The 144,179-nt window shown below is 36.6% G+C and overlaps 1 protein-coding gene across 3 annotated transcripts; it reads right to left on the bottom strand.

Annotated features, from left to right (window-relative positions):
- Nucleotides 1-70,212: 70,212 nt before the first annotated feature.
- Nucleotides 70,213-125,047, bottom strand: SLC36A4 (solute carrier family 36 member 4). Of its 3 annotated transcripts, XM_081261856.1 has the most exons (11): nt 124,858-125,047; nt 110,691-110,814; nt 109,540-109,630; nt 108,296-108,384; nt 106,830-106,925; nt 104,918-105,002; nt 97,776-98,003; nt 95,590-95,688; nt 93,285-93,454; nt 78,407-78,576; nt 70,213-74,748 (listed from the first exon to the last, which is right to left on the bottom strand). In XM_081261856.1, the coding sequence occupies exons 1-11, from the start codon at nt 124,907-124,909 to the stop codon at nt 74,441-74,443; spliced, it is 1,512 nt and encodes a 503-aa protein (XP_081117982.1). In that variant the 5' UTR covers nt 124,910-125,047; the 3' UTR covers nt 70,213-74,440. The 3 variants fall into 3 exon arrangements, with proteins under 3 accessions (XP_081117982.1, XP_081117983.1, XP_081117984.1); XM_081261857.1 differs by lacking the exon at nt 97,776-98,003; XM_081261858.1 differs by lacking the exons at nt 110,691-110,814; nt 124,858-125,047 and having other exon boundaries at nt 108,325-108,384; nt 109,540-109,610.
- Between the last annotated feature and the right edge of the window lie 19,132 nt (nt 125,048-144,179).

Raw genomic sequence — 144,179 nt, 5'->3', positions numbered from 1 at the left:
TGCTACTGGAATCCAAGGATTCCTTTTGGGGGGCATTGAATAAATGCTATCTGGTCACATCATTGGTTCAAAGGCTGGATATATGGTTCATGATGGTGATAACACACATTGTTATTTTTAGAAAGAAGATAAAATATACCACGTATCCATTATAGTAATTTTGCACAACATAATTTTGATCTTGAAAAGGTCAAACTGTATTCTCACTAATGCATACATTTTTCTGCCCTGCTTCCAAGAGTTGGTGCAAAGCTAATATTTATGCTTTGTTGCACCCAAGCTGAGATGTGTTAACCATCTCCTCTAGGCCTGTAATGCCTTAGCAAGGGCTTGGTGTGCTGTAGGAATCAATGTAGTGCTGCAAGTGGCTGATGAAGTTTCTGAAATATGTGAAGTTTGGCATTGGAAAGACATTCCCATAGATGATTTTGATGATCTGTTCACCCACCTCCACCATAAGTAGGAAGCTCTAGTCTCCTAACTGGATGAGATTATTAGAGAGTAAATAGGATATATTGAATGCTATTGCTTTAATGAGGATTACTTTGAACTACCAGTATATGAGGAATAAATTTGAACTATGGTTAAATCTTTCCAGTATAACTTTCATGAAGTCTGACAGCTTACAACTAACAGTTTTCACCTTCCTATGGTATGTCCTCTGGAAAATTCAGAGGTGTTGATGTGGTTGTAGATTTTTGGAAAGATGCCAAAGATCCACATGAACTATAGAAAGCATCTTCACTCCAGTATATATTACAGAGCAGGTCTGTCCCTGAAATTGTCAGCATCCTAGAGGAAAACGGGAGCCCATCTCAGCATAATTACCTAGGTGAACATTCTCAGGTTTGTCCCCCAGGAATCACACTGACAGCTTATTTCTGCAGGCCCCAAGTCTTATAGCTTTAAGACTTCAATTGTACTCAAGATAATGGTATCATGCTGAATACTGAGAAGAACAGCACAGTCAATTTGGCAAGATAAAGTTACCCAAGTTTGAATATTTCAAAAAGAGAGAAAACGAACCCTCAAGCTTTGTTGTGCAGCAGCAGGGCATCTTTTATGATAAGGACAGTGAGGGATAAGGCAAAAAGTGGGAAAAACAACAAAGTGACCCTATCTCGGTGATTATTATGACTTTAAAGCATGCCCCTTTGGTTGCTGAATCCCTTGGAAGGCAATGAAACCTGAAAAAAAAACTGTGTGTGTGTGTGTGTGTGTGTGTGTGTTATGGTTTAAATGTGAGGTGTCACCCAAAAGCTCATATGCAAAACAATGCAAGAACATTCAGAGGTGAAATGATTGGGTTATGAGAGCCTTAAACCAATCAGATGAATTAATCCCCTGATAGGGATAAACTGCATGGTAACTGAAGGTGGGTAGGATATGACAGAAAAAGGTGTGTCAGTAGGGGTGTGCCTTTGGGGTATATATTTGGTGAGCTGAGTTTAGGCTACCTCTGCTGCCTTATCATCATGTGAGTTCCTTCCGTCTGTCACACTCTTCCACCATGATGTCCTGCCTCACTGTGAGCACCTAGGAATGGAGCCAGCTATCCATGCATTGAGACCTCTGAAACTGTGAGCCCCCAAATAAACATTTTCTCCTCCAAAATTGTTTTTGTCAGGTCTTTTAGTCACAGCACCAAAAAAGCTGACCAGAAGTCTCTCTGTGTGTGTGTGTGTGTGTGTGTGTGTGTGTGCATGCTTCACAACTAGTGGGTAATGGAGATAAAATACTATCAGAGGTTTCTTAGAAAAATGTCTAGCTTTGGCAGTCTTTATATAGTGAACAGTACTGTTTCACATGTCTCTGGTCCATGGAGCCCATCCTGCAATAATTAATAATTCTGGACATTTGTGAGCATAATTGACATAGATAACCATAAAGATCAAAACAGGTCCAAGAATGTCATGCCACCCTCAGCACCCTTATTCTAAATATATTCTGACCAGGGTGAGACAAGCCACTCTATGCATGTAATCACAAAATGCATAATTATTTTTACCATCTAATTAATACAAGTTACAGATGCCTCCATCCAAATAAACATACTATCTAAGTATATTTCCTTCCAGAGACCTTCCATGGTGACACCCTGTTGACCCTGAAGAGACCTCTCAGTAAATTAAATACTGTAGAGACTCCTTGATGTTTTGCTTCCTTGGCAAACTCCCACAGAAAGAGAGTGTTTTTGCACCAGTTGGTTGGCTCTGAGTGTCTTAAGTAAATGTTCATTCTGGGAAGCTAGAAGGAAGGTCATCTACCAGCAATCTGTGGGCACATACCTTTGTACTGCACAGACTCAGCACTTTCTAAAGGCATGTGAAGGAATCAAGATCTATTGTAATTACTTATGTGGTCATCCCCCAAACAAAGCAAGCTACACATAATCTACTAACTTCAAGGATACTGAGCACACAGAAGTTTAGATGCTTTCTATTGATCTGAACCGTTTCTGAAATTTAAAGAAAGCTGCATGCTTATTGAAAATGTGGTAAGACAGCAAGATTCCTCAAATGTTAGTAAGTTTTACTTTCCCTCTCAGTTCTACTTTCTCCCTTTCTGAGACTGCTGGCCATTTGTTAGTCAGATACAATAAGAAGGTGCATCTGGTTAACTATCATCAGATGGAGCAAGTGAAGAACATACATGTGCTTCTTTTACAGAGGAAAATATGATTACTACTTTTACCCACCATCTAGACCAGTGCTGTTCAATGCAGTAGCCCTAGCCATTGGGGCCACCAAGCATATGAAAGTTTGACTAGCACGTGTAAGCTCTGGGGTTTGATCCCCAGCCTGTCAAAAAAACAGAAAGCAAAATAATAATAATAATAATAATAATAATAATAATAATAATAATAAAAGAAGCAGAATGGCTGATTAATTCTAATACATCAAGTAAATAAAAAATCCACAAGCCATAGTTATCCTCAAAAAAATGATAAGACAAAGCTTTTATCAGAAGGAATTCTTCTGTTAAGGGCTGGGGTTGTAGCTCAGTGGTAGAGCACTTGCCTAGCATGTGTCACTGGGTTCAATCCTCAGCACCAAATAAAAATAAATAAATAAAAATAAAGATATTATCTCCATCTACAACTAAAAAATATATTTTTAAAAAATTCTTCTGTTAAAATGAATATAAAAAGAATAATGGAATTAGAGAATCACTTTTTCCAGGCTCTGTTATAATAACTGATGCAGGCAAGAATCATCAATGGTGGTTAAATTTAGTCCATGAGAATGGGTTAGGGAAGAGAAAGCCTGGTGCCTGGTGTTAGTCCACAGGCTTTTCACTAATGTAAAAATAAAGATATAGCTTTGTGATGAAGGAATATGATGATCACTCCCTTAATCAAGTGCTAAAATTTAGGTCCCTGATGGGGAGACACCATGACATCCTCAGTCCCCTGATGGATGAAGTGTGCAACATCATCTCTGAGAATTCTTGCCAACAATGTTTGTCCTGAATCAAATCAAGTCTAGAAACAATACTGCTCAGTGTAGGATAAAGGGGAAGGTTTTCCTGGACCATCTTAGGGTCCTTGGTGGACCCTGAAAATAAAATAGAGAGAGACTGATGAACAGGAGAAAAGCACACAAATGTATTTTATAGTTTATGTAGCACAGTAATCTTCATAAAGAAAGTAGGCCCAAAGGAATGGGGAGATCTGTGTGTATTTTATGCTAAGTCTGATGAAAAAGTCCACAATTGGATAGAAGAGTGTGATCTAATGGTAACAAATGGGCAGCTCAGGAAAGAGGGTTCAGTCTATGTGTCTCTCCCTGCAGAGGAGAGGACAGTCCTCTCTCACCCCAGGGAGGACCCCTAAATGAGGGTCTCAGGACCTAGTTTTCAGGAGAAGCTTAGCTAGACTTTGTGATCCACTTTAGAAAAGAAGGCGGAGGAGAATCTAGTTTCTATGGCCTAGATCTGGCCTACAGGTGGGAGAAGGGTAGAGAGACCTTCATGCTTCTGTGGTTTCCTTTACCTTCAAATACTCAGTATCCAGATGCCATATTTGGAGTTTTTGAACCTCACCTGTAGTAAGCAACCACATGTGACTATTGAACTATTGAAATGAATCAGTGTGCCCTGTAATATGCTGTTTTTAAGTCCCTTGGGTATAGACTGAGGAGATAGATAGCTGGATCAAATGGTAGTTCCATTTCAAATTTTCCAAGAAATCTCCATACTGCTTTCCATACTAACTGTACCAATTTGCAGCCCCACCAACAGTGTACAACAGTGTATGAGTGTACCTTTTCCCCCACATCCTTGCCAACACTTGTTATTGTTTGTATGCATAATAGCTGCTATTCTTACTGGAGTGAGATGAAATCTTAGAGTGGTTTTGATTTGCATTTCTCTAATTGCCAGTGATGATGAACAATTTTTTCATGTATTTGTTGTTTGATTGTACATCATCTTCTGAGAAGTGTCTGTTCAGGTCCTTGGCCCATTTATTGATTGGGTTATTTTTTTTTAGTGTTTAGCTTTTTTAATTCTTTATAAACTCTAGAGATTAGTGCTCTATCTGATGTATGAGGGGTAAAGATTTGCTCCAAAGATGTAGGCTCTCTGTTCATCTCACAGATTGTTTCCTTTGCTGATAAGAAACTTTTTAGTTTGAGTCCATCCCATTTATTGATTCTTGATTTTAATTCTTGCACCACAGGAGGCTTATTAAAGAAGTTGGGGCCTAATCTCACATGATGAAGATTAGGGCCTAATTTTTCCTTCAATTAGATGCAAGGTTTCTGGTTTTATTTCTAGGTCCTTGATCCATTTTGAGTTGAGTTTTGTGCATGGTGAAAGACAGGGGTTTAATTTCATTTTGTTGCATATGGATGTCCAGTTTTCCCAGCACCATTTGTTGAAGAGGCTATCTTTTCTCCAATGCATGTTCTTGCCATCTTTGTCTAATATAAGATAATTGTAATTTTGTGGGTTAGTCTCTGTGTCCTCTATTCTGTACCATTGGTCTACCAGTCTGTTTTGGTGCCAATACCATGCTGTTTTTTTACTATTCCTCTGTAGTATAGTTTAAGATCTGGTATAATGATGCCACCTGCTTCACTCTTCCAGCTGAGGATTGCTTTAGCTATTCTGGGTCTCTTATTTTTCCAGATGAATTTCATGATTGCTAAGTGAAGTTAGCCATTCCCAAAAAATCAAATGCCAAAAGTTTTCTTTGATATAAAGAGGCTGATTCATAGTGGGATAGGGAGCAGGATCATGGGAGGAATAGATTAACTCCAGATAGGGCAGAGGAGTTGAAGAGGAAGGGAGGGGACATGGGGTTATTAATGATGGTGGAATGTGATGATCATTATTATCCAAAGTACAGGTATAAAGACACAAATTGACATGAATATATTATATATACTACCAGAGATATGAAAAATTGTGCTCTATATGTGTAATAAGAATTGTAATGCATTATGCTGTCATATATAAATTAAAAAATTAAAAAAAATAAAAGAATTCAACCTCAAAAGAGGCCATAACTTCAAAACAACTAAGTAATATTACAATGAAGGAATAAAAATATAGTGCAGAAAAAAATTCTAAATAAAATGCCTTGAATAAAAGTTATATCCACTCAAAAAATTCTTTATGAAACATGTTTCAATAGATTGGCATTTATTGGCCTATTTATATGTCTTTCTGATTTTCTGTAGTAAGTATGGCAGGGGTATATCATCTTGATAGGTATTTCAAAATACTATGTTTACTTTTTTGATACTCTCAATTGTGTTTACTTTTATTTTTTGTTTTTATTTTCTTTTTCATTAACAGCTATTCATATCCTTCTCATTTTCTTTTAGTCTCTTGTAATTTACTCTTTTGTTGTAACATTCTTGGCTGAATGCTTAGATTGGGTTGACAAATGATGGGCAAATCCAGCCCTCTCATTGTTTTGTCTGTCTAAAGATGAATTTTGTGTTTTGAAACTGTTTTTTAAAATTAAAAGAATAATACTTTGTGGAATATGAAAAAGTATATGAAATGTAAATTTCAGTACCTATGAAATTATGTGGTAACACAGCTGAGCCGCTCAATTTTGTCCTGTTTGCCTCCTTCACACTACAGCAGGTCAAGGAGCTGTGACAGAGACCTGACGTGGTGTGTTGCTGCTTTGGGCTGCTATTCCATGCCCTGAGTATCACAGTGATGCAGTCATAATTTGATGACATTTTGAGAGGGTGCATATGGTTATGGTGTGACATTTTGTTTTATTTTAAAAATATCAACACATACTATTCATCTCAAAATAATAAAGAGAAGTGAGAACTTTAAAAAAGAAATGACAGGTGTGAATTAAGATATGCTGTAAGTATAAAATATTGCATTTTCAAGGCAATATGAGAAAAAAAGAATATAAAATAACTCATATTGATTACATGTTCAAATGATGATATTTTGTATATATTAGGTTAAATAAAACATACCATAAAAATTAATTTCACTTGTTTTACCTTTTAAAAAACTCAGCATGGAAGTTTTAACAGTTGTATCAAATTTCAATACTTCAAGAGTCTCAGCAAATTAAAGAGAAGCAATTGGCATTTGTGTCACTCAGCAGCACTTCAACAGGGCTGGACATATATGGTCAGTATAATTAAGGAACAACTCAATAAAGGTCCCTCAAGGGTGGCAAGTGTCACTCTGGCTGACAGATCAGGCACACACTTAATTAGGAGATGGAGTCATTGAGGAGGCTCACAGCAGCCCCTCCTAGGTTCTTCCTTCCTAATGGGAAGAATAGGAGCTCATTATAGAAAATCACCATTACTAGTTACATGCAGTTGAAGACAACAGGATCTTATTCTCCTGGAGGTGGAACTTTGTCACAGATACATTTTCTCAATGCATATATACTATATGCTACCTCAAAAATGTCCATCTCTGATTTGTTCTTTCAGATGAAATGCATTTAAAATTCTCTCTCTCTCTCTCTCTCTCTCTCTCTCTCTCTCTCTCTCTCTCTCTCTCTCTCTCTCTCTCTCTCATATTCTGAGTAAAGTGTGAGGCATAATGATGTGGCCTTCCATGGGCATCTTGTGATTTTTTTCTTTGGCAGATACTGTTTGTCTAAATGTTTTACTTTTATGAAGTTCTCTCCTCAGTTTCCTCTTAGATTCTGCACAGGTCCTATCCCCTCTCCTTTTTTGTAGTGCTGGGGATCAAGCCCAGGGCTTCATGTGTACTAGGCATGTACTCGACCTCTGAGTCTTTCCTCCAACCCCCTTCCCCTCTTCTGATTCATTTCTTCAAGCATAGTCATACTTTGTAACTACGAAGAGGCCTAAAAGTACCAACATTGCTTTCAGAACAGACACAGGCTTTCTAAAAAGGCTCTGAAACTCTTTCCTCAATCTTTCCTCAGTCTTGACTGAGACTCCATGAGATCAGATTATTCCCAAACCACCTCGAGTCCTTTTAGACGCTGACACAACTTCACCTTCTCATATTAGAAAACCATGTGTTCTTCTTAAATATTCTTATCTCTCAGAAAACACTGGTGCACATTAAAAATTATAAAATGTGATGATCATTATTATCCGAAGTACAGGTATGAAGACATGAATTGGTGTGAGTATACTTTGTATACAACCAGAGATATTAAAAATTGTGCTCTATATATGTAATAAGAATTGTAATGCATTCTACTGTAACATATAAATTTAAAAAATGGGAAAAAATGATAATTGGGAAAAACAGGTTTGTCTATACAACATTGACCTGGGGCTTGTAGCCAGTGCAATAAGGCAAGGAAAATAAATACAAGGTGTAAAGACAGGAAGAAGCAAAACTTTCATTTTTCAGAGATTATTAGAATGATAGGGTGATATTTATCATAGCCATTAAAGACAAGGACAGTATTTAAAAAGCTACTCTACATACTAGTAAAAAACAGTTACACACTGAAGCAAAAAATGCTATTTAGAATAGCATATAAAACCCCAAAATATTAAGAATAAAGCTGATATAATATGCACAATGCCTCTATATTAAAATACTAAATAATATTGAGAGATATTTCATTCCTAAATGAATAGAGACATACATTATGTCCATGGATTAGAAGTTTCAATATTCTTAAGTGCCGCAGTCTGGCTAGGCACAAAATCACGAGCCACTCAAGCAGGAACAAATTTTATTTTTTGAAACTGCCGCCAAAGCCCCGTACGCCCCGGGAAGAATGCCGATTGACGCACGCAGCGTTCTCCCGGATCCTCCGGAAATCCCTCCTACCGCACTTCCCCAACCAATGGGAACTCTCCAGGAGTCCCCGTAGCAGGCCAAGGTGGTCAGCAGGAGTCCAATATCCATATGAATGTAAATCTGAACATAATCATATCATCTCAATGGCTAGCTGGCATCACCTTGCAACCAAAAATGCCATGCATCATATTACTTGGCTGTGGCTCTTAGCATCTCCCCCCTTCTGTTTAATTAAGCAACAAGCAATGTGGCTAGGGACCATGCCTGTTAGGTTTGTCCAATTCAACATATGGTTCTTACCCGTCATCCGATGAACTGACCTCTAGGCGTCAGCCTCCTGTCTTAGGTTGATACCACTGAAATTGGATCATACCCGTCACTGACTATAGGTCCAGCATATATCCATACTTGTGGATAGGCCTATGCACCAGTGGGGAGGTGAGGTTCTTTGCCTCACCTCTGTTGGCCCCCAAAATTATACCATCACTAGTAGAAGGGAGGAGGATACAGAAATGCCACGACACCAAGTCAATTGACGGCTCTTTAGGAAAAATTGCAACACTGGTGACACATCAGCAAAGATACGCCAGCACTACCATAATTCGCTGCATCAACAGATAGAGCACAATGCATACAAGTGATACATAGTCCAGGCAAGTTTTGTAAGCAGTTCAAAGCGGAGGAATCTATCAATATGTCCATTTCCTCCCAAAATAAATCGACTCAGTGATTGAGCATTACTTGTTGAGTTATTATTCATTGATGCATCAGTTTATACAGTTTGTTGTGACAACTATCGAAGAAACTGTAGTTTGGTTTCATCTTGTCTTCACCGGCACTGGGATGAAGATAGGAATTCTGACAAGGATGCTAAAAAAAAATTATGTAACATTCCAACAGGTACTAAGAAAACAATTTTTTTGAACAATTTACATTATCCTGAACAGAATTATTAAATATAATGAAAAGGAAAGGTGAAAGTAAACAAACAGATATGTTAACCTGCTTATTTGTACACATATTAAAACAATCCTCAACAGCTGTTTACCCAATTTAAATTAAACCATTAAAATCACGTGAATAATAAAAAAAATTCGGATCCATTTATTCATGAGCGCTCCTCATATATGATATATGGACATACGCACATACAGACATACAACACAAAACAGAAGTGTGCACATGTAACATACAACATATAAGACAATAGTAAAGGCCTTGTAGATTTACCTAGGTGAAATCTCCATTGCAATGTTTAAAAACTCCACAGTCAAAAATAAAACTGATCAGAAAAACATTAACCTAGGTCTGTATGAGCTCAAAAATAAAATAGAACTTTATGATGTGGGAAAAAGCAATAATAAAATAGATATTGAAAAAAGCATCCTGGTTAATCACTGTCACAGATGTAAGAATAGCCAAGCTGGAGCTCTGGATATCAGCTGTTATGGATTTGAGTCAAATCATCTTCTTTTTGGTCTGTAGAAATTGTTCTGGTTAATCTCTCTGGAATCCAAATTGGCTGCTGTTCTCCCTGTGGAAAAACACAAACAGAACCCCGACTCCAGACAATCACTGGGTCAGGACCTTTCCATTGTCCTGTTAGAATATCCTTCCAAGTACCTTAGGCTTATGTACATTTTTTGGATACAAATGTCTTTCGGCAGCACTAAGCCCTGATGAATCCAAATTTAAAAAGTTTAGAGTAAAAAGGGTTATTTTAAGTTTATCTTTGGGGGATATATACCCCTTTCCAATTCCCTCCTTTTGTTTTAATAAGTACATTTTAATAGTTTGATGAGCTCTTTCAACTATGCCTTGTCCCTGTGGAATGTATGGAATTCCTGTTATGTGAGTAATGCCAAATGATGAGCAAAATAGTTTAAAAGAGGTAGAAGCATAACCAGGACCATTATCTGTTTTTAACTGTTTTGGAACGCCCACAGTGGCAAAATTTTGTAAGCAATGAGCTATAACATCTTTAGTCTTTTCTCCGGCATGAAGGGAGCCCATCAAAAATCCGGAAGAAGTATCAACTGTAACATGCAAATATTTTAATTTTCCAAATTCTGGCAAGTGTGTGACATCCATCTGCCAAATATGGTTAGGTATCAGTCCTCTAGGATTGACTCCAAGATTAACTTGTGGTAAAAATGCCACACAATTTTGACATTGTTTTATTATATGTCTGGCTTGTTCTTTAGCTATTTTAAAATGCTTTTGTAAAGTATTAGCATTGACATGGAACCTTTTATGAAAATTTATAGCTTCTTCTATTGTGGAGAAAATATGTATGTCATGTGTAGATTTATCTGCTAATTCATTGCCCATACTAAGGGCTCCAGGCAATCCTGTATGTGCCCTGATATGTACTATAAAGAATGGATCCTTTTGTCCCAGATTAGACTTTGTATAGTGGAAAACAAAGAGAAAACAGTAGAAGAAGGGGAAATCCTACCAGCATCTTCAAGGGATACTATAGCATTAACTACATACTGACTATCAGAAAATAAATTAAATACAGAATCTTTAAACATCATAAAAGCTTGTAATACTGCATTAAGCTCTACCTTTTGAGCTGCCACCATCACCATCTTTAGGTGGGACAACTCCCATCCTGTGACACTGGCTGGGGCCTAGAAGTAATATCAAGGTACCTATAGTCCCCTATCCACCCTCACACCACAGCCACTAATCCAGCGGCACAGCACTTGCAGCTACATGGCTGATCCATAGCTCTGATAGCCTGCTCTCAATCTGCCTGATGCAGAATAGCTCTCTGCAGCAGGTGCACAGGCCCCAGAGTTCAACCCACAGGACCTCCAGAGAGAGAGGTTCCTGATTGGGAAGTAGAAAGGGAGAAGGGCATGAGAGATACAGTTTAGAGACTAAATTAGAGGCCAGGAATTGTGAAGTCTACAAGCCATAAAAGGGGCTAAGGCCAGGTGCCGACAGCACATGAGTGGACCCCAAAGGAGATCCTTGGAGATCCTTCCAATGGGGACCAGCAAGTGCTATACCCCACCTCCAGGATCTCCGCCTCCAAGACCAACCTTCACCACACTCTGAGTGGAGATGCCAGCAAACAACAGACACCTCCCCCCTCACTGGGTGAGAAAGGAAGCAGAAAAGATACTGAACTCTAACAGGTACAATCATCTCATTTTCTTTTGAGATTTTTCTTTCTTTTCCTTTTTTTCTTTCTTTCTTCCTCTCTCTTTTTCCACCCTCACATCCCCAACATTTGTGAAAGCAAGTACTTTTCATGTAATTGGCTACTGAGGACTGGGATGTCTGAATAGTATATTACAGTTTTGTTGTATATTCTTTAATCTTTTACTGTTACATTTTTTTCTTTTCCTAACTAACTGGTTTTGGATGCTTTTTCTACTCTTTCTGTCAATTCTTTTCCCAGTTTTCATCACCTGAGAATCTCTCTCTTGTCTCCTGCTACCAGCCAAGTTCTTCTAATCCCTCATACACACTTCCCAAAATCTAAATACTTCTATATCCTCACCTCCTTAACATCTCATCCTACACCCCCTGGTTCTCTCTTTGTACACCATCAGAAACTGTAGTCCCTTTCACAAATCTATTGTTTATGCTATGGGTAATTATCAAACACATCATTTCTGTCAATTGCAACAAATATAAAAGGCTCAATAGGAGCTATTCTGTTTAAGGCTGCATCCTGTTTGCATTGAGTCCTGTTAATATCGCTCTCCCCCTTAAAGGAGAGGTATTAGAAAGCTGCAGGGACACTATAAGTCTATAGGGTAGAAACTGTAAAATTTTGGGTTTACACTGATAGAAGGGAAGACACAGGAACAATATGAAAAAACAAGGGAGAAAATTACCCCAAACAATCCAACTTAATACATTACTAGAATCCATGGCCAGCACAGTAGAAGAAATGTTAGAGAAAAAGTTCAGGGTGTACATGATTAAAATGTTCTGAGAACTCAAGAATGATATAAGAAAGCAAACACAGAAACAAAAGATCACTTCGATAAAGAGGTGAAGATTCTGAAAAAAAAAATCATACAGAAATCCTTGAAATGAAGGAAACTGTAAACTAAATTAAAAACTCAATAGAAAGCATCACCAACAGACTAGATCACTTGGAAGACAGAACATCAGTCAATGATGACAAAATATATAATCTTGAAAATAAAGTTAATCAATAAGTAAAGATGGTAAGCAACCATGAACAGAACATCCAAGAATTATGGGATAACATCAAAAGACCAAATTTAAGAATTATTAGGATAGATGAAGGCATAGAGAAATAAATCAAAGGAATGAACAATCTATTCAATGAAATAATAACAGAAAATATCCCAAACCTGAAGAATGAATTGGAAAATCATATACAAGTGGCTTAGAGGACACCAAATGTACAAAATTACAACAGACCTATACCAAGTCATATTATAATGAAAATGCCTAGCCTACATAATAAGGAGAGACTTTTAAAAGCCACAGGAGAAAGGAATTAGATTACATATGGAGAGATACTAATTAGGATCTCAGCAGATTTTTCAACACAGACCCTCAAAGATACAAGGTCCTAGAAAAACATATACCAAGCTCTGAAAGAAAATGGATGCCAACCAAGAATTTTATATCCAGCAAAATTAAGCTTTAGATTTGATGATGAAATAAAAACCTCCATGACAAACAAAAATTAAAAGAATTTACAACTAGAAAGCCTGCACTACAGAACATCCTCAGCAAAACATTCCATGAAGAGGAAATGAAATATAACAATGAGAATCAGCAAAGGGAAGAACTACACTAAAGGAAAAGCTAATCAAGGGAGAAACCAAGTCAAATTAAAAAACAAAAATAAACGAAAGTGACTGGAAATACAAACCATGTCTAAATAATAACACTGAGTGTTAATGGCTTAATCAATCAAAAGATATAGACTGGCAGATTGGATTTAAAAAACCCAACTATATGCTGCCTTCAAGAGACTCATCTCATAGGAAAAGACATCCACAGGCTGAAGATGAAGGAATGGGAAAAAATATACCACTCACATGGACTGTGTAAACAAGCAGGGGTTTCCATCCTCACATCAGATAAAGTAGACTTCAAGCCAAAGTTAGTCAGAAGGGATAAAGGAGGACGTTTCATACTGCTTAACGGAACCACTTATCAGCAAGACATAACAATTGTAAATATATGAGCCCCAAACAATGGAGCATCTATGTACATCAAACAAATGCTTCTCAATTTCAAGAATTAGATAGACTGCAACACAATAATACTGGGTGACTTTAATACACCTATTTTAACACTGAATAGATCTTCCAAACAAAAACTACACAAAGAAATATAGAACTCAATAATACAATCAATAATTTAGACTTAACAGACATATATAGAATATTCTATCCTTCAATGAGTGAATACACTTTCTTCTCAGCAGCACTGGATCTTTCTCAAAAATAGACCATATATTATGCCACAAAGCAGCTCTTAGCTAATACAAAAAAGTAGAGAAACTACCCTTCATTCTATCAGATCATAATAAATTGAAATTAGAAATCAATGATAAAATAAATAATAGAAGCTACTCCAACACCTGGAGACTAAATAACACACTATTGAATGAGCAATAGGTAGCAGAAGACATCAGAGTGCAGATTAAAAAATTCCTAGAGGTAAACGAGAACACTGATACAAGATATCAAAATCTCTGAGGTACTATGAAGGCAGTGCTCAAAGGATAGTTCATTGCATTCAGTTCATTCCTTAAAAGAAAAAGTAGTCAACCAATAAATGACCTAACATTATACCTCAAAGCCCTAGAAAGGAGAAGAACAAATCAAAGTAGTAGAATACACTCAAAGTAGTAGAATACAGAAAATAATTAAAATCAAAGCTGAAATCAATGACACTGAAACAAAAGAAACAATTTTCAAAATTGACAAAATAAAAAGTTGGTTATTTGGAAAAAATAAGTAAAATAGGTAAATCCTTGGCCATGCTAATGAAGAGAAGGAGAAGAAAACTCAAATTACTAAAATTCATGATGAATAAGAAAATATTACAACAGACACTATTGAAATACAGAAGATAATTAGAAACTATTTTGAAAATTTATACTCCAATAAAATAGAAAATCTGAAAGAAAAAATTTCTAGAGTCTTATGACCTATCCAATCTGAATCAGGATGATATATACAATTTAAACAGAGCAATTTCAAAGGATGTAATAGAAGATGCCATCAAAAGCCTACCAACAAATAAAATCCCAGGACCAGAAGGATTCACAGTTGAGTTCTACAAGACCTCAGAGAAGAACTAATACCAATACTCCTCAAATTATTCCATGAAATTGAAAAAGAGGGAACCCTTCTAAACTCATTCTATGAGGCCAATATCACTCTAATACCAAAATCAGACAAAGACACATCAAGGAAAGAAAATTTCAGACCAATATCTTGAATTAACATAGGTGCAAAAACTCTTAATAAAATTCTGGCAAATCAAATACAAAAACATATTAAAATATAGTGCATCACAACCAAGTGGGGTTCAGCCCAGGGATGCAAGGTTGATTCAACACACAAAATCAATAAATGTAATTCATCATATCAATAGATTTGAAAATAAGAATCACATAATCATCTCAATAGATGCAGAAAAAGCATTGGAGAAAATACAGCACTGCTTCATGTTTAAAACACTAGAAAAACTAGGGATAACAGGAACATATCTCAATATTGTGAAAGCTCTCTATGCTAAGCCCAATGCCAACATCATTATAATGGAGAAAAATTGAAAGCATTTTCCCTAAAAGCTGGAACAAGACAGGGATGCCCCTTTTCACCACTTCTATTCAACATAGTCCTGGAAACTCTAGCTAGAGATATTAGAAAGACAAAATAAATTAAAAGGATACGGATAGGAAAAAAGGAACTCAAACTATCACTATTTGCTGATGACATGATTCCATATTTAGAAGATTCAAAAAATTCCACCAGAAAACTTCTAGAACTAATAAATGAATTCAAAAAAGTAGCAGGTATTAGAGCAGATTATGCTAAGTGAAGCTAGCCAATCCTTAAAAAACAAATGTCAAATGTCTTCTTTGATATAAGGGGAGTAACCAAGGACAGGGTAGAGATGAAGAGCTGGAGAAGAAGAATAACATTAAACAGGGATGATAGGCGGGAGGGAAAGTGAGAGTTAAGGGAAATTGCATGGAACTGGAAGGTGAGCCTCAGGGTTATACACAATTACATATAAGAGGAAAGGAGGAGTAGGAGAAAAATTATATAAGTGGAAGAAACGATTTATAGTAGAGGGGATGGAGAGAGAGTAGGGGAGGGGAGGGGAGGGGAGGGGTGAGGGGACAGTGGAGAATGGGATAGACAGCAGAATACATCAGTCACTAGAAAAGCAATTTGTAAATCAATGGAAATGTAACTGATGTGACACAGCAATCTGTATACGGGGTAAAAATGGGAGTTCATAACCCACTTGAATCAATCTGTGAAATATGGTATATTAAGAACTATGTAATGTTTTGAACAACCAACAATAAAATAATTAAAAAAAAAAAAAAAAAAAAAAAAAAAAAGTAGCAGGTTATAAAATCAACACCCATAAATGAAATGCATTTTTGTACATCAATGACGAATCTTCTGAAAGAAAAAATTAGGAAATCTACTCCATTTACAATAGCCAAAAAATAATAAAATATTTGGGAATCAACCCCTAACAAAAGAGATAAAAGAGCTCTACAATGAAAACTACAGAACACTAATGAAACAAATTGAAGAAGACCTTAGAAGATGGAAAGATCTCCCTTGCTCTTGGAAAGGCAGAATTAATACTGGCAAAATGGCCATACTACCCAAAGCACTATAGAGATTCAATGTGATTCCAATTAAATTACCAATGACATTCTTCATAGAAATAGAAAAGGCAATCATGAAATTTATTTGAAAAATAAGAGACCCAAAATAGCAAAGCAATCCTTAGCAAGAAAAGTGAAGCAGGAAGCAACACAATACCAGACCTTAAACTGTACTACAGAGCGATAGTAACAAAAATAGCATGGTATTGGCACCAAAATAGATCAATGGTACAGAATAGAAGACACAGAGACAACCCCACATAAATTCAGTTATCTCATACTAGACAAAGGTGTCAAAAACATCATTGGAGAAAAGATAGCCTCTTCAACAAATGGTGTTGGGAAAACTGGAAATCCATATGCAGCAAAATGAAATTAAACCTCTATCTCTTGCTGTGCTCAAAATTCAACTCAATGTGGATCAAAGACTTAGGAATTAGGTAGAGACTTTGCACCTAATAGAAAAAAAGCAGACCCAAATCTTCATCATGTCAGCTTAGGACCTAACTTCCTTAACAAGACTCCTAAAGTACAAGAAGTTAAAATCATGAATCAATAAATGGGATGCATTCAAACTAAAAAGCCTCTTCTCAGCAAAAGAAACAATTAATAAAGTGAAAAGAGAGCCTACAGAATGGAAGCAAATTTTTACCACATGGACATCAGATAGAGCACTAATCTCCAGGATATATAAAGAACTCAAAAAACTTAACACACAAAAAAAACCAAATAATTCAATCAACAAAAGGGGTAAGGAAACAAATAGACACATCACAGAAGATATACAATTGATCAACAAATTTATGAAAAAATGTTCAATATCTCTAACAATTAGAGAAATGCAAATCAAAACTACTCTAAGATTTCATTTCACTCCAGTCAGAATGGCAATTATCAAAAAATCAAGCAACAATAAGTGCTGGCGAGAGTGTAGGGGTAAAGTTATTCTGATTCATTGGGATTGCAAGATGGTACAATCACTTTGGAAAGCAGTATGGAAAGATTCCTTAGAAAACTTGAAATGGAACAACCATTTGACCCAGCTCTCCCACTCCTAGGGCTATACCCAAAGAACTTAAGAGCAACATGCTACAGCAATGCAGCCACCTCAATGTTCATAGCAGCTTAATTCACGATAGCTAAACTGTGAAAACAGTCTAGAAGCCCTTCAGCAGATGAATGGATAAAAAAATCATGATATATATATACACAATGAAATATTACTCAGCTTAAAAAAGAATGAAATCATGGCATTTACAGGTAAATGGATGGAGTTGGAGAATATCGTGCTAAGCGAAGTAAGCCAATCCCAAAAGACCAAAGGCCAAATGTTTTCTCTGATAAGTGGATGCTGATCCATAAGTGGGGGCATAAGGGAAGGATGGAGGAACTTTGGATTGAGTAGAGGGGAGGGAGGGGAAGAGAGGGAGTGTCGGTGCAGGGGATGGTGAAATGAGATGGCCATTATTACCCCTGTGCATTGATATGATTGCATAAGTGGTGTGACTCTACATCATGTGCAACCAGAAAAATGAAAAATTGTGTTTCATTTGTGTAAAAAGATAAAAATGAATAAATAAATAAAGTAAATATTGTGTTCATCTGCTACTAAAAATATTTTTTAAATACCATTAAGAAAATGAAAACTCAGCCATTTGCTGAAAGATGGTGTTTGTAATAATTATATTCAACAAAAACTAATGTCCAGAATAAATAAATCTTACAAATAAAAAGGAAATATCAAAAAAATTCACAAATATTTGATCAAATTCATCACAAAAGACAAATTTGTTTAAATATATTCAGTGGATCTTATACATATGAAAATTCCACCTCATGGCTTTTCAGAAAATGTAAATTAAACCATAATGGAATGCAACTACACATCCCATCAACCACCATAACAAAAATCAAAAAGACTGAGAATTTAAAGTATTAGCAAGGATGAGTGCAACCAGAACTTCTGCTTGGAATAGTGTAAATGGAAAAACCATTTTGGAAAAAAACTTTGGTAGCATTTATTAATAACTAATATCCAAAAATGACTACATTTGTACATTAAAGACACACTCAAGAATATTGATAATAACCTTATTCATAATTTCCCACAAATAGAAAAAAAATCCAAGTATTCACAATCAGGAAGGGGAAAATTGGGCATACACATCCAAAGGAATATTATAAAGTGAGGAAGAAGAAAGAATGACTATACCCAGCAGCTTGAATGAATCTCAAAAATATTGTTAATAGAACAAATCTAACCCAAAAGAATACATATAAATACATATAATATAACAATATTGTTCCATTTCAGTAAAGTTCAAGAATTAGGAAAATTAATAATTATAGAAGTCAGAATAATTGTTATATTGTTGGGAGTGGGGATTAACTGGGAAAAGATAATGTACCTTTTAAAAGGATCCTTTAAGCCTGTCCCCCAGAATATAATACATACCCCTTACCATGTCCAGTTTGGGAGACAGGAGATTGGATATTAGAACACATGTACCTTTACAGCCTGTGGTTGTGTGTATAAAGAATTATATCCTCTGAGTGAACCATGAACATACAGCAAATTATGTTCTTTTAGTATTTATCCTCTCTTCACCCTCAAATTGTTCCAATTACAGATGTTCTTAAACTTATGATGGGGTTACATCCTGATAAACTCATGGTAAGTGGAAAATATCAAAAATTGAAAATGCAGTTAATATTCCTAACCTACCAAACATCATAGCTTAGCTTAGCCTACCTTAGGCATGCTCAGAACAACATCATCTAATGCAAAGTCTATTTCATAATAAAGTGTTGAAAGGGCTTGTAATTCATTGAATCCTATACTCAAAGTAAACAAACAATGATTATATGGTTATATACCATATAATACCATCATAAAGTTAAAGAATCTTAAGTCAAACTTCAAGAGTTAGGGATTGTCTGTATTACTCAAAGACTGAGATAAGTTTTGTCAGAGCCCTCACAGACACTAAGACAATGACTTCTAGTGACCCTGAAAATGTTACCATGTGATGGAGGCATGTTTTAATTGCATTTGAACATGAAGTCTTCATAGCTCTGAGTCACTTCACCAAATTCCCCCAGTACTGTGTATCTTCTGGACACTCAGCCCCGACTTTGGCCAAAAGGACAGCTACTTCCAAGGCACCACTGGTGGGTGCAATGGTCTGAATATGTTCCCTAAACTACATGTTAAAATCCTGACCTCTGAGGTGAAATGATTAGATCACCCAAGATTAAATTGGGGTTCATACCTAATAAGAGACCCTTGAGAACTAGATATTCTCTTGTACTATGTAGACACAGAAGGTTCTCTCAAGGAGGAAACGAGTCTTTGTCAAACATGGAAGCTCCTGGCAAATTAGGCTTGGACTTCCCAGCCTCAAGGCTGTAGGAAATAAGTTTCTGTTGTTTCTAATCCCCTAGTTTAGGGGATTTTGTTATAGAGGTCTAAATGGACTAGGGCTCTCCGATTATCCATCTGAGTGTCACTGGCTGATTTAAGGCCTTAAGTCACTGGATGGAGAGAGCACATCAACAGAGCCTCCAGCCTGGTGCCTGGGGGTACTCCCTAACACAGATGAGACAGCTCCATGAGTCCCCCAAGACTGGACAGCATTTCTCCATAATTTCAACTTAATGCTTCCTCAATTTTGCACCTTTCAACTCCATTCTATTTCAGTTCGTGGCCCAGACTCCTCTTTCTCCTGAAATTCTCCCTCTCTATAGTCTCAAGTACATTTCTTCCTAATTGAACATGTCTATCTCCCCAAGCTCCTGTGTCCCTCCTCCACCAAAGCACCGCTGGGCCCCACAGGGAACTCTACTCCTCAACAAACCCGCTTTCTCTCCATCTAACAGCTCCCCTCTGGAGAGCGATTCCTTCCCTTTTCACCCTCTTGGTGCTTGCATGGCATGTGGATTGAGAAGCCAGTCTGCAGAGGTGATTTGTAAATTGAGAGACCAACTGGCTGATTTTAAAATAAAGCAAAACAGAACAAATGTACCAGTCAGTTCTTTCTTAAAATAATCAGACCAGTATTTTTGGTTTGTTTGTTATTTTTAGGTATACATGACAGTAGAGTGTATTGGACATATTATATATACATGGAGTATAACTTATTCTAATTAGGATCTCATTCTTGTAGTCGTACATGATGTGGAGTTTCACTGGTCATATATTCATATACAAATATAGGAAAGTTATGTCCAATTCATTCTACTGTCTTTTCTGTTCCCATCCTCCCTCCTTCCCTTTATTCCCCTTTGTCTAATCCAATTAACTTCTATTCTTCCCTCCCCTGAACCCTTATTGTGTGTTAGTATTCTCATATTGAGAGAACATTCGGCCTTTGGTTTTGGGATTGGTTTATTTCACTTAGCATGATAGTCTGCAGTTCCATCCATTTACCTGCAAATGCCATAATAGAGCCAACCTTCTCAACAAGAGTTCAGAGCACAAGAAGTAAAACCAAGAATCAATAAATGGTATGGCATCAAACTAAAAACCTTATTCACAGCAAAGGGAACAATCAAGAACATGAACAGAGAGCCTACAGAATGGGAGAAAATCCTTAGCACCTGCACCTCAGATAGAGCGTTAATCTCCAGGGTATACAAAGAACTCAGAAAACTTAACACCACAATAACAAATAACCCAATCAATAAACGGGCACTTTTTCTGTACAGGCACACTTCACAGAAGAAGAAATACGAATTGTCAACAAATATATGAAAAATGTTCAACAACACCTCTAGCAATTAGAGAAATGCATATTAAAACAACAGTGAGAGTCCATCTCCCTCCACTCAGAATGGCAATTATCAAGTATACAAGCAACAATAGATGTTGGTGAGGATATGGGCAAAAAGTGCACTCAGACCAGTTTTATATGCAGAAAATTTCAAATTGACTTCCAGGTAGGTATGTGCTCTTTCCTTTGAAGCAATACTATGATTTGGAGGTGGGTTATGTGCTTTGGCCATGTGTTAAAGACTTGGTCCATCCCCAAAGTGGTACTATTGGGAGGTGGTGGAATCTATAATAGGAGGGGCCTGGTCCTTAATCTTTCGGGGCATGCCCTTGGGATCCCAGTCTTTCTTTTGCTTCCTAGCACATGAGATGAGCAATTTTACTCCACCACACACTCTTATCATGATGCATTACCTCATCAGAGGCCCAAAGTAATGGGACTTCTTGATCTTAAACTACAATCTCCAAAACCATGAACCAAAATAATTTTTCCCTTTATAAACTAATTGCCTCAGGTATGTCACTCTACTAATACAAAACTTACTAATACAAAGGATGAATAAATTCATTTGAAATTTGAAAAACTCAATTCAAAATGAAAATGGACAGTTAAGAAGTTGATTGGTGGTGAAGAAATTATATTTTATTCAAAGACATAGATTTTTGTTTAAAAAGAAGAAGCACCTGTTGCCATATACTTCACAGATGATTCTGCTTTCAGTTTTCAAAGCATCTGAAGAGACTATCAGTTAGAGGGAATGTCAATGTACATTCTAAATTCGTCCTTGGAGGAAAAGATTGTATGAGCAAATTACATTAATTTTCTTGTTGGTACTCAAAATCTACATTTCAGTTATTTGACAAGGAAAAGAAGTTTGATGTATTTGCAAATGCAGCAAGTCTTCTTTGGATCCCAGAGTCCATTAGGAAAATGATAAATCCCAGCCAGGAGTGGTAGTGCACACCTGTAATCCCAGCAACTCAGGAGGCTGAGGCAGGAGGACAACAAGTGCCAGTCCAGCTTCAGAAATGTAGCAAGGCCCTAAGCAACATAGAGAGATCCTGTCTCAAAAAACAAAATAAAGAGGACTGGGATGTGGCTTAATGGCAAAGTGCCTCTGGGTCAAATACCCCCCCCCCAAAAAAAAAAAAAGATACATTCCAAGTCTAGTAAAGTAAAATGACACTCTGCGTCAACATAAGGAATGTCTCTGCTGAAAAAGCATCATGTAAACTTGTTTACTTCTGACTTTGGGACTAAGACTGGTTCTTTTCCTTTATGGTTAAGTGCTTTTGTTCTCTGAGGAAGCCTTTGCTCTGCACTCCTGAAGATTGTTTCAACTTGATCCTTTCTTGGATCCTGGGGTTCTTTGGGGGAGTCTGCCATGTACTAAGGTCTCTTCAAGACAGCAGGGAAACAGAAAGCCTGAGCTCCCTCCCTGGCGCTGCCCAATTCTGCACTGAGGCTGGTCTCTTACTCTGGCGACCTCATAGGCTGTTGAGTGGGGAAAGGCCCCTTCACAGGTAACAGGCAGGGAAGACACAGAGGCTCCTGTTCTCCTGTCAAACAGGATGCGGTCAAGGCTGTCACTCAAATGCTCGGAGATACTTTGTGTAGAACAAAGGTACTGATGTTCTCCGTTCCTTTTCCATTTTATATAAAGAGTTAAGGACCCTCCTGCCACTACTGGGCCCAATAAATGCCTAAAAGACTTGGCATGATTAAGCCTCTATTGTGTGTCAGATACTGGGGGATGCAGCCCCTGTCTTCAAGGAGGCCATTGTTTGGCTGCAGGAAGAAGACAGAAACGCGTGAAAACTTTGTGGAATGTAAGATATGATTAATTTCTTTGCCTGGTTTTTGAATGTTGGAGTATCTCAGGGCTCTTTCCTCTGTTATCTATTTTTACACCTTCTATGATTTCATCCTCTCCTGTGACTTTAAACACTACCTTTATGCACAGACATCCACAGCTGTATCCTCAGCCCTGACTCCCCCTGATCTCCAGCATCTACATAGAAGTTGTCTAAATGCATCTCCTCTTCGGGAGTTCAGTATCTAAAACCAAGCCCTATTTTACTGCCTCACTTCCCTGTGTCTGCTTATCTGTTAGTCTCCCTAGAAATGGTACCACTCTCCATCCATCTTGCTTTTCAATTTTCATAGAACTGATTCCCTATGAAATTGTGTTTTTGTTGTGTGCTTTGGGGCTGAATTTCTAAGTAGAATGCCTGCCATATGGTAGGTGTTAAATCTGTATTTCTTTGAATGAATTGTAAAAAGCAGTTGTAGAGATGGTAAGTACAAACAGAGGGATATTTCTGTGGGCAAGGGATGTAGAGTAGGCCCCATGTTGTATAATCCATAACCAGCTGTACTAGCTCAAAAAAACCTAATTGTCATTATCAAGATGAGAGAGTTGTTCAACATGGTCATTATTAAGAATTAAATCAACTTACAATTAAATAAATGCTGAAGATTTTGTTATTATTATTATTATTATTACCAGGATTGAACTCAAGGGCACTTGAACACTGAGCCACATCCCCAGCCCTATTTTGTATTTTATTAAACAGGGTCTCACTAAGTTGCTTAGTGCCTCAATTTTGCTGAAGCTGGCTTTGAACTCAAGATCCTCCTGCCTCAGCCTCCCAAGCCTCGGGGATTATAGGCATGTGCCACCACTGCCCCTGGCTTCATTTCTTCTTGATTAGTATATTATCTATGTGCTTGCAATTGTTTAAGTTCAGTGTATCTGATGATAGAAATATTTTTAATGGTGGCTCCTGCTCATCTCTTCCCAATTCTAAATTTGTTCTCATCATATTGACTACAATGACCATAGCAGAATATTTGTACCAATCAGAAAATGTTGCCAATCAGTGTGCTTGTTTTCTGGAGAGTTGGTTGTGGAATACTTACAGAACACTGCAGATTTCATATAAAACACATCCCTGAAGAATGGGATGGATTCAGATATTTAGGGATGGGAGGAGGACTGTGCTAATTAGCTTTTTACTGCTGTGACCAAATTCCAGACAAGAACAACTTAGAGGAGGAAAGATTCATTTTGGGGTCACAATTTTAGAGGTTTCGCTCCATGTTTGGCTGGCTCCCTTGTGTTGGCAGTAGGAAGAAGATAGAAACCTATGAGAACTTTATGGAAGGTAGGACATGGTTAATTTCTTTGAGGCAAAACATCATGGAAGAAGAGGGGTAGAGGTAAGATGCTCAGTTTATGGCAATGGAGAAGGAGAGAGAGGAGGGTGGGGGGTTGGGGGGAAAAAGGACAGGATGAGATATACCTTTCCAGGGCACACCTCCAGTGACCTACTCCCTTCAATTAGGCCTCACCTCCTACAGTTGCAACTCCTCTGAATAATCCAAACTATTAATCCATCAAAAGGATTAATCCACTGATGAGGTTAGAGCCCTCATGATCCAATCATTTCATAAAACCCCATGAATCTTTGGGGGACAGTTCAGATTGACAGCATAGCAAGGACTCTAGGTAGTTAGCAGAAAAAGCCAAAGTCTAAAGGAAGGGATAACATTCATATACAAAATTTTGTGTGCATGGGTGTACACGTACATGTTGGTGGCAATCGGGGAGGAGGCATAATAGGCTTAGTCTTGCAGAGACTTTTAAAGATTTAGATAATATTCTATAGAAAATGGACCACACTGATAATTTTTCAGCAATCATGTGATATGATGAATGCCTAAAGAATATGCTCAGGGACTACCTGATGAAAGAAATGAAGTATTTTTGATAGAGCAAGACTATTAATAATTCTTTACATGCTTTACCAAATGTGTAAAGAATCTACACAATCGTTCTGAATGTGTGAGCTAAAGATACTTGTCAGGGAGAAAAATTGTTCTTTTTCCCCCCCGCACTTTTTATTGGTGCATTATAATTGATCATAATGGTATGATTTCAGTTATATAGTCATATATGCACACATTATAACAACATAATTTGGCCAATATCACTACCCAGCACTTACCTCCCCTCTCCCTTCTTCCACACCTTAGTCCCTTTTCTCTATTCCACTGATCTCTCTTTGATTTTCATGAGATCCTCTTCACCTTTATTTTCCTTCTTCCTTTCCAGATTCTACATATGAGAAAAACATATGTCCCTTGATCTTCCAAATTTACCTTATTTCACTTAACATAATTGTCTCAAGTTCTATCCATTTTCCTAAGAATGACATAATTTCATTTTTATTTATTGCTGAATAAAACTCCATGTGTATATATACCACAATTTCTTTATCTATTTATCCACTGACAGTCACCTGAGTTGGTTCCACAGCTTGGCTGTTGTGAACTGTACTGTTATAAACATGGGTATGTGTGTATCCCTGTATTTGATCTTCAGGATAAATTCCAAGGAGTGGTATAGCTGGGTTATTTGTGGTTCCATGCAGAGGCTTTTGAGGAACCTCCATACTGATATCCATAGTGGTCATATTAATTCACAATCCCATCAATATTGTAAAAGTGTTCCTTTTTCTCAACATCCTTGCCATCATTTATTATTTTCTGAATTCTAGATGACGGCAACTCTGACTGGTATGAGATAAAATCTCAGTGTAGTTTTGATTTGCAACAAAATTGTTCTTTCAGCTGAAACTTACTTCTCTAGATTTTTGTGAGCTGCATGAAATTAAAGTGGGACTACATTTTGACTATAGATTAAATATATCTGAGCCCTGAATTGAAAAAAAAAAAAACTCATGGAAAAACTAGAGTTAAAATCAGAAGAGGGATGATCAGTCTGATGGAAATTCAACGTAATTAACTGTATCCACAGGAAAAAAGTCCCTATGAATTTTATTGCCAATAAACCTGCTGACATAACTTCATCACTGACCTGAAAAGTAGTTTTCAGTATATTTACTTAAGGATGTGTTTCTTTCCACAGTTGAAGCTCATTATTAGCAGCTGAAAGTAATTAGATGGCTAATTAAAGCAGAGTAATGAGGTAACTCAGCACTAATGATATGGCACTCATTGTTATCCAGTCAGTGGAATTCTTTGTATCTCATTTGTAGTTGGGGTGAAAGCATGTGTTCTGCTAAATACAAAGGGGTTTTGCCATTTTTATTGTAACAATATCACAATTATGAACACAGGAATAAAGTCTTTGATTAAGAAGAGAAAATTGTTGCCTCGCCCCTTATAAAAAGTGAATAAATCCAACAATGTGAGTGGTTCTTGGTTGCCAATGGTCATTCTGCCCTTCTTGATATGAAGACGGGTATAGAGGGAAAGATGATTTTTAAAATGGTAAGGGAAAGCGAAATCTTACCAATGGCATGAGTGTATTTACTAAGGAAAGGGAAAACACAAAGCTTAAATAAATAACATGTTTCTCTTTGTCCAGAAAGACATGCTCAGTCTCAAAATAATGAGAGATTGAGAAACTTCATTCATTGTTCTTTCTTGAGTCCATTTAGTAACATTAACATCACTTGGTAAAAAACTGTGCTGTAATATTATTATTCCTGGAGTGAGAAGTCTAGTTAAGAGAATGACACCATTAGTCATTCAAAACTAATATTTCACATACATTCATATAAAATCTTGTGGACCATTGGATGATAATGATTATTAGAATGTCTTATTAAATTTTCAAGAAAATGTATGGAATATGATCTAAGTGGATGAACCTGCCTGTTTTAACTGAATTAAAACCAGTCAATGAATTACAAAAGAAAATTCTCAGTGATGGGAATGCTAATATCTCACTTGAGTTTAGCAGAACATATGACCAAAAGCAGAAGAAGTAATGTTTTAGTCAGCTTTTTCACAGCTGTGACCATAGGACCTGACAAGAACAATTTTAGAGGAGGGGAAGTTTATTTTGGGGCACATAGTTTCAAATTTTAGTCCATAGATGGCTGACCCCATTCCTCCGGGCTCAAGGTAAGGCTAAATATCATGTTGGAAGAGTATGGCAGAGAAAGCAATTCATGTCATCATACCAGGAAGCAGAGAGTGAACCCTCACCATGTCAAAATATATACCCCAAAGGCACGTCCCCAGTGACCCACCTTCTCCAGCCTCAGTCTACCTGTCTATAGTTACCACCAAGGTAATCCCTATCAGGGGATTCATACATTGATTAGGTTAAGGCTGTCATAAACCAATCATTTCACCTCTAAACTTTCTTGCATTGTGTCACACATGAGCTTTTGAACAACACCAACAACTAGTCTATTGAAGTTTTTGAGAACGTCATCTAATTCAGATCTCATGGATTGGAGAGATCTTCATTTGCTCTCTCTAAGAGAATATGTGTCTTCTATTCAGCCTTATCACATCTCTTTTAGCCCCATGTATTCTCTCTATTACTGCCAGGAAAAGCTTTGCTATATCTTACAGACTTGTCTTCAAGTCTGGGTTGCCTCCAACCAGCAGGTAAACAGGCCTCTCTGGCTGGGTCCTAGCTCTTCTCCTGAATTATCTCCTTTGCTCTTCCATATGCTCTGAGCCTGTGCTTTTCTAATACTGTTCAGAAAAATCTCTCCCTCACTTTTTCTTACACAAACTCCTACTCAAACCACAAGATTTGGCTCAAGTAAATCTCTGTAAGTTTTTCCTTAATCTACTTTTCTTCTACTCTGACTTCTCGAATATTTATTGCTCTCTCTGCCCGCCCCATTTTCTGTCTCCACATTTACACTCTGCAATGCTTGAATGGTCAACAAATATTTACTGAGTGTTCACTGACACAGGAACTTACTCTAAGTGAGGAGACAGTCATGAACCAAGTAAATCCATTAACCTTGTGAAAAGGTGGGAAAGGCAGGTTTAAAATAAACAAAGAAAACAGTTTTCATAGTGTCTCCTAACATTAGTACAAAATGTCTGGGAATATGACATTCTGAAAAGAAAGAGGCAACATAAAAATCTTAGAAATGTAAACCTTGAATTAAAATTCAAAACATTTTTCTAGTGATATTATTTTCAGTTTGGGAAAACCTAAGGCAAACAGGAGGAGTCCATGCACAATATTCAGAGTTTATTGGTAGCAGAGCTGAACACTCAACTTTATCCTTTCCCTCCTCATCCAGCATTTTCTCCATTCTTTTAAAATATGACAGCTTTCAGACAACTCATGTATTACAGCCTTGACTGTGATCAGAGTTTATTTTACAGTAACTGTGAGGGATTATTTGAAAGAGATCAAGTGTGGGATCCAAGGTGAAGGTGATTTGCCAGGCTATCTACTGTTCAGCAGATTCACACAATGACCACTCTGCACAGTGTGGCCTCCATTCTGACTCCTGCTAGTGTCGTTGGCAAAGCATCCTCTCTTTCTTACCAGTGGCCACTCTTTCCAGTCGCCGCAGCTTTTTCTAATATTCCCACGGACACAGCAATTGTATCACCCAGAGAATCTAGCATCAGTTGATAACCATCCTTGGAGGACTGGGTGTCAGGTTCTTGGGGTTCCTCTCCAAGCGCAGAAATGCCAGTGCCGCGTCCGGCGAAATGGACCGAGTCCGGCGGGAGACGTCGGGGTTAAAAAAATTCACAGGACACCAAGGTTCTTCATCCAGGGAGAGTCTGACTTTATTATCTCAGCTCATACTTATATATTTCTTTCAGATAGAATGGAAAGTCACTAGTAGGCGGGAGCAAGGAGGAGGGGAAAACAGGTGGTTCATGTCGACTCATAATGAGCCTTCAACCAGGAGCCTTATCGGACCCAAGCAGGTCAGGACGTTCCCACATGACCATCATAGGCTGAATAATATGAAAACAGACACCACAAATCCTTCAAGGCCTTGTGAGCTCCTTCAAGGCCTTGTGAGCTGGCCTCTTTGACGTGCACAACAAGAAACCAGGGCTGGGCCCAAGCCCCGGGGGCCAGGGGGAGTCCGTGCCAGCAGTTCCCCCTCCTTTGTTTGTTGCACGTCAAAGGGAATCAAGTAGCCCCTGTCTTAGGTCGTTCACTGCCCTTACAGTGCTTACCCGTCTCTGGGGAGGCCCCATTCCCCTGTCTTAGGTTGCAGTGTAAGCGTGAAAGTTGCCCGTCTCTGGGTACTACAAGATCAGCTTGTTGTTACCAAGGCATTTAGTGGTAGCGATCCAGCCAGTCATTATTGGGTCTCTAATTGGTTCCGGTTCGACGAGGCATAGAGTCAGAGGAGAGGAATAATAAGAACAAGGAAGAAAAAGGGGGCAAAAGGAGAAAGGCATAAAGCAGGGATCATTGTAGAAAAATCATCTTCGAATTGGTCGGAGACAAACTTCAGCAAGATCATCCTTGGTTTGTAGGCGTTGATAATGGACCTGTATTGGCTTAGAAGTCAGAATGTTAATTTGGTCTTTAATAAATTGTGTCATTCTTTTGACGAGGCAGGGGCCTACAGCAACTATAAGGAGGAGACCGAAAAGCGGTCCCATATTGTGAGTGGCGGCATCTGCTTTAGCATTGCCTTCCGCCAGAGGCCCAGGAAGCTCTGAATGTCCTTGGATATGTCCAATGAATAAAGGATCTCGTCTAGCCCAAACAAGAAGCTGAACCGTTTGTAATTGTTCCATGATAGTAGATTGCCTGCCAATATAAGGGGGTGTTTCAATAACTAAGGCTAAATTGGCAACATAGAGACTATCAGTATACACATTAAGTGGGGTGGAATTGTAAAGTTTAAGGGCCATAATTAGAGCCTCAACTTCTGATCTTTGGGCAGACAGTTTAGGAACAGGGTGTCGAATTACTTGAGATCCATCAAAAACAACAGCAAATCCCCCTTTTGCTCCGTCTGTATAAACAGTCTGAGCCCCCGGGATAGGTTCCCCTTTAATAATTTTAGGAAAAATAATAGGACATTTTTTAAGGCCTTCTAGAAGTTTGTGTCGGGGAAAGTGATTATCAATTTGACCTTTGAAATTACAAAGAAAAAGACACCAAAGATCATTTTCTTGTTGTAATTTTAAAATCATATCCTGGGTATAAGGTTGAATGAGAATGTCAAAAGTTTTTCCAAACAGTGCATCACCCAAATATTTGGCTTTCCAGACCAAATTTATCACTAGTTCATAAAAGGGAGTTATTACCCGAGAGTTAGAAGCGGGTAAATGGACCCAATAGATAGGACCTGTTTGCCAAAACACTCCAGTAGGAGTTAATTTTGATGGCAGGATCACAAATGATAGGGGTATGGAATAATCTACCTGGGTAACCTGCATCTCTTGCAGGGCCTTCTCTATCAGTTTTAGTGATTGCAAAGCTTCAGGTGTGGGTTTTCACAGGGAGGTGGGTGAGGGGTCTCCTCTCAAAAGGTCATACAGGGGTTTAAGTTAGTAGTTCAATATACTTAATATTTAATCAACAATGTGAATTTATTTACCAAAATTAATCTTTATCTTAAACAGTAAGAATTATTAGGCAATAAGGATCTTTCTTTAAAGAAATAAACTTACATTTTAATAGGTGTTTATCATGTCAAAATATGGACAAAATTTTTGCTCACATTAGTATAGTTAAATTAGGAAAATAACCTGAAATACCCTTAAATTAATTATAGTCAGTTTAGTATATATAAATCTCTTTTTTAATTGTTCTAACTTTTTACATCATCTGTTTAGATACCAATATAAAAATCTTTCTCTCCCTTTTTTTTTTTTTTTTTTTTTTTTTGGAAAATGAATATAAAGACCTCGTTTTACCCAAAGATGATTTCTTTCTTCTTTTTGGGATCCATGTGTGCTTTTTTTGTTGTTGTTGAAGCATCTTTTTCTTAAAAAAAATATACTTTGGAACAATTTCTGAAAACCTTAGAATCTATAAACAAATTATTATACTTTGATAAGAAATATCAATGAAAATATAGTTAAAACCCTTAGATATTTTGTAGAAATAATTATAATAATTTATCATCTTATAAGTTTAAACAGTAACCTTGAGAATTAGAAATTACTTGATTGTATTTTCACTTAAAAGCAAATTTATAGTAAACACATTTATCTCAAATATCTGTAACTGAAAAGGCAGAGTATCTGATAAATGTAGATATAAAACATAAATTATGGGTTTCCTGTTGAAGAAAAACAATTAGGCAAATATATATTAACTAATCAATTAGGCATGTGCTAATTAATTTATAGATTAATAAATATAGGTTATCTAAATATATAAAAAATATATATATTAAGAATAAGAGCATAATTTATAATTGTATTAACTTTATGTAACCACGTGGCCTTAAAATATTTGGATCCATTTTAATTTATTTTTAACTAGGAGTGCACTCTTTTATGTGACGTCACTTGATGTAACTGAAATAAGATCCTTGAGTATACATTTTTATTTTTATAGTTAGCAATGAAAATAGGGATTTTTTGGTCATCACAGGAACTTTGCCGGCTTGTTCCTGTGGCGAGCAAATGCATCCTCATAACCTCCAAAATTAAAGGTAAAATATAAAGAAGCATATTTGATATCTCTCATCAATAGAACATTATTTAGTAACACAACTATAAAGAAAAAGGTTATTTAACTTAGAACTAGCTTAAATTTAGGACTGTAACATAGAAACTTGTAGAATTAAATTTTGTCTGAAAAAGATATCTTTCGTTAGCATTTACAGGTAGGCATCTTTTAAAAATACAGGCTTTGAGCAGCTCCGGTAGAAATCTGAAACACAGCAGTACAGGTTAGTGGCTGGAAGGCGGGACTAGAAGTCCTGTCTGAGTGACTGTGGAAGAACCAATCAGTAGCCCCCAAAAGTGTGGAAGGTGGGACCAGGAAGCTGCTCTTCCGGCCAGGCACCCATGGTTACCATGGTGATGCAAACAACATGGAGTCTGCTGCCCATTTTTGGGGCAAAAGTTCCCCAAGTTTTCCTAACCGATTGTATTTTGTTTGATTTTGTCTGCATTTTTCCCCGCCTGGCCAAGATCTTACTGCGGTAGCAGCTTGTTTTGTCTCTGGACCGCCCCGTACTCTCTGGCTTCCGGGGCCCGGGGTGGGCCCCATTCTCGTTTCCCGGCTGCAGTGGGCGTCCCTGAGCATCAAACTTGGAAGGACACTCGCTGCTCCAATGATTCCCCTTGCCACATTGGGGACAGGGGCCAGGCATGCCTTCCTGACCCCGTCTATCCCCCTCGGGACAATTTCATTTAATATGTCCCTCTTTCCCACATCGGGAGCAACTTTTGGGTTGGGCCCCTTTACCATTAAACCCTGACAATCCCATTTTGAGGGCAGCAGCTAAAGCCTGTCCGGTAATATGAGCTCCATTAATATCCTTACAAGCTCAAATCATGTCATTAACACTCTTTGTTCTGGTAGATTTAATAGCATTTTGGCAATAGGAATTTGCATTTTCAAGAGCCAATTGCTTAATGACTGGCATGACTTGTTCCAAGTTAGGGAATATTTTTCCTGCTATCTGCATCAATCAGGCTATGAAGTCAGAATAAGGCTCAGAGGGTCCTTGAGCAATTTTTGAAATTTTTGTTTCAGAATTTGAAACAGGTAGAGCCTTCCAAGCCTGAACGGCTGCTGTAGCTATCTGAGCATAGACCTCAGGGTCATAATTAATTTGTTGATTTATGATAGCATATTGTCCCGAGCCTGTTAACATTTTAAGGTTACGGTGTGGGAAGCCGGCGTCCTGATTGACTCGGGCTAGCTCGCGACACCTCTTTTGATTTTTACTTTTTCACAACAAAAATAATCCCCTCCAGACAACACAGCCCTACAAAGCTGTTGCCAGTCACTAGGTGTCAGCTGATTGGCAGAAAAAGACTCGAAGAGAGTCAATGTAAAGGGGGCATGGAGTCTGTAATTAGTAACTGCCTCCTTTAGTTGTTTAATATCTTTAAAGGCTAAAGAAACATACACTCTGGCCGGCTGTCCATAGGCATCCAGGTTTTCAATTACTGGAAAAGTGTGGGCCGTCTTAGGCTGCCACTGAACACCCCCCCCCCCCGCCTTCTGGGGTTGTCCTCGTTCCAATTGGGGTTGTAAGGAGGGAGCACAACAGCGATTGGGGCCGTAGGTGCTTTAAATCTTGACTTCTTCATTCGACCCTCCAGTTCCTCCTCCTGCCAGCTGTTACCATGGAGCCCAGTTAGTAACTCCCTTATCTTAGAAATGTACTTAGCACTGTGAAGCCCAGCTCAAGGCCAGAGGCCTTGTTTACATATTTTTGTGAAAAACTAGTAAGGGAGTGTCTAGCGCCTGGAGTGCTAATTTTTTCAGACAGTAGCCAAATAAAACAGGGCAACATGAAAATAGGAAATTTATCCACATTGAACCTTTTTGTAGAGATTGTTTTGTAGAAAGTCCTAAAATAAGCCATGGTGAATATTCTGGAGAAGGTCAGTTAAGACTTTTCTGTGGGCCTCTTAGGGAGGGGGAAGATGAGAAGGCAGGGTTGAGAGCAGCTAGGGTGGATCTAAGAATGAAGAAGGAGATGTGAAAGAATAATGGGAAAGGGGTAAGGACTCTGTCATTTGCTCTTCCTGGACCTGGCTAAGGACTTGTTCACATTCTGTAAGCTGTTCCTTAATTTTTATTTTATCTATTAACAAAGCATCTTTAACCAGTCTCCATAAAGAGAAAGTGGCGATTGGGATACTTCCCGGACCTTGATCCCTCAACAATCTTTGTAAATCACATCTGACCTGATCCCAATCATTGTTATTAAGAAATCCCCCTGTCAGAAACCAAGGACATGCCTGGGCAATAACTTCAACGAATTCTGTTGCAGTTTTTGTTTTTATTCCGGTTCCCTGTGTGTTCAACAGCTCTCTGAGTTCGTTGGCCAGACGAACTTTGGCTGCTGAGTTACCCATGGTAGCTACCTGTTCCTAGTTTAAGTTTCAATTTCTCCCCCTTCTCTTTACGAAGGTTTCTTTTCCCCTTCTCTTTACGAAGGCTTCTTTTCCCCTTCTCTTTACGAAGGCTATTTTTCCCCTTCTCTTTACGAAGGCTATTTTTCCCCTTCTCTTTACGAAGGCTATTTTTCCCCTTCTCTTTACGAAGGCTATTAATCCTCCCTCTTCGTGGAGGGAGCCCCGACCACTTACCTTCCGCTTTCCGATCTCGGTAGGAACCTCCAAATGCCGCGTCCGGCGAAATGGACCGAGTCCGGCGGGAGACGTCGGGGTTAAAAGAATTCACAGGACACCAAGGTTCTTCATCCAGGGAGAGTCTGACTTTATTATCTCAGCTCATACTTATATATTTCTTTCAGATAGAATGGAAAGTCACTAGTAGGCGGGAGCAAGGAGGAGGGGAAAACAGGTGGTTCATGTCGACTCATAATGAGCCTTCAACCAGGAGCCTTATCAGACCCAAGCAGGTCAGGACGTTCCCACATGACCATTATAGGCTGAATAATATGAAAACAGACACCACAAATCCTTCAAGGCCTTGGGAGCTCCTTCAAGGCCTTGTGAGCTGGCCTCTTTGACGTGTACAACAAGAAACCAGGGCTGGGCCCAAGCCCCGGGGGCCAGGGGGAGTCCGTGCCAGCAGCCAGGACCAGCTGATCATCACCCACTCCTATGAGATCTGATTTACAGCATAGCAGGGGCTCTTCCTCAAGCTTCTAAGTTTTAATAACTTTGACAGCTTCCTTTTATTTCCACAACCCAAGATAGTGGTTATTTTCTGCATTCGCTTCTTCTGTAATACCATATTGTTCTCATTTGACTGGTTAGTTAACATTTCTTTATTCCTAGAAATTCTTTTTTATTAAATTCTTTCTCATAAAGCATTTGGTATGATCTCTGTCTTTTGGTTGCACCCTAAGCAATACAGATGTGTGTTAGCACATATTGCCAAATACCTGCAGAGGCAAAGGACAGAACTGAGTACATTTATTATACATAACTTAGGCAATTATTATATGTATTCAGAGCTTTGAATTTGCCTCCTGGGAATTTGATGTTTATCAAGAATGTTAACCTACCTGATCTTTTGTTTATGATAAAAGCATGGGGAAAAAGTAAAATAGAGATCATACTACCAGTGATGATTGAGATGATTTGTCATCAAATTTTGATTCTATTTTCCTGAGAGGCCTCTGAGCACACAGGCAACAGCAAGCCTAATACACTAAAGAAGGCAATAGAATCTGTATGCAGTAAATTTTTTTAAGTGGCATATTCAACATAGCAGTAAACTGTTGGAAAGAAATTAAATTGAAATAGGAGAACAGGAATTCTGTAGGTGAACAGCACCCCAGGGAATTTCTTGAAGAAAAGAAATCAACAGGGAACAGGGTCCAGGATGATAAATTCTACTCCCATTTTGATCCACAAAGGCTTTCCCCCTCCAAATCATAGGATATGAAGAGTAATGAGTTTTAATCACAGGAAAAAGCACATTTCGTGCCTATATGCCCAGCATGCAGTCTTAAAGTCATCTTGAAGTACTGTTCTGATGAGTATATTCTGCCTTCAAAATGTCTCAGAACTTTCAATCACACAGTTTTCATTGTAATAATCTGCAACTTGATTCAAAAGAGCTAACCTTATGTCCAAAGCATACTAAATTTCTGAGCCATTTCTAGAATGCATCTAAAGGTTTCCATAAGCTTCCTGTAAGACTGGGGAGTGTGTGCAGGACACAGACTTATAAAGATAGCCAGTTTCCTGAGGTGAAACCTGTCCCTCTGACTTGAGTCATAGGAGCCCTGTGGCCCTGGCAGAGATTGTGTTCCCATCAGGGGCCCCTTCCAACTGCAGCAGCTGCTGGACTCCCACAGAGACCTTGATTCTCTGGGAAATGAGTTTCTGGGTGAATTGGTCAGTGCTCCCCCATCAGTTCTTCTTTCCCTGCAGAGTATGACATTCACTAGTTTCAGCATTAACAACTTCACAGTTCTCTGGGTCTGTCGTAGTTTGTGTACTAAGGACTTTTGAAAGTCCATTCTTACTTAAAATTTCTTCATGAACCCTGATAATTTATTAAATAAACAGATAAAAAGCTCTGATCCTGTAGAAAGAATCTGAGACTCTTCTACTGCTTCTATTGCTAGTAAGGAATGGAAACTTAAATGAGCTGCTCAATTTGCTTCAATCTCAATCAGCTTAATTATAATAATTGGAAAAATAGTATCTGAAAAATACTATACTCTTCTTTAAAGAAATGGCTGATTTTAAAACTGGGTGGGAAATAGAAAGATTATCCTAGAATACCTTATAGTGCCAAAAAGTAAAAAAGTGATCAAAACCAAGCAAATAAAAAATCTACACTGGTCAGAATATATCAAAAGGACCTAAGAGGTAACAAAGAATCCCCAGAAGCCTAAACTGGAACTACTTAAGCAGCAAAATAAGGCAGCACTGGGTTATAAGCCCAAATATCAAATAAATATAAACAAATTCATACTTAGGTGACAAATTATTGAATAAATAAATAAATAAGAAAGAAGAGAGAAATCTCTAGAATTCCAAATGATGTGTTAAATACTTAGTTCTCAAGGACTAATGTAGGCTGTGCCTATTCCTGCCACAGAGTGCCCTATGGAAAGGTGATAAAGAACGAGTAACCATGAGGAGAGAGACCTGACAAGTGTGCCTTCAGTCAGGTGACCAAAGTCAATATCCACAGTAAATAAGCACATTGCCTCCGAGAACCCTTGATATGGGGTGATAAAATCCACTTTGCCTCTGTCATCTTCCTCAGAAGTCTGAACAACCTCAGTCCGATCATGAGAAAGATACAAATTCCAACAGAGGGGAGTCCTAAAATGCATTTGACCAATACTGCCCACACTTTCAAGGTCATCAAAAATAAGGAAAATCTGAGAAACCATCACAGCCCAGAGAAAGCTAGGAGGCATGGCAACTAAACATAAAGGTCCTTGAGTGGGATCCTGGAATGGGAAATACATTAAGTAGAGCTGACGAAATAGGAATGAATTATGCACTTTAATGAATAAGGCGTCATTGTAAGTTCTACTGATTCTAACAAATATGCCATGGTATAAGGTATTAGGGGAAGTTGAGTGAGAGGTAAACAGGAACTCTGTTTTCTTGTTTTGTTGTTGTAGTTTATAAACTTAAAACTGTTCTAAGAAATAAAGACTAATTTTAAAAATGCAAAGGAGATTTATAAATTATTCACACAGACAAACAAATCCTGCCTTCCTGAAATCCATGGAAGGTGCTGTGCCTTACTTCCTTCCTCTTTTTTAAGGTAAGGAAGTCAAAGGCTGTGTGGCCACTGTTCATTGTGTACCCAAATCCACTCTTCCTTCTTCCTTTACAGATACTCAGTTTTGTTTGGGATTTCAAAGTCTTTTGTTAAAAACACTCTCTTCTTCAAACTCCCTTGCCACTAGCAATGGCCATGTGTTCAAGTTCTGGGCAATGAGGTGCACATGAATCCGAGGCTCTCAGCGAGTTGGTTAGAAGTCCCATTGTCTTTAGCCCCTTATCCCTAACCCTTTGTCTTCTCCACTTCCTCTCAGCTAGAATGAGGACACAGACCTAGAGATGAAGTATCAGTTTCAAAGGAGACTGTCGCGACCCCCTTGCCCGCAAGGAAGACGCAACACCGGGAATCTTCTTACAGCTGTTTATTCAAGCTCTCGAGAGTTCTTCTAATCTCCCAGAAGCCCCTCCCAGCCTTAATAAAGTATCCAAACACCCAATGCGAAGCTGCCACGTGGAGCTTTCTCGTAGGGTGTCAAAGAACCATGTGCCAACTCTCCCAAAGAAGGAGTTGTTTATCACAGACCACCACAAGGCCAGCGCCATCTTGTAATGGCGACCACAGTCCGCAGAAGCGGCTTGCCACAGTTCCCCCTTTCGTTTACTAAAAACAAAACAGGCAAGAGTAGAGGTGAATCGCCATTACTCATACGAAGCCTTCAACCAGGAACCTCATCAGACCCAAGCAGGTCAGGACGTTCCCACATGACCGTTATTGGCTGAATATGAAAACAGACACCACAAAGCTGTTAAGGCCCTGTGAGCTGGCCTCCTTGACGTGCATACAAATCAGGGCTGGATCCAAGCCCTGGGGGCCGGGGGGAATCCACTGCCAGCAGTTTTTTCCTTCTGTTTATAGCACGTCAAAGGGAATCAAGTAGCCCCTGTCTTAGGTCGTTCACTGCCCTTACATTGCTTACCCGTCTTTGGGGAGGCCCCATTCCCCTGTCTTAGGTTGCAGTGCAAGCGTGAAAGTTGCCCGTCTCTGGGTACTACAAGATCAGCTCGTTGTTGCCAAGGCGTTTAATGGTATCTACTCAGCCAGTCATGATTAGGTCTCTGAGGCTGAACTGTGGCTGTATAGAAATACAACGACAAACAAGTTGGCAACACCCTAAAAGAAAGGCACGGGTCATAGAGCGATAGAAAAGTACTAGCGTGGAAACCCATCTGTGTGCAATGGCAGTAAAGCCGGCAGAGTGCAAAGGCTTTCCAACACTAGGAGAATAACAAGGAAGGACATGTCGTTCCCAGTGCAATGTCCGTAAAACTTGGGGTGCAACGACCATGTCAAAGGTTTACTGTTTAATTTGTGCAAGCCAAACTTGAGGTGAGTTGCCAGTTTCCAAAGCTGCAAGTGCTTGTATAATCATAGCTTTATCGCGAGCATTGCGGGCCTTAAGGCGGCAGAGAAACCACAAGCAGAGAACCATACCGAAGCAACACATTGCGCCAAAAATGCCTACCCCCACCCACTCTTTAAAAAAGGAAAAGGCAGAAGATATCCAATCAGTGAATTGACCCAACGTTATGGGATCAACGTGGGTACTATTCAAGACAGCTATCTGGGTTAGTTGAGACTGGATCATGTCTTCCGCTGCCATGGACCAATTTCCGGCCAAGTATTCTCCGATGATACGGGAGGCATTCCTGGAATCATTAAATCTGACAGAGGTTATGCATAAATGTGCACGTTGATCAACACAGCCCAAAAGCACCAAATCAGCCAATTCTTCTACCTGAGCTTGGAGTAAATCTATTCTTTGGTTGGCAGCTAAGATCCCTGACAAAATATGTTGATTAATTGCATTTTGGGACTCAAGTATCATAGAAGTTTGCTGAACAACTTGATTAACGGAGGCAGCAGTCTGCACTTGATTGGCCATGGCCACTCCGGCCGCGACCGCTGCAGCAGCAGATACCGCCACGGCTGTCACTATAGCAGCTGTGATTCCAAAATCCCTGCGGACTCTAAGTAGCTCAACAATGGGGAATTTATCAGGGTCCGCAATAACTGGGATTGGAACAAAGGTTGGAATTTTCATAACCACTGCTACAGCCGAAGAACCATCCCAACATTCAGATAAGAAACAATTAACATTAAAACAATCCAGCATTTCTGACGAGGTGTCATTAGCCAAAAGGAGTAAGAACGGAGATTGAACACAAACCGCTGCAGGGGGCAATGTGGCATTATCCAACAGAGAGTTGAACGAAACAGATGTGAGTCTACTACCTCGCTCACTCTCGTAAACAGTGCCAGAAACATTAGCCAACCAACTTTTGGCTCCCAGCAATTGAGCCAGTGCAGAAATATCAGCTGAAGCCCCCTTTGTGTTGGAAATCAGCCATTGAAACCAGGACCAACCCACTCCTGTAGAGGAGTTGGCACTGTTGCTAAAGTCATAAACATACCTCTTAAGAGAGGGGGAAAGGGAGAAACCTTTAGCAACTTGACGTTTCTCCCAAGAATAATCCTGACAAGGCGTGAATGTTGGGGGGAAACCAAGATTAGGGGTACAGTAAGGAGAAGCCTTAAAATGAGTGGCATAAGGAAGTCCACTAGAATATGGGGGCATTGGAATTAGTACCTCGGAGATACTAGCCAAGGTAGTTGCGGTTAAAGCAGAGCTATTTACGGAGGTTCCTGAGCCTGATTGTTCCCCTGAGACTACTTGGCCCAATACAGTACTGAGAATGCTCCCTGAGACTTGACTGGACTGCAATGGATTGTCCCAGTTAGTCAAATTCTTGGTCTTAAGACGGATACAATGAGCGTTCCCAAGGCCAAAACAAAACACTCCTGTGAGATTAACTTGAGATTGATTGTAAATGCGTTCCACGTCCCCTCTAGGAGAGGCACAGGGCGCAGACATCTCACACGAGGTAGAGAAAAGAGTGGGAAGGACACTGGAATTACCGTGAACCGGCATCGGCATTGGCCAAGCCCGTGCCACCGCCCACCATTGCATTGGTGTCGTCTGTGTCATCGGCATCAGCACCAGAGCCAGAGCACTCAGCAGAATGAAGATCCTCATCACGGGATTGCTGTGGTAATTCTTGTTGCTGAGTAGCTGGCGTCAGGACTCTTCTTGTCAGGCGTTCAGGGACCCACAATGGTTCCGTGCGATCCTGGGGAAAAACACATACGGATCCTCGTGCCCATGTCAGCACGGGGTCGGGGCCGTTCCATTGGCCCGTAAGAACATCTTTCCACTTAACATAGCCAATCACAGAGGGCTGAGGGAACACATGTCTATCGGCCACAGAGCGACCATGAATATCCAAATTCAAAAAATTAATAGTAAAGAGAGCTAAGGACAAGCATTCTTTAGGAGTATGTCCAGCTCCTATTCCCCCTTTTTGTTTTTGTAAAGTTTCCTTTAAGGTGCGATGAGCACGCTCAACAATGCCTTGTCCTTGAGGATTGTAAGGCAGACCATGAGTAAGTTGCACTCCCATAGTAGAACAAAAGGACGTGAATTGTCTGCCAGTATAAGCAGGTCCATTGTCAGTCTTAAGGGACGTGGGCGCACCCCACGCCGCCCAGGCTTCCAGGCAATGAGTGATGACATTACGTGCCTTTTCTCCTGATAACGCAGAAGCATGAATAACTCCAGAGCACGTATCAACAGAAACATGGACATACTTGAGGTTACCAAAGTCAGGTATATGTGTCACATCCATTTGCCAGACAACCAGTGGCTTCAACCCCCGTGGGTTCACTCCATAAGTAGGGGGATGAAGAAATGTGACACAATGGGGACAGTGCAATACTATCTGCCGAGCATCTGCTCTAGAAATGGAAAAACGCCTGCGCAGTGTTAAAGCATTAACATGGAAATTTTGGTGAAACAATTTAGCCTCTTCTAAGGAGGAAGCCAAACAGATCAACTGACCTCGAGTGGCTGAGTCCGCACAGGCATTACCCTGTGATAATGGACCAGGGAGAGAGGTGTGAGCCCGGATGTGCATTGGATAAAAGGGAGCAGTGCGGCTACAGATAAGCTGTCGAAGCTGATTAAAGTAAGCAGATACATTACGGGCATCACTAATAGCTCCCACAGCCTCTAGGATTTTTAGTGCTTGCACCACATAGATGGAGTCCGAAATGAGATTAAAAGGAAAAGAACACTGTTTAAACACCTCAATAACAATTTGCAGTTCTACCCATTGTGGATTTCCAGGAGCAAATTGATGCTGGACAGGGGGAGAATCATTAATGACATAAGCTCCCATTCCAGACTTGGAACCATCAGTAAAAATATTAACAGCCCCCGGAATTGGACTGGATGAAGTTACTTTAGGGAAAATAATAGGATGTTCCTTAACAAAATGGAGTAACGGATGAGAAGGGTAATGATTATCAATATCCCCTTGAAACGAACAACATAGAATAGCCCAGTTATCTAGAGTAGCACACAAAACATTAAGTTGAGCTTTAGTATAGGGTATAATAAGAGAAGAAGGTGATTGTCCGAAAAATTGAATGCTTTGTTGAATCCCTTTAAGTGCTAATGCTGCAACAGCATCAGGATAATATTCTAAGGATTTTCCTGGGGATACATGTGGGTGTATCCATAGCAAAGGTCCATCTTGCCATAGTACTCTAGTAGGCTGCCGCATAGTGGCAAGCACACATAATTGAAAAGGTTTATCACTCTGGAGCCTGCATAAAGTGGCATGTTGTATAGCTTCTTCTACTGTCATAAGGGCCGCTCTAGCCTCTTTGGTGAGGCTACGAGGGGAAGTAAGATCTGGATCACCTTTAAGAGTAGCATACAAAGGCTGTAGTACAACATTAGAAATATGTAAATATCCTCGTATCCAATTAATATCTCCCAGCAGTTTCTGAAAATCATTTAGAGTTTGAAGATCCTGAGTTCGTATGGTGATTTTTTGTGGTTGTAATTTGTCATACCCAATTGTTGCTCCCAAATACTTAATAGAATCTCCTGTTTGAACCTTTTCAGGTGCTATATGCAGCCCACATTGTGCTAACAACTTCACGAGGTCGTCATAGGCCTCATGAACTGTTTGTTCTGATTTAGCAGCCAATAATACATCATCCATATAATGAATGATCTTGATGGAGGAGTACTTTTGTCTGAGGGGCACAAGTGTCTTCCCTACATACATTTGACACATTGTGGGACTATTAGCCATTCCCTGCGGCAACACTATCCACTCAAACCTTTGATCTGGTTCCTCGTGGTTACACGAGGGAAGGGTAAAGGCAAAACGCTGCGAGTCTTTAGGATGTAAAGGAATAGAAAAGAAACAGTCTTTAATGTCAATAACAATAATGTGCCAGCCTTGAGGAACAGAAGAGAGCAGAGGCAGCCCTCTCTGAATGGGCCCCATAGGTTGCATTTGAGCATTAACCGCTCGTAGATCATGCAGTAGGCGCCACTTCCCTGATTTTTTCCTAATGACAAATATGGGAGTATTCCATGGAGAAGTAGAGGGTTGGATGTGACCCAAGTCAAGTTGTTCTTTAACTAGAGCATGGGCTGCTGCCAGTTTAACCGAGGGAAGAGGCCACTGAGGCACCCAAACAGGCTCCTCGGTGAGCCATGTTATGGGTATTTGAGCCTCAGCGGCCCCTAGGAAAAACCCAGACCAAATCTGTCAAGCTTTTGATGACCTTGTACAGGATGCTTACGTCCCTGTAAATGTTTTCCTAGTCCTAAACCTGGCCTATACCCCATATTGTGCATAATTTGTTGGGACACTGGGGAATAGTCATTACTAAGAGTGAACCCCATGTCTTTCATCAGGTCACGGCCCCATAAAGAGATAGGTAAATTAAGTACATAAGGCTGAAAAGTACCATGATGTCCTTCCGGGTCCTTCCAGGAAAGATGTCTACAGCTAACCTGAGGAGCCTGGGCATATCCAAGTCCTCTCAGAGATTGATCAGAAGTCTGCACTGGCCATCCCTTAGACCAGTCCTTAAGTGCAATGATGCTACGATCTGCACCTGTATCAAGTAAGCCCACAATTGATTTACCTTCTATGCTTAATTCCAAAGTAGGGCGATTACTCATATCTAGTGACAAATAAGCACAATTCCCTCCGGTGGTACCAATCTCATTCCCTGTCCGTGACTTTGAGTCTGCAGGGAAATGATCATGTAAACTAGGCAAAACCAGTAATTGAGCAATCCGATCTCCTGGGGAGATGGACACAATGCCTTTTGGAGCTTCCACCATAACCTTTACTATCCCTACAGTATCAGGACTTATGACTCCAGGGAAAACATGAAGACCTTGCAAAATGGAAGATGCACGTCCAATTAGCAAACCTACAGTGCCAGGTGGTAGAGGCCCTTTGAACTCAGTTTCCACCAATTGGACTCCCATCTTAGGTGTTAACACGAGTCTGGAGGTGGAACAGAGGTCCAATCCCGCGGCACCTGTAGTGGCTCTCCGCGTTTCATGGGATGGCGTAGAGATGGCCATGTCTCGGGTTCGGGTGTGACATTCTCCACTGCCCCATATATTTGCGGGCCCTGGGGTCGGGGGCCCCGTCGGCCGTTTTTTGGCCCAGCTGAAATAAGCTGTCCATGGATGTCCCTCACTGATGTACACTCTTTTGCCCAATGCTTCCCCCTTTTGCACCTTGGACACAATCCCGGTGATCGAAGGCCAGTGGAAGGGCCACCGTGAGGAGGTCCAGTAAAATTGACATTTTTGGGACACTCACGTCTGATATGACCGGGTTGACCACAATGGAAGCATGTTCTGGCGGCAGGATTGCCCCCTTTTGCAATCCGAAGGACAGCAGCTGCAAGACCTGCATTAGTTAAAGGCCCTCCAATCTCTCTACACACTTTCATCCATACTTCTATGCCTTTGTTCTTATAAGGAGCGATTGCTGCTTTACATTCCTTGGTGCATTGCTCAAAGACCAATTGCTTAACAAGGGGCATGGCTCTATCAGGATCCCCAAAAATCTTTCCAGCAGCATCCACCATCCTTGCTACGAAATCTGAAAAGGGTTCTGTAGGGCCTTGTAAAATCTTGGTCAAATTACCAGACACTTCTCCTCTATTTGGAAGTGACTTCCATGCCCGAATGCAAATGTTATTAATTTGATCATATACCTCAGGAGGGAATCCTGTCTGTTGATTAGCAAATCTACCTTGCCCCAAAAGCATGTCCTTATCCCAATGAGGATGTCCTGCTGCATGGTTTTGGGCGGCCTGCTCTATTGCGCCCTCTAGCATAAATGCTCTCCAGTCCAAATACTTGCCCGGAGAAACACAAGCCCGAACAAGGCTAGCCCAATCAGAGGGAGTCATACAGAATCTAGACAGACTCTCCACCTGAGTTAATGTGAAGGCGGCATCCACCCCATAAGTGCGTACAGACTCTGCCAGGGTCTTCACAATTTTGAAATCTAAAGGCTCCGAAAATCTTCCCCTATTCTCATCCTGAAAAACTGGATAAGCAAGACCCATCTCAGCGTTAACAGCCTTCCATGTTTGAGCATGGAAAGCTCTCCCCGAAACACCCCCACCATACGGCGGTGGGTCCGGAGGATCACATTTTTTGAGCCCCGGTCTATCTTCGTTCCCTTCTCCAGCAGCTAAACTCCCTAGCTGGCGAGACAGCCTCCCAAGCTCCTCCTCCTCATCCTCCTCTTCTTCTGACCCGCTTCCACATGGGGGTGTGCGCAGCGCACTGAGATCTGGATACAAGCGTTTCCTCCCCTGCTTCTCGCTCCGCACGCTCCCATCCTCCTGAGATATCGCACTGCCTGCTGTCTCCGAGTTCTCCTCATGTAACTTTTCTAAAACCTCCTGTCCTTTAGCAAGTGCGTCATGACATCTGCCATCTGTGAGGCAACTACGGACTATCTTCCAAAGGGGAATCACCCCACCCTCCAATATGCCCTGCTCACAAGCAAAGTCAAGATCCTTGCCCAATTTATCCCAACAAGGCATAGTAAGGCTGCCCGAATATGCAAACCACGGTGCAGCAACATCTACTTTCTGCAAAAATCTCTGTAAGATACTATGTTTCACTTTCAGGCCTTTGGAACGCAACAGGCCGTCTAGTGCCAGAAGAAGCGGGCTTGAAGATGTGACACCCATGACACAGCAACAGAACAGATACAGAGGACAAAACGAAAGTACACAGAAACAAAAGAAAAGTACACAGTGCAGCTGCAATAAAATATGAGGCTCTCTCTGTCTTTGTAGAGGAGCTGACTCCGCTTTGATTGCGGGTCCCACTAACCGGGACTATCAGGTCCCGCCCACCGGGACTATCGTGTCCCACTCACCGGGACTGTCGGGTCCCACCCACGGGGACTATGGGGTCCCACTTACCGGGACTGTTCAGTGCACCACCTCTGACGACTTGCAAGTTTTGATTTTCCCGGGTCTCGGCACCACTTGTCGCGACCCCCTTGCCCGCAAGGAAGATGCAACACCGGGAATCTTCTTACAGCTGTTTATTCAAGCTCTCGAGAGTTCTTCTAATCTCCCAGAAGCCCCTCCCAGCCTTAATAAAGTATCCAAACACCCAATGCGAAGCTGCCACGTGGAGCTTTCTCGTAGGGTGTCAAAGAACCATGTGCCAACTCTCCCAAAGAAGGAGTTGTTTATCACAGACCACCACAAGGCCAGCGCCATCTTGTAATGGCGACCACAGTCCGCAGAAGCGGCTCGCCACAGGAGACTAGCATCCAAGAAGGATAGTGGAACTGAGAAAGAGCTCAAACTCCTGTTGCCATTACAAAGTTGCCTAACCCATCCTCCGCTCAGCCCACATTTCTCTTCATGTGAAAAGAAACTAATAATAATAAACCTTTTTATGAGAGGCAGAGGAAGCAAGGGAAGGTGGAATGTGACTGTTTGGTTACACTGCATTCCCATTAGGTGTAACCACAAGGGTCAGCTAAAAAGGTACCGGCTACTTGGTTACGTTGTGCAACCTCATACATCAGCTAAAATGATACAGATTCTTTCTGATCCTATCAAAACAACTGGTCAACTCCTGTTAGCCAAAACAAAGCAAAAAACACAAAACAAAACAAACAGGAAAAAAACCACTATCAATTAAATGAACCAAACAGATTATCTGGTTTGAGCACTGCACTAAGTAGCTATACAAGGCCTTTTTATTCCAGTCTTTGGCTTTGCTGTCTCCAGCCTGATGGAGTGAGAAGGTTGGGAAGGTTGGGAGTCAGTGTCACAGGACTTCCTGGGTTTATCACTGGATGGAATATGTTCATTATTCAGTTCACACATGCTTCAATATGTCTTTCTAATAATAAGACTCCCTTTTTGTCTGTACTTCCATGAAGTTTTAAACAAAATTTTATGCTAATTACATTAAACAGGCTGTCTGAGAATTGATAAGATTTTTTCATATATTATTATTTTTTTCTATTATAATTGCATTTTTCTTTTTAAAAATCCTTTATAATGAGTCATTTTATATCCTTTAAAGAATATAAAGTAATTGGCTGGGATTGTGGCTCAGTGGTAGAACACTTGCCTAACATGTGTGAGGCACTAGGTTTGATCCTTAGCACCACATAAAAAAATAAATAAATAAAAATAAAGTTAAAAAGAATATAACAAATATAAATCCAGGGCTGGGGTTGTGGCTCAGAGGTAGAGTGCTTGCCTAGCATGCATGAGGCTCTGGGTTTGATCCTCAGCACCACATTAGAAAAAAAAAAAAAAAAAGATAAAATAAAGATATTGTGTCCACCTATAACTAAAAAGTAAATTTAAAAAAGAATATAAATCCATTATAATCCTTTTAAGACAAATGGAATTTAAATACATTTTCATAAATACATGGTTTGGTTAAAATTACATAAATTTAGATGGCTATAGTTCTTTATGAAGGGCTTATTCAAAATAACAAAAGTTATTATTCTGTGGAAATTTTTTTTATACTACCTGTTCTCTTTTGTTTGTAATTTAGGATACAGGATTGTAAACTTCTTCAGAAGTGATAAAAATGAAATGGTTGGATGGCTCCCTACAGAGTTGAACTCCAGAGTTTTTGTGTGAGTTTTCTGGGTAACAAATATATACCAATGTCAGAAAAATGACATTTACTTTTTCAGCTCAGGAATGAATCAATTCCATTGCTGTTTTTGGTGACCAAACTGTCAAATGCTGTTTCAAATATCTTTTGGTCCTTTTCTGTTTGTTCTTATTGTTATTATTCACTGTTTGGTTCTTTCAAAACTAAGACTGTGAAAACTAAGCTTCTATATATCTAAGAGCCTTGACATAGCCAGCTAACTTTAAAAAAAAAAAACAAGATTGAGAAGTAGAAAGTAGAAAAGAACATTTCCCAAGAAACCAAAACACTGACTGCAATATTAAATCATCTCTAGTTTTCTTCTGATAGAAAGTTAATATTTGGCTTCTGAGAAATCAAAATAGATATATTGTTTTTGTCACTGCCAGCAATGTTCTAGAGTGTATGCGCTAACTGTAACAGTGCAGATACTATGCCATTTCATTTGTATAATAAGACCATGAAGTATAAGAGAAAGAAAAGACCTTTTGTTGAAGAAGGAAAAGGTGTAGTGTAGAACAGGAATGTGCCTTTAAGAAGTAAATCAGTTTAGTCCTGAAAGTGCTTGGTTATAGAGAGGCTTTGCTGTAAAGGGCTTAGTCAGTGCTGATAAAGCAGATGAATCAAAAGCTAGGAATCCAGAATTCATTCACTGACCCAACAGGATTAAATCATTTACACCACCTATCAAATTGACACTGGATGTGATGCTGTCCTCCTGGTGAAGCAAAAACAATGGAAATTCCTGTGATGTCAAATTGTTTTATTAAAAACAACAACAACAACAAACAAACAAAAAACTGTCCTTATCTGTTTGAGTAAACATTAAGTCTAGAAAACATGTTTTAATCACTATAAGAAGTCAATAAATTATAAGTTTTACATTTAGATATAATTGAACTTAAATGCATTCATTTGACTTTCTTTTTTGTCCTTCATTTCTTAACCACAGCTAAGCTTGTTGATCTGTAACACTGTAATGACTCAATAATTCTGATATTTTAGATAAGTCATTTTGTTATCTTCTGCCTGTACTTGTCTATAATACATATGCTACAGCAGTCTTTAAAAACCTAAAACAACACACAGCTTTGTTTATTCTTGAACAGAGTTAAAAATCCTCTAATCGAGGAAATAAAACTTAGAGAAGAACTTTGAAAAGTCATACAGCTAGAATGTGTTCAGCAGAACTGCAGCTCAAATTCAGGTCAGCCTGACTTGAAAACTGATGTTTCTGGCCAAAAGGGAAAAAATATACATTTTACAGACTGTATCACCTTTAAAATAAGATAATTGCCATAAATAATACAGCTGAAAACTAACATTTATTATAAGCTAGGCTTGTTTTCATGATTTAAATGTTAATTCATCAATTCCCATAATAACCTTATGAGAGAGGGAGTATTAAAATCCTCATTCACAGATGAAGCAACTGAGACATAAAACTGAGATTAAATGCCTAACCAGAGACCACAGTGTAAGAGGTAAACTGAAAGTTAAATGGATCTAGGGTCTCCACTGTAACCACAATGTCACCATACTTACAAGTAATAATATTCATTTTTATCATCAATAAGCAACTGGAAAATAATATAAAAATGACCAAAATATAGGAGTCATTCTAAGAAAAAGTCACAAGATATCTTTGGGAAAAATTCCTTGAAGATCATTCTATTTTAAAAAATCATTTTTATTGTATGTGTATGTGTGTGTGTGTGTGTATGTGTGTGGCTGCTACATCAGAGGATTATTATGAAGATAAATTAGTTAATGCTCTTACAGTAAGTAGTTCCTAGATACAGAAAGTACTCATAATATTACCTGTCTTTTTTCTTATTCTCCTCCTCCTCTTTCTCATCCTTCTTCTTGTTAGAATCAAAACTTATTTTTGGTAGTATGCTCTTGAACAAGATCCAGTCTTTCTCTCTGAGCTTCAATTTTCTCATTCATAGAATTGGATTAATAGCAAATATCTCAGTGCTGCTATGAAAAACAGATGCTATAACAAAAAGGACCAGCCCATGCCCATTGTCTTGTACAGAGGAGGGACTCCACTGAGGCTGATTGTCTTCCTTCTCCAGGAAAAGACTGTCTTGTTTTTCTTCTGACTGTGCTTATCCAGGAGTCTCCAGACTTGGAGATTTGGGGCCCTGACATTATCTCTTTGCTGTGTGTTAGTTTTCAAGGGCTTCCATAGCAGAGACTGGTTGGCTGAAGCAACAGACATTGATTTTATCATTGTTTTTTTGCCAAGCCAGGTCTTAAAAACAACAGAAAAAAGAAAAACACTGCCATCTCTTAATTCCATCCCTTCATGTAAAACATGTTTAATGTTTTAACAAGAAAGAGAAATTTTATTGCTCTAAAGCAGCAGGATTTTGACAACATGTTTTACAAAAAATATCTAAGATGGAAGTGGGGACAGAGCAAGTTGGGGCTTTGGGCCATTTTCTCTACTAAAGATCAGACAAGTCTCTGTGTTTATTTATTTTATTAATACTGGGGTTCAGAGAAAAATCTTATTTGAAACTCAGGATATTTGTTACCAAAACAGCAATAACACAGGACTTCTCTTGACTGCCACTGCTCTGGGGTACTTTTTTAATATTTATTTTTTAGTTGTAGTTGGACACAATACCTTTATTTCACTTATTTATTTTTATGTGGTGCTGAGGATCAAACCCAGGGTCTCGCACGTGCGAGGCAAGCGCTCTACCGCTAAGCCACAACCCCACCCTCTGGGGTACTTTTGAAGCTCACTAACTTCTTCTCGAGTAATTTGTCTGACATTATTATATTACACTGCTCATGTATTGGTAAGTTGAAAGCAAAATTCACTTTCAACGTCCTTGTGGAAGCATTTGTAATATCAGTATGTAAGCACATTACACTGGCTCTGTTCCTTCCATTGCTTCCAATTTCTTCTTAGGTCATTTCAGGTACTTCAGTTTATCTCTTGGAAGATCTGTGGGAGAGCTGAGTTTGAGATTATTCTGAGTATTGTCTAAATTGCTGAGAAATTTCTAGATCATCTCCAAACCAAGGAGCAAAGACCTGGATCAGATTTTCTATATCAAAGAAAGCTTTGATCACCTGTGCACCTCTTTCTTTTCCCCATCCTCCTCACCTTCCTCCTCCTTCATCTTCTTCTTCTTTCTTCTTTGTACTGGGCTGTTATAGACTGAATGTTGATATCCCGCCCAAATTCCTAAGTTGAAATGCTAACCACCAATATGATGATATGAGAGGTGGGGACTTTGGGAGGTAAATAATCATAGAGTGGAACCTTTATGAATGAGATCAGTGTCCTTATAAAAAGAGACACTAGAATGCTCATTCTCTCTATCCGCTGTCCCATGTGAGGATACAAGAAGATAGCCATTTGTAAACCAGGAAGGGAGCCCTCACAAAACAACAAATTTGCTAGCTCCGTAACCTTGGACTTCCAGCCTCCAAAACTGTAAAAATGAATGTTTGTTGTTTAAGCCATCCAGTCTACAGCAATTTGTTATAGCACTTGAACTAATGGGCTTTGAAACTCTCCAGGAAAAGGTATTTCCCAGAGGCCATCTCATTCAACTAAACTTCAGACTGACAATTTCATAAACAAACATTGTTTGGATTATTCATCTTCAAAATATGTGACTATTCCCTTCTTACCACTTATTTTCTAATTTGTGCTGGCAGTTATTTTTCATTTGTACTCTATTTGAGCTTTCTATACTGAAAGGAAAGATCAGCTCCTTGATGCCATGAAACAACTTGTTTAAGATATCTATTTACTGTTTCTGATATTAGTGATATCATCAACTGAATGGTTTAAAGGGTATATTTTAATAGTGTAGGAGCATGTAATTAAGAAATGAAGTGTAATGGGATATGGCTTATGAGACTCGTTAACCATGCTTTAGAGGGTATAGTTGGTCTTCTGGTGTGTGTTTTCATCTTAAAGTACATGTTTTTTTTTTTTTTTTTAATGAACTCTGGCCTCAGAAGATACATGCCAAAGTATTTTTTTCCCAACCTAAACACCTAATGGAATTGCAACTCCTAAATAAGCATTTTTCCCCTATCTAACCTAATCACAGAGTATGGGCATGATTTGTACTTCAAAATTAACTATTTTTTAAACCTTTTAAAATATATTTGACAGCAGAATGCATTACAATTCTTAATACACATATAGAGCACAATTTTTCATATCTCTGATTGTATACAAAGTATATTCACACCAATTCCTGTCTTCATACATGTACTTTGGATAATAATGGTCATCACATTCCATCATCATTTATAACCCCATTCCCCCTCCCTTCCCCTCCAACCCCTCTATTCCTCCCTTGCTCCCTTTCCCTATCCCACTATGAGTCAACCTCCTTATATCACAGAAAACATTCAGCATTTGGTGTTTTGGGATTGGCTAACTTCACTTAGCATCTTCTCTAATTCCATCCTGCAAATGCCATGATTTTATTCTCTTTCTTTTCTGAGTAATATTCAATTGTGTATATATGCCATTTTTTTTGTATCCATTCGTCTATTGAAGGGCATCTAGGTTGGTTCCACAGTTTAGCTATTGTGAATTGTGCTGCTATAAACATTGATATGGCTGTGTCCCTGTAGTATCTTGGGAGCAAATCTTTACCCCTCACACATCAGATAGAGCACTAATCTCTAGGGTATATAAAGAACTCAAAAAGCTAAGCACCAAAAATAAATAATAAATAAATAACCCAATCAGTAAATGGGTCAAGGACCTGAACAGACCCTTCTCAGAAGATGATGTACAATGAATCAACAAATATATGAAAAAAATGTTCATCATCTCTAGCAATTAGAGAAATGCAAATCAAAACTACTCTAAGATTTCATCTCACTCCAGTCAGAATGGAAGCTATTATGAAGACAAACAACAATAAGTGTTGACGAGGTTGTGGGGAAAAAAAACACCATTTGACCCAGCTATCCCTCTCCTCAGTCTATAACTAGGATTTTATATACCAAAATGCTAAATAGGGTTTTTGTACAGTGAACTTTGAGTTTGGACATGATCTGGACCTGGTCTAAAATTTAGGTCTGAATTTCAGCTTCCACACATAGTGGGTCTGATCTTAGGGAACTCATTTAGTCTCTGTGTCCCAGCTATCTGGCATATAAACTAAAGATAACAATACTCATTTTATAAAACTCTTGCAAACATTAAACTACATACAAAACTAACTAAAAATGAATTGTAGACCTAAATATAACAGCTAAAACTATAAAACTCTTAGGAATCTATCAAAATCAAAAATTTTTGACTTTGTTGCAAGCAAAACCATAAAGAATGTGAAAACTTAAGGCATACGCATAATGGAAAAAACATTTACAAATCATAAATCTAATGAAGGAGTCATATAAAGAATATAGAAAGAACTCTCACAACTTGAGAAATGTAAATATTTATTCATATAAAATCCAAGAATGTTCACAGCAGCATTATTTATATAGCCAAAAAGTCGGAAAAAACTGAATGTCCATCAACTGATGAATGGATAAACAGACTATGGTATGTCCTTATAATTCAGTAGCACCCTACTATTACAAAAGAAATAAAGTACTGGTATATGCTACAGTATGGCTGAACTTCAAAGGCATTATGCTAAGTGAAAGAAGCCAGACACAAAAGACAATATATTGTAAGATCTCATTTCTATGAATTATAAGAAAAAGGCAGGTTTATATAGAGAAAAATAGATTAGTGGATCCCAAAGACTGGGTGAAGGAGTAAAGAATGATGGGAAGGTGGGGTGGGTGACTGCTTAAGGGTATGCATTCCTTGTATGAAGATGACAATACTCTAAAGTTAGATTATTATGGTTGCACAACCTGTGAATATACTACTACAACTCAGCTGTATGATTTAATTAGGTGAACTTCATGTGAATCACCTTTCAATAAAAGAATTAAAAAGGTTAAATTAAAGAGTGTTTTTAAAGTCCTTAACAGACTATAAAGAACAAGAGCTAAGGACCAAGTTTCATTCTTCTCTAGTCTGTGTTAAACCATGCAGGTTTTATTGATCATTCTACCTTTATTTATGTCATTAATTTTTGTTCTTTTCATTATTTTCATTCTTCTACTTTCTTGAGATTTAATTGACTTTCTCTTTCCCAACTTTTTAAAATAAATCCTGAGCTTATTGGTTTTTAATCTTTCTTCTTTTCAAATAAATTTACTTAAGAACAAACATTATTTTTAAGTACTACATTAGCTATGTCTCAGTGTTTCCATATATACTTTTTTGTTATGTAATTCAAAATATTTCCAGTATACCATTTGAAATCTTCTTAAAAATTTCAAAATATATCTATTAATTTCAGAACATGAACAAATTTTCCAGTTATATCTTGTTATTGTTTCTACCTTAATTTTATTGTGGTGGAAAAATATGCTGTATGATTTTTACTCTTTGAAGTTGGATGCCATGTTTTATACATGCCCATTAATTCAAGTTTCTCATGTTCTTTGAAACTTCTACAGTCTTAATAATTGGTATCTGTGAATGATAGAGATGTGTTAAATGATCCAACATAATTGTTAGTCAATTTCTCATGCCTCTGCCATTGTCCAGCATCTGAAAGCTGCTGTTGTTAGTGCTAGGTGGGAGTGACTCAGAGAGACAGCTGTGGATGTCCCTCCACCTGTCCCTGTGCAGCATCTGGACCCCTGTTACTTACTGATCTGAGGCCAGGTGCTTCAGGCACCCACAGTTGCTGGGACTGCCAGTGCCAGAGGCCTATGCCAGCTTACCTCAGTAGTGCCCAAGAAAACACCTACCGTACCCCAGCAGTCACCACACCCATTGTCAGAGTGTCTACTCAGTGGGCACCCCACACGCTCTTTGTGAACCACACCTTTTGAGCCAAGAGAGTGTGGCTACCCTTGAGTTGTTAAATATTAATGCTGTTTAAATTCTTCTTTCTCCCCTTCTCTTCTGCCTCCTTTCCCCCCAGTTTCTTTCCCTTTCTTTCTTCCTTCCTCTCTACTCGCTGACATGTGTATCTATGTCACAATACATTTTCATCACTATTATCTCATAGAAATAATATTCTTTCAGATTTATTGAAATATTTACCTTTTTAATTGTTAATCATTTATTCTAGCACTTGTACCCCTCTCTTGGAGATAATTTTCCTTTTGCCTGAGGTACAGTCTAATGGCCCTGTGAGAGTCTGCTGGTGATTAATTCTCTCGATTTTTTTTTTTTACAACTAAAATATCTATTCACATCCATTCTTGGAGGAAATTTTTGTTAGATATTGATCAATGACAGTTCTTCTCATTCTGCAAAAAGCTTCCTGTTTTGACTTTCTTTGTGTTTGTTGAAAAGTCAACTTCCAGTCTAGTTGAAGATCCTCTTCAAAGGCAATTTTTTTAAATTTTTCTGTCCACCTTTTAGTTTTCTTCTTGTCTTAGATTTTGACCAGTTTTATTTTGAGGTGTCTTTTCATTTTTTTCATACTTGTGTTTGTAAACTTCTTTATTCTGTGAATGAAAGTAATTTTGTCTGTTTGGAAAATTCACAGTAACTATGACTTCAAATTGCATGTCTTGCTTTTTTTTTCTTACCTATTTTTCAGGAAATTAAGTATACAGTACACATTTTCACTATTTCAACCGCACCTGTTACTCTCTCTTTTGTGTTTTCATCCTTTTCTCTCCTCATATTTCATTCTATGTCTCTTATATCCTATTTTCTAGTTCTTCAACGTTCTATTCAGTTGTGTCTAATCTCCCAAACACCATTGAATAATTAACTTTTCTTAAATTTTGAAAACTTTATTCAATTCTTTTATGATATTTTTCATTTCTAGTTTTACTTCAATTATCCTCATATTACAGTTCTCTAATAAAAATATTTACCTTTTCATCATTTTCTCCATTTCTTCATGCTTCATATTTGATAATATTGTTTTTAAAATCCTCATCACCTAACTCTAATAATTTGATCACCTATGTGTCTGTTTCTCCTGGCTCCCATCTGCAGGATATCCCCTGATATTCCTGGTGATTTAAATTTATTGATAGGCATTGAATGTAAAACTGTGCTGAAGCTCCAAAGATGTGACCACATTCTAAGTGTTTCTCTTTCCACTCAGAATGTGGAGTGCTATCAACTTAATCCATTTAGCAACATCTGACTCTCCAGGTTTTTCAACTAAGCCTTGTATATTTCTTGGGACTCTCCTTCCTCCCTTGGTCCTCAAACTCTAACCTTGCCTCATGAGATTGGTGAAAATCTCCCTCTGCTTTTTAAGGTTTCCTATGTAGGGTTTGCAACATTCTAACCCATGCATCCTCAGTACTCAGCGTCTTGAAGGAAAGACTGTCATGGACTTGAGGCTCCCCCACATCCCTGCCAAAAGTTCTACTGATTTCTTTGTGGTATACGCTGTCTCTCCTAAACTATGTTTGAACTTTCACCAGGCCCTTGTCCTTTTCACCACACTTAGAACTTATACCTGCCTCTCAGGATAAGTGACATGGAAGTTACTTCACCTTTCCAAGCTCCTTCCCTCTATGGGGTCTTAGCCCCACAAATTATCATGCCTCAGCCTTGCTCCACTGCCTTAAAGAGGTGCTTCCCTAGTGGACCTGTATTTTCTAATTGTTCTAGATGGGAGTGCTGGTCTGCTGCCAGTTATTTGATTCCACTCAAAACCAGATGTCCTTTTAATATGTTTATATTGCCTTTTATAGTTTCCATCTCTTGGCTAAAATTTTTAAACTTGTTTTTTTAATTTTTGTGAACCTAATAAACGTAGTTTATTTTGAAGTTTGTGTCAAATAATTATAGTATTTGGGGCCTGTCTGTATTATCTGTTGTTTCTGCTGATGTCTGTTCTTATTGCCTCATGTCCACAAATGCTTGGTTCTCATATGTGCCAAACATAATATCTGAAAAATTGTTTTGAGTAGTACGTTGAAGCCTACAGTGATTTTTATCTTCCATCAGAGAGGATTTTTGTTTGCTTTTCCAGGCTCTCGGTGACTCAGTTATCAAGATCACTGCTTTCATGGATTAAGCTATCTTTGGTCATCGACTTGATGTAAATCTGCTCTTCAGTCTCTGCAAGGGTTGGTTTACTCATGATTTCCCCTCACACCTGTGCAACTTTTCTAACTGGATTTAGAAATTTAGACAAACCTATTGCCATGAAAGAAATGATTATATATATATATATATATATATATATATATATATATATATATATATATATATAAACCTAAAAGCTACCAATAGCTATATTTCCTCCCAGATGGGGAAAACAATTCTCACCAGAAAAAGGTTGACATGAAGTGAGAAACAGAAATAATAATAATAATAATAACCAAGACCGCTAGAGGGATTTCTCTGTCACCAGTCTTGCGCTGCCCTCCTTGTAACAGAGAGACTGAAATGTTACACCTCACAGCCTGTGCTTTCTGGGTTTACTAAGCTGCCCAGGAGGGACCTCTTCATGTCCCTTGTTCCAGGTCCAGGTCTTTGGGCAGGCAGGCTTTTTTTTTTCTTCATAAATAATGATATTGCTTGCCAATATTTATTTCTACCCATCAAATCAGCTGCTGTTGACCACCAGAAACTGTTGCAAACCTTTTACAAGTAGAGGCTAACCAACCAGAACACACAAAAAACTCCTTTATACTTTATAACTAAACAGTACAAATTTTCACAATGCCTCCAGAAAGGTATTTCATAATTCACAGTTATTGCTCGTAAAACAAAATAGTAACCAAAGATGAAATTTTAAATAAAGAAACCCCTCATAATCCCATTATTTTAACTATTCATGCATTTTCTTTGCAATTCTTATCCGTATTTTTGAAAGTGTGGTTGCAATCATTCCAAATATACATCATTTAAAATGTACTTTACAATTAATTAGTATTTCTCCAAGAGCCTGCAGAGTTAAAAAAAATGGGGGTGGCAGTCATGGGAATTGTGCATTTCATAAGGTGGAGTAGAGCAGGGGCAGGGGAAACTGGGTGTTGCTGAGTCTCCACTGTCATCTGGAAACGTGATCTTCCATCTGGCCCCAAAGGCAGTCCCATCTGTGGCTTGCTCACAGGAGCTTGATTTTTCACTCCATTTCTTATTTTGGAGCAAATCAGGATGTAATTAATTATCTTATTTAGTTATTTCTACGTAAGAAGATAATTATTCCCATTTAGAAACTAACATTCAGAGATTGTATGATTCACACCTGTTATTAATGTTAAGTTGATATTTGAGTCCTAAGCTGAAAGGAAAGAAACAATTCTTTCATTGGCCCTCTAGTAGATAATTTCAGTGTCCCCAGAAAGTATTGCTTCACTTAGAAGGTAAATTTGAATCACAGATAAACAAAGAATTAGGTATTTGTGTGAGTATATCCCCAATATTGCATGACAACCTACCCCTATGCCCCATGCTGAAGGGATGGGTCTAAGTGGCTTCATTTATGTACCTGCTCCCTTGTTTATATTCTCTCTCTCTCTCTCTCTCTCTCTCTCTCTCTCTCACACACACACACACACACACACACACACAGATGGCATCTTCTGAAGGCCTTGGGGTATACCATGCATGTTGACTTTATGGTATGGTAGATAAATCTGTTTGGAGAGAGGCAGCTGGAACATATATGCATAAATAACCCATGGTGGGAGGGCAGCCTCCTGATAACTTTCCAGATGCCTAACAGAGCCGCACATGGCCAGGCTGAGGTTCAGAAGATGCCCATTTACCTCTACTAATGAGAGTCCTTCTTGCTTGTAGCCCAAGCTCCCACTAAAACTCCTCCAGGCAGTAATAGGAGTGCATGGTTTGTTCCAAAGTTTGAACTTTGCAGCTGGGTCTGGGGAGGGGGTCTGGGCCTTGGCTCTATGGTCAGTGCAGCAGGCACTGTGTCTCTGTGGGCACTGTCATCTCCTTCATCTACTCCCTACCTGCTGATCCTGCTATAACTGAATGTCCTGTAGACCAGATTCTTCAGAAAGAGAACTAATAGCATCACCCAGGTCAGGGAATACTCTGGAATATACCTAGAGGAAACCTCTCAGAAGTCATTTCTAGTGGTCTAATCACATTTTACACACACACACACATACACACACACACACATGCATACACATGCACACATATATACACACACACATGCACGTACATGCATGCACAGATGTCCCCACATGTCCCAGCTATTCTTTCCTCTCTTTTCCACCATCTCCACTCCCCAACTGCTTCTCCAGCTACTGAAATCCTGGTATCAAATCCCTCTTGAGACACTAAGCAGCACCAAGAGGCAAGTGTCAGGTGTTGGGGCCTTCCCCAAGGTCAAGGCTTGCTTTCCCAATGTCAGGATATTGTCAGACCCTTGGTGCACTCACCTTCTGACCACTGAGATCTCCTTTTGAACTTCTTTGCTCCAAAGAACCAAAATCTCAAAGTATTCTTTCCTCTCTCTGGGGAAATGCAAATCAGCCAAATAGAGGGCATCAAGGAGATCCTGACCCTGAACACACACAGCCCTTTCCTCCTCTACTCTCTCAGCCAAGAGGTTTAAAACCCAGGAGAAAACCACTCATCCAATAGAAGAGTTCATGCTCAGCCAGGGCACAATTCCAGATCTGACTCCTAAAAATAAAGAATTTGCTCTCTAGCTGGCAACCCATAGGCCCTCGCCACCTACTGAGTATACTTAGCCCTAGAAAGAAATATTCACAAAATTCACAGCCAATATAATTTTATTTATATTTTTCATTAGATCATTCTCAAATTGCCAGTCTCACTTATCCTTGCAGTTCCCCAAAAGTGCACAGGGTGCCTTACTGGACACATGTGGCATCTGCCCAGCACCATGGCTCCTGCCCCATGCTCCAGTACCCTGCCTTGGAAGATTCTGCTCCTGGCCGACTGATCTCACCCTCGGGAGCTGGAGAATGAGAGCTGAGCACATGTGTGACTGTCCACACCACAACCTTCTCTTGAGACTTTTCCTATGCTCTAGTCTAAACTTGTCAGGACCCCTGCTGAAATGCCAGAGCAGAAGCTGTGCCTTTTCTCCTTATAAACCTTGAATTAGAAGCCAGGCAACTTCCACACTGGCATCTACCCATACATATAGCTAACAGTCTGGGCAGCAGAACAGAAAGAGGCATGAAGAAAGTACAGCCTTGATAATAGCATTGTAGATCTGAGAGATACAACATGCTGATGTCTCTCTTCTCCACTTTCCTGATATACAAACCCAGACATCCCCTTTCCTGATTAATCCCCATTTGGATTATGTTTTCTCTTATGAACAACTAAAGACATGTAAAACAACTAGTGGATATTCTAGTGAATAAGGAGACAATGGCCATTCCAAAACTGCTATTCTATTCCACAGTGCCCCCTAACACTGTGCAGTGTACAACCTGCAGAACTATACTGGTTGGGCTGTGGTGGATGGGCATATGTCTTGTAAAACTGTATTCATATGGCAAACATAATGTTTATATTTACATGTTTTCTTTGACAGTTTGAAGGGGAGGATGATAGAGATTTTGTAGTCCCATTCATTCACTCATTCACTTATTAATACAAAAAGATTATTGAATGCCTAATATATGCCAAGACCTTATAGACAAGTGACTAAGAAAAGGCACCAAGTGTCCTCATACTTTTTACTAAGAAAGACCAAATCATAAACAAAATAATATTTAGTGTAAGGACAAATAGTGTTTTATTGTGAGTAAAAATAAATCAATACAAAGAGGGAGTAGCAGGAAGTATTTAACTAGGGTAAATTAAATCAGGTCTCTCTGAAATGTTACATTTGAGAATAGATCCAAATGCAGTAAGGGAACAAGTCATATGAAGGTAGGGAAGGGAATTCCAGGCAAAGGGAACAATCAGTGCAAATACCTGGGGCAGGAGGTCTTTGTGGCATGTCTGAGAATCAAGAAGGTTAATTTCCTGGTAGCAGAACAACCTAGGAGAGAGCACAAGCCGTGGGAGAAGAGAAGCGAGCACTAATCATGAAGGGCCTCCTGGGACAAAGGGGAGATTGGATTGAATGTATATCAGGGAGATATTACGGGCTTCTGAACAGAATGAACATAATCTGATTAAAGCTTTAAGGTACATTAATATGGATGAATTCGAAAACATCATATTGAAAAAGGAAGCAAGTCTGAGAAGGATTAATGAGTCCAAAACAAACAGTTCCGATGGACTTATTACTTAGAGGCATATTTTTTAAAAGTGAAAAGCAAGAAAAATGATTAAAACAAAATTTAAAATTTGGGTTACCCCTGAGGAGAGGCAGAAGAATACAATTTGTGTGAGAATACAGGTGTTTCTCAAGTGTGGTAAACTCACTGGTAAGTGGGGGAAGTAGCGTGGACACTCATTTTATTACTCTTCTTTAGACCACATATAGTCTCTTGTAGATATGATAGATTTTATCATACAAGTGTTTAAATACTCTAGCAACAGTGGGTCGGCTCCGTGGAGGTGGATAAATGCAGGCAGGCTTATGACAAGGGATGGGCTTGGTGTTGAAAGAGGACCCAATCGGAATCTAATACACATTGGACAGAGGGTGTGAGGGGGAAAGGATATGGGGCAAGAGGTAGACAGGAGAGACTAGAGACAGGTCTATTTGGGAGGCCCAGAACCAGATCTTTCCAAACCCTTCTAGCTCATAAGAGTCTGTGGCCCATGACTCTAAGAGGCCTTTGTGAAGCTCTTCAAGGAAAGTTCCAGGGAACATGTGTATGGGGACGAGCCGCCCTGAGAACTCCAAGAGCACAGGACCCTGCTCACATAAAACAGACTTCAGTTCCAACTGCTTGTCCCAGGGCCACTGGAGTGGAAACTGAGGAGAGTGAAGATTTGGTAGAAAGAGGGTAGGGGAGGACCTCTTCTTGTTTTTCCAAGAAGTTGTTCACTTGATAATTGGGCTTTTAAGCAGTCTAAGCAAAGAATGATAAGAAAGAGGCTGAAACTCAAAAAACAAAAGCAAAGCACCAACTAAAGGATGACATGATGGCCCCAGGATGGGCAAGAGGGACAAGATGCAGACATCTTAACATATTCCGTCTCTCAGGGAAGCTTCACCTCCTTGGAAGACTCCCTTCTGCTGAGGTCAGAACCCCCCTGAGCAGGGTATCCAAGGCACCCTGACTCCTCCCTGTCCTGCAGGGCCAGTTCTGCTGATCTGGCTGGTGCTGTGAGCCTACACAGGGCAGAGAGGTCTTTTCCAGGCTCCTACCTTCATGCATCCATATAAGGATTGATAAGGAGGAGGAAATGAAGGAGGAGGATCCTCAGCACTGCACGCCAGCTCCCTCCTCTTGGCCTTAAGCAGGCAGAAGTTTTCAGCACAGATCTTAATTATAAATTGAGAGCTCGCTACCTTCTGTTCCATGAGGGAAGGAGAGGGCTCTGGCTTCTTCATGCCCCATCAGGGCACCAGTACATTCATGAGGGCTCTACCTGGAGACCTAAGTACCTTTCAGAAGCTCCACCTCCAAGTACTGTCTCATTAGGAACTTAGGTTTTAACATAGAAATGGGGGTTGGGGGCAGCACAAACTAGCATGCAGTCTGCAGCACTTACTAATTCCCCTGACTACAACTTTTAGTACAGTCTTAAATAGAGGTAGTGAGAATGGACATCCTCTTCTTGTCTTTGATCTTAAGGGGAAAGAATTTGGTCTTTACCCATTAAGCATGTTTTAACTGTAGGTTTTTTACAGATGCCCTTTGTCACATTTAGGAATTTCACATTCTTTCCTAGTTTGTTTAGAGTTTTTAATATGAAAAGGTGTTTAATTTTAGCAAGAGTATGTTCTGCATCTATTGAGATAATCTTGGTTTTTGTTTTATTTTATTAGTATGTTGTATTACATTAATTGATTTTGAGATGTTAAAACCAACTTACATTTCTGGAATAAATCTCCACTTAACCATGTTGTATATTCCTTTTTATATGCTATAGGATTCAGGTTTCTAATATTTTTGTAACTATATTCATAAGGGATTTTTGTCTACAGTTTTCTTTATCTGCTTTTGGTAGCTTCTTGGTATCTGGCATCACAACGTAAGTTTAGGCATGTTCTATTTTTTGGAAAACTTTGTGAAGAATTGGTTTTCAGAATTGGGGGTTAAGCAATCTGGAATAGCTTTTCCAAAATAGACTTATGATTACTTTCCCTGTCTCAGTTCTATTTCTCTCACTTCCATTTCTGGTATCTAAAGGTGCAGGGCTGGATGCTTCCTGGGTTCTGCTGAGAGAATGGGTTCCCATTTGCACAGCAGACCCTGGATGTTCATTTTCTAGAGTGAACTTTCCTTCTACTCTGTTTTATATATTTATATATATTTACACTTATATAGAATTTCACGAAGCTTCTATTTACTGGTGACCATCCTGCAGTTCTCTTTGCTATCATGTATTTCTTCCATTTGGCATAGGTACTGCTCCTTTAAAGGGTCTCGGGAAAGAGAAGAGCCAATTGTGCACTCAACCTTCCATCCCGAGATGCAAATCCAGTGCTTAGCATCATGATTTACACTTAAGTAGATGGCCCCTCGGGGTCTATGAACTTGAACTGAACTGGTCATTGTATCCAAACTTGAAACACTATATTACGTTGTTTATGGTCTTACTTTAAGTTTTTTGTATTTATAAAAATGCAATATCATTTGATTTACTTTTATAACTCTGAACACGCAACTCAATCACTAAATTCATTCTAGAAGTTTTCATTTTAATAACATGTATGTTTTAGAAGGACTTTAATGTCATGTGTCCACATATATACAAATACATATATGTGTTATATATGTGTGTATGCATATGCATACATATAAACACATGCATCAAAATTGTAATTATATTGAATTAACATTGAAATTATATTGGAATGTGACTTTTTGTTTTCTTTGAAGGCCTTAATTAGCAATAAAATGTTATCAAAATCCAAATTATTCTCACATTCAGAGGGATTTGGTATCGTTTGATCTTTCCTTATTATAACCAAAGAGATTTTAGATATTTGCTTTCAAAGATCTGAATTTTGGTTTGGAATTTTCATAATACTGAAAACCCTTGAAGACTCTCAGAAGTAATTTAATCAATTCTTCTTGCTCTGGGCTGAACCCTTTAAACCTTTTGCAGACATCTTAACATACCCCATCTCTCAGGGAAGCATTTCCATACTTATTACACTCTTGGGAAGTTCTTTCTTTACATCTGATCTGCTTCAATGTGAGCTGTCTCCACTCTTTGTCTCCTGACATTTTTGAGGAGAGCAGAACATTCTGGAAACTTTCACATAATCACCCAAGAAGTTACTACTGCATTATCTGACTTTTAAAAAATGCCGAGAGCTATTAGCATTAAAATTAAATAATGCCATAGGATGATAATTACTTTGATCTTTAACTTTTCAATATCATCTCTCTGCACAGAGAGGCAATTGAGTATAATAGTAATGTACTGGTAGAGGGCTGGGGTTAGTGTTGGTCAGACAACACTGGGTGTCCCCCTGCCTTCACCTTTACTAGCTATGTCTCTTCTGCATGTTGTTTAAACCTTACTAAGTCTCTGTTTCATCTTCTGGAAATTGGGGTAATAATAATACCTGTTTCATGTGGTTATGATACTTAAACAAGACTGTAAAGAGCCCTGTGCAAAGGGGGCAGGCAAATGCTTGTTTTCAGTGTTTATTATCTACACTAGACCTCCTAATAGGCTCTACCTCTTAAAGGTTCTGCACCACCTCTATACCACCAAACTGAAGAACAAGTTCCCAACAGATGAATCTTGGGAGACACTTAAATCATACCCACCATAGCAGCTTGCTTAAATTTCACCTATTATCACCAGAGGTCTTTATTTTAATATTGCATTTAACTATGCTTTTTACTGAAAAATGTGAAACTTGCAAATATTTATTTCCAGCCACATCACAATTACACATTTAATGCTATTGCAGTTCAAAACCAATCTCCTTTAATAAGTGTGGAGATTAAATTAAATAGAAAATTTAATTGCTGATTTTATCTTTTTAATGGAAAATGATAGAGTGCTATACTCAGTTTTTTTCCTTACATCTATTCCTCAATTCTTCAAATGTTTATTGACACCTTGCTGTGCTTGGAAGGAAAATGTAAATTTATTTCAGTGCCTGCATTCCTTGTATGAAGCTTGCTTAATTCTGACAAGTAAGGGTCAAAGAAAATACACAAATTTAAGAAGCAAAAAACATGTGAAACATCCTCCATATTCATCTCCATAGCTAATGTTTCCACTCTCTCTTTTGAATGCTAAGAGATGAACAGATGGGATTCCTTTCACCTTTTTTGTTATAAAGTAGTCCCCAATCACGGCCTCCTTGAGGTTCCCACGCTGAGGCTGGATTCCATACTAAACAGATCAGAATTCCATCTTTCACCTGAGTCACTTGTCTCCATTAAACAGGGAATGATGGGAAGGAAGGTACAAGAAGAAACTTTGTTCTAAGTGTACAGATTGGGTACCTGGCTTTGGCTCTCAGATGTTGGTCACTGAGAGAAGATGAAGGTGTGAGGACAGCTCAGTCTGAGCCTGTTCCTGCTAGCTCACAGTTTTGGAGGCTGAAAGTACAAATAGTAGTTTGGAAAAGACACCTTTTAGGACAGCAGTGTAGACATGTTTTCTTAGAAATCTATAGTATAATCCAAATTAGAATACTTCAACTCAAAATTTCTTTGAAATATCATGCTTTATTTTAAAAATTCACATACTTTTTTAGATGTCCATCAACAGCATAAAATTGTATTTTGATATAAAATGGTATATATTTCTGTCTCCAGATGAGACCTGCTGGATGTTTACCAATCCCATTTCCTCTTTCTGGGCATATGCAGACTGTTTTCCAGTCTCCTCTTGGACTTAGCAACATAAGTCCTATGACTGCATGCTTGGCAGTCAGATGCTAGTATAAGTGACGGACCCCTTAACCAGGCCTGGCTTCAGCAGCCCATGGAAGATCATCTGGGCTTTTTCTTCCCTTTTAGTTGTAACTCTAGGGCCATGTGTCTAGCATAATAGTAACACAAATACAAGAGCCATATGTCTGTATCCCCATGTGGAGGAGAATTGGCCCAATGTACAATGTTCATTGTGACATGAACAAGAAATAAACTTTTATTATGTTAAATCACTAAGATTTTAGGGGTGGTTTGTTACAGCAATCTGAATAATATACCATTAGAAAAAATGATTTTTACTATCAGCTGTGCTCATCAAGATGCAATTTATTAATTTTGAAAACAGAGTTGAATAGAAAATTCTGAATAGCATTATTAGTTCCAGTGTTTAGGCAATTTCTTTCTTTATTGTTTTTAAAATGTTTCCATACCTCAGACTCACAAAAATATGTGGATACCAAATTCGTTTTTTCCATTTCTTTCTTTTTACCTGAGCTCTATCTGATAAAGAATACCTAAAATACCATTTTTATAATGTAATATTTTCATTCTGGTGAGGATGTGAGGAAAAAGGAACACTCTTACACTGTTGGTGAGATTGTAATTCAGTACAATCATAAGGAAATCAGTATAGAGGTTCCTCAAAAGACTAGGAATGGAACCACAATATGACCCTATTATACTACTCCTTGGTATTTATCCTGAAGAATTAAAGTCAATGTACTTACTATTCCTGCATAATAATGTCTATAGGAGCTCAATTCACAATAGTCAAGTTATGGAACCATCCTAGATGTCCATCAACAGATGAAAGGACAAAGAAAATGTGGCATATATACACAATAGAGTTTTACCCAGCCATAAAGGAGAACAAAGTTACATTATTTAAAGGAAAATGGATGAAACTTGAGAGCATTATGTTAAACAAAATAAGCCAATTCAGAAAGCCAAGGGTCATATGTGGAAGCTAGAGGGGAATAAAAGCAGGGAGATTCTCATGAAATTAAAAGGGAGAGCAGTAAAGTAGAAAGGAAACAGGGATGAGGAGAAGGGAAAGAAAAGGGAGGTACTAAGGAATGAAATTCACCAAATTCTGCTGTGTGCATGTACAGATATGTCACAACAAATCTCACTATGTATAAATATCAGATGCTAATAAAAAATAATCATAGCCAGGCACAGTGGCCCATGCCTGTAATTCCAGTGGCTTGGGAGGCTGAGGCAGGAAGATTGTGATTTCAAAGCCAGCCTCAGCAAAAGCTAGGTGCTAAATAACTCAGTGAGACTCTGTCTCTAAATAAAATATGAAATAGGGCTGGGGATGTGGCTCAGTGATCAAGTGTCCCTGAGTTCAATCCCTGGTAACCCCCCCACCCCAAATCATAAATAAATACATAAATGCAATATTTGGGAGCCAGTTGGGTATAAGGAAAGCAAATGGAGTCAGAAGCAAGGTGCAGAGACAAAGCAGAAGAAACTACTCGCCTGAGCTTCTAGCTTTATTTGTATCAATAGGTTACTTTAGGTCATTGGCATCATTAGCACATACTGTTCATTGTATTACTAGGCAGGTTGCAGACTTAGCAACTTTATGCAGCTTATTCTTCAGTTACATACTGAGTTGCAATGTGCAATGTTAAGAGCTTTGCATAGCTTTCAAGAAAGTCCATTGAATAAAGTTACTGTTATGTGGACAGGTTTAGGCTCAGTGAAACACTGTGGTTGTCTAATAAGAAAGTCCCTTTATTCCCAGGAGCTGAGTGTCTGAGATCAAGGATAAGACTGTAGCATAGAGCCTCCTCATGAAGGACATTGCTACAGCAGCTAGGCATTCTGTGTCTTTGCACAGAAACTTCCTAGTCCCCAAGCATGGCACAGTCATGAAGCTATCAGAGACCTCAATCCCAAACACAGAACCCTTACAGTTGGGTCAAAATTTTGTCTAGTGACTCTTCTTGTCCAGAAGAAAAATTGTTTGTATTACTTGCCATATTTAAAGGTTTTCTCACCCAATATTATCTGTTAGGATCTCAACTTTAACTGAAAGTATGACTGATGACACATTATTTTACACTAATGAGACCATTTCTCTTACTTATACATTAAGAATCTCAAGATTCTCCATCCTTATATTCACTGTTTTCATCAAATGTAAATTCTAGGGCTTATAACACTCCCACCCTTGCACCTATTCTCAATACATTTTGATTTTCCATGGATACAAACTGGAAAAAAACCCTTGAAAAAATCTTTCATTGTGTATCATTCCACCTACAACCTTTTACCAGTGTCTTAGTTTTTTTAACCCCAGCCCAGTTGGTGGTTGCTCTGTGTTCTCTTGGACCATTAACTTTAAATGAATAGAGACAGGATGAGTGTTTAAATAATTTAAAAAATGGAGTGTAATATTAATAGCAAAAATAATGGTGTCATGTCAGTGGAAGAGATAATCTCGCTGCTAACCTTGGTTGAGTTTGTTAAGTTTTAGCAATTGAAGCATTTGGTTCTACATACAGAATGCTTCTTTCCTGCATCTTTATTGCTTTTAAATTAGAGAATCCAAAGTTATGGTTATAGGTCATTTTAAATGTCATCAAGTATTTGATGGCTTCGTCTCATCATTCTGGATATTCAGCTAAAGCACAGATCCAAAATTAATGGAAAGATTTACCATTGAGCAGTAAAGCCCCAAATCTAATTGAAACGAGGTTGTGACAAATAAATTTCTAATCTACTCTTTGAAAGCGTTGCACTCTGCAGAGCAGTTCTTCATGTTTCATTGCAGCATCTTGATATGATTTTTACATGTGCCTAAGATTTCACTGCTTTGTTTTCTCTTAAGAAAAGAAAATCATCAAATATTGTGAGTCAAAAGTTCAGTGACTGAGGCATTAGGACCAGAGCTTATTTTCTGTTTTGCTTTGTTTTAACCTTGATATTTTATCCTCGCCATTGAAAATTCATAGTGGTTCATCCCAGAAGTAATATAATTCTGGCCTTTCAATATAATTTAGGATATTGATGAGCACACCATGCATTTGAAATGACAAAATCATCTTTTTAATATTATCAGTATCAATGGAGAAATTATCCCATTCCTCAGCTCCTAGGACAACTTTCCCTCTGTCAACGAGCATTTTTATGCTCACTCTCCCATTTCTTGGAAGAATGTTCTGAAAAGGTATACTCAATACCTGCAAGCTATCACAGCTATATTTCTCACTATTTCCTTAATCATAAACTTGCAGCCAGGAGGTACTATGGTAGACTGGTAGTTTATCTCTGAAAACAAAGTAATGTGTGGATTTGCATTTAGAGGTCACTCATCAAGTCCCATAATAATTCAGTGGTCTGTCAGAATTGAGCACAAAAAAATGTTCTCCAGTGTACATGATGGCTTGAAAATAACTAATTAAAAAAAAAATCTCCTGCTATGGGATGTGTTTTCTGTAGTATAATAACCAAAAGTCACAAAGAACTTCCTCCTTATATACTACGCAGCTATATGTTGCTATTCTTATTTTCATTTTTTCTTTTCTAGCTATTTGTACAAAATGATCATCTTGGCAGATTCACTTTCCCCAACACTTGAGGATTCTCGTTCTTTATTTGCGCGGGGGTCCTTTTATGGCACATGCCATGATGAACTCAGATAGTAGGTAGATTTTCAGAATGCTGGGAATGCCATCTTTGGTCAGAAGATCCCCAAAACTACTGAATATATATAAATATATCTCATTAACAAGCAGAGAACTCCTTGGTAACAAAAGTCCAGGAAAACATTCTTAGATTTAGATGCTACACTTTTGCATTTTTAGACAGAAAAGGACCACTTGCATTTTAGATTGCATCTAATTTTTAAACAATGGATATATATATATATATATATATATATATATATATATATATAGAGAGAGAGAGAGAGAGAGAGAGAGAGAGAGAGAGAGAGAGAGGTAGATACCAACAGACAAATCCCTGTTCCTTCTCTTGCTTGCCAGGAACATATACTACTACTTTGTTGTTTTGATGCTGGGGATTGAACCCAGGGCCCCAGGCATGGTAAGCACATGCTTTACATCTGAGCTATACCCCTGTGTCTAATAAGGTTTTATAAATTCCACTGCCTCCCCCTTTATTTCTCTCACAGTCTCCTTTGACTCAATATTTTGAAATAGTGAAATCCATTTTCTTTATCCTAATACCTTGGCTCCATTTTCTGCATATTTTCTGTTATTACATAAGAATATTTTTCAGAATTGCAATCATCAATTAATTTATATACATTTTCTTTACCATATTAGAAATCTCTGTACAATATCTATTGTATTCTAGGTGAATACAATTAATGAACTCTTTATTGCTGAACTTGAATTGTTTGCAATTTTTCACTGTTAAAGCACAATGGTGCAGATATAGGTATAGTCTTTAGGTATAGTCTGTCTTCTCTGCTATGAGACATCCTCAGGTGACACAAGAGCAGAATCCCTGATGGATAGGTATAAATATTTTGTGGTCTTTGACAAGGGGTTAACATAGGCTTTCCAAAAGCATCGTTCCAATATAATGTTGCAAGCAAAGGGTCCATTGGCAAGAAGTTGGGATTTTTATCATTTAAATTTTTTATATTCTCTATTTTTTAAATGGCACAAAAAACTTTACTGGGTATTGAACATGATTAAATATTTGTATACAATGTGTAATGTTTACAACTATCACCTCAAAGTGAAGTGAAAACATTTACAATTCTTCAAGACTTTTTGAGATCAGGAGAGTGATAAATAATCAAAGCAGCATCTGAAGAAGGCTAATCCTACATTCACTCTGTAGGAAGTTTAAGCCATGGTTTTGAGTGTGTCCTTTCATTTTTAATCAACTTCTGTTCTTAATCTTAGAGGTATTCAATATTAATTTCCAAAATGACAAATAATTAACCATAAAAACTGATTTAGGTGTTATTATGAGAATATTATACTAATACCATTTTCAGCTTATGACATCTGTTCAGTCATTTAAACTTACAAAGGACTTATTTATTTTAAAAAGGCAACTGAAAGCAAAATAATTATGTTTTATTGAAAATTCAGAAGCATTACAGTACTTTAAGACAGACTTTTTCATATTCTTTTACAAAGAAAAATAAAACAATTGACTCGAGCACAATGATATTCAGTTCTAAAACTAACAAAATCCTTTTGAAAAACAAAAATCCACAGCTTGATTTATTTAGGTCATAAGCATGTCTTTTCCTATTTGTTGACTAAAAAACTCAAATGCACAATTTTTTAGAGTGGTATTTCCAAAATATCATCTTTCAGGATCCAATTTAAATGGTAGATTATATTTTTATCTAGTTCACGTAAGTTACTGGTATGCGTTTGTACATGTGGGTGCACACATTCCAGCAGGAATTAGCCTATTTTAACATAAACTTTAAAGAATCAGAGTGATCCATCATTTCACTTATGAGAGGACAACAAATACCATGTCTAGTCATTTCTTAAGCATATATTCTGATCTCCTAGGCCAAAACCAACCAGTTTCAGAATGATATGAGACCTAGAATTAAATGTTAGTGGTATGTATTAGACTAACCATAATTCTGTAAAGTATTAACTATTACAGTCTGCAATTTAATGTTAGAAGTATCCAATCTTTTAGATCAGCTTCTCAAATTATAGTATGAAGAGGGAGCCAAAAAGACCAAAATAAATCAACTTTTTAAAATTAATGTTTATTTTTAGCAAATTATTTTATGCCTCAACATTCATTGAAATACTAGTATTATTTAAATAATTTTATTTAATATATACATCTACTCTGTATCTTCTCCCTTTTAAATGAAAAATAAGAGATAAAGAAATGGAATTTGGGTACCTATTGTCAACAAATGCATTACTCAGATGCTGCATTGACATCTGTGGTGAAGAGATAGATAGGTAAGTTACAACAAGATCTGTGGTTTTTTACCACTAGAAATGGCATAATATAGAACTTTAATATTTTATAGTACTTTGAAGTTAAACAGATTCTATGTAAATGTAACTATTAAGCAAATATTGAGGGGAATCAAATCCCATTAGAAAATTTATAACACATGCAGTGTATAATCCTCTTGTAAAAATTTAAGTGCATTTTCTACACAAGAGACAGAGATCATTTTAATAAAGAAGAATTAAGGACAGAATTAAAGTGTAATGTGGCATTTGCTAATACTTATTTTCATTTGGTAACACCATCTAAAGTAATCTTCAACCAACAAAAACTCTTACTTAATTGTAAAGAAATCTGGCCATGAGGGATAAATTTCCTCTGACAAAATGTTTGGGAAGCAGTGCTTTAACAACAAGTTGACTCTGATCCTAATAAAACTCTAGGTGTAAGGGAGTAGAGATAACTTGGTAAAAACAGAGCTTCACCAGAGGTAAATAAAGGTTTTCTCCCCTGCCCCACCCATTCAGCAGAGATGACTCTCAGACAAGACAACTTTCAGAAAAAAATTCTCACTGTGTAGTAGATAGATGCTGTCATTTCAACCATATCATGATGGACCAAAAAACAGACACAAAATTCCACAGGTACAATCACTCTCAATTCTCCCAGCTCCCAAAGTAAAACCAACACCTGATACAATCAAAATATTTTCTTCAAAAATCTTTAGAAAATGTTATGACTCATAAAAACTAAATTTAAGAAAAATATTACCAATGATAAATATATATTTCACTGCAGAATCATTGACACTGAACTAATGCATATTCATGAGCATTCTGTGCATCCTGATTTTCCACCAAAGACAGCTTAGTAAGAAATGATTTTTAAGTAATACCAACACAATGCTTAAAAAAAAACTTCACATAATGGTTGTACCCCACTTTCAAAAAAAACTGACATAAAATCTGTAATGATTATGTAGTAATATTATTATCAAATACGCTTAAATAAGAGTGCATTGAAACACTGCATTTAGTGTATCTTAAGAATTAAAACCATTTTCTCCCCCTTTAGCCCTTCTTCCTTTCTAAATTTCAACTTTTTCTTGTAGAATCTTGATAATTTAGTGACTTTCAAATTGGATGTTGAGTCAGCATTATCACTGCATATGAAAGCCCAGTTGACAACATGCTCAAGATGTGTTGATGCTAAATGTAAAATTTATTTTTATGATCAACTATTCAACATTTCATTATATTTTATTAATTCCATAAGGAAATAAATAGGTGAAAGTACAAAAATAAAATTTCACACAGACTATAAATACATTGTGAAGATAGCTGACAAAAAACTAATGCTATTTTCCATTAAGCAATGGTTTTTTAATCATTTTACAACTTATAAATTTTTAAAACATCTAATTTATTCTTAGATTCAAGATTATATAACATTAGTTTCAACGAAGATTACTTTTCCTTTTCCATATTCTCTTAGTATGAATAAAGACTCAATGTAACATATTTAATACAAAAGTATTACAAAAACTATTATTGGCAATACTTAATGTAAATGTTTTTAAGAAGTTTTGATTCTTATGAATCTGTAGCAAAATAAAGCTTCTGATATATCTTTAGGATCATATTGATGATCAGTGAATGACATAAGCAAAAAATACCTATGTAAACATTTATATACAAAAATAGAGAATATATTCTCTACAGTGAGTTTAATGGCATCTTGCAGCATTATCCATTAGACTACCACCAGGCCAATTAAAATGTTCCATGTTTTAAAGCTTGAATTTTTTTAAGTCAAAAGAAATTCTTCTCTTTATGCTTTAAACTTAATAATTTTCATCTTCCCCATCAAATGAGATTATTTGTTCTGGTTATTAAGTGTGCTTGAAGAATTTGGAAGAATAAAAGGTATTTCTCTGGAAGATACCTGGAGTGTCTCAATATTTAGTTAATAAATTATTATTGTTTGAATTTTCCTGTCAACGCATTTTTAAAAATTTTTTTTAATTTTTATAGTTGGACACAATACTTCTTTTTTATTTATTTATTTTTATGTGGTGCTGAGGATCGAACCCAGTGCCTCACACATGCTAGGCGAGAGCTCTACAGTCCCAGCCCCCTATCCATGCATTTTATGGTTCTTTTATTCTGCCCATTCAGATCAATGAAAGACTGGAAGAAGGAAAACCATAAGGCTGAAAAAATCCACAAGTCCTATATTTCGTCAGTATCTATTTTCTGCTATTAAGGAAGATAGTGCCTATGAAACTGAGGGAAGAGAAGGAACATAAGGAGAGCTCCAGCCACAAACACTGCAGCATGGCCCATTCTAGCCCACCATGTCATAGCAGCAATGGTCTCAATTCTGTATTAAAAAACAATTGCTTCTTTCCCTTGCTGAGGTATGAAGCCACAGTGCTCGGTTCTTAGTTTCCTGGTTTTCTGTTTAGGTGATGTATACTATTCAAAGATCATATACCCACTTTCAAAATATAAAAATATAATTAAATAGACTCAACAATAAAATTAAACTGAAGATAATTTATTCTTGGATGTGATGTGAAAAATAAAATCCCTGGCCTGGTAGTCAAGAAATCAGGTTCTCTTTTTCTCAAGCCCAAGCAGCCTTGACCAAGTTGTTTAACTTTTCTGAGTCTTCACTTACAACTTACAAGGAATTGTACTGGGTAACCTTTAAAGTCACTTCCAAATCTGACTGAAACACTAAATCAGAATCTTGCTAAGTACCTCCTGCCTAATATGAAGATCACCTACTATACAGTACAGTGTAAAAATAATTCTGTTTGGGGGATTTTCTGATGCTTATATCATGGGAAGTGTATTTTCCAATGGATGGGCTAAGCATAAGTAAGTATTTGGCTAAATACCTAATAAAAACAATCCAGATTTTCTTACGTTATACAAAAAGCTTACTCTGATATTCACTTGGATGGTCTAGAGAGAGACTTTTGTTATGTATGTCCTGATTTAATTCCCAAACTGCTGAAGTCCTATATCTCCTCAATTTGGTGGCAAAAAGGTAGCATGGGGGTAAGAGACAAATCTTGATTAAAGTGTTTCTTACAAAAATTATAAATAATTTAGAAATATTTTTATTCTTTAATTTTTTATATTTTAATTTTTCTAATTGTCCAAAGTAATTTAAACATTATTGGTATTATTTAAAGCATGTCATAGTTCATCATTACTGGTAAAGTATTGTAGTTTTCTGCCAAAATATTAACACTGTGCCAAAAATGGGGGGAGGATGATCTATTTTTGAGTATATGGTGATGTGTATTTTACTGTTCTTATTTTAATTGCTTTCAAAACTGAGACAAAAGTATAAGAATCTGAACTCTGCTTCTATTATTTCAAACCAGATGCTAAGCATGTTGAATTCAAACTCAGAGAGGGATTTTGTGGAGTACCAGTTACATCTCTGGTAGTTGGATAAATAATTTCTTCAACAGTTACATATGTACCTAATAAGAAGCCAACAACTCCAGTGAATGCTATAGAAATATTTTTCAGGATCATCCATATATTGTAATGTTCTTTAGAAAATGTAAGAATTTCAACCAAAGGTGGTAGAATCAGCGCCAACGTGCTGCTGCTCACAGCTCCAACAAAGGAAATTACGATGTCTAAACGAGGAATAAGAATTGCTCCAGCACCTGAAAATAAAAATACATATTTATCTAGTTTAAATATCTAGTACTTACATGAATACTAAATACAATATGAATACTTACTGAATACTAAATACTTTTCAATATAGTAAAAATAGCTAATGGAAGTCAGACTACTAAACTATTGCTTTGGAAAACTCTGCTATAGTTTTTTCTGAGCATATTAAAAAAAGGGAAAAGAAGTCAAAACAGTAGAGTGATACTTCTTGAACTTTGACTTGTCAAAAGTTTTGTATATAAACAATGTTTAATTTTTTGCTCTAGGGAAGTTTGGATAGTTTATTTCCAAAGTATTTGAATTATTCTGCTTGTCATACAGATCATTCTACAATACACAAAACAAGGAGTGATGTGATATAAATAAATGAGAGAGAAGAGACACCTAGTCCTTACAGTAATATTCCAACTAATCAAAATGGAAAGAGTAATGGAAGTAGAAAATCATTTTAATCAAATACCAACATAATCATTGAACAGGAAAACTCACTCAAGGATGTTACAAGTGGAGATCAGGATATTTACAGAGTCTCACAATACCTCTCTACAACATACTAATTATGAAAAGAAAAATAGTGTCTTTAAAATGGAGATCTAGGTCAGAGACCATGTTAGCCAAGTGAACAAAGTTGATATCACCAGTGCGACATACTAAAACCATGATTCGATGTACTGAGAAGTGCAGAGCATCACTCCTTTGTAATTCTTTTTTAAATGCTTGATTTTACTCATAAGCAAGCATCAGGAAAATCTAAACTGGACAAGATGCTGCAAAATTACTGGCACTTCAAAAGTGTCAAGTTCAAAGACAAAGAGATAAAATCAAAAATAGAAAGACAAAGACAAGGACTATCAAGATTAGAAGAGACTAATAAGACATAATAGCTAAATTCAAGTTGAACCTGGGATTGATTCTTAGACCAGAAGAGAATATTAATGGGAAAACTAAAATAAAGTCTATATATTGGTTAGTAGCATTATACCATGTTAATTTCCTGGATTTTAATAATTGTATCATAGTGACATAAGAACATGAGAGGAAGCTATGTAAAAGATTTATAGGAATTCTACCTTCTTTTACAACTTTTGTGTTACATTACTTCAAACTAAAATGACTTTTAAATAAACTAAGTTTAGCTCAGTCTTTATTTATGGGGTAGTGTGGTAATTTGATACATGTACACAATATATAATAGTCAAATCAGGATAATTAAACTAGGCAGGGTGGCACATGCCTATAATTACAGGGGGTGTGGGGGTGAAGGCAGGAGAATTACAAGTTTGAGGCCAACCTGGGCACAATTTAGCAAGACCCTATCTCAAAATAAAAAATAAAGAAAAGGTTGGGGATGTGGATTAGTGTAAAGAATCTATGGGTTCAATACCTAGTACTGCAAAACAGAAAAAAAATCAGAAAAATTAGCATTTCCATCTTCTTATCATTTCTTTGATTAGAGAGCATTTCAGTTTATCTTTTCTGTCATAAAATATATAATAGGTTGTTGCAAATTACAGTCACCCTACTGTATTGTAAAACACCAAAACTCATTTCTCCTAATTACATGTTTCACTATTGTCAGAAGAATTTTCTTCCAAGCCATTTTCAAGTTTGTAATGTGTAGCCTGGTGCTTTCTTGATCTTATCTTGATCTTATCAAAAGGTGTCAACAGAAATATTTATAAACATCAAAAATCATAGTCCTTCTTCATATTATATTTAAATTGTGATTTATTGAGAGTTTGGAGTTGCTAGCAGAAATAATAGCCGAATTTGCTCCATGCATGCTGTGGCAACACCACCATCACTGTCATCAATGACAAACATATCATCAAAGTTTTTTCTTTGGGGCCAATTATGCCAATGTTGACTCTCCTTTACTTGTCTTCAAATACCATCATTTTGTCTCTAATTCTTTGTTATCTCTCTAAGTTCATTTCCTTTTGCTTTTCTTGTTTCTATCTTCTTTGTCTTTTATTAAATTTTCTGTGATATATCTATTTCCCTACATAAGGTTCAAGTGAAATACTGCTGTGAGAAACCATGTGGAAAAATACTATATAATGTTATTATTTATATATTAAATTTCACCAAACATTTAAAAATCAAGTAGTAGTATAATTTCTTTTTGTTGTTGTTGCTTTAATTTTTGATTCTGATTTGTTATATATGACAGCAGATTGCATTACAATTCATATTACAGAAGTAGTATAATTTCAATGAGTTAAAGCCATATTTAAAATCTTATATAACCAATATATATTTGCTACTGAAAATGACTTGAAAAATTTCATTTAGTAATGATACGAGTAGACAAAGTTATACATAAACTTTAGACAAATCCATAATACAAAAACTCAAATAGGCAAATACAATAAAACTAAGGAATGTTTAAGATTAGTTTAGTTATTAAAAATATTCACTATAGGATTATTATAAATACATTGGCCTATGTCATCTACAGACAACTATCATAAATAGATCTATTAAGTGCTAAATAAACTTATTCTGCCTATGTGCAGAAATGGATAAAGATATTAAAAATTCTGGCCTCTATTAATATGTCTACAGAACCCTAAAGAAAGAAATCAAAGAAGACCTTAGAAGATGGAAAGATCTATCTTGCTCTTGGATAGGCAGAATTAATATTATCAAAATGACCATACTACCAAAAAGTATTATACAGATGTAATGCAATTCTGATCAAAATCCCAATGGCATTCCTCATAGAAATAGAAAAAGTAATCATGAAATTTACCTGAAAAAATAAGAGACCCAGAATAGCTAAAGCAATCCTTAGCAGAAGAGTGAAGCAGGTGGCATCACTATAGCAGACCTTTAAAAACTATACTACAGAGCAAAAGTAACAAAAACAGCATGGTATTGGCACCAAAACAGACTGGTAGACCAATGGTACAGAATAGAGGACACAAAGACTAACCCACAAAATTATAATTATCTTATATTAGACAAAGGTGCCAAAAACATTCATTGGAGAAAAGATAGCATCTTCAACAAATGGTGCTGGGAAAACTGGAAATCTATATGCAACAAAAATTAAATTAAACCCCTCTCTCTCACCATATACAAAACTCAACTCAAAGTGTATCAAGGACCTATGAATTAATTTTTTGTCTTTTTATTTAGTCCAATTATCAAAATGTCAATAAAAGCAATGTATGAAAACATTTAATTTTTTAAATTAAATTTTTCCTACTGGATGTCTCATGAGCCACCAGAAAATGGGCTCATCAACTTTATTTAGCAATATGATTTCCCTTATAAATTGATGTAACTCTTGTATATCATTACTTTAATAAGCTCTATCTATTCTTTCCAGTTTTATTTTTCTCTTTCTAACAAAATATAATACAATCAATTCTTTAAGTATAGGCACAAGCTCCATCCACACTGCTCAGTGTGATTTATGGAGTTGACCAGAAGTTCTAGGTCTATATCCTCTAACCCTAAATGGGCCAAAACAGAATTCCCAGAACTGCTTGTTCCTTGGAATACCAGTAATATGACCATTTTAGCAATCCCAGGCTAGTCCAGTGTTGTAATGCTTCCTGTTATAATAGTTTATTTGTGATAATATAATTTTAAGAAATTCAACAATAAAAACTATTTTAATACAAGTATACTTACAAGTAATACTAACCAAGAAGGATCTTATCCCAAATTCACAAATTTGCTTCCATTTAGCATGAAATTTAGATGTGACTCCAGGGATAATGATTTCTGCTGGAACATAGAACTGAATTGAATATGTCACAAAGATGCCAAAGGAATACAGAATTTTCACTGATTGATATAACCTGTTGAGAAAAATCAAAAATTTAGTCTTAATATGAATCTAGCTTACCTCCTTTTTATTTTGATAAGATAAACAAGAAATTCAGAAAAACAACAAACGAACTTGGACTAGAACCCACTAACCAAAAATATTGTTTGTAAAAAGTCAACTGATCTCCACTAATTAGATTTCTAGATGATATTTGAACTTTGACAAGCCTTGAAAGTTTGGACATGGCATGCAAAGGTTGGCTATCTACTATTGGGAAGACTTCACTGTGGGCTAAGGGTTAAGCCAGTGTTCTGAGGGTACGCTCAGCCCCATCAAGAGCTGATGTTTTTCAACTTTCTTTTTATAAATTAAGCATATTTGTTGTCTCTGAAATCTTGAGACATGACTCAGCAATCTGTATTTAGAAGAGAAACTTCAGTGAATTCTTAATCATAGTTTATCTTGCTTAAAAATCTTGGTATGATGTTATTTGCAGCAGAAATAGGAGGGGTCTAAACAGTTTCAACATACAAAGTTTTCTAAATTATACTGCCTGTGTTAAAATTATGTTAATAATGGAAACAGAGTTCATGGGATATTCTTTTGTCAAAAAAATTTTATCTCTTTGAAACTCAGTACTTCAAAATAGCATAGAAATTTTAAGTTTCATTAATATTCTTAGATTTCTTTTAAAAATTATTTTTCAATAGATACCTAATAATTGTACATATTTATAAGTGTACCACTATAGTATATTTTGGTATGTGTATAAAATGTATGATCTCTGAATTTCTACATTATAGATAGCCTCCTATCAAACTCAGTATGCACATTTTGATAAAAATTTTAGTAAATTTCTTTTTGTCTGGCAAAAGATTTATTTTATTTATTTATTTGGTACCAGGGATTGAACCTAGTTGTACTCAGCCACTGAGGCACATCCTCAGCCCTTTTTATAAGTAATTTTGAGATAGGGTCTCCCTAAGTTGCTTTTGAACTTGTGATCCTCCTACCTCCGCCTCCCAAGCTACTGGGTTTACAGGTTTGTAACCACAGCACCCAATGAAGATTTTTTTGAATATTAAAAATGACAATGAATAGAAAAACATACAATAACAGGTCTCAGTAGAATATAACAGAACCTACACCCTTGGGCTATAGAAAATAAAATTAATGTGTTCTATTTTTAATATATCAGTATTTCCCAACAGTCAAAAGAAACATCCAATCACTCTTGTTTTTTTTTTTTATTATTAAAGAAACAAACTAGTGAGGAGGCAGGGAACTGAATGTGCTGTGGCATTAGAGCAATGATTAACGTGTGTTCTCTTTTAGCAGCAACATGATCTATAATCACAGACTTTTCACTTAAGAGTTCTACTTTCCCTCCTAAGAGTTCTAAGCACAGGGAATAGTATTTTCTTAGGATATAAATTATTTATAGATTGGGGCTGGGGTTGTGGCTCAGTGGTAGAGCATACACCTTGCATGTGTGAGGCACTGGGTTCGATCCTCAACACCACATAAAAATAAAGGTATTGTGTCCATCTATAACCAAAAAAATATTAAAAATAAATAAATTATATATTTATAGAGTTTTCTTTCTTAGCATATAAAATCATTTAGGATATATATAATTTCTTAGGATACAAATCATTTAAAAGGATATAACATATTCTACTTTTGGTAAAATGTTTAATTAGGCTTTAAGTTTATTTCTGATGTCTTAAAACTTTAGTAGTAAGGATTATAAACAGTTCTTTAAACTGTGGCCAAGCAAGAAGAAATTCCATAAGTATCCTGTTATAACATATTCATCACATAATTAAGAAGATATTGCTAAGTGAAGTTAGCCATTCCCAAGAAAACCAATGCTGAATGTTTTCTCTGATATAAGGAGGCTGATTCATAGTGGGATAGGGAGAGGGGGAGCATGGTAGGAATAGACAAACTCTAGATAGGGCAGAAGAATGGGAAGGGAAGGGAGGGGGGGGCATGGGGTTAGAAATGATGGTGGAATGTGATGGACTTTACTACATGTATGAAGACACTAATTGGTATATTCATATACTTTGTATACAACCAGAGATATGAAAAATTGTGTTCTATATGTGTAATAAGAATTGTAATGCATTCCACTGCCACATATAAATAAAAATAATTAATTAAAAAAGAGAGGTATGTTTTGTTCCTAAGAGGTATATACCATCACTGGAGGACACTTGATAAGACAGAACACAGATATTACTATTTGCTATTCAAGTCTTCTCAAGAACTTATTAAATCATCATTGGCACTCAGTGATGACCCTCAAGTCTCTGCACCTTCAACTCTCCTTTACAATAGAGATACAAACTAAAAATCTCCATCTTCTGTTCTGAGATCCATTAATTACTATTGGAGGAGTTAAGAGACAGATGAAATTTAAATACAATCATCTAGAAGATTTTAAAATTATGCGGTATTCACTCCCAAGCCCAAACTCAAAAGAGAATTCTTAACACCTCTGCTGCTAACCTAATTCCACATTCTGTGTTTTGGGGATTTTCCAGATCAAACTAATATAAACACTTTCTAGTTAGGACCTCCATGTTGGTAAGGAGATTCTATAACTTCAAGTAATACCAGTAACATGTAAGAACCTGACATTTATATGAAAAAAACAACAACAAATTATATGAGGCAACCACAGTCCTTATGAAAATGAACATTTCTATGGTCCATATTATCATTTACATCACACATTTTTGAAGTACTGTATTTAACAGGTTGATAATTTCTTTTTGGTTATTCTTCTTGCAACTGCCCTGAAACACTTTTTTAAAAAAAATCCTGAATTATATATTCCCTCTTGGATTGTGGCAGTGTGCTTGGGGTTTTCCAAACTATAGGTTATATGGCGAACTTTTCTAAAGTATAGATTTTACTCCAAGACAGAATTTTTGAGAGAAAATTATTTTGAAAGAAAATGATTTTTGTATAAACTAGAATGCAAAAGGTATACTTTTTAAAAATAAAGTATACACTGATGTTGTGCTAAAGTTAGGCCATGTTGGGACCTGCCCAGGACTCCCGAGGGAATGCTTTTCTCATTCTTTTATCTGGGTTGCTGCTATAGTATGGATAAGTGTTCCCCAAAGGTACATTTTATAAAGGCTTGGTCCTCAGATTGGACTTTAGGGAGGTTGTGAAATTTTTAAGAGAAAAGGTGGGATCTAGTGGGAGGACCTCAGGTCCCCAGGGGCATGCCCTTGAATGGAATAATGGGTCCTTCAGTCCTTTTCTCTTCTGACTTTCACTTCCCAGTCATGAGGTAAGTGAGTGATTTTTACTCAGTCATGTGCTATTGCTATGATGTTCTGCCTAGTCAGCCATGGACTGAAACCTCCAAAACTTTGAGCCAAAATAAAACTTTTTATTTTATAAGTTTAATTATCTCAGAGTAATGAAAGGCTGACTAAAATAGTTACTCTTTTGGAAAAAACCTGGCAAAACATTTGAATAGAACTAGAAGTCATGTCTTGATTATTCTATTAGGTTACACAGGAAATGCTTCTAAACTTATAATAGTATTTTGTGAATTTACTTTATTATCACCTTTAAAATACACTCCTTGCTTCAAAAGCCAAACATATGACCTTGAATAGCATTATTCATAACCAGCTTTTACCGATGACAACTCAGGAATACTGAAGATGTAATAACTTGGAACTTCTATAATTCACACTCACTTCATCCTAGGGTCTCTCTCTAATTCAACCTTTTCTTGGAAAAAACAGCTGTTATAATCTCTGAATCTCTGAGACTAGTAAATTTGGCATCAAAGTCCCCTTATTCCTTGCCATGGCTAATAGTCATTAGGTCCCTGAAATACTCTTGCTAGAGTCATCAGCTTTCATACTCAGCCACTAAGTACACTGTACACTCTGTACCTTCCAAGGCCTTCTGTATTAAATACAGAAAAAGAAGGGAAGAAAAAACATTAAAGAAAGGAATCTCAGATATAATCTCAAATTATACTAATTGAAACTTCTCACTTTATAAACAACTATAACTGTAAAAAGATGGACAAAACTTTTTCTGTATTCCTAGGCATGACTATTATTTTAACATTCCCACAGGTGCAGAGATCAAAAAGAAATATTACAGGCCACCAAAAGCATATTTCCACAATGAAAAGGAATGAAGCAACAGAAGTTCTCTCAAAGGAAATATTCATCTTATTTATTTATTTATTTTTTATTGATTATTTAAAACATTACATAGCTCATGATATATCATCTTTCATACATTTGACTCAAATTGTGTTTTGAACTCCCATTTTCACCCCAAATACAGATTGAAGAATCACATTTGTTACATATTCACATTTTTACATAATGCCATATTAGTGACTGTTGTATTCTGCTACCTTTCCTATCCCCTACTATCCCCCCTCCCTTCCCCTCCCCTCCCATCTTCCCTCTCTACCTCCTCTGCTGTTGTTCAATTCTCTCCTTTTTTTCCCTCCCCCTTGCCCCTCATAACCTCTTATAATTTTATGTATCATTGAAGGTCTCCTACCATTTCCATATGCTTTCCCTTCTCTCTCCCTTTCTCTCCCCCCATTCGTCTTTGTTTACTGTAGTCTTTTCCTCATGCTCTTCCTTCCTGTTCTGTTCTTAGTTGCTCTCTTTATATCAAAGCAGACATTTGGCATTTGTTTTTTAGGGCTTGGCTAGCTTCACTAAGCATAATCTGCTCTAATGCCATCCATTTCCCTGCAAATTTTATGATTTTGTCATTTCTTAGTGCTGCATAATACTCCATTGTGTATAGATGCCACATTTATTTTATCCATTCATCTATTGAGGGGCATCTAGGTTAGTTCCACAGTCTAGCTATTGTGAATTGTGCCGCTATAATCATTGATGCAGCTGTATCCCTATAGAGGGCTCTTTTAAGGTCCTCAGGGAATAGTCCGAGAAGTGCGATAGCTGGGTCAAATGGTGGATCCATTCCCAGCTTTCCCAGGAATCTCCATACTGCTTTCCAAATTGGCCTCACCATTTTGCAGCCCCACCAGCAGTGTACAAGTGTACCCTTTTCCCCACATCCCCGCCAACACTTATTGTTGTTTGACTTCATAATGGCTGTCAATCTTACTGGAGTGAGATGGTATCTTAGGGTGGTTTTGATTTGCATTTCTCTGATTGCTAGAGATGGTGAGCATTTTTTCATGTACTTGTTGATTGATTGTATGTCCTCCTCTGAGAAGTGTCTGTTCAGGTCCTTGGCCCATTTGTTGATTGGGTTATTTGTTATCTTATTGTTTAATTTTTTGAGTTCTTTGTACATTCTATATATTAGGGCTCTATCTGAGGTGTGGGGGGTAAAAATTTGTTCCCAGGATGTAGGCTCTCTATTTATCTCTTTTATTGTTTCTCTTGCTGAGAAAAAACTTTTTAGTTTAAGTAAGTCGCATTTGTTTATTCTTGTTATTAACTCTTGGGCTATGGGTGTCCTATTAAGGAATTTGGAGCCCGACCCCACAATATGTAGATCAGAGCAAACTTTTTCTTCTATCAGACGCAGTGTCTCTGATTTGATATCTAGCTCTCTGATCCATTTTGAGTTAATTTTTGTGGATGGCGAGAGAAAGGGATTCAATTTCATTTTGTTGCATATGGATTTCCAATTTTCCCAGCACCATTTGTTGAAGAGGCTATCCTTCCTCCATTGCATGCTTTTAGCCCCTTTATCAAATATAAGATAGTTGTAACTTTGTGGATTAGTCTCTGTGTCCTCTATTCTGTACCATTGGTCCACCTGCCTGTTTTGGTACCAGTACCATGCTGTTTTTGTTACTATTGCTTTGTAGTACAGTTTGACCTCTGGTATCGCTATACCCCCAGATTCACACTTCCTGCTTAGAATTGCTTTTGCTATTCTGGGTCTTTTGTTTTTCCATATGAATTTCATGATTGCTTTGTCTATTTCTACAAGAAATGCCATTGGGATTTTGATTGGCATCACATTAAACCTGTAGAGAACTTTGGGTAATATCGCCATTTTGATGATGTTAGTTCTGCCTATCCATGAACAGGGTACATTTTTCCATCTTCTGAGATCTTCTTCTATCTCTCTCTTTAGGGTTCTGTAGTTTTCATTGTATAAATCTTTCACCTCTTTTGTTAGGTTGATTCCCAAGTATCTTATTTTCTTTGAGGATATTGTGAATGGAGTGGTTTTCCTTATTTCCATTTCAGAGGTTTTGTTGCTGATATACAGGAATGCCTTTGATTTATACGTGTTGATTTTATAACCTGCCACTTTGCTGAATTCATTTATTAACTCTAGCAGCTTCTTTGTAGACCCTTTTGGGTCTGTTAAGTATATTATCATGTCATCCGCAAATAGCGATAATTTAATTTCTTCTTTTCCTATTTTTATGCCTTTAATTTCTTTTGTTTGTCTAATTGCTCTGGCTAGTACTTCGAGAACTAAATTGAATAGAAGTGGTGATAGAGGGCATCCCTGTCTTGTTCCAGATTTTAGAGGGAATGTCTTCAGTTTTTCTCTGTTTAGGATGATGCTAGCCTGAGGTTTAGCATATATAGCTTTTACAATGTTGAGGTAAGTTCCTGTTATCCCTAGTTTTTCTAGTGTTTTGAACATAAAGGGATGCTGTACTTTGTCAAATGCTTTTTCTGCATCCATCAAGATGATCATATGGTTCTTGTCGTTAAGTCTATTGATGTGGTGAATAGCATTTATTGATTTCTGTATATTGAACCAGCCTTGCATCCCAGGGATGAATCCTACTAGATCATGGTGCACAAGTTTTCTGATATGTTTTTGTATTCGATTCGCCAGAATTTTATTGAGAATTTTTGCATCCAAGTTCATTAGAGATATTGGTCTGTAGTTTTCTTTCTTTGAAGTATCTTTGTCTGGTTTTGGGATCAAAGTGATGTTGGACTCATACAATGAATTTGGAAGAGCTCCTTCTTTTCCTATTTCTTGAAATAGCTTGAAAAGTATTGGTATTAATTCTTCTTTGAAGGTTTTGTAGAACTCCACTGTATACCCATCCGGTCCAGGGCTTTTCTTGGTTGGTAGTCTTTTGATGGCTTCTTCTAATTCTTCCTTTGTTATTGGTCTGTTTAAATTGTGTGTGTCTTCCTGTCTCGATCTGGGCAAATCATATGCCTTAAGAAATTTATCGATATCTTCACTATCTTCTATTTTATTGGAATATAGGGTTTCAAAATACTTTCTAATTATCTTCTGTATTTCTGTAGTGTCTGTTGTGATATTGCCTTTTTCATCCCTTATGTTAGTAATTTGAGTTCTCTCTCTTTTCGTTAGCATGGCTAAGGGCTTGTCTATCTTATTTATTTTTTCAAAGAACCAACTTTTAGTTTTATCAATTTTTTCAATGGTTTCTTTTGTTTCAATTTCGTTGATTTCTGCTCTAATTTTAATTATTTCTTGTCTTCTACTACATTTGCTGTTGTTTTGCTCTTCCTTTTCTAGGTTTTTGAGGTGTTGTGTGAGTTCATATTTGTTGGTTTTTTCTTTTTTTGAGGTAAGAACTCCAAGAAATGAATTTCCCTCTTAAAACTGCTTTCATTGTGTCCCATAGATTCCGGTATGTTGTGTCTGTGTTATCATTTGAGTCTAAGAATTTTTTCATCTCCTCCTTTATGTCTTCTATAACCCATTGATCATTCAATAACATATTGTTCAGTTTCCATGTGATGTAGGATTTTTCCTTCCTTCTTTTATCATTGATTTCCAATTTCATTCCATTATGATCAGATATGGTGCATGGTATTATCTCCACGCTTTTATATTTACTAAGAGTTGCCTTATGGCATAATATATGGTTATCTTTGAGTAGGATCCATGTGCTGCTGAGAAGAACGTGTATCCACTTGATGATGGTTGATATATTCTATATATGTCGGTTAAGTCTAGGTTATTGATTGTGCTGTTGAGTTCTATAGTTTCTTTATTCAGTTTTTGTCTAGAGGATCTGTCTAATGACGAGAGCGGTGTGTTGAAGTCACCCATAATTATTGTGTTGTGGTCTATTTGACTCTTGAACTTGAGGAGAGTTTGTTTTATGAACGTTGCAGCTCCATTGTTTGGTACATACAAATTGATGATTGTTATGTCTTGTTGGTGGATGGTTCCTTTTAACAGTATATAGTGACCTTCTTTATCCTTCTTGATTAACTTAGGTTTGAAGTTGATTTTATTCGATATGAGTATGGCCACTCCTGCTTGCTTCCGAGGGCCATGTGAGTGGTATGATTTTTCCCACCCTTTTACCTTCAACCTGTGTATGTCTTTTCCTATCATATGAGTCTCCTGAAGGCAGCATATTGTTGGATTTGTTTTTTTGATCCAGGTTACTAGCCTATGTCTCTTGATTGGTGAGTTTAGGCCATTAACATTTAAGGTTACAATTGAGATATGATTTGTACTTCCAGTCATGCTTCTTTATTTATTTATTTTAGTTTGGCTAGTTTTACTTTTTGGTTATTTTCCTCCCCCTTTACTGAGATACCTCCTGCTGTTAGTTTTGGGCACTATTTTTCAATTCCTCTTCTTGTAGTGTTTTGCTCAAAATGCTTTGCAGAGCTGGTTTTCTTGCTGCGAATTCTTTTAGCTTTTGTTTATCGTGAAAGATTTTAATTTCATTGTCAAATCTGAAGCTCAATTTTGCTGGATACAGTATTCTTGGTTGGAATCCATTATTTTTCAGCGTTTGAAATACATTGTTCCAGGATCTTCTCACTTTCAAAAGTCTGTGATGAGAAATCAGTCGTTAACCTAATTGGTTTACCCCTGAATGTAATCTGCCTCTTTTCTCTCGTAGCTTTTAATATTCTCTCCTTGTTCTGTACAATGGCTATCTTCCTAATTATATGTCTTGGAGTTGGTCTATTATGGTTTTGAATGTTTGGGGTCCTGTAGGCTTCCAGGATTTGGCAATCCATTCCATCTTTCATCTCTGGGAAGTTTTCTAGAATTATTTCATTTAATATGCTGTCCATTCCTTTGGTTTGAATCTCTGTGCCTTCTTCTATCCCTATGACTCTCAAATTTGGTTTTTTTATGACATCCCATATCTCTTGAATAGATTGCTTATGGGATTTAAGCATCTTTTCTGTGTTGACTATATTCTTTTCAAGTTGATAAACCTTGTCTTCATTATCTGATGTTCTGACTTCTACTTGATCAAGTCTATTTGTAATATTCTCGTTTGAGTTTTTAATTTGGTTTATAGTTTCCTGCAATTCTAGGATTATTGTTTGATTTTTTTTTTAAGATCTCTATCTCCTGGTAGAGCTCGTTCTTTGCCATTTGAATTTGTTTGTTTAATTCATTTTCAAAATATACTTTTATTTCTTGGACTTGCTGTCTCATGTCTTCTCTAATATTCCTTTCCATTCGAGTTAGGTATGCCTTGAGTTCTTTCCCTATCCCTGCTTCTGATGTTTCTATGTCCTCAATTCTTTGAGTAGTCTTGAATTGTTTGTAATCCTTTTTTCCCTTGTTTTCTCATGTTGTCCACGTTACTTTCCAGCTCTATTTGATTGTCATGTTTCTGCTCTCTTCTATAGATTTGTTTTGTTTCTGTATTACTCTGATGTCTCTCCTTTGTGTTGTTAAACTATGCCTGCTAACGTGGATTCTGCTGGGAAGGAATTCCGACGTCCGAACTCCAGTGACGACACTACTCTGCTATGACGGGCCCCGGTCTCCTTGCCAGGGTGTCCTAATGGGGGGGTGTGACTGGACTGTCTCTGTTTGGTTTCGGCTCCCAGTCACAGCAGGCGGGCGGTCTCCAGCCGCCCAGTATCACACGCCGCGGGCAGGTGATCAGTCGCCAGCGGGCTGGCGTTCTCCTACCGCCCAGTTACGCGGGCAGTGGGTGAACTGTCGCCGGCGGGCCTGCAGTTTCCAGCCGCCCAGTCGCGAGGGCCTTGCCTCTAGTCCCGTGGTTTCTCCTGCTAGTCTTGGTTTCTCCTGCTAGACCAGATTTCCCCTGAGTGATGGTTCTCGGCAGTTCAAACTGTACTCTGGGCCTGCCGTTTGTTGGGTGTGGAAGGTGGCTATTGGGAACCCCGACACTCTATTGTTTTGTTTCCCTTGTGGGGGATAGAACTGTACCGCTTCCTTCCCCATCTGAAATCCCGTACTCAGCCCGGGGGTCAGTGCGGGCTTGGCTGGCGGGATTCCACCATGTCGCAGCCACTTATCTCCCTGCTTGCTAGTTAATCCCTTCTCTGCGGTGCCACGCCTTCTGTAGCCGCGGAGCAGGCTGCGCGAATCAGACAGCCTGGATCTCCGGGGTCACACAGTTGGCTTTTGGGATCCCCGGCACTCTATGGTTTTTGAGTTTTTCTGCTTGCTCCTCCCCAGCGCTGGCTAGACAGGTTTTGTTTTGGCTGCTGATGGGAGGGGGGGTTGAAAGTCAGGTGCCTCTAGTTTTCCCTTAGTCTTTATGCAGGCTCACTCTGATACTCCCTCCCCCGGAAAGTCTAGGAGAGATTTTATGCGAAATCCCCCTATGTATGGGGGCTGAGCTGAGTGACACACACCTGTTTTGTTGTTGCAATCTGTCGGAGAGTGGCGGTGGATACTTCAGCTCTCCCAGATGGTGGCCGCTGATTGCCTTAGTGGAGTGTCCCTTGTGGGGGATGGGACTGTACCGCTTCCTTCCCCGTCTGAAATCCCGAACTCAGCCCGGGGGTCAGTGCGGGCTTGGCTGGCGGGATTCCACCGTGTCGCAGCCACTTATCTCCCATTCCATCTATCTTTTGATCTTTCAGTCCTTGTCTGTCTCTAAGTTCCCTTTGCCAAGAGCCTTGCTGCAGACTTAGCTTACTTGGAAATATTCATCTTGACATGCTTTCCTATTTTTTTCTGTTTTTGTTATTCTTTGAATAATTATTGTAGGTTCACTAAATGAAAAGCAGGTGACTTGCTAGACTTTCTTGAGTAGAAACTATGATCAATTTATTAGCCCCACTTTTAATCAAATGAGTTCCATTCTAACCAGAGAGCCATAACAATTAGGGGGTAAGAAGTAGCTATGGGAACAGAAAAAGATTAATTGGAGCTACTACATGGACAGTGTCATGCCCCAAGATTGAGCTGTGAATACCAAAAGAATTCCCTCTTATTCCTGTCCATTTTTCCTTCACCATATTCTTACTTGCCTTGGGATAAGTAACATATTATTTTGAATGTGTGCATATTTCCTCTTCTGTCCCTTCTCCCATAAAATTTTCCTTAAATGCTTTGTGAATAAGAGTAGAGAACATTTTTGAGGTTGCTTCTACCTGTTTTATATTCAACATTAAAACTCCCTTTCACATTTCTCAAAAGAAGACATACAAATGTCCAACATATAAATGAAAAAATGTTCAGTGAGAAGAAAAACCACAATGAGGTATCTCACCTTACTCCACATGAGAATGGCTCCTCTCAAAAAGATTAAAAAAATAACAAATGCTGGGAAGGATTTAGAGGAAGAGAGACTTTATACACTGTTGATGGAAATGTAAATTAGTATAGCCACTATGGAGAAAAGTACTGAGGTTTCCCCAAAACTAAAATTATACCTATCATACCATCCAGAAATCCCACTGCTGGCTATATCACCAAAGAAAATGAAATCAACCAACATGATGAAAAGACACTTTATTGCAGCACTATTTACAATATCCAGGATATGGAATCAACCTAAATGTTCACCAATGAACAAATGAATAAGAAAATGTGGTGTGTGTGTGTGTGTGTGTGTGTGTGTGTGTGTGTGTATGCGCAATGGAATAAAATCCAGCCATAAAAAGTATGACATCCTATCATTTGTGACAACACATACAGACCTGGAGGACACTATGTTAAATGAAGTAAATCAGGCAAAACCACTACATTATCTCACTCATAGATGTGATGGCACAGCAAGGTGAATATAATTAACAATAATGCATGATCTCTCACTCTCTTGGATCATGTAAAGAAGCAGAGGTTTCTATCCTCATAAAAGATAAAATGAACTTCAAGCCAAAATTCATCAGAATGGACAATGAAGGACATTTCATACTGTTTAAGGAAATTATCCATCAACAAGACATAACAATCATAAATATTTATGCTCCAAACAAGGGAGTGTCTACATACATCAAACAAACTCATCTCAATTTCAAGAACCAAACAGACCACAACACAATAATACTGGGTCATTTTAACATGCCTCTGTCGCCACTGGATAGATCCTCCAAACAAAAACTAAATAAAGAAGCTACAGAAGTAAAAAACTATAATTGATAATTTAGACTTGACATATATAAATTAATTATTTCATTCATAAATGACTGAATACACTTTCTTCTCAGCAGCACACAGATCTTTCTCTAATATAGACCATGTTATGTAAACTATCACATATGTTGGCATCAACTATAATATTACCTTAATATATTTTTTAGCATTTGTAGAGTTATCTTGATATCTCCCTTTTTATTAATATTAACTTTTGTGTTCTTGCTTTTCTCTTAATTAGAATTGTTAGATTTTTATCAAATTTTAGCTGTATTATTTCTTCTCTATTTCATATATTTTCTACTGTTCTTATTTTTTCCTTCCTACTACATAATTTGAAAATAATTTGATTGTTAGTCCAGCTTCTTTCTGATACAAGTACTTTAAGTTATAAATGTTCATCTGAGAACTGTTTGATCCCAAAGATCCTGATATCTTAAGCTTTTATCATCACTTAATTCAAAGCATTTTTATTTACTTTTTTTATACATTCTTCCTTGACCTCTAAGACATTCATAAGTGTTCATACAGGAAACACAGTCTGCATGATTTCAAATTTTTTAAAAAGTAGAGGAAATGCTTTTTATATTGATTGTATTGGTTACAATACATATCAAAACTGATCCAATTGCATAATTGAAATATGTGCATTTTATTGTACTTAAATTTTACCTCAATAAAGCTACAGGAAAATTTTTTTAAAAATGCATGCTCTCTTCTCAAAATACTTGGAGGAAGAAATTTGAGTATATTCACCATGAGGAAAAGATAAAAATTTGAGATGATGGTTGATTACTATCCAATGTATATCTGAATGAAAACACTGCATTCTGTCTAATAACCATGTACAAATATTATGTATCAACCAGAAAGTTAAAAATATAAATAATAAAATATACCTGTCTAATTTTAAATTATTATTTTTAAGATTGAGACTAAATGTTACTGGCTTATAATTGGAAAAATATATATTTTCTAGATATTTTATAATATTCAAAGTATGAACTATACTATCATAATTTTTAGCCTTCATTCTTTTCAACTAAGTTGTTTAAGCTTTTAGTCCTTATATATGAAAAAGAAAAATATATATTTGAAGGAAACAAAAGTATGTAATTAACTATAACATGGGTAAATTAAATATATATAGCTTCTTTGCAATCATGACTCCATCCTGAAATACATTTACAACATTTGAAACATGTTTCCACCTTGAAACATTAACAAAATGTCACTAAGATAAAATTATGATTAAAAAAATTAGATAAACACACTGAATGTGTGCCCCCTGACACCTGGAAACTATCCTACTTACATTCCTCTGACTTGAATGGCTTCCTATGTGCATTTGTCCTAACAAAATATTTAATCAAAAAATTCCCTGAATCAAATAATTAAATAACAGACAAACTCTCATCAGGAAGCCATTCAGAAAACACAATTTCTGCTGTTGCTGATTTTCTCTACACTGGTGAGATATTTAAAGTTTCACAGACTTCCAGCCAGGCACGGTGGCGCACACCTATAATCCCAGTGGCTCGCAAGGCTGAGGCAGGAGGAACATGAGTTCAAAGCAAGCCTCAGCAATTGTATAGTAAGGCCCTAAGCAATTCAGTGAGACCCTGTCTCTAAATTAAATATAAAACAGGGCTGGAAATGTGGCTTAGCACTTGAATGACCCTGAGTTCAATCCCAAGTACCCCAAAAGATAAATAAAGTTTCACTGACATCCAGCCAAGTAGCTGAAGGAGCAGTGTGACATTTAGTAAAACAGCAACTTAGCATTTATTCTTTTCATTTATCAAAACTAAGGCATTACCCATTTTGTAAATAAGAGATTAAGTCTATATCATTATCACTGCTAATACTTTGTTAAAATTCCCAAACACCAAAAAACTCTAGGAAAAAATCACATATATTGCTTCATTTACAAGACTATGATTATAATATTAAAACACTAAGATGAATCATTTCATTATTAGTAATGAGTCCAAATTGGATTCTGAATCAATTTGAAGTACATATACTACAAAGCTGACCAGTAGAATACTAAGGACCATAAATGATGACATGTTATTTTATCAAAAACCCAATGTCTTTGCTTTTTTGGCTGCAGGAATGAGTATTTTTCTATTACAGTGTGTCCATATTACAATAATTCATATTTTTCTTTTACACATGACTCATGTTTGAAACACAATTTTTTTAAATTCTTTTTTTTAAATCCCACAGAGATCCACAAATTCATAGATGATCTCCTCAGAGACTTATGAAAAACCCAGGTTACCCAAATAAATAAATAACAGTGAATGTTTTAAATGATTAAATCATAAATCCAACATACCTTTACCTTTGAAGGCAGTAAGCTCTATCTATAAAACATAAAACTAGGATGAACTCATATCCACCTACCATACATCCTGGGGAAGATTCAAAGTTATGCTGCCTTTGATTTCATCACGAAAGCACATATATCCTAAAGTAGCCAAAGTCACATACAAAGTTGTAACGATGCCCATGCCAATATTCAGAGCTTGAGGGAAGCGTTTTGAGTCTTTCATTTGGTTTTCCAGTGGAAGGACCTAAAATAAAAAATATAATTATTTTAAAGAGAATGTGATTCAAGTATGTTTGAAAATAACAGGGTCTCAAATTGGTCTTTTTATAGTTTATATACAAAATCTTTCTTTAAACTAATGCATATAATTATTAAAGGATTTTACCTTGTCCTATATTTTCTACAATAAACATTAAAATGTTTTTTTTAAATATTTAAAAATCAGTCCTTGGCAGGCAAACCTGTCCATTTCTTAAATATTTTTTTATTTTGGAATAATTTTAGATTTACAAAAAAGTTACAGAGTTCTCACATATCCCTCAAGAAGTTTCCCCCACTGTGAACATATTACTTACCATGTCACACGAGCTACAACTATAAACCAATTTTTTATGTTATTATTATTTGTGCATTTCTAGTAACTAAACTCCAAACTTCATTTGTATTAGATTTTCCATTAATGCCCTTCTTCTCTTCCAGAGTCCCATCCAGGATAACACTGCATTTTGCCAGCTTTCATCCTATGTCTTTTCTAATCTCTGGTAGTTTCTCAATCTTTCCTTCCTGTTCATAATACTGAATTTTTTTTAGCAGTATGGATTATCTATTTTGCATAGTATCTCTCTATTCAAGTTTGCCCAACATTTTTTTGTGACTAGTTTGGGATTATAGGTTTTAAAGAATACCACAGAAGGGAAGTGCTCTTGTCATCATATGCTTTTATGCCTGGTGAAGTTCATTTTGATCACTTCATTAAGGTATTTTGCCGGGCTTCTCTGCTACAAAGTTATTTTTTTCTCCTTTCATCATGTTCTTTTTATATTCTAAATTGAGCCCATACTCCAAAGACTAATGGGAAATTAACTACACCTTCCAGAGGGAGAAGTCTCCACATAAATCATTTGAGATTCTGCCTCATGTATTTATTTGCTTAATCATTTATTCATATTAGCATGGACTGACATAGATTTGTTTAATATATGGAATTATAATCAAATATTCTTGTTATGCATTTGGTCACACATATTGCTTTAACCTGGGCCATTCTGAATTCTATCAGGATAGCTCCCTGTGTCCCTTTGATGTGTCTCCATTCTTTTGTTTTTAAGCATTTCCTTACTTTCTGGCACTCCAGACTCATCCTGAATTTATTTGCTTCAGCCCTAAAATCAGTCATTTGTCTCCGAAGAACTTGAGTTCTTTTGTTGGAAAAGTGTATTTAGAAATAAAGATCTGGGTTATGGGCATGCTTGTTTCTTCTAGATGTCACTCCTTGTAGGTCCCATCAGGAGACAGAGCTAGGAAATACATGTGTGTATACTAACACATGTATGCGTACATCTGTAACTGGTTCTATATCTATCCATTTGTATCGACTGTCTTGTCAATTTCATTAAAGATAGTAAATGGTTTTCATTGAATAAAAATAACTTTTAAGGAAAAGGCTAATTGAAAAAAAATCAAGGTTTTTAGGTTAATGTTCAAAACATAATTTAGCTGTACAGGGAATGACAGTATATAATAAAAATAGCAAGTATTTATTAAGTGCTTAAGTACAGCAGCTATTATTCTAAAAGCTTTGCAATAGCATCTTAGTTCTCAGAATAGCCCTGGAAGTAGTATCACTATTACTATTCTGACTTTTCATGTAAATAAGTCCATTTCATATGGAAACATTAACTGCTAAAAATTTATATTTGAATTTTATATAACAATATAGTAATAATTTCAATTTCCTTCAAATAATCTAGCCTATAAAATGTATGGAATGTGCTTAAGTATGTGGAGTACAGATAAAACAAATTGAATTAAATTTTGGAAGCTGGTGAGTTGAATTTTGGAAGCTGGTGATGCTTACACAGGCAGTCATTATATTACTCTCCAAATTTTGTATAGATTTAAAATTACATAATACGATGTTAAAATCATCTAGTTTAGTTTCATTATTTTACAAATAAAGAAGGAGTTAATACGTTTAAGATTAAACTCTTCATGGAAGAATTAAACTATAATATAAATCTACCATACCAAACTGGAAATCATGTTCCCAGAATAAGGAAAACTGAAATTAGAAAAAATAACTATGCATTTTTACATAGCTTCACAATGTTAGTCTTTGAGATAACTTAATATTTAAAAATAATACAGACTAATTCTTACCACTCCTATGCCTTCAAAAGCAAATACAGCAGTACCAAAAAAAAGCGGGTATTTTTTCCAACCAGCCACTATTGGAAGGTTGTGGGGATCTGGCATGTTCTGCAGAAAGGAGAAAAAACAGAAAATATATTTATTTATTTTAGAGAATTTTGAAAGAAAGAGTAAAATTCCATTCTTCTGAGCTTCACAACAGGAAATGTGAGTTATATATTATATAATATTTCTTTCAATAAACACTTTAAGCAGACTATGTTAAATGTAGCAAAATGTTAGGATTTAATTGCCAAAGCAACTGTTTTCCTTATGGCCACACATTCCATCTAAGCAAAAATCTCCTGATTACCTGTTTCCACCTGTAAGTTCCAGACTGTGCACACTGGGTGTGGCTCCTGCCACAACAGAAAATACAAAAGCACACTCAGGTCTAGGCTAAGAGCCAAATGGTTAGTTAACAAACACTGCTTTTGGTACTCAACAGACAGTCTTTCTCCACTCTACTATCATTGCTCCTTTAGGCCTCTGAGATACTTGGTTCCTGATTCTGGCTTTCTGTTTCACAGCTCTGCAGCTGCTCCCAGTATAAGTTTCTTCTGGTTTCAGTATTTACTCAGTGAGCTAACAGTTGTTATTACCCTTATTTCTGTATAGGTGACCTGACTCTGGTTTTGATTACATGACACTGATACATAGCCTTGTTTCTAATTCTCACAATCTGACAAACTCACAAAGGGCATATTTTGTTCAAACTCTCTGTGTCTACAACAACCACTTCTTCCAGATTCCAAAGTCTGGTCCCTACTTCCTCACCATCCTGCATTCTCTGGCTTACCTGACTAGACGCAGAATTCAAGGTCAAGAAAAGCAGATGAACAAAGCAACTGAAGCATGAAGCACAAGGACAATTTAGGGAATAGAAAGGGCTGGAACAATGGAAACATAGGAATAACTGTATGATAAAAGGTGATACAGTACCAAAAACGTAGGCTAGGGTTAGAAAAGAAGTTTGAAGGGTCTGAATTATTTGCCACCACTAACTGTTAGAAAAGGCAAGCAGGATGCTATTTCACTTCTTCATGAATGAGCTCATGCCATTTCCCTCTATCCAAGGAACCACCTTTTCTGCCTGCTAAGTCTTACACATTCAGCTAAGGGGTCATGAACTCCAGAAAGCCTAATGTGATCTTCTTTCCTGTCCCTTTACACTCTTAAGTACTGTAAGAGAGAATAAGGGTTTGGGAAATCAAAGAAGGGAAAAATGAAATACAGACCCACAATAAGAGTTTACAATTAAATTGTTACAGAGATTTGCAACAATTATCTTTGAAGAAACATATAAGAAGGATTAGATCAGGAGGAATAGAACAAGGATTTTTCAACCTTTTCTGGGTAACTGGCCCTTTGAGAGATGAAAGCCATACAGCTGCTTAGCAGAGAAAAGAGTGTGTGTGTGTGTGTGTGTGTGTGTGTGTATACATTTATATGTATATATCTAGAGAGAGAGGGAAGAAAGAGAAGGAGGAGGAGGAAAAAGAGGAGGAGGAGGATTACAGACAGGGAGAGAGACTGAATATTAAAAACAATTCTAAGGGATTTGCAGATTCCCTGAACCCTGAGAGGTTTTAAAGAAACTGTGATGAAAAATCCCCAGAATGAATAATAAAATTAGTTCAGGTTATTGCATATACTTCATACAAAGGGATTACAGAGTTGTACAGTGGGAGTGGGTTGAAGCAGTGGCAGAAAATAAATATGTAGAAGTGAATGAAAATTGTGGAACTACATACATTTCCCCATAAATTGTTACTGGTTCAAATTTTAAAGGAAAAGATAATATACTTAATAAATTGTTCCTTGTGAGCCACTGTACTAAAACCACAACCCTAAATCTCACAAGAACTCTATGGGGTATGCAGCATCATCTTCTGAAGCACTGACACAAAGCCCAGAAGCATATTTACCAAGACCTAAAACCAGGCCAGACTAAAGAGCTTGTACTTGTCACCACTACTTCACACACTTTCAAATTCGCAGTATCCCCCAGAAAGAAACCAAGGTTTACCACTGTCTGCTGTGACCAGATGTGCACTAACAGTCTTTATGTGTCATTACTTTTAACTCCAAAGTAAACAAAAGTTTTACTTGTGTAGGAAATATATGACATTTAGTTAAAAATACGTCATACTTACCCTAACAATGTACTGGTAAATTATCACAAGACTGACAGCCATGGAAATGTTGGCAAGGAATGAAAGTACAAATAGATTCTTTAGCTCACGAATGAAGACCAAAAGAATTATAAATGGAAGAAAGCAAAGCATGTATATCCTTAGGTCAATACTTCTTCTTTCACATGGATTTGACGAATTGGTACTATTCAAAACAAATACTTTACTGTCCAAGAATCCTTCATGAACCTATACAGGATTACCAGGGGAATAAGGGAGGAGGAAAGACACACATCAACTTATAAGAGAGAAATGAAAAAAAATTACAATCTGCATACATTGTGACACACTGTACAATAAAACATTTATATTTCTGGATACTCTGGCTTCCTAGAAACGTATAAGAATAATTAAGGTAGGAAAACATTCTTTGCAAGATAACTTATTTTTTGTACTGTAAAAAAGTTCACTAGAAAATTATAAGGATGAGTTTACTAATTTAATCTGAAGCTTTGTGATCATGATACTCATGATCCCTACAATGACTCAAAAGATCCATTTCTGAGATCATCAAACTGGGAACACATTTGTCTAGAATGACCAGGGGTATTCTACTCCAGCTTACTTTCTTCAGAATATAAAACAAACACTAAGTATCTCTTGGATACTTAGTCAAAGTGAAATTTAAAGAAGTCAAAGTAAAATTTAAAAATCACAGACTAACTTTAAAATGCATGTAAAGCAACTATTTATAAATTATCATCATTATCAATATTACTAAGAATCCACAAAATTCACATTGCTATGTTACACAATAGATGATTTTTGCTAGAAAATTTCTACAATAGAAATCAGTTTCACTTAAAAGCCTATTCACCAATTTTATAATGCAATTTTTATATTTTTCAAAGAAATGCAAAAATTTATAAACTTCATGTTAAAAACTGTCTCTGATTCAGTAAGTCATGTAATCCAACTTTCTAAAATAGAAACAAAATTACAGTAGAATTTAGAAACAATCTTCAAAACTTATAGCACAGGCAAATCAGACTATAATTTAAATACCAATGAAAAATTACTTGCAACCAAACCTCCTTTGAACACACTGATATCGTCAAGCATCAGGTTATATTCTTAAGAAACAGATCCTATAATAGTAACAGCTAGCATTTTTTTTTAGTGCTTTCTATGTATCAGGTACTGAACTAAAAGCTTTTTAAACATCTCATTTAATCTTCCAAATGATTCTCAGAAGTGGGTTACAGTATTAATTTCAATTCAAACTAGAGAAAACTGAGGCTTGCAGAAGGGGAAAGAAAACACTTGCATAGTATCGAGCCAATGATGAGTGGTGGTCCTAGGATGCAAACTCAAGCCTAGATATTAACCTGACCAAAATAATACTACCTGAAGAAGGGTACTATGTCCAAAAAGCTACCCACTTCTACTCTGACATCTTTCTTGAAAGGTACCTAATATTAAGGGGCAAACAAATCAGACACTTAAAACAAAATTCTGATATGGCTCATAATTCATGTTCCTTTTACTCTACTTTTATACTTAAAATCCATGATAAGAATTGTTTAATTAATCACTACAAACACACATGTCATCTTAGATGGTAGGGAATTTAGTAGATTTTTAAGCTACATAGGCATTTTATAATTCACACTGACCTAACAAACCCTCAAATTATACCATGCACCATTTAAGAAATGCACTGCTCATCATTTCATGTAACTGGCCATCAAAACTTTATATTTTATGTTTTATAATTTGAAATTGAACCAAAATTATTAATTTACAATACTTGGCTTTTAGGAAGATATTCAATTGTTGGCTTAATTTTCTCAGTAACCAAATCTTTAGAGTCAAGCACTTATCAAAGCAGTACTTCTGATAACTGGATTATGTGATCAAGTTCAACTCTAACAAAAATTCCTGGTAAGAGAATGGCAGTTACATAAACAAAATTTTAAAGGGCTGTTTGAATTATTAGGTGCTTAGAAATTTAAAAATTAGCTCTATCACAATATCTAATAAAAATTTAGCATTCTCTGGCAGAAAGATGGTTATGAAATTTCTCAGGATTAAAAAAATACAATAAAAAATGTAGATACATACCTAGAGCAAGATTCAGGTAAACATTTGAGTCCTTTGGTGCCCTCTAGAGACAGAGATGGGCTAATAGGACTTCCTATGGTCTCACATGTTTACCAAAATGTAAAACACTGGAATAAATATTATAAAATAAAATTACTAAATTCAGTTTTATTCATTTAGAGATCAAATTTACTAAAACCCACTACTTATTAACTTTCAATGACTCAGTAATTTTATGATTAAAATTCCAAAAGCAGATTATGTTCTTTAGTAAACTAAATCCAGTATTAAATAATTCCCTACATTTGAATACTGTTTTACACTTCACAAAGGCTTTCACAAATCTTCTGTGTCATCTAAGCCTCACAATAAGTTTAAGAGGAACAAGGGTAAATTTTATTACTACTCCTGTTTTACAAACAAGGAAACAGAGGGTTGGCCAAAAATAAGGGGATCTTGATTAGTGAGTTAAAACTGAGAGCAAGGATATGAACTCACATCTTCTGACTATTGTCCATGAATCTGGTACCACTACATTTTTCCCTTTTACTATAATATTTCTTCCTCACTCTCCATATCCATGTACACTATTGTATCTATTTGAAATTTTCTAGAGTATCTAAATCAATAAGGGAAGAGTGATTAGAACCATGATGGCCTACAGTCAAAAGCACTAGGGTTATTTTTCTCCACTGACTATCCATAACGGCTTAATGAGAACAAGAACAGCTGTGTGGCAGCTAGAGAGCAGGTTTCCATATCTGGATGGCAATGAAACCCTTATTTCTTTGTGTTAATGAAATATTGCACCTTCAATTTCATGTACATTAAGGCAGCTTTTAATGATAATAGCAGTAATAATTGGTAAGGTTTAATTAACCAGTATGTGCACTATTGTATACTGCTATCAAATGTAAAAGAACACCTCTTGAGAGATAATGAAAATCTCTAACCTCATGCTGCTTTGGTGACCATCTACCTACTCTGCCTAGTGATGTGTTCATTATTAATTTCAGCTATTTTCTAAAGCCTTTTTGTCTTTTTCCATGCTGCTCTTAATGCCTCCAAAAGAGTTTCACCTTTCTATCCACGGCAGGTGTTCTCTCTGCCTCCTAGAGCAACATGTTTTCTATGTATCTTCTTAGAAAATGTACAAATAAGTTAAACTTTTCTATTCAATTTTGGAAGAAACCTATAATATTTCATAGAAGAAAGCCACCCAAAGCTTCTAGACATTTACTGTCCCCATTTTTTCCACTATTCATGTCACATACACATACATACACATCCCTTAATATCTGAAAATATCCTGTCCAGAGATAAGCAAATAATATATTGGGTGGCAACTCAGGCAGACACCTAGGTTTCAAACTAATTCCACATAACTTGGAGCATATTACTCATGTTTTGTGAGATTTCTTTCATAAAATGAGCATAATACAGCCAGGCATGGTGGTGGATGCCTATAATCCCAGTAGTTAGGAAGGCTGAGGCAAGAGGATTGCAAGTTCAAAGCCAGCCTCAGCAACTTAGTGAGTTCCTAAGCAACTTAGTAAGACCCTGTCTGTAAGTAAAATATAAAAACGTGCTGGGGGTGTGGCTCAGTGATTAAGTGTCTCTGGGTTCAATCCCTAGTACAAAATAAAAAGAAGAAGAGAAAAAAAAGCATAATACTTTACAGAGCCATTACAGAGATTATATGCCATCGCTTATAAATATAAAATTGCAAGGCATTATCAACATTATTCCTAGATTCAAACAGCTTGCTGGTGACTCTTTTAGGAGATATTAGAAAATATATAGTGCTATCATGTTGTACAATCCTAGAAAGGTATTATTCCCATCATATTCTATGTAAATGATTGGTAAGATGAGTTATCAGTTCTGAATTTAAATGGCCTCATGATGAATGAGGAGTCCTAAGAATAAGCAATTTCTGAAGTTAAATACTTGTAACATCTAATGCACATCATTTAGAGTGAGTAATGCTAATGAAAACACTGACACTTTATTTTGGTAAACAGGTGAGTATAAACAGAATTCTAATTAACTCCAATTGCTATTGGTCTTTTCTATATTATCCACATCTCTCATTTCTGCTTCCTTTCACTAGTCTTTCACTCATTATTTTATAACTACAATATTTGAGGAAACACCTATATCTAAAGGAACAGCAATGATTTATATTACATACTTATCTTCCAGAAAATTTGTTTCATAAGAACTTAATTATTTGAAAGTATCAAGGGAAAGAGAGGAGAGAATAAATAGCCTGGAAGCAGGATATTTTAAAAAAATAAATAGTAAAATGAGGCCAAAAAAACAAACTACATAATTTATTAGAGCTCTCAAGTAGAGACAACAACTAAGATTACCCTCCTATTAAAACTGCTAGCAGTCACAACACCAATGTCTTGTCACCATTCTTTTTATAGATGCAGGAAGAACTAGCTTAGTAAGAAACTAAGCTAAAACAGTCATGGATGGACTGAAAGAAAAGAGTTGACAAAGAAAATGGAGTGAAGGATATATGAGTAAGGATGAAAATAAGTGGTGCAGACACTATCAATGGGAAAAATCAAACAGAAGGGCTAAACCCTTTCAGTCAACAAAATTTTATTGAACATATGCTCAAAAAAACAGGTACAACACTAGGTTTAAGAAATAAAGAGAAGGGAAATTTCAAAATCCCTCTCACTCTGTTGTGAGTTTATTCCCCTTCCAATCCAATGACCATATTGGTACCTAGAAACCAGGTACTCTTACAAGATAATTTACAGAGATAAACACAACAAGTACAGTGGTCCTTTTCGTAATGGGGCTTTCAGTCTAGTGGTAAAAAATAATTTATAAATTAACTTTAATGTGATTAAGGCTATTTTTAAAGTGTTATAGAGGCCAGAAGAAAAAAAAATCAATAAATTCTAGCAAAAGATGGAGAAAGGGATGGCATGTAGAAATAGCTAAAGGTTTCACAGAACAGCTAACACTGAAAGCCAAGTTAAGAACTTTTCCAAATATAAATAAAACTTCAGTAAATACTGAAAAGTGATATCCTGGGCAAAACACTTCTCTAGAGATCCAAATTCTAGTTATTAAATAACTGGGACCTTTTAAAAAAAACTATGTCATTTCTATAAGAGAGCTCCATTTGGTTTTTCAACATTGAACAACTACACTTGTGGCTTGAATATAATATACACGGATAATCAAAATCAGAGTTTAGCAAACTACAGCCTACAGACAAAATCTGGCTTACTACCTATTTTTCAAATAAAACTTTACTGGAATACATATATATTTCTTTATATATTGTTGTCGAAGGTTAAGTTAAGTAGTTGCAATGGAGACCACATGATGTGCAAAGTGAAAAATCCTTATTATATGATTCTTTACAGAAAAAGTTTGCAAATTCTTGCTCTTAATATAAAACAAAGTATACTTTATACTTAGAAAAAATGAATTATAAATTTGTATGTACATAAAGATTCTTTAGAAAATATAATTGTATCATTTGCATAAAAATGCACTTCTACATATTACTACATGTAATGCTTATTGTACTATACATAGATATTAATAAAAGTTATTGAATGAAAAATGATTAAAGTACAGCAGGGGTAACATAGGAATAACATCAATCATGAATGGATGTACTTTGGCAATAATCGAAAATAAATAAATAAGGGAAAGAAAGATCGTAGAGTAAAGGAAGGAGAATAGGAGGAGGCAGGAAAGGAGAAAAAGTGGGAGGGAACAGGGACTGAAATGACGTAAATAAAACTCCATACATATATGATTTTCTCAAAATGTACCCAACTACCACAAATAACTAGAATCTTCTAATAAAAAAATAAATGTGCTTTAGCATTGTTCTGGTAGAAATTTTTATTTCAGTGATTTGCATGTTTATTTAAATAGACAATCTCTACATGAAGGCTATAAGCCACTTCCTCTTAAACCTTTATACTATAGGGAGAATTACAGAAAAATACACATTTTTAGACAGAGTGTCTTTTTAAACAATGGCATAATTACTGGATTTCAGTAATTGTTATGATTTACACATGGTGTCCCCCAAAACCTCACATGTAAGACAATGTGAGAGTATTCAGAGGGGGAAATGATTAGGTTGTGAGAGCCTTAAACTAATCAGTGAATTAATCCCTAGTGGGATTAATTGAGTGGTCAGGTCTTTTAGTCACAGCAGCAAAAAAGCTGACTAAAACAGAAATGAATGCTGAGTTTTCTACCTCCTTTGTTAGGCTGCTGGTTAAAACCTTGTACACTCTTTACAGAACATGAACATAAAGAATATGCTCCAAAAGTATCTATGGATATGCTTTTGAGATATAAGTTAGAAGTAACTAAGAATCAGCAAATCCTATCATATTTTAATTTGAAAGAACAGGCATTACTGATATTATGACAAGAACAGCAGTATCAATGTTATGGTTTAGATATTAGGTTCCCCCTCAAAAAAACTTATGTGTGAGACAATGCAAGAAGTTTTAGAGGAGAAATGATTGGGTTATGTATGAGCCTTAACCTAATCAGTGAATTAATCCTCTGATAGGGATTAAACAAGTGGTAACTGACAGTGGGTGTGACTGAAGGAGGTAGGTCATGGGGGTGGGGGCTGGGGGTGGGGGGGGTGCCTTGGGTATATATTTTGTATCTGGTGAGTGAGGCTTATTTCTCTGCTTCCTGATCATCATGTGAGCTTCTTCTCTCCACTATGATGTTCTGCCTCACCTTGAGCCCTAAGGAATGGAGCCAACTGTCTATGGACTGAGACCTCTGAAACCATGAGCCCCCAAATAAACTCTTCCTCCTATAAAATTCTTCTTGTTAGGTCTTTTAGTCACAGCAGTGAAAAAGCTGACTAAAACAATCAACAATAGCAAAAATCCAAATTGCAAAACAGAAGACTAAAGAAAAATTTACAAATGATAATTTATGAAAAGAATGCGTTTTCATATTCAACCATGGCTCCTATAGAAGAAATATGATGCTACTAGTAGGACATTAGAGTTCACTAACTGAAGAAAAATACTCACTTGTTTCACATTTTCAGCTAAAAAGACAATATAAACACTGCAGAATCCCAGCTGTGTTATCACCAAAAAAAAGTCAACCATACTCCTAAAAGAGATATCCACAAATAAGTATCAGTAAAAGCTAGTGAAAACTTAATATATGTTAATCTCTCTTTTAAAATATTTTATATATTTTACCTCTTTAAATTAAAAAATCAAATATTTATTTCCTATACAGATCATTTATTTACTATCAGTATATCACTACAATTATTATACAATTATTATACAGTTTGATGGAAATTAAGTTAAAAGCCCAATATTGTTATATCATTACCTGTTTCTGAAATTTAACATTTTAAGGAAATCTACTTATAAAATGATTTCATGAAAAATATTTATCTTTCAAATTAAGCCCATCTCTCCTACTTCTCAAGATCTTTCTCAGATTAACCTAGAGTATGGCCCACCGTTTCTAACTTCACATCATTTGAAAATATGATGAACATGCTTGTTACTATCCAAATTACTTATAAGAATAAAGAATGTAAGAGGATTAGGAATAGAGTAATAACATAAGAAATAGTAATAACATAAGAAACCTTTCCAGTAACTTTTCTCCATTCTTATTATTTAGTGAGATGCTCTATAAAGTTTTACTTTGTAAATAGTATACACAATTTGGGAAAGAATATTACCAGAGACATTAAGCAAAGTGGGTATTATTGGGAGTTTTCAAGTTATAAATTTACCTACATAATGTTAATTTATACCCCATATTTCATTTTTGGTCTAGAAATAATGAGTGACTACTATAGCATGCACTTATTAATTCATTACAGTCTCTTCTCTGACCATCAATGTTAACAATGTGTTTTTAAAAATCTGTATTTTTCTTCTTCCATCTAAAACTGGAAGGTCCTTGTGTGTTTTCATTCTTGTTATAACTCCCATTCTCCATGGCTCTTCAGGGATCTTATTTATAATTTATCTTGTAGCCATGAATTGTAACCATGAAATGAATTCAAGTTTCTTTTCTACCATGAATTACATTAGAAGTGTTTTAAGTATTCCATTAATATCTTTTCATCCACCTTTTATTTTAGTGTACCACCAATAATCATTTCAGCCACTTCTATCTAAAAGCAATTCTTCATAGAACAGGGGGGAAAACCTGTCTCTAGTCTGGGCCAGAAGAAAGATTTATTTGGTATTCTAGCTTCTGGAGGCAAGTTCCTAGATTGTTAGATTGTTTCTTCCTTCCACTTGTAAATTAGGAACACTGAGAACTTCATAAACAAATCTAACTTCCAGAAAATCTCCAGAAAGGCTACATTAAACCACAAGCTACTCTACTAACACTGCTTTATCTTTTCTGATAATTCCCATGACTCACTGGTACCATAGTTAGCACTCTGTTGATCACTTACACTTCCTTACTCTATTCCTATATTCATCTAGCTTATATTCACTGTGTCCACCAATGGTTACATTTAAATAATAAAACAATAAAATAAGTTTATGTTAAAATGTACCCAAACATGAGATGACTTATGCACAGCTTTATTTGAAATAATGAGGTTGTCATATTTTTCTCCTTTTTCCTTTGTTGAAAAATTATTGAACATGATTATGTCATTGGCTGGCTTGATGCTTTGTAAATAAAATTTTATTTAATCTACTACAATAATTCTGTAAAGTATTATCATAAGTTCACTTCATAGTGAAAAAGCCAAACCAAAGATATGAATAATTAGACCAAGGCCATAAAACAGAAAATAGTAGAGTTGAGATTTGACCCATATCTAACTCTAAAGGTTATTTGATCCCTCAACTTTTATTATACTTTTGTTTATGTGTTTTATCAGACTGAAATACTTACACATGAATATAATTTCAACAACTAGACACTAAAAACATAGCAAGTACTTACCGTCCCCATGCTGCTTGCTTCTGAAGACAACTCCAAGGACTCACTTCCATAGCGAAACTCACAGTGTCACTATAACCTAATGTTGACTTTTTAAACCTATAATCCAATGACATGCAGACACAGGAAGAAGAAAAATATTAAGTTGGTCCATAAACCATTCCTTACAAAGAACATCAAATAAATGGGAATTAATAAATGTAAGGCTATGCATTGATAGGATTTTCAAAATTTGAAAATCTGCATACTCATAAACACACCTCATGAAATTTTAAAATCTGATCTGTCCTTTTCTCCAGCAAATAAATTTTCATCTACTGCTAAAGAGAGAGACAGAAAGAGAGACAGAGCTTGTGTGTGTGTGTGTGTGTGTGTGTGTGTATCAGTAGAATTCAGAAAACATATTAGTACTTTGCTAATTTAAATGTTTCAAATACTTAAAAACATAAACTATATTGTACATATCTAAATTATTACACTTTTAGAACATTATTTAATAATATATATCTGTACAGAGCTGTACAGTATATTTTCACATAAACTATCTCATTTAATTTTCAATATAGCTCCATGAGGTGGGAATTATTTCTCCAGTCTCTTCCACTCTCTTTTTTCCAGTATGCCTTGTTATCTGAACATCATAAATAACTTAGCCACTTTAAAGAACACTTAACAACAATAATGACCAGCAAGTCAAGACTAGAATATTGGTATACTAGAAGATATTAATTTCAAAAAATTGCTTTATTGTCCAGTAGAAGCATTTCATGATACAAGAAAATTTAAAAAGCATATATGACCTTCTTGACTATCTACAAACCTACACATCAGTGCTGTGATGTGCACAAGAGATACTGGACCTGAAATTTGAATGATTAACAACTGAAGACCATTGTGCTATCTCCATTTTGTCTTTATATCTTTCCTGATTATTTCCATTTATACTAAATAAAAGAACTCATTAACTAAGAAGAACATATTTCATTAATAAGATAGGTTCAGTCAGCCCTCTACAGCCATTCATTCCTTACCCATGCATTCAATCAACTATGCATGAAACATACATGGAAAAATGCATCTGTAATAAAGACTTCTTCTTGTCATTATTCTTCAAACAATACTGTACAACTATTTTCATGCTATTTAAATTGTATTAGGTATTAATTAACATGCAAATACTATGTCATTTTATATGAGGAACTTAAGTATCTGCAGATTTTGGTGTTAATGGGGATCCTGGAACCAATTCCCTGAAGATATCAAGGCATGACTGTAAACACATTCTGACAGCACTTACATCATGTAAAATGCTACCTTTTTCCATATTTTGTTATCTTAGATTTGTCTTTAAAACAAATTAAAGAGAATATAACTTCTGGTTTCAAAGCATAGTATAAATATAAAATGATCTGAACTCTAAATACATAGCTTTAAAATAAATTAAATAGACTTAACAAATCCACATTTACCTCTGACATAGAAAGTGACTGCAACGTACCAATATGTGCATACAGTGAACAGAAATAATTCCTATAAACACAAGGCTGATTGGTCCAAGCTGTGGGAGAGAAAATTTAGAGAGCTTAAACATTTTAAGTTTTAAAAAGTTGAGAAATCTTATAAGCAATGAGTTAATGGGACTTGCTTAACTGAAAAACCACTCATTAGACAAAACAAAGTCATATGCATAATGGAAAATTAAGATACTTGATATAGAAAGAATATAAAGTAATATTTAAGACAACCATGTGTAATTCCATCTTTATGGACTTGGTTCCTTAAACCAATGAATGTATAGATATGCAGCATAGGAGAATGGAATACAATATCACATTTAACATTAGATGGCAAGTCTACAACTACTAGTGTCCCACCATTGATAATACATGCAATTACATATTATTATCTAAATGACTAAGAAGCACAATATTGAACTCGGGTTTAGGCAATCCACTGCAGATTCCTTTCTGAAACCTTTCTATATCTGTTAGGAATTTTGATTAGCAAATGATTATTTTAAAAATGATATATCAAAATTTTCAAGTATTTATTTACTAAAATTAAAATGATGACCAGATTATTCAGTCACTGCCACACTAATGCCAAAGTTTATTTTTATAATTGGAAATATTTAGTTACTTAAAATCAGGGTTCACAAAACAGTCAAACTCAGAAAAAGATGTTAGTTAAAACTTTTAAAGAAAATGCTCAATTTTTTAAAAGCTAACTACAGTTGTATTACTACAAAAAGAATTCTCCCCATCAAAGCTCTCTGAAATTACAATAATTTTCTCTAACAATGCTATTTATATATCTGTTTTAAGAGACTGTGACTCTGTTTATTATTTTTCTTTAAAGCTGAAAACTAAATACTTTCTTCTGAGTTACATGACACAAATAATCTGCTCTATTTTTTGCTATAAAATCCAAAATAATAATAAGACATTAGCATATCTGGAAAGATCTGTGTCATGTTTTTGGGGGGAGGAAGTTGAATAATATTACAAATAAGTAATTAAGTAGAAATAAAATAGTAATTCTTGGTTCTGTTATATCTCACTATTATAGTTCATGTAATCTTATCAATACAACAGGTAAATGACCAGTTAAATGTTACATGACCAGGTTATATTTGATGAGGTTAGATGTTAGCTTACATTAATTTTTGCTGACAACTATATCTTAACTGGATATTTACAAAGATAAGACTTACCACTATTCCTGCATTTTTTATTGCCAATGGAAGTCCTAAAAGGCCAGTTCCAATATTTCCTTTAAGAAGATGCATAAGAGTTTGTAAAAATCTGAAAAAGTAAAAATTGTAGGAGTTAAACATTTTAGAAGAAAAACTACTAAAATCACATGATCATGCTTTTACTATTATATCAGAACTGGAAATTAATCTACGTAATGAACCAAATAAACATTTCCATTTCACTACTAGTTACATGTGATTCACATCCTGTCTTTGCTACTTAAAAGTGGAAAAGACAGGGTTATTGTGGAGATTAAATGAGACATTTAAGTGAAAGTGGTTTACACATGGGAAATTAATAAAGAAACAGCAATTTTCTTATAAGATATTTAGCTGCTATAATTTTCAGAACAAGGTTGAAGATTAGGCTGTAAGACAGAAATTTATGGGCACTACTATGTAATCATGTACTAAACATATTTTGTGTAGTATTATCAATCTAAGAGAAAGTTAATTAAAATAAACAACACACAATTTTACAGTTATATGTATGATCAGGTAATCTAACAATTAATATTTGGACATTGTGAATTATTTAAGAGATTTAGCCTAAAAACAGTTTCTAGGAGGCAACTTAAGGAGATCTCTTGATTAAGAAGAAACGCATTGAAACTAGGAAGAATAGCATAAAATTCAAACTATTAAACAAAAAAGCTTTAAATTTTTCTCAGCATATACTCTTATGATCAAATTTCATGTTGTTTTGTTTAATCACTAAATTATTATTAGAATATGAACTTATAAATGATTATCAAGAATCAAAAAAAGCTTTGAAAAACCTTTCAGTTTTCCTTTTTTTATACCTCCCACTTTGATAGTGTTTACTGCCTTCCACTATCTAATTCTAACCATAACAGAAGTGGCCTCAATTAGATCTCCCTTCTCTCATCACCCATAGCAACTGATATATCATTATAGTCATTCGTATATACTATTCAGTGGTTTAAATGTTATTTTTCTTTCCCAAATAGACTATAAACTCCTTGAAGGTGAAGACTACCTCTTATTCATCTTTCTGTCATCTGTAGTATCTGGTCAAATGCCTTGCCTATAGAAGATACAGAATATGAATTAAAAGAAAAGGGAGACATGTGAGCCATCACACTTACGAAATGCCCTCTTGACCATCAAGCTGGTAATGCTTCTGAACAGGCAGGAGCTCTTGCTCATGTTCCTCATCTGATGTCCCATCAGAATTCTGCTCATTTATCAAAGGCCTCATTACATCCATATCTTAAAAAAAAAATACCAGTACTTTACTACTGTTTAAAGTTGGAAATTTAGCTGGTAGAAATTAATTTAAAATATTAGAAAATACCACTTGTATTTATCTTTACTATTTCTACCCTGAGTTAGTTCACCTTAGCTCCCTACGTTTTGATATATTAAAAAGAAACAACTAGACATTTGCTGATTTTCTGTTTGAGTTCTGTAGTACAGAGCAAAATGCTTACATAGTCAATACAAAAGTTTTTCTACTTTGTCTATATGAGGTTTATAGTAAATAATGAAAAAATTACAAGATGAGAAATGGGAATAATCGAATGTTTTCATCTCTGGTTAGCTTCAAATTACATGCTGTATATAAACAGTAATTATGTTTTTAAATAATTTAAGAAAAACAAAGCCATTTCAAAATTTTAAATTTTAGTGTCAAAATTTTTTTTATTGATTATTTAAAGCATTACATAGCTCATGATATACCATCTTTCATACATTTGACTCAAATTGTGTTTTGAACTCCCATTTTCACCCCAAATACAGATTGCAGAATCACGTCTGTAACATATTCACATTTTTACATAATGCCATATTAGTGACTGTTGTATTCTGCTACCTTTCCTATCCCCTACTATCCCCCCTCCCCTCCCCTCCCCTCCCATCTTCCCTCTCTACCTCCCCTGTTGTTGTTCAATTCTCTGCCCTTATAACATCAACATAATTCTAAAAAGAACACAATCTGTTTCTTTCAATTTCAACACTAGTCACCGTTGTCTGTCTTATCCTTTAAAAGTTCACACATTCAAATCAGTTGAGATAACAGCCTTAAGTACAGATTATACAGAAATGAAAGTTTATTTTATCCAAATATTTATCAAAATTCTACATAATGGAGAACTTCAGTACCTAAACAAATAATTGAACTGAGAATGGCTAACTGGCATAAGTTTGTTTTTTTTTTTAAACTATTTTGGAATAATTCCAAACAAATTAAATCTGTAAAAATGGTATTCCTGTGTATTAATTTTTAACATTCTGCCACATTTACTTTTTCTCTCAAACACATACAGCATTTTATAAAACAGTGGAGAATAGGCTACACATATCATGCTATTTCACTATTAACCTAAAAATGAGAATTTGGGGCTGGGACTGTAGCTCAATGGCAGAGATCTCGCATAGCATATGTGAGGCACTGGGTTCCCTCCTAGGCACCACATAAAAATAAACAAATAAAATTAAGGCATCCATTCCATCTAAAACTACAAAAAAAAATTTTAAAAAATGAGAATATTTTCTTAAAAACTCACATCATAATTACCAACCAAGTTACCATTGATGCAATACTTTTTTTCTTTTTTATTTGTTCTGTTTATACATGATAATAGAATCTATTTTGATATATTTATACAAACATGGAATATATCTTATTCTAAATAGGATCCCAGTCTTGTGGATGTATACAATGTTAAGATTCATGTGGTGTATTCATATATGTACATAGGAAAGTTGATTCACTACATTTTTTTTAATTTTTCTTTTTTTGGGGGGTGGATACCAGAAATTGAATTAGGGTCACACTGGGCCACTGAGCCACGTCCCCATCCTTTTTTTGTATTTTATTTAGAGACAGGGTCTCACTGAGCTGCTTAGCACCTCGCCGTTGCTGAGGATAAATTTTAACTTGGATTTTCCTGCCTCAGCCTCCTCAAGATTACAGGTATGTGCCACTGTGCCTGGTTAATAGTTTTTAATCTATACTCTACATTTTACTTTCACCCACTGTACCAATAAACACCTCTCGTAATGTTTTCTCCCAATCCTAGACCACATATTTCTGTATTTAATTGAGTTATTCCAATGGCTACCTTAACCAATTATGTCCTTTTTTCTTCCCTTTAATTTTCACTATTTTTTTTTGACAGCTTTGGTATCTTCTGACATCAGGGAGGAGAAAAAAAATCTTAAAGGTAAATGAGAATACCAATACATCATATACCAAAATTTCTGGGACACTATGAAGGCAGTGCTAAGAGGAAAGTTCCTTGCATTGAGCTCATTCTTTAAAAGAAGAAAAAGTCAACAAATAAATGACCTAACATTACATTTCAAAGCCCTAGAAAAAGAAGAACAAATCTGCACCAAAAGTAAAAGAAAACAGGAAATAATTAAAATCAGGCCTGAAATCAATGAAATTGAAACAAAAGAAACAATTGAAAAAATTGACAAAACAAAGTTGGTTCTTTGAAAAAATAAAGAAATTGATAAGCCCTTAGCTACACTAATGAAAAGAAGGATAGAGAAAACTCAGATTACTAAAATTTGTGATGAAAAAGGAAATATCATGACTGACACTATCAAAATACAGAAGATATTTAGAAACTATATTGAAATTTTATACTTCAATAAAATGGAAAATCTCAAAAGACATCGACAAATTTGTAGAGACATATGATCTACCTAAACTGAATCAAAAGGACATACACAATATAAACAGATAAGTTTCAAGCAATGAAACACACAATGTCATCAAAAGCCTACTAACCAAGAAAAGCCCAGGACCAGACGGATTCTCAGCTGATTTCTACAAGACTTTCAAAGAAGAACTAATACCAGTACTCCTCAAATTATTCCATGAAATAGAAAAGAAGGGAACCTTTCCAAAATCATTCTATGAAGCTAGTATCACCCTGATACCAAAACCAGAAAAAGACTCATCAAAGAAAGAAAACTTCAGAACAATATCTCTGATGAACATAGATACAAAAATTCTCAACAAAATTATGGAAAACTGAATACAAAAATATATCAAAAAGATAGTACACCACGATCAAGTGGGGTTCTTCCCAGGGATGCAAGGTTGGTTCAACATACAGAAATCAATAAATATAACACATCATATCAATAGACTTACAGACAAGAATCATATGGTTATCTCAGTATTCAGAGAAAAAGCATTTGACAAAATACAGCACCCCTTCATGTTCAAAACACTGGAAAAACTAGGGATAGTAGGAAAACACTTCAACATTGTAAAAGTTATTTATGCTAAACCCAAGGTCAACATCATTCTGAATGGAAAAAAATTGAAAGCATTCCCTCTAAAAACTAATAAAAGATGCCCTCTTTTATCATGTCTATTCAATATACTCCTTGAAAGTCTAGCCAGGGCTATCAGATGAAAGAAATTAAAGGGATACAAATAAGAAAAGAAGAACTCAAACTGTCTGCCTACATGATTCTATATTTAGAAGATCCAAAAATTCCACCAGAAAATTTCTAGAACTAATAAATGAATTCAGCAAAGCAGCAGGATATAAAATCAATACCCATAAATCAAATCATTTCTATATATAAGCGATGAATCCGCAGCAAGAGAAATTCGGAATTTCACAATAGCCTCAAAAAGAAAAAAATAAAATACTTGGGAATCAATCTAACAAGAGAGGTGAAAGACCTCTACAATTAAAACTACAGAACACTAAAGAAAGAAATGGAAAAAGACCTTAGAAGATGGAAAGATCTCCCATGCTCTTGGATAGGTAGAATTAATATTGTCAAAATGGAGATACTACCAGAACTGTTATATAGATTTAATGCAATTCCTATTAAAATCCCAATGACATTCCTCATAGAAGTAGAAAAAATAATCATGAAATTCATTTGGAAAAATAAGAGACCCAGAGTAGCCAAATTAATCCTTAACAGCAAAAGTGAAGCAGGGGGCATCATAATACTGGACCTTAAACTGTACCACAGAACAACAGTAACAAAAATGGCATGATATTAGCACCAAAATAGACATGTAGACCAATGGTACAAAGTAGAAGACACAGAGACAAACCCACTTAAATACAGTTATATCAGTCTAGACAAAGGCAACAAAAACATACAGGAGAAAAGATAACCTATTCAACAAATGGTGCTGGGAAAACTGGAAATCCTTAGCATCAAAATGAAATTAAACCTCTATCTTACCCTGCACAAAAATCAACTCAAAGACTTAGGCACTTGAAGAGAGACCTTATGCCTAATAAAAGAAAAGTAGGCCCAAATCTTCATCATGTCAGATTAGGACCTTATCTCCTTAACAAGACTCCAAAAGTAAAAGAAGTAAAATTAAGAATCAATAAATGGGATGGATTCAATTTAAAAAGTTTCTTCTCAGCAAAGGAAATAATTAATGACGTTAAGAGAGAGCCTACAGAATGGGAAATATCTTTATCACATGCACTGAGATAGAGCACTAACCTCTAAGATAAAGAACTCAAAATCTGAACACCAAAAAGACAAATAACCCGATCAGTAAATAGACTAAGGACCTGAACAGACACTTCTCAGAAGGAATACAACTGATCAACAAACATATGGAAAGATGTTCACCATCTCTAGCAATTAGAGAAATGCAAATCAAAACTACACTAAGATTTCATCTTACTCCGGTCAGAATGGCAATTATCAAGAATATAAGCAATAATAAGTGCTGGAGAGGATGTGGGGGAAAAGGTACACTTATACATTGCTGGTGGGACTGCAAATGTGTGCAACCAATCTGGAAAGCTGTATGGAGATTCCTCAGAAAACTTAAAATAGAACGACCATTTGACCCAGTTATTCCACTCCTTGGTTTATACAAAGGTCTTAAAATTTGCATACTACAATGACACAGCCACATCAGTGTTTATAGTGGCTCAATTCACAATAGCTAAACTATGGAACCAATAAAAATGCCCTTCAGCAGATGAACGGATAAAGAAAATGTGGTACATATACACAACAGAATATTACAAAGCCTAAAGAAAATGAAATTATGGAATTTGCAGATAAATGGATGGAACTAGAGAACATCATGCTAAGTGAAATAAGACAATCCCAAAAAACCAAGGGCCAAATTTTTTCTCTGATAAGCAGATGGTGGTCCATAGTGGGGGACAAGGGATAGGGAAGAATGATGAAGGAACTTTGGATTGTGCAGAGGGGAGTGAGGGGAGGGTTGAGGCTATGGGGATGGGAAGGATGGTAGAATGAGACAGATATAAATACCCTATATACATGTATGATTACACTACTGGTGTGACTCTGCATCATGTACAGCCAGAGGAATGATAAGTTGTGCTCCATTTGTGTACAATGTGTCAAAATGCATTCTACTGTCATGTATAACTAATTAGAACAAATTTAAAAAAATAGAAGGGAAACCAGTAGACTAGAAAAAGGGCATCAGAGGAAGGGAGGGGAAAGGTACTGGGGAATGAAATTGATCAAATTATACTGTTTTATTGTGTGCACGTATGAATATATTATAACAAATCCCACTGTTATGTATAATTATAATGCACCAATAAATAAGAGGGTGAGATGGTATTTTCTGACATCCACTTAATGTAACAATGACCTTACTCCACTTTCTTCTGTCCCTATTTCTTATCCTCTCCCTTTTTAGTTGTATTCTTTTCATTTTGGCAATACATATGCTGCTTTACGTAATGTTCTCCCAATCATATTTTTAATCATGTCTTAGATTAATATCTATAATCAATATCAATATTCACTGTCAGTTTTCTGCCAGTTTCCTCATTATCACTTTGCTGGAAGTTCATTCTCTTGTACAGTGGGCATGAGAATGACCAATAGTGCTTGCTACAACACAAACTGATGTATTGCACCCCAAACTCTCTGACCCAATAGGTCTAAGCTGGGCCTGATAATACCCTTGTCTCATCAGTGTCCATGTGTTGCAGATATTGCTGGTCTAGGAACCACATATTGAAAACTATAGTCCACAGATTCCTCTGAAAGGACTCATGGGCAGTGTCCCTGAGTTTCTGCATGTTTCTCTATAGCCTGGATATCTCAAGAACAACCAGATATAAAATCCTTGGCCCATACTGTCTATGCTTACGTCTCTTAAAAATATTATTCCACTCTTGCCTTGATTTTGGTATGCTTCCCCTGAGAAGTCTAAGGCCAGGTTAATTTCTTCAACCATGAAATAATTTGCGTTTTTTGCTGAAGGGCCTAAGGATTGTTCTTTACAATCTAAAAATAGTTTTCTGATGGGCTGCTCAAGGCAGAGAAAGGGAAAGCAAGGATAATGAGTCCCTTTAGCAAGAGGTAAGCCTAGGAGTTTTCAAAGTTTTACTGTGAGACACCTTGGAGTTGATTATTCTGAGTCAGTTTTCCCAGGAATACAGTAGGCCCTTTTGACATGTTGACTTAGGTTTTCTCTTATTTCCAAAAGTCTTCCTGGAAATATTTTCAAATATTGTTTGGTTCAAATGTTTTCTCTTCATTAAGGATTCTAATCATATGCATGTTGGATCTTCTTTGCCTATCTTCCATTTTTAACCACTTTGTCTCTGGCCCTTCTGATGTCTTTTTTAATGGCATAATAAATTTTCATTTCATTACACTCTCCCTTGGTTACCTCATAATTAATTTTGTTTGAGACCTTTTCCTGTTTCCAAGCACTTCGTGCACCAAAATCCTACTTTCTGGTCATATTGTGAAGTTCAGTTTCTTTCACACATGCAGTTGAGTAAATTAGGATTGAAGAGGAGGAACTGACATGTCTTCCAGTTCTGTTTCATTTTTGCAGAATACCTAGTTTTCCTCATTGCTTTCTTCTTCCTTCACTGCCAGGTGTCTGAGCAGAGTCTCCACCGCTGTTTATTTCCTTCCTGCAGAAACAAATGTTTTGCCAAGACTGCCCGCTTTGGGACTGCTCACTTTCGCATTCCCTTTCCAACCTCAATGCTGTGAATTGCTGATTTTTAATTTTTTACATTTTTTTACTTGACTTATATGAAAGATTACTGTATTTCTTCCTAGTTTCCTGCTCCCATTGTTCTCCAAAGACTCCCCTGCCCACTGTCTACGATTGCAGGAACAACAGGAACTCTGGAAATTTGCTGATTCTTTCTCTTCCTACAAAAAATTTAAAAGTTGGGGTATCATTGGTCAGGTATTTTGGTCACAATGGTGAAAAGCTAACACAGTTACTCTAGAAATATATTAATATAAATGATATAAATCTTTTGTTTGAATAAATCCTATATCCTTTTCTATTATTCATTATACAAAGTAAATTGATACTTTACCTTACAAAACCATCATATTAGTTTACTAGGACTGCCCTAACAAAGTACAACAAAATGGGTGACTTAACAAAAGTTTATTGTCTCAAAGTTCTAGAGGTTTAAAGTCTGAAATGAAGGTATTAAGAAGGTTGGTTCCTCCTGGGAGTAAGGCTCTGTTCCAGGCCTCTCTTTTTGCCTTGTAGATGGCCATCTTCATGTTCTCATAATAGTCTGCCAATTCACCCTTTTGTAAGGGCACCAGTCATATTGAATTAGGGACCAAGCCTATCAGCATGGCCTCATATTCACAGATTACATCTTCTATAACCCTTTTTCCAAATAAGTTCACACCCTTAAGTTGTGGAGACAACACTTCAACATATGAGATCTGGAGGGGAAACATTTAACCCATAATAACCATCCTCAGTTGCATCAGCTTCAGTTTCAAATAGAAATATATTACTATTTTCATTCCTAAATGTACTCCATTGTCCTTGATGCCTCTTGAGCTTGTTTATTTTTATTAATTCAGCTTATCCAAACTGTCAATTATGTTAACTTTTGTTCTTCCCAGGGCCATGATGTACTATGTTCTGTATGTTCTGTGCTGTAATAAATTCTCTTTCTTTTGTCAATAAAGATGACTATCACTGCCAACATTTCAAAAACTGAACAATCTGTTACTGCAAGTACAATGCCCAAGAAATAAGAGCAGCCATGAAAAGTCAGAAAGAAGCTAAGTTTTCTCATTACTTTATTTGTTTATTTATTTATATTTGGTACCAGAGATTGCTTAACCACTGAGCAACGTCCAAGGCCCTTTTTATTTTTTTTGGAAACAGAATCTCACTAAGTTGCTTAGGGCCTTTCTAAATTGCTGAGGCTGATCTCAAACTTGCAATTCTCCTGCCTTAGCTGCCCAATTCACTGATGTGTGCCACCATACCCAGCTCTTCACATAATTTATATATATAATTGTATATATACACTAATATAATTATATATATACAATTCTAAATAATAAGTTTATTTTCAGTGTCATTATCAGAGAATATATTGGAATTTAACAATTATTGAAATTGTTAAATGATATCTAAATTTTAGTTCTGTAATTCACAGAATCAACATTTTTAAAAATAGCATTACAATGTTCACTCAGATTCTCATGTACAACTTAATTGGTATTTTAATCACTCTTAAACACACAGTGTTTATTAAACTTTGTTCAACAGTATAATCCCCTAAGGTTATACTTTTTCCCAGTTCTTAAATTCATTTTTTCTCAATGCTATGTTATTTAGGAAACAAACATAACTTACTGTGAAAAAATAGCTGTTCCTATATATATATATATTTCTGTCCTTTAAATCCGTTAGCTTCATCCCTTACATTTAAAAATCTTAATAAAATTTAATTATTCTAGGAGTTCTTTGTCACAGATAAAAAGAGGTAATTTTAAAAAGTTGAAACAATTTGAAAGAAAAATACTTAACAGTGTTAGAAATTCAAAAAGTACATATTCACATATTGTTTTGATTCTCCTATTAAAGTGGAACTGTGCAATGTGACACATCATTAACTAATTTTTAGCCACGTGCTTATATTTTTTAAAAGCAGTAAAATAAAATCTCTAAGACTTTTTTCCCAGTTTTGGTCTACTTTATTGAAGTAACATGATATGCTAAGCAACACACACTTCTTAAACTAAATAAATTAAGAATAGTTGAAACAATCAGGTTTTATTAGCTTGAATGGTACAAAACCATTCTTAAATCTAAAGAATAAATTCAAAGGCATGTAATTACAAATATCTAAGAAATACCCACATACCCCAGAAGTTGCACCTTTAAATGGTAAAGTCCTTTTAAGCCTAGATACTCAAGGAAGACATCTATTGATAGAGTCAATTAGTGTTTTATAACTTTTAGAAGCTCCAGGAAATACTAAAAGTAAAATACTAAATTGTATTTTTGTTCTGAATAGATTTATAGTATAAAAAATGCAGTAATATTGTTTTCTTATATTTACTCTTTAATTTTTTAGCAGAGATATTACAACTGGCAATGGTCATGAGAGTAAATGGGACACTTCAGGTTTGAATATGGTGCCAACTTTGGATTGATTTATGGCTACATATTGTTTGCATTTGGACACTGTAAACACTGATCTCCCCCTTAAAAGGCAAGGTATTAGTAACCTGCAGGGGCACTACAAGATTATAGGGGAGAAACTGTAATACACCGTATCTGTACTGCAAGAGAGGAAGACACACAGACAACATGAAAAAAACAAGGGAACAAATTAAAAAAAAAAAAAACTAGGGGAAAAGAAAAAAAACTTTGACAAGAAACTAGAACTAATTTAATAATAATTAATTCTGAGAATTTCAGAGTTCCAAATTGTGCTCTAAGATTGAGTATGCAAACATGGACAAAATATATTATGCCAGCCAGAAGAAAATAAAAACTAGTGGAGGAGACAATACTTAGAGATTCAATATGGTAAAAGCTTTCACAGAATTAAGAACATATGAATCTGAACACTCTCCCCCAAGTAGTTAAAAAAATCACATGATCCAACTTACACTACACATAAAGTCTATTATTTGCCAATGTCCTACTGTAATTTTTGGCCAACTACTAAATCAGGCAGCTCTGTAATTACTATAAATAAAAACTAATAATGCCTTATGAGATAAAATATTTTTGTGAGATATAATAATGCCTTTATGAGATAAAATATTTTAAGCAATAGATATTAAACTACCACATAAGTGGAGAATTTATAGATGAATAAGAAACACTAGCTTGATTCAATATTACGTCATATGTATATATTTACAGATTTTAAGTTAGGCAGTGTTTCTATACTCTCTTTTGTCACCCGACAATTTTTTCAACCTCAATTTCTTAACCTAAAAATCAACATGAATTCTCAGTTACAGACAGAATAAATAAATATCATATCAATTTAACAATATGTATTAAATCCTTAAAATATTTATTGCTTTTTCTAGTAACTACACTTCTGGCAAGCTAGTGATGAAGATAAGGATTTCTGTAAAAAAGATGTTAACTGAAATATTACAAATTTTGAAATTGAAAACAAACTAAATGTATAAAATCAGGAAACTGCTAAATCAAATAAAGCAATCCCCTTTGTAAAATATCACACTGACATTAAATTATGGTTATGAAGTACATAACAAGAAAAAGTTTATCATATGCTGAGTGGGTAAAAAAAAAATCTATGCATTCTCAGTGTGGCAGCAATATTTTTAAAAGTTAAATAGAAATGAAGGGAAGAAACTATACCAAAAGTGAATAAGTTAACAAGAATACAATGGACAATGGGATCATGAGTGTCTTTTTCTTTATCTGGAAAATATAAAAAATAAGAATGAAGTAATAAACTTGCATGATTTTTATTATAATAACAAAATAAAGAAAATCATATTTTGGCAATGGACAAATTTTTTTAAAGTACAAATAGTTTTTTTAAGTATAAAATAATATTGCCACCTGAACCTCTAACCTACAATGTAGATACAAAATGGGAAGAATAAGTATTCATTTCTAAAGTAGAGAAAATATGCACAACGAAAAACCTTTCAGAAGTCCTAAAGGCCTATGAAATAAAGTTCAGAGTTTAAGATTAAGGAAACTGTACCTAAACATTTCTACCAGTGCTTTGGATTTAGACAAAAAATTTTAAATTCCTTTTTAAGGTAAATAATACTTATTCATTGTAGAAAATCATAAAACATTAAAATATTTTTAAATTAAAAATTACTTCATCACCAAAAATTATTGTTAACATTTTGAAGTGTATGTGCACATGCAAGTGTGCATTCATACACATGTGCGCGCACCCACTCTCTCCCCCATAGATTCTCATTCAGTCCCTATGGCTTTAAGTACTACATATATGCTGATAACTTCCAAATTTCTACACCCAGAGCAGATCTCTCAGTAATTCTAGATATGACTATAATTGCCTACTCGATGTTTATACTTTGATGTCTAAAGACACCTCAACCCTCTTATGCTCTAAACTCCTCATCCTCACCAAGCTGCTCTTCCTGTGACTTTACCCACCAGTACTAGTTATTTATTTTTTTTATTTTTATTTTTTTTTAAAGAGAGAGTGAGAGGAGAGAGAGAGAGAGAGAAAGAGAGAGAGAATTTTTAATATTTATTTTTTAGTTCTCGGCGGACACAACATCCCTGCTGGTATGTGGTGCTGAGGATCGAACCCAGGCCGCACACACGCCAGGCGAGCGCGCTACCGCTTGAGCCACATCCCCAGCCCCTTATTTATTGCTTTATAACAAATTTATGGCTGTTGCTTGGAGGCCTCACTTCCATGCAACATGGACCTTTCCCTTAGGACTGTTCTAGTGTCCTCACAACACAGAAGCTGGCTACACCCAAGGAAGTGAGCCTTAAAGAAAAAAGCATACAGCCATAAAAATGCCCTAGGATTATTATTCCTTACAATGAATAAGTCCTGCTCACACTCACAGGAAAGGAAATTAAGTACCTCCTCTTTAAACAGAAACATCAAGGAATCTGGAGACATGTTATGAAGCCATTGTATCATCTCAGTTGATGGCAATTTCATTCTTCTAGATACTCAGATTCCTGGAATTATCCTAGTCTTTCTGTTTTACTCTCATCCCTCATAGGAAACCATGCTGCTTCTACTTTCAAGCAACCAAAGTCTAACCCTTTCTCTCCACTGCAACTGCTGCTTTGAAGAACATGCATATGTGGTTCCTGAATTACTGAAATAATCTCCTATTTTTACTTTCATCTCCTTATAGTCAATTATTCACACAGCAACCAGCGCAATCCTTTTAAAATTGGAATCAGGTTGTGTCACTATAAACTGCCCAGTCCTCACCCCCCACTCCCGATATCCCTTACCCAGCTCGTTTTTCCCATAACACTTTTCACCTACAATCCTATGTAATTAACTGATTATTGTTTTTGCTGTTTATTGCCTGCTTCTCCTTACTAAATACAAACTCCATGAGTGCAAAAATCTTGATCTGTTTTATTCACAATGTATTCCAAATGCCCAGGAGAAATTTAATGAGTATATTGAATCAATGAATACATATGACTTTAAAAAATAACTGAAGTAATTTGAAACCTTTTTTCAGTTAATAAACATGTATATGGTGAACATTTTTTCCTCATCACTTTTAATGGCTAGGCAGTAGATGCTCATATGGTTAAATCACAATTTACCCAACTAATTTCCTTTTACTGGATTTTAATTACCAGCTTTTCTCTATTTCAAATACTATAATAAATTCTCTTGATATATCATAAATATAAATATGTGTGTACGTATACATACACTTTTTTTTTTTTGGTACTGAGGATTGAAACCAGAGGTTCTTTACCACTGGGCTACATCCCTAATACTTTTTATTTTGGGACAGGGTATTGTTAAGTTGCTGAGGTTAGCCTTGAACTTGCAACCCTTCTGCCTCAGCCTCCTAAATTGCTGAGGCAATTTGTGTCATATGTGTCACAGTGCCCAGACTTGATACAAGTAAAGTTGCTGGGAGAAAAGATATATAAAATTTTAAGAATAAATATACTATTCGGGGGACTGAGGCTGTGGCTCAGTGGTAGAGCGCTTGCCTAGCATGTGTGGGGCACTGGGTTTGATTCTCAGCACCACAAGTAAATGAATAAAATAAAGGTCTATACATCTAAAAAATATTTTTTTAAAATACTATTTGGCTCCTACCAACAATACATAAGAATGCCCATTTTTTTCACATCTTCACTAAAGTTATTAATGAAGTTAAACCTGAATCATATCTGGGTTCTGCCATTAATGAGCTAAAAACTACAATACCTACCAAAGGGGAATAATAATAAAGCTTGCTTCAGGAAATTATGAGGAGTAAAGAAGACAATAACATAAGTAAAGCACTTAGCACACTGCTTGTACACAGAAGACTGAATAAAATGTTAAGTTTATTGTTTCTGCCATTATTGTGACTTGAAAGAAATCAACCGCAAAAGTGTTCTGCACATTACAGGAACATCAGCCTATTGGTTACTTAAAGTACTTTTAATTCAACATGTTCCTTGAAGATTACATTTAATAATTGAGCATGGAATTAGAAATATCCCAAAATAAATTAAATATAACCGGAAGGACAATCATTTTACCACCCCATCCCTACTTTTGTTTTCTTTTGCCAACAATCATTCCCAGCGCCCAGAAGAGAACAGGCCAGAGGAAAGCGGGTAAACAAACTTTGCCTGCTGACGGCCACAGGTCTCTTCAGTTCATTTTAGTCAGCAACTCCAGTTTGAACTCCTGGAGCAGCAAAGGGTAAAATAAGAATCCACATGAAGACTCCATAAGGACTGCTGCTGCGTTTGAAAGGAAGAACAATGACCACTTCCTTAAAGCATCATTGGGAAAAACCATGCGAGTCACAGCGCAGGCTCCAGCCTGCCTTTGACGTGTACACACAGAGCACCTCCTCTGCCCTTCAAACACACACACACATACACACACATACACACACACACACACACACGCGCGCGCGCGCGCGCGCGTCCTTTGCACATCATGGCTATTCTCCTGACCAAGCTTTCTGGTCATACAACCGGTCCCTGGGAGGGTGTTGACCCTGGGGTCAGTCAGTAACCAGTCATCCCAAACGTGCTGAGAAGGTTTGCTTTGCTGGATTTTAAATTCAAACCCGTGCCAGGCCCCGCAACTCAAGAGCGTACACACACACACACACACACACACACACACACACACGACCGTCCCACGCTGGCCCACGAATGTCGCTGTCTGGTGAAAAACAACTCGAACCCGGATGCCCACGGCAGCGGGCGCGGAGCCGCGCACCGGCCTGGGAAGCCGGGCGCAACCAGCTGACGAGCGGCCCCGCGCCCACCTCCGCCAGCCTCTGCCCACACGCAACACCCACCTAGCTCTTCGTGCCCAGCCGCTTCGGCCGCCGCCGGCGTCGCCGCTTCCATCTCTCCCGGGTCTCCAGGACGACGACGCCTGGTTGCCCGCTCTCCCGCCGCGGCGTGACCGGCGTCAGGTCCAGACGCCCAGCCCCGCGGGACCCACGCCTGGCGCCTGCCTCCCGCCTCCTCTCCTGGAGCACCCCACCCGCGCGCGAGGAGCATGCGCAGTGGCGCGGCTGGGCCCTGCTGGATGCAGAGCGCAGCGGCCCCCTCTACGCTGGGCGGGTGCTGCCAGGGAGGGGCGGGAGGGGCAGAAGATGGATGACTGGAACCCAGTCTGTCTGGGGCTTCCGCTTGGAGAACCGCTGGATATCCTTCAAGGACACACATTTTGGATATAAAAAGGATGGGATTGGATTCTTAGAATTTGAAGAGACCCAGGCCTGTAGCTCCTGGGGATATTTTGACCACTTAAATATGGGGCACCAAGCAGTTTGCAAGTTCTTAACATTCTGTTAAAATCACCTAGAAGAATACAACGATATTAGTCCTCAATCCATTTTGGACTACTCTTTGACTATCCGTTTTACAATGCTTCTATTTAGAGATATATACACTCAAGTAGAATTTAATTTAGTCACTTTTTCACATTAAGAATGTCTCAATATCCTTCAATATATTTGACGTTAACCATGGTGCTGAAAGAAAATTAAGGTTAATCATTCTAATATGGTATCTAAAATTCTTAAACTTTATATATACATTCTTTATGTAAACACAAGCCAAATTTTAGCGCAACGAAATCTTAAAAATGAAAAGTAACTATTCAAAAATGGAAAATACCTTCTTTTTTATTTCTTGATTTATATAAATCCTGGAGAGGTTGCTTTAACCAAAAGTAGACACTATGCTTTTTATTATACAAATATATTCAGTTTTTTTAATTTTATGAATTAATTGTAGTTATACATAATAGTGAGGTTTGTTTGGTCAGAATTACACGGAATTTAATTTGCTTCATTTCAGTCCCAAGTACTTCCTCTTTCCCTCCCACGCCTGGCCCGACTCTTCCTCTGTTCTACTGGTATTTCTTCTTTTGATGTGTTTTTTTTTTAAATTGGTGCTTTATAGATATACATAAAGGTGAAATTCACTGTAGTATATTCATATAGGCACATAGCAAAATTAGGTCAATTTTATTCTGCAGTTACTCCCTTTTTCCATTTCCCCCTCCCACCCCTTCAATCCCTTTCTCCCACTCCACTTATCTTCCTTCTATTTTCACATATTCTTATTTAATTCTGTGACCACCCTTTGAGAAATCCTAATGTTTATATCCATTTTACAGATGAGGGAAACATATAAGGCACACAGACTTAAGTAATTCATCTAAAGACAGCAAGTAATAAATGACAGAGATGGAATTTTGTCTGCCCCTATATCTGGGACTCTCAACCAACATGCAAAACTGGCCTTTTATTCACCAGTAAATATTTGTTGAATCAATAAATGAAGCATGCTTTTGATTTGAAAGGAAAATATTTAATTCTGAAATTGTTTTTTTTTTATCACACAGTTATTTAAAGTCAGGAAACCAGAGAACACTTTTGTTTGTCTCTTTCATTCAGTAGAAGTTGTGTGTATGTTTTAGTGGGGCTGGGGCAGGCATCTGATTTCTAGGATTACTGATGTGGTGAATGTGTTAAGTATTTAAACCAGATTTAAAAGGTACATAGTTACATCATATCTACTTCTTTCCTCCTACTACATGCAGTGTAAGCTTTCACTAAATAACTGTTGATAATGCTGCTTTGTCAAAACCCTTTTTTTTTTTTACTTGAAGTCAACACCAATCAGGCACACACATGCAATGGCAAAGGGAGATGTTATTTGAAGCATTCCTAAACAATATCAAAGATATAGGAGAGACAGAAAAAGAAGAAAACTATCCTGAAGCATAGTCCTGCAGGCCTGTTGGGTGGATCACTTAATTAGAAATCTGCAAGAAAGAAGGTAGATATCAGAAGTGATTGTCTGCAGGTAATTTTCCATTAACCATCCATTGTAATGAGAACACTTAAGACTCTCAAAGAGGGACATTATCATTTGCCTGTTAAAAGGGATCAAAATACATGTATGACTGCACATATGGTTGGATGCTACATTGTGTACAACCAGAGAAGTGAAAAGTTGTGCTGCAATTGTGAACAATGGATCAAAATGTATTCTGCTGTCATATATACCTAATTAGAATAAATAAATACATTTTCTAAAAAAGGAATCAAAAGCTATTGTTCCCTAATCTCAGCACTGAAGAAAGCAGATCTGGCCTGACTGTACCATAGCCTGGACTTTTTTAAAGAGGTCTGGATTGGGGCAGGCAGCCAGACTCAGTGTTTTTTTACAGTGATATGCATATAAATGAAGTACGGAGAACTATATTTTTCAGGCATCATTATTTGAGAACATATTTACTATGACTTCTACACTAGGTCTTATAAATTAAAAGAGGGTGCAATAGTCCCCTTCATCTGAAGGGATTATGTTTAAGAACCTCAGTGGATGCCTGAAACTCAGATTGTACTGAATCCTATGTATACTGTTCTTTTCTTACACATACATACCTAAGACAAAGTTTAATTTATAAATGAGATATATATAGTAAGAGATTATCAGCAGTAACTAATATAAGACAATTACAACATATTCTAATAAAAATTTTATGAATATACTTTTTCCTCTCTCCCTACCCAATGTCTTCTTGTACTGTCTCACCTTTCTTCTTGTGATAATGTGAGATGATACAGTGCCAACAGGATGAGGTGATGTGAGGTGAATGACCTAGGCATTGTGACAAAGCATTAGGCTACTACCTGAGGGCTGTTTAAAGTAAACACAAGTATTATGATACTACAATAGTAGATCTGATGACCAAGGTGGCTACTAAGTGACTAATGTGCAGGTAGTATGTACAGTGTGCTTACACTAGACATAGGGCTAATTCTTCTCAGACAGGAAGGAGTGGGATTTCAACAAAATACTCAGAACATGGCGTGTAATTTAAAACTTGTGAATCCCTCATTCTTTTGAATTTTCTTTTCAGACTACATTTGACCAGGACAAAATTGAACCCCAGAAAGCAAAAATCACAGGTAAGGGAGGACTACTATACAATCATGCACACACTGATTGGTTACACTTTATCAAGTACTATTACTGTTACAGTTAAAAATGTAAGATTGTTACTGCTTTAATCTATATGAAATCAAAGACATACAATTTCAAATAATTAAGGGTAACTTCCCTAAAACTGTTTTTGTCCCTTAAGCCATTATGTAGTTAGTTGGTGGGGAGAAAGGAACCCTAGCGTTTCTGATAATTCTAGCCCATCATGGTTATAGTAGCTCCTCTCTGTTCTTACTCAGATATACTAAAAAAAATTTGGGTAGATTAGCGTGTATATGGGCATGGAGAGTGGGGAAGAAATGTTGTAGTAAAAGGTAAAGCTGTTTCAGAATAGAGGTATTACAAAGAACCTGTTTTAACCCTGGCAGTTCCCTTCTTTCTTGTCCTGACTTTAACTTCCTAGATCAACTTAATTAGTTCCTTCTTTGCAACCTTGGCACCTTGTTCATATTTCTGTTATAACACTTTCTTGTGTTGTAATAATTTTCCTGTCTGGGCCTTATGCCATACTGTGAGCTGCTGCAGGCTAGAGGCTATATTGCATTTGTCTTTGTCTCAGTAGGACCTAGAACAGTTCCCTACACATATTAGTTTCTCAAAAATTGATGTTGAAATTATTGAGCATAGTCTCAGAGATACACAAAAGGAAGCATTGTAGGAGCATTTAATTTATTCAATCAAATAATGGAGCATATTCTCTATTCCAGGCACTGTACTAGATTTAGAAGCTCTAGTGAATAATAGTATTAGGTTCATCTGTCTTAGAACTCATAATGCAGTGCAGAAGTATGCAAAAGAAAAGAAATAAAATACTGAATTGTATTTTGTAATTATGTAATTTTTGATGAGGAAAATAACAGGGTGCTACTAGGGAAACATCATCTTGGGTGGCAAGACAGCCATCTCAGAGGACATTCATCTAAGTGACATCTCAAGATGAGAAGGAGTTAGCACAGCATGTGTATGAAGAGTATTTCAGGCAGTGGGAATACCCTGTCCCATTTTACAGATGAAGAAATGGTTCTGTATGAACATATTGATTTGAGACATTTGTAGAACATCTTGATAGAGTTGTCTATTATGCAGTAATTGGATCTCTACTATAAAGTTTTCTCATCCTTAATATTACCAACTTTGCACATTGTTGTGATAATGGGAAAAAGTATATAAAGAATTTGCATGATTGATAGAAAGTACCAAATAAATGGAACATATTAGGGATTTTTTATTATTATTCCAATGGAGAGGTCAAACTAGCCTAAGTCAAAAAGGAAATTTAATGAGAATGTTGAGATTCCCCAGGGCAGAGATGAGTCTGGGCTTAGAAACAACTGATCCTGATGCCTCTGAGACTATGTCTCATTCTCCAGTGATTGCTGTTCTCTGTGCATATGCTTATGCATCTGTGCAGGTATTCACTGCAGAACCTCCTCTTCTCAGGCTCATCTGGTAAGAAATGTTTCCTAAAAGCTCTCAATGTCTGTATTTTATAGCTTAGATGTTCAGAAAGGTACTGATCTCTTTTTCTCAGTTACAATTTTTAAATTTCCCAAGGAAGAATTGTGATAGAGTCATGTTGGATCAGATTCCCATTCCTGGTCTGAGGGGTGGACAAAGTCATATGTTATGGTATGTCCTGATGGAACCACCTAGATGACAGTGTGGAGCAGAGGGAGTGAGCAGACCAAATGCTAGGCATCCACTTTGATTCTCCTCTATATAAAATATTGCTCATTTTCTTTTTTTATTTTTTTTATTTTTTTTTCTAAGTTCTTTTTTTTATTGATTATTTAAAGCATTACATAGTTCATGATATATCATCTTTCATACATTTGACTCAAATTGTGTTTTGAACTCCCATTTTCACCCCAAATACAGATTGCAGAATCACATCTGTTACATATTCACATTTTTACATAATGCCATATTAGTGACTGTTGTATTCTGCTACCTTTCCTATCCCCTACTATCCCCCCTCCCCTCCCCTCCCCTCCCATCTTCCCTCTCTACCTCCCCTGCTGTTGTTCAATTCTCTCCCTCTTTTTCCTTCCCCCTTGCCCCTCATAACCTCTTATAATTTTATGTATCATTGAAGGTCTCCTACCATTTCCATGTGCTTTCCCTTCTCTCCCCGTTTCTCTCCCCCCATTCGTCTTTGTTTACTGTAGTCTTTTCCTCATGCTCTTCCTTCCTGTTCTGTTCTTAGTTGTTCTCATTATATCAAAGCAGACATTTGGCATTTGTTTTTTAGGGCTTGGCTAGCTTCACTTAGCATAATCTGTTCTAATGCCATCCATTTCCCTGCAAATTCTATGATTTTGTCATTTCTTAGTGCTGCATAATACTCCATTGTGTATATATGCCACATTTTTTTTATCCATTCATCTATTGAGGGGCATCTAGGTTGGTTCCACAGTCTAGCTATTGTGAATTGTGCCGCTATAATCATTGATGCAGCCGTATCCCTATAGAGCGCTCTTTTAAGGTCATTTTCTTTTTTTAAATAGAGGGTTTTTAAAAATATCTTCACTTTATTTACTTATTTATTTATTTTTATGTGGTGCTGAGGATTGAACCCAGGGCCTCACGCATGCAAGGCAAGCGCTCTACTACTGAGCCACAATCCCAGCCTCTAAAATATTACTCATTTTCTATCTCAAGGCTTTTTTACTCTCTTATATTTTCAATGGAAATAGAGACTCACCATCTTCTAATTAACATCTGCTTCAGTAACTTTGCTGTTCTGTTAATGTGCCTGGGAAACATGTTGACCCAAACTGCTCTTTTGGAATGTCTTTTGTTGGGGTGATTGTTACTTATAACCTTTCTTTTATTACCAATAGCTTTGTTTTATTTAACTAATTGTGACTAATTTAGCAGATGGAAAAAAATCCTGAAAACTTAGTGCCTAGAGAAAAAGAGAAATGATGCAGATAGATCTTTACACTGAGCCAAGCCCTCTCCAATAGATTTTTTTCTTTTAAATATGTTGTATCTACAAAATGCCTGGCTGCAGTACTCCGAGAAAGAGTAAATTTATCTCTGTAATAAATCCAGATTTATCTCTATATTCAGTTTATGTAATTATATAATTTTGAATATAAGCCACAGGACTTATCATTTTCATAATACAAAAAAAATTATTAGGATAGTTGGAAAAATGTTGCAGCTATAAATCAAGAATACAATGCTATAGACAAGGGGATAATTAAGGAATCTAAAGTGAAAAAAAAAAACAAAAAAGAGAAAAAATTAAAAAATTAAATTAGTTACCCAGCAGATCAGTGTCTTAATTCAAAAAGAGAAGAAAAAAATGAAAGTGATGGTACAACAGAATTTCTCAAAATTGAAAGGCATGGGTTTCTAGATTTGAAGAATCCATTGAATACCCAATACAACAAGTGAAAACTGACCTAAGCCATGATGTACTAGCACAAAACTTTTCAAGTTCTGAGAATAATAGGAAAGTCCTAAAAATTTCCCCAGTTGAAAAAGTAAATAAGTAAAAGATGATGGGGAAGGGGGGGGTCACATTCAGCTAGAATCACATGTGACTATTCAGCAGCATCAAAAGCTGGATATAATTGAGCATTGCATTTCAGCTTCTGAAGGAAAACACATCCAACTTAGCATTCTGCACTTAACCAAACTATCAAGTGTAAGAGTAAAATAAACACATCTTAAAACATACAAAAACTTGGTATGTACATTCCATGTACTCTTCTTAGAATTCACCGGAGGAATGTTCCACCAAAATTAAGAAATAAACCTAGAAAAGAGAAGACATGAGACCCAGAAAACCAGGAATTCAACACAGCAGAGAGAAAATCCTAAGTATATGCCAAAAGGAAGTGGCATTTGTGCAGCAGATGTAGAGAGCAACTAGTCCAAATTGGGGCAGTAAGACAGAAGGCACAAGGAAGGGATACCTACAGGGACAAAAGAAACTGATTCATAATCTTAAGAGTGTATAAAATTGAAAAGACATTTATTTTTCCGAGTTTTTGAAGAGTGTGAGAAGACTTTGCCACAAATATGAAGAAAGCCAAGTAGATGGGGGGGTGGGGGGAGGCAACTCCAGTTCACAAAATATTTGTCAAACAAACAAAAATACAGTACATTATTACTCTCATAGAGCATAATACATATAAATCATAATCAAACAAGATATGAATTTAATGGAGAATGTATTACAACTCTCTTTGAAAACATAAGTGAGGTGGAAAGAAATATTCTTCATGAAGGCTGATATAAAAAAGCTAAAATTTCACTTTTCAAAATTGTAAAAAAATGGTGGTAAATAAACATGAAAGTTAATAATGACTATTATTTAAAAGTATGGAGGTAAATGCAAAATAAATCTACTGCAAAGTTCAAAGTGGTTGCCTCTTAAGTAAGGAAATTGTAGGATAATAGAGTACAAGCACTTGTTTTTTTCATTATAAATATTATGTGATTCTTTAAGCTAAGTGAATAATAAAATAAACACTAAATCTGCAAAACAAAAATCAACAATCTCATCCAATTACTAATTTTCATTTGGATAAGTATATAAGAAAGTCATCTATAACATGAAGTTTATTATTTAAACTCATACAGTTTCCTACTCTGTAGTTGTTTTCAGATTCTTTGTTTTTAATGCCAATCATCTTTTGTGCTAAGGGTCATAGCAATTTCAGATTCTAAATTTTTAGTGACTGAGCAAAAGAGTGAATAAAGTGAATTTTCTGAAAAGTCTTTTGAAACTTTATAGTTAAAAATCAAAGGGAACCTTCTAATTAAAGGCTACTGATCCATAAGAAATAGGTTTAATACAATACTAATCTGCCTAACTATTACTACTTCTTGCTTTTAAATTGTTTATATGTAAAATTTTGTCACCAAGAAAAAATTATAAGTCACTTTTTTCTTGAGTTGGGAAAAGGTAAGTTTTCCATACAATGTAAAAATTTTTTAAAGAATTTAATTAAAATGCTAGTCATTTCACTAATTGATCTAAGGAGGATTCCCTAAAACAGTAAGATACTCTAGAGAAAAAGGAAATCCAAGCTGAAGAACTAGTTAACAGTTAGATTTGCATTTCCCTCAGATCTACCTCAGTTAGGATCTCTTCACATAATTTTGCAGCAATGGTATTAAACTTGTAATTGCAGCCTGTAAAACTGAGCACATAAGGCAACGTTATTGGGAAAATCCTCTGGACAAGCAGCAGACTGAAATATATTTCTGAAGTGTTCAAAAAGTTTGTATTTATAAAGCTTTGAACAATTCTGAAAAGCTCTTTATTTTAGTCAGCTTTTTCGCTGCTGTGACTAAATGTTCCGACAAGCACAATTGTAGAGAAGGAAAAGTTTATTTAAGGTCTCCAAGTTTCAGAGATCTTAGTCTATAGGAGGCTGGCTCCAATCCTTGGAGCTCAAGGTGAGGCGGAACATCACCAGAGAAGAGTGTGGCAGAGGGAAGCAGCTCATATCATGATCAGAATGCAGAAAGAAAGGTCTCCACTCTCCAGATTCAAAATATATACCTCATACCTACACCCCCAGTGAACCACTTCCTCTACCCACACCCACCTGCCTCCAGTTAACACTCAGTTAACCCCATCAGGAATTAATTTACTGATCAGGTTCAAGCTGTAGCCTAATCATTTCTCCTCCAAATTTTCTTGCATTGTCTCACATGAGAGCTTTTGGGGGGATACCACATCTAAACTATAACACTCTTGAATTATCTCCTGTCCATCCCTCAAAAGGTGAAGCTAGAATTCAAAGTCTGGTGTGTGTATTATTTTCTTGTTATAATAATTATGACTACTATCTACTAGTTACCTGACACATACTGGTTACCTGACACTAGTTACCTGTAAGCTGCTTCAGTCGTCCTCTGTGACCCCCTCCAGGTTCACTTTTCCCTCCCTCCCTCTCTCTCTCTCTCTCTCTCTCTTTCTCTCTCTCTCTCTCTCTCAGTGCCCTAGAAGGCTCTCCTGAATAGAATGCCTCAGTGGGCTCCCTGAAGTTCATTAGGTTTGCCCATTGGAGGTAGAATGGGCAATAGAAGGAGATCAGGGAGCAGATGTAAAATGGGTGGGAGTTATTCACCTGACCCTGCTAATAGAGTACTACAGATTGGTTGGATCTCATGGCTACAGCATTTTTCAGGTGCCCTCCCCTTCCTATTGTCTTTCCAGACCTAAAGATAAATAACACTTTTCCTCCCCATTGCCTTCCTAAGGTATATGTCATCCCTGTTGAATTTCCTAAAAAACCTTAGTCAATTTGGTCTTCCAAAACAAGTAACAGAGTATGGATGGCTTATAAACAAGTGAAATTTATTTCCCACCACTCTGAAGCCTGCAAATCTGAGATCAGGGTGAGGTTCCAGGAGACTCCACGTCTGATGAGGGCCCTTTTACAGCTTACAGACTGCCAACTCCTCATTGTATCTCAGTCAGTGGAAAGAGGGCAAGACAGCTCTCTGTAGTCCTTATTATAAGGTCACTAATTTCATTCATGAGGATGTCAAATTCATGACCAAATCACCTTCTGAAGGTCCCACTTTCCAATACTGTCACACTGTGGTAGGGCTTCAGCATATAAATGGGGGTGGGGGCATCAGTCCATTGCACGTGCCCAAACCATTATAAATAGTTCCTTCACTCAACATCCTTTTATTTACAGTTTTTTTGTGTGTGTGCCACCTATTTCCTAGTGAAATTTACAGAAATGTACATACATGATCTTATTGTTTCTCTTAAAAAATACTTCAAGTATTATCTCTATTTTATAAAAGAAAATAATACTAAGTGAAGTTAATGCAGTTTACTTAAAATCAAATAATAGAGTCAAGATTTTAACAGAGTTCTAAATACCTGTTTTCCTCTCTACTATAGTCTCTAAAAACATTCATTCAGGCAACAGAATGTTCTCAAAATTTGAAATCCTGTGAGCTTTCATTATCATCTCAATAACTTTGTTGGAGATGCCTATTTGTATAGGTAGGAGGACAGTAGTTACTGAAGTACTCATTATCTTGATTTTGGCCAAACACCTAGGCCTCTTACCTTCCAAATTAAACATTCTGGATAGTGTGGTATATAGGTGCCAAGCAAGGGTTTCTTCTCATGTGCTGTGTTCTTTCCCCTATCCATCCATCATCTCCAGTCTCTGCCTCCTTTCTTCAGGTTGTTAAATTGTGAACCGAATCTTCTGAATCTCCAATCTCCTCTCTTCTCCCTCCTTCTACCTTCCAACTGACTAGTCCTGGGAGGGCCCTACTAAAGATACACTAGCCTAGGGCTGGGCCACCTGATTGTAATTCATTCTGGAATTTTTTTCTGTAGAGATTCCATTGTTTTATCATTTGGTAGTGACGAAGGGAAAAAGGTCAAAAGCAAAGGATAAAGTCATGAGAGTGAGGTTAGTTTAGTTCAGTTTAGTCCTTTAACTAGGTTCTTGCTTTCCACCTCTTCTTCCCATCAGTCATATCTTTAAGATAAAAATAATCACAATAGTTTAGATAATTCTATAAAAATAATTTTATAAAATTCTATATAAATAGTTATAAATAATCATAACTAAGTTTTACTAAGCTAGACCCTGTGCTAAGTGCTTTTCAGCATTACTTCTTTTATCTGGCACAACAACTGTATATGTTAGGTGTTATACTGCTCTATTTTTTAATTGAAAAACCTGAAGCTTGGATTTATTTGCATGACATCAGCAAGACAGCAGCATAGGACTTTCCGGTGCTCATCCCTTTCCAGAAACATCAACTTAATGACTATCCATGCACAAAAATACCTTCATAAGAGCAAATGGATCCAGGAGAGACATTATAGCCCCTAGCTGGAGCACAAAAAATAAGAAAAGATGCATTGAAGAAGGCAGGAAGGACAATTTCACATTATTTATACCTCCACTCTCCCAAACTTACCAGCACAGCATAGGGAGAGATCCTCACTGTGTGGAGGAAGTAGAATGAGGTAAACCCCCAACTTTGCCTCGGACACCAGCACTAGGCACAATCTAGTGAGTACCAGTATCAGGCTGTTCCATAACCCAGGCTCCAGTTCTACTTCCAGTGCTAAAGACCCACTCAGCACCAGCATGGCCCCTGTGGAGCCAGACTTTAGGTCATTGCCTGCAGATAAAGACTCCAGGTCTCTCCACTTTATGGTTCCAGTCTATAGACCCACCCACCCACAGGCCTAGGCACAATATCAGTCTACCTGAGAACTCCAGCAGCAAGCCTAACTACAGACCCTTCCACTTAAAACCTCTGGATGGGCTGACAGGTAAAGAAAGGACTTTCTCTGCTGAAGTTAATCTATAAAGACTAAAAGATTTGGATGTGGTGGTGTGTGCCTATGATCCGAGCAACTCAGGAAGCTGGGGCAAAAGGATTGAAAGTTTGAGGCAAGCCTCAGAAATTTGGCAAAACCCTGCTGAAAATTAAAAAATAAATAAATAAAAAAGGGGATGGGAATATAGCTCAGGGGTAAATTGCCTCTGGGTTTGATCCTCAATACTGGGAGAAAAAAAAAAAAAGAACGAAAGACTTAACTCCTGCAAATGTGCAGACACCAAAACAAAAATCACAGAATCGTGATTAACCAGGGAAATTAACATCACCAAAGGAATAAAATAAATCATCTGTAGCTACTCTAAAGAAATGGAGCTCTGTGAAGTGACAAATAAGTCAAAATAATCAGCTACAAAGTGATGAAATGATATCAGGTTATTAGGCTAAGTGAAAAAAGCAAGGCAGGGAAATACAAATGCTGTGTGATCTCATTAACATGGAATCTAAAACAGTTGGATTCACAAACACTTGAGTGGTGGTTTCCAGAAGCTGGAGGTGGAGGAAATGATGAAATGTCAGTCTAATGTTACAAAATTTCAACTATGCATGATCTCTGGGTTCTAATGTGTAGCATGATTACTATAGTTAATCATACCCTGTTGTTGTCATAATTTACATACAAGATATCCCCCCAAAATCTCATGTGTGAGATAATTCAAGAACATTCAGAGATGAAATGATTGAATTATGAGACTTGTGACCTCATCAATGGATTAATTCACTTGAATGGATTTAGCTAGGCAGTAATTATAGGCAGGTAAGGTATGGCTGGAAAAAGTAGGTCATTGGGAGGATGTGCCTTTGGAATTTATGTTTTGTGCCTGGTAAGTGGAGCTCTCTCTGCTTCGTAGTGATGAATTCTGAGCTGCTTTCTTCTGCCATGCCCTTCCGCCATGGTGTACTGCCTTTATAGGTCCAGGACTATGGAGCTGACCATCAATGGACTAAGACCTCTGAAACCATGAGCCAAAATAAACTTTTCCTTCTCCATGTTGTTCTTATGAGGTGTTTTGGTCATGGCAATGAAAAAGCTGAGTAAAATGATATGTCCTTGAAAGTGGATCTTAAATGTTCACAAAATGAACACAGATAACAATGCAAAGTGGCAGGTAATTTAGCTTGATTGTAGTAAACTTTTCACAATGTACACACATCAAAATATCTTACTGTGCACTGTAAACAGATTCAGTTTTTATTTTCAGTTATACTTCAGTGAAACACAGTTTCACTGGCTCTAACTGCAAATTCTCTTGCCACATAAATGTACTTTTAATTTAAAGGTCTCTAAGTCAGGCTTCTCTCCTACCAGGCAGGGAGAAATGAGGATTAGACAAGACTAAGCAACTTGTCTGAAGTCTCACAACTAAAAAGGAAGTCCACTTGCAACTCTAGAACATGTGCCCTTCATCATCCTGCCTCAGGCCACTCGAGGTACTGAGCTTCTGAGTTGGCAGGTGAATGTCAACCACACTACCAACTGCTGTTGGGTGCATGATTTAGTCAGTGCAGTATTGTTCATTTTTTTCTATGATTCTCATATAACTAATGAAAGATCAGAAAGATCACTGTGAAATAAGGTCACTGAGCTTCATTCGCTCTTGGGGCTTAACTCTGACATAAATGTCACTACTAACATATTAAACATTGTCCTCTGAAAATATTGCTCTTTGAAGGGAAAGAGAAAGAATGACTTATGACAAGTGCTGAAAAGCACAAACTTGTTATTTAAAAGCACACATGCTATTTATTCCTTGTGGTATTTAACATAAATGGCAAAAGGCTTTAAAAGCTCATATTTTAATAAATTCCGGTGTGCTTCCAAAGACTCAAGAGAAAAAGTGCCTTCCCTTTTTCTACTTTAAGCATTATGTATTGGTTAAATATTAACCTACAAGAAAATTATTTTACTTGTGTTCTCTTCCGGTGAAACCGTTGTCCTGCTGAATACAGAAGACTGGGTTTTCTCTAGACACTAAGAACTCATGATCCTCACATGTAAATTTAACAATGGTAAGTCCTCTCTTATTTGGGGCTTTTTAACATCAAGGACTGGCTTGGGATTTAATTTGATAGGCTGTACCTGTCGACTTTTGTGTAGTTCTCTTTTATCAGAGTTCAAAGGGAGCGTGTGAAAGATTTACGGCAAGTAGGTCACTTGAGACCCATGTTAAGCATGAGGAAACCTGGCACTCTTGCTATCTGAAACACTGTCTGTGGTGATCTGAGGAGCTTGCTCACAACTTAATAACACTGTGGAGAATATCAGCCACTTTGAAAGGAATAGAATATTGCCTCATTACTGAATCTGCCTAAGAGATGAAGATCCTGGTGGACCTGATTAGAGAATATAAACACCAACATACAGCCTGTTTTTTGGTAATAAAAAGAAGTGGTGCAGAAGTTTGAAAGCTTCCATTCAGGAAGAAGTTCCAGCTAGAGAGTCATATTCCAGCTCATGCTGTTTGAAGTTTTTGAGACTTGGAAAGAAGCCTTTAGAATGGGTACCATTTAAAAAGAAAATGTCACCAACCTGTTTCCCTTAAAGCCAGACTAGTAACCAGTCAGGTTATGCTCTATTTATGTGGTGCTGTTCTGTCAATTTTGTTTGTAGTCACAATAACACACAATTGTTCATTGTCTGATGAATCCATACCTATTCATTATCACAGGGCAGTACTTACAAGGAAGACCTAACTTTTCTCAGCAGACCCAAAGCACAGCTTGCTCCTTTAACTGAGAAGCCCCATTCTTACATTAGAATGCTCATCTCATTGTAGTGCAGGATTTATTGAATTAATCCTATAGATTTGTTAGTCATCTCATATGAATATAGCATATTTACAGTGTCTTAGTACTTGTTTTCCAGATTCACACTTTTACCTTTGGCACTTGATTTGGAGTTAAAAGAAGGGGCTGTCACAAATTCCATTCCCAATGGGTGATCTATGCTGATAACTAAGGGCCCAGTTTGCCTGGGACAGTTTTAATGTCCTCCATTGCTCTATAAGTAACGCAACCACCCTTCTCATAGCACTAGCTATTATCCAACATGGAGCATGTGTCAGAGAGCCACCATTGTCCCTTATCCAAGTGAAGCAAATCTACATTTCTGGTGTTGTTCACAAGGACATAATGTCTTGGGCCAAATCCCTAATCTCTTCTTAAGGAATATAGACTTAAGGAAAGCCCCAAATTCTTTGAAACCCATCCTCGTTTTAAAACTACTTGAACAGTCACTTGGCTGACAATAACAGCAAATTTTTCAGACATTATGACTCCTAGAGTGGTACATTATATGTTTCAAAGGGCATGCTAACATATCCGTCACAAATTCTGCCCTGCACAACTCCTCGTCATGAATACTCAAAGGAAAATTTAAGTGCTTGGTGATGCCACCCTGTGAACAGCTTCCTCTTTACAATGCCCAGAAATGACTAGAGAGTGCACTAAACAAATATCAGACATAAATGTTACATTAAGCAAACAGTGGGAACAAAGAATACGAGATAGGTCAAAAGGACCCATGCTACCCAGCTGTTCCAAGGGCAAATAGACCACAACATCGTGGTAGACAGTATGTACTCAACAAATGTTAATGTCTCCTTTGCCCTGGCTCTAACTGGAAATTTTCTTGCCACATAAATGTACTTTTAATTTAAAGGTCTCTAAGTCAGGCTTCTCTCCTGCTCACCTGTGAGATAAAACATGCTGGGCAAGAAGGCAGGAAATGCCCCTGAACATCTGGTTCTGGCTGGGTCACAGCTTTCATAAATCACCTGGAACTCAATTTAAAGGACTAAAAATTTGTTGTGCATCTGCTGGGTTTGAGTGTGATATCATTCCTAACCAAGATAGAGCTCACCAACAAAATTGTATTTCACCAAGAAAGATAAGTCTTGTACAAAAATAATTGTAAAGAAAAGCAGAACCTGACAATTACCTGAACAGGAGAGAAACAAAGTGCAAAGGAAATACAAAGGAAAAAGAAGGTCTTTTTTTGGAAATGGTAAGGACTTCATGGAGGTAGAAGGCATTATTTATTATCATCACGATAACAACATTAGCAAGTATTTGGAGTGGGGGATTATTATGTCTCAAGTACTATTCCAGATACTTGAAATGGAGTTTTATCTGAATTCATCTCAGTTAAATTTGATATTGGAGAAAAGCCATAATTGGGAAGTACATGAATGGAGAAAAATGACATTCCAGATGTTGAGAACAATTTAATGAAAGGCATGATGTCAGAGGCATCCAGGAAACAGTACTTATTGCAATACTTTTTGGACAGACTTTGATAGATGTAAGGAATGAGGGAGATAAGACTTGAAGAATGAGTAGGTGCCTTAAATATCACAGTGGGAAATGTGGGATTTTCTCAATAGGCAATGAGGTTCCACTAAAACAATGACTCTTAGGGGCTGGGGATATAGCTTAGTTGATAGCTTAGTTGGTAGAATGCTTGTCTTGCATGCACAAGGCCCTGAGTTCGATGATCCCCAGCACCAAAAAAAAAAAAAAAAAAAAAAATTGACCGTGGATCTATGTTGGAATCCCTATGGGGGCTTTTTCAAAGTATGTATGTCCATGCCTCCCTCACAGAAACTGATTTAGGAAATCATATGCAGCCCAGAAATCTGCATACGAAAAAAGATTTTCATCAGGAAAGGGTATTCCTCCGGCATCCATTGCTTTGAATTGGTAAAGAGGGTAAGAGTACAAACTGGCTAAGTGTTTTGGTTGTAAAGAATAGAAGCCGACTCTGGCTAGTTTTAACACAAAACAAGTAATTTTATACCAGTGCTTGAGGAAGAATTGTGGGAACATTCACACAGAGCCAAGGGGTGAGTTGAAAACCGAAGCTCAGGAAGGGTAAACCAGGGCAGCTTTAGGGTCCTCCTCAATTCACCAGACCCTTCTCTCTAGGTGATACAACCATCACTACAGCTCTACGCCAGTAACTTCTGTGTCTCTTCAAGCTCCAAATTCAAGGAGAGAGAAGTTTGACCAGCTCGAGTCTTTATCTCTTTGCCTGGAAAATTCAGCACTCGCCAAGGAAGCCATGCCAGCAAAGATGGGTTGCAGTATGAAGAGGTCACCAGAGGGTAGCAGAGCTCCAAATCCCACTAAATTGTGGGATTTGGGGGAGCCAGATTGCAAGGTGCTGATAAGTGAGAGAGGGCAATAGCACATTACAACACTGCTTCCAGCCCTGTGACTATAAGAGGAAGAGGAGGAACGGGGCTTGAAGGCAGGCTTTTAAGGGAGGGGGTCAAGAAACTAATATACAAGCAATAAAGGATCCACACAGAGACCTAGATGATGGCAACAACAGATTGGATAGAAGGATTCTTAAGAGGCCTGTGGAATTACCTTTATACAAAATAAGATAAATGTCAAAACAAGGGAGAGGCAGGTTAGTTGCTCTCTGTATGTACATAGGAGTGACAGTGAAGTGGCCACAAAGAACTTGAAATTCTTGCACAGGGAAAATCTGTAAAAGTGACAGTCTGTGATTCAAAGCTGAGATATTTTTTAAAATCTCTACAAAAAGGAAAAAACAGCCTAGGAGCTTGCAAAACTTATCTATAACAGAAATGAATGTATTAATTTAGCTAAGCAAAGAATGCATAGGTAGGAAAGTGAGTTTGTGAGTCAGATTTTCTTTTCCAGTTCTGGGGATAGAACACAGGGCCTCACACATGCTAGTCAAGCACTCTACAACTGCGCTACAACCCCAGCTCTTAATTTTATGAGTTAGTCAAGAATAGAAAAAACAGAAAAAATCCCTGAGGAGAATGTTAGTTATGTCTATTTCAGCACTGTCCAAGAAAAGTATGGACCTGTCCGGTATTTCTGGTCCTGTGGGTGAGGAACATTCTTAACTTGGTGCCAGTAAGCCATCACTTTTCACCTTAGAGCCTGTACTCTGAATTCAAAACAACCTTCTTCCTGATTAGGATTAAGTTCTCTCTTAAGGAAGGCTATTGCCCAATAGATCTGTATCTTGTCCTTATACTGTAATTTCTTCTGAGGGCCTGGATTGACTTGTTTCTGATTTGATTGGACTTTTCACAGAGTTTGACATGGATCATAAGGACACAATATTCTGATAGTCATTTCTCATGGAAAACTAATAGACCAATGGCCTGGCTGGGGGCAGACTCTGCTAATTGTCTACCAATATCCTTGCTTAGTGACACACCATCATGATTGACCTATACATGACTCTCTTATATTCTCATCTATTCATGTTTTTATACTTTTAGGGGTTAGACAAATGTGAATGGTAGGAACATGAGGTTAAGAGAATAATTTTATAAAATGGACCCACTATGCTGACTCCCCACATGCTTTGTTTTTCCAAGAAGAAATTTACCTGCAGCCCTGCCCGGCCTACCTAAACAGGCTGTGTCACATTCCTCAGCAAACTGTTATCAGCAGGAGAAATGCTGGCCTGAATTAATGTTGATAGGAGGAATCCAAGTTACCCTGAAGAGGGATACTTTTTTTGACCCTATTCACAGACCAGGTCCCAAAAATCAGAGAGATAAGGTTAATTTCTCCTAACTAGAAAATCATTAAGACTTTATGGTTAAGAATCCAACTGGAGGTGGTTAGCATGGGCTGAGGTTAGCATGGGTGAGTTGTCATGGCAGTAGGTACTTGAAAGTCTGATGTCATTCTGCTGTCAGTGGAAAGTCAAGAGGTGGACCAGGGTAGGACTCTCTGAAAACTTCTCTGTGATCCCCAATAAAACTGTAGTGCAGTAGAGACACAATGTCCCTCTCCTTTCTGAGATGAGCCACTCTATCCCTTGAGAATGTCCCCTTTCCCTTTTCCTATCTCTTCAATAAACTCATTCCTGTTATTCTAAACTACCTGTCTGAAATATTTCTGACTTGATCACAAGAATTGAGGTTGGGGGGCGGGGGGTATGCTGCCTCAATTTCTCAGAAGACCCTGATTCTTTCCTCACCTCTTGCCTCACTCTGATCCTAGCTTTGTAACAATACCATCAACAGATAAAAATGAAACAATTAAAAACCATAAGTAAAAGATGTATTGGTTTCTCTATTACTCTTGTAAGTTTGATTGGATTATGAAACTATCACCTAGATAAATTTTATCTCCATGGATGGATAAAATGAGGGTTCTTGTTTTGTGTGGATCCATTCAGATCATAATGCTGCCTCTCTAGAGGCCCATGAGGGATCATTAGTGGCCTCTTTGAGCAGACATACTCTGGACATCATTGAATGTTCTCTATAATAACCCCTGTAGACACTAGTGCTTATCTTTCTATACTACCCACTTAGGCCAAAGTAAAATGTTGGTGAAAAATATACAATCTTCACAATTTTTATTTCAAGTAAAGGAATTCATTTCTTGACTTTTATCCAGCTACTCCTATATCAGAGAAAATTAGTTGATTAATTTTCATAGTTGTAAAAACAAAAAAATTGCTAACATATAATAAGCTTTAACTTATATGCCATGGACAGAATATGGTATTTGTATGAATTATCTCATTGAATCTCACAACCAACTATCCAGTACCCAGTAAGAATAAGCTCCTGGTACCTCAGGAATGACTACAGCCTATGTCCTTTGAGTTTACACAGCTATGACCCTGTATTCTGCTGTGTTCCTGATTCTTTCCTCACCTCTTGCCTCACTCTGATCCTATTGGGTCATGACCCAGGAATTCTAAATCTGACTCAGATCCTTCCATGTTCTCCTCAGCTATGGTTGCTCCCACCACCAAAGCAACCTATGTGATGACCCA

The sequence above is a fragment of the Spermophilus citellus genome (assembly GCF_964194105.1).
Source record: "Spermophilus citellus genome assembly, chromosome: 2".
Classification (NCBI taxonomy): Eukaryota; Metazoa; Chordata; class Mammalia; order Rodentia; family Sciuridae; genus Spermophilus; species Spermophilus citellus.
This window is presented reverse-complemented; position numbering and strand designations above follow the sequence as displayed.

Bases quoted from the DNA above. Each gene is read 5' to 3' on its own strand.
- SLC36A4 (XM_081261856.1), bottom strand. From the start codon at position 124,909: ATGGAAGCGGCGACGCCGGCGGCGGCCGAAGCGGCTGGGCACGAAGAG. The intron at 95,689-97,775 runs GTAAGTATGACG...TCCTTTCTGCAG, and splicing joins TTTACCAGTACATTGTTAGG to AACATGCCAGATCCCCACAA. The intron at 78,577-93,284 runs GTAGGTGGATAT...TTTTCTCAACAG, and splicing joins AATCTTCCCCAGGATGTATG to GTTATATCAATCAGTGAAAA.